At 36.4% G+C, this 144,179-nt stretch overlaps 2 protein-coding genes across 4 annotated transcripts in view; both read left to right on the top strand.

Annotated features, from left to right (window-relative positions):
• Positions 1 to 24,490: 24,490 nt before the first annotated feature.
• Positions 24,491 to 106,412, top strand: ercc6 (excision repair cross-complementation group 6). 3 transcript variants are annotated; one of them, XM_039773812.1, is made up of 21 exons: positions 24,491 to 24,546; positions 26,617 to 27,015; positions 27,977 to 28,097; positions 38,732 to 38,840; positions 43,336 to 44,050; positions 47,337 to 47,465; positions 51,621 to 51,779; positions 54,258 to 54,393; positions 65,209 to 65,379; positions 66,585 to 66,761; positions 78,616 to 78,732; positions 81,156 to 81,251; positions 90,840 to 91,058; positions 92,292 to 92,402; positions 93,020 to 93,139; positions 96,621 to 96,715; positions 97,709 to 97,854; positions 101,758 to 102,306; positions 102,616 to 102,820; positions 102,992 to 103,070; positions 105,764 to 106,412. In XM_039773812.1, exons 2-21 carry the CDS (start codon positions 26,627 to 26,629, stop codon positions 106,202 to 106,204), a joined length of 4,284 nt encoding a protein of 1,427 aa, XP_039629746.1. In that variant the 5' UTR covers positions 24,491 to 24,546; positions 26,617 to 26,626; the 3' UTR covers positions 106,205 to 106,412. The 3 variants fall into 3 exon arrangements, with proteins under 3 accessions (XP_039629746.1, XP_039629756.1, XP_039629765.1); XM_039773822.1 differs by having other exon boundaries at positions 24,493 to 24,527; XM_039773831.1 differs by lacking the exon at positions 24,491 to 24,546 and adding an exon at positions 26,451 to 26,495.
• A 34,216-nt stretch (positions 106,413 to 140,628) lies between these two features.
• The window catches only part of LOC120519125 (bone morphogenetic protein 2-like), a 7,148-nt gene continuing 3,597 nt past the window's right edge, over positions 140,629 to 144,179 (top strand). Inside the window, exons 1-4 of the mRNA XM_039742245.1 lie at positions 140,629 to 141,121; positions 141,286 to 141,425; positions 141,526 to 141,642; positions 141,746 to 141,944. Of these exons, the coding sequence (XP_039598179.1) occupies positions 140,779 to 141,121; positions 141,286 to 141,425; positions 141,526 to 141,642; positions 141,746 to 141,944 (799 nt within the window). The 5' untranslated portion in view covers positions 140,629 to 140,778. The remainder of the gene's footprint in view (positions 141,122 to 141,285; positions 141,426 to 141,525; positions 141,643 to 141,745; positions 141,945 to 144,179) is intronic.

Genomic DNA, 144,179 nt, shown 5'->3' on the forward strand with positions numbered 1-144,179 from the left:
ATTTTGGTATCATAACATGTATGTTTCATTGTTTAATGTGAGGAAGCTTACATTTAAATGTGACATTTAGGATGTTTACAGCATATTGTATACAGTACTGTATATGTAAAGCTCAGTTTCTTTTGCTAATACAGTTGACAAATATTGCATATAAAATCATATATAGCAGTTATAAAGGATAACGTGAATTATAAGATGAAAACAGGTAATTGCATTTGAATCTCATTTTATATTAAACTCAGGTAATATTGACTTCTAAGGAAATAATGTTACCATGTTTTACATCACATAACAAAACAGAACACTCTGAAACCTGTTTAATCCATTTCAGGTCATATCAGGCTGGAGCTTATCCTTTAAACACTGGGCACAGCAGAAGTAATGAAAGGTGCTAGTCCATCTCAAGCCCACTCAAACACATATCCACCCTTCCACATCAGCCAATTTGGAATAAAACATGCACCTAACAAACACGTCTTTAGAGATGTGGGAGGAAAAATAATGTAGACACAAAGGCTTTCTCCATGTACTTCACTTTTCTTCCTATATCTGTTAAGCGATGCATGGTGGGTTATTCAACAATTCCAAATAGGCCCCTTTGTGAGTGTCACTGAAATTAGATTGCTCAGATTTCATCAAATATAATTTATAACTTGAAAAATAACTCAGATGTCTATTCATCATCATATGTTATTTTCCTTGGGTTTTGCTTTATTATGGATCAGACCCATATCCAAACCATATCTTAGCCTAGGACTTTGGGTTTCTGTGGACAGGCACTAGACTGTATGAATTTCAACTTTGAAATAAAATGAATCATATTAAACTGTTTAAAATAAAACACACCTTAATTCCCACTTTTTCACTTTAGCTTTTGAGGATGCAGTGTAAAGTATTTGCTTATGATGTCTGTTGATGGGTGGAGGATATCTTTTGGTTCAGTTTAGTGTTGATGAAATGTGTTTTTAGTATCTAGTATTTTTTTGTCCATATTATCTCTTACATATCTCTTTCATATCTCTTTCAGGGCGGCTTGGTGGCGCAGTGGCGCAGTGGTAGCGCTGCTGCCTTGCAGTTAGGAGACCCGGGTTCGCTTACCGGGTCCTCCCTGCGTGGAGTTTGTATGTTCTCCCCGTGTCTGCCCGGGTTTCCTCTGGGTGCTCTGGTTTCCTCCCACAATCCAAAGACATGCAGGTTAGGTGGATTGGCGATTCTGAATTGGCCCTAGTGTTTGTTGGGCGTGTGGGTGTGTTTGTGTGTGTCCTGCGGTGGGTTGGCACCCTGCCCTGGATTGGTTCCTGCCTTGTGCCCTGTGTTGGCTGGGATTGGCTCCAGCAGACCCCCGTGACCCTGTATTTGGATTCAGCGGGTTAGAAAATGGATGGATGGATGGATATCTCTTTCATATGGTCGTAACTCTGTATAGTACTTTGGTGAGCCACATTGGTTGGGTAATACAAGACTATAGCCATCCATTATAAAACCCACTATATCCTAACTACAGGGTCACAAGGGTCTGCTGGAGCTAATCCCAGCCAACACAGGGCGCAAGGCAGGGAACAAACCCCGGGCAGGGTGCCAGCCCACCGCAGACAAGACTATATAAATCAGATATCATATTAATTTAATCTAAATCCTACAGAGTATGTTAATGGCACACTCCACACAAGAACAGAGCATTACCAAGCCAGACAACGCTTGTGTTTATAAAGCAACACCATGGTGGGTGCAAGACATGAGAACATGCGGCAAAGCATAGAAGAAAGCAAAAAATCACTCCATATGGAGCTTCCTTCCTATTTGTTCAGTAAAACTTAGAATTATAGATACCCAAGTCACGAAACGTCCAACTTTGCTTGACACCTTCTTCATGTTAATGCCAGTACAAGTCCCACTCCTACTGCTTGTTACCTGAATTCTTTTATCATTGTGAGGATCTTCTGGTGCAACATCAGATAGGTAGTCATGTAATTTCATAGTAGAAGGCAATTTCAGGAATTTTCTAATATGTATAATGTAATTTTTTGAAAATGATTGATTCTACTTTGTAATTATCAATGGTCTTCATTGCCAACTTGCAGATGTACATAAAACCAGATATGAATCACAGTTATACTCGCTATCATTTAAAATAAGCTATTCTGCTCCTTGTTAATCTACTTGTATGTATATTCTATACAAAAGAGTATTTTTTCCTCATTAAAAATCTTATCAATGGATGCATCTAACAGTCTGATTGGATGGTCACAGCCTCCTCACTCTTACCTACAACAATAAGTATGTATGTAGTTGGGTGATTTACATTATTACAGAATGTGATTTTATTTAGGTATCCATGAGGAAATAATTGTATTATAGCAGAGCAGAAGAAAACAAGGTATGTATAGCTGCAAAACCTAACACCACCATTTAGGTACAGATTCCTTTGCATTCCAAAGGTTCCTCTTCCTATTCACATTCCTTATCTCTGAGAAAGTATTTTGTCAATTGTCTTTCTCATAACCATTTCAGTTGGTATCATAGAACAAATTAATTTGTGTTCCTTCTGAATAATTTTTTCTCCCATTTTGATTCCTTGAAAATTAGTTTTGTTTATAGTTTTTAGATATTTTTGACATAATTATAATGATGTCATCTGTTGTTTATCCTTGTGCTTGGTAACCTAGGATGTGATCCTATTGCCAGGAAACACTGCACATGTGGCAATTGATGATTGATGAGACAGACTGACTGAAATACGTGTAAATCAGTAAATATTGTCTATGCTATTTAAAATAAAATAAAGACTTCTAACAAAGCAATTTAGCATATTAAAGTATATTAAGCATATTTAAGTGTTTCATTTTACTGACTAAGCCCACTTGCTGCAATTAGTGGTGTGTCCTTTTATGAAAGTTTGCTTGATTGTTCGGTATTACAGTTTGTACTTAGCATGTTTTTATTCTCTTCCACACAAAAGAAGGAAAAAAAGTTTGTGGAAGGAAACCCTTGGTTATCACAGTATTTGTTTCACATCCATCTTTTGTGGGACAAACCCAGCAGCTGTAGCACTTCCATCCTCCTTTTGGTGGCACTGATAATGATTAGACACCTCTGTTGAAGTATTGACGATACTTCCCTAATTTCTTCTGTCCCACCGTTCTTGAACTGCATACTGATTGGTGTGTGATAACCCACCATTAAATATGGTACTTATAAATGAACTTCTTCTTGAGCTCAATGATTTTCAACTAAAGATATTGCAGAAGCTCGATGATGAAAATGGTTTCAGTTGAAGTTTTCCTTGAAGGTGAAACTGACTGCAAAAAAATTACTTAATCTTATAGTTTCATAGATTTATAGGGTTGTTAATGTCACATATACAGAACACAGTGAAATTCTTATTTGCATGCACTAATCAACACATTCCCACACTCCGGCACCATGATTATTTATCATAATTACTAAACATTTTGAAGAATTCAAGAGATAAAATACTGCAAAGAGTGGGAGTAAAACAACGAAAATTATTTGGATTTCAAATTCAGATGTGTATTTAATAGTGATTTGAGGCTGCTGGTGCTTTAAGACAATACTAGTGTCAGTCAAAGCACAGTGCGGCTTTCCCTTAAACCTCTAATCATCCGTGACATTCATGAATTGTTTTGTAGTGTCCTTTTAAATGTTGAGGGAATGAGAGTGGGAAAAGGAAGAGAGAAGCATGTGGAGCAAGCCAGGAGTCACTGCTTTCTTCTGGATCTGTGATGCAGGACAGAAGTTTGAGTCCCCAGCATATCCTGTGATTCGCTGCGCTCAGTCCCATCAGGCATGTGTGAACAAGTGCTGAAGTTTATGTAATATCAATAGTATCTTGCATTGTAAGATGTTTTTTCAATATTGATCACAGATCAAAATCAAATTTGGGGTCTATAAGTAATACCTGATGGTTATGACCAATTAAACCAGATGATTGATGTCTTTCATAAAGAATGTTGTTAAGGAAGTATAACTGCTGATGCTAAAATTTAAAGATGGAGCAAATAAGTAAACAATTAAAAAGTAAACTACTAACCAAAAATGAAGACAGTGAATAAGGAAGAACTCTATTGTGGTCCTATGTCACTTATTTTTTATTCATCCTTTCCTTCATCCATCTATTGAAACCAATTCAATTGATTTTAAGTGTCAAATGGGACCACAGCCTGCCTCAGCAGCATCAGGTGCAAAGCAGAAGCCAATCCAGAATGGACATCCTTTTTCTGACCCTGTTTATTCTTTTACAGCTTGATTGTGACTTGATTTTGTCCTGGTGTCACGACTCTGCTGATACATAAAGGATAGATTTTCATTATTGCACAGAATATGTTTAACTGAATTACCTAGATAGTTGCTAGACGTGGAGATTTTCTAAAAACAGCACATAATGTAAAACCCTAGTGCTAACTTAAAATGGACGCTGAGCACTTAATGTTCTTGTTTGGTCAGGCAAGTCTGGCCTAAAAATTTGCTACCAGTGAGTTCCAGTCAGAGTATTGCTAAAAAGCAAAAAAGTTGAGAATGAAAAAAACAAAATGTAAAGCACTCAAAAAGAGTAATTAAAGAACAAAACCAAAAGGCACAAAAGAAGCTAAAGATTGATAATAGCAGTTGTAGGAATAATATCAGTTGGGTAGTATTTGGTTTTCTAACACAGTTCTGAAATGCAGAACTTCTAAATTTATTAAGTCCCATTTTGTAGGGAAAAAAGATTGTTGGTACAATATATGCCATGCACTTATTAAACATTTGTACATCTGTGTCTCACACTTGCATGAGAATGATGAGTATGGAAGTGAAGTTGAAACATCGATAGTCGTCTTAGAATTTTAAAAAAGCAAGGAATACTGGGCCAGAAAAATGCAGTAGGAAGAAAATTACAACATAAACACAATATAATATTCTCAGTTCCTCTTAATCCAATTCACAGTCATGTGGGTCAGAAGCTATGCTGGAAGTATCAGGTACATGTTAAGATCCAATCATACCCATGCCACTAATCCATTGCAGGCTCTAGAAAATAACACAAATAATGCAAATATTTGAAAACAGCACAAAAATTCTTTCAACTTGTTTTTGAAACAATCATTAGTCAATAGTGGACACAAAGCAGGAACTGACCATGAATGGGATGCTAGTCCACTGAAGTACATAATGTCCCTGGCTCAATTTATAGTTGCCAGTCAAACTAAATATGCTCTTTTTAAAATGGGACATCCACACTAATTCACAGTAGACTAATTTACTAATAATCTTAGCATGAGATAAAAAGAATAACCAGAGCACTAGGAGAAAACCCAAAGTGACATGGGGAGAATGCATAAGCTACACACAAACAATGACAAGGCTTGGCTTAATTATTGTCTCTGGTTAATTCTATAGTGAAAAGAAGATGTAGTTCATTGTATTACCTTTTTTGTTAATTGTATTATTTCTTAATGAAAAATCTTACTTCAATTCTTACTAAAATTCAAGAAGCCCCCCCGATAGTATACAATCCTAATAGTAATTTGAATTCTTCTACTAAAACATGGTATTGTAGCTGACATTTTTAATTATTTAGAGCACAAATGCTTTGCCAGCAGAAGATGCACTCTCCACATGCTTATTCATTAGTTTTAATTAAACTCTTTAAATTTATTTATGCTGTCACAAACTGATTAACAATTTGCCAGGTGAAATAAGAAAGACCTAAATGCTGTCTGGAGATGCAAACTTCTACTACATGCAGCAAGGGCGGCCGAGGCTTTAACAGGCATCAGCTCACATTATGTTCATTTTACAACTGAGAAACTGTGCTATAGTCAGCAAACTTTCCCTGTGTACTCATTATTTCTCTTTAACATTTTTAATATAAAACTGCATCGCACAATATATTATCTTTCTCAATGTGATTGTTTCCAGGGATTCCAAATTACTATGCGGTGAAATGATTTATACTTACTTTGTTTATACTGTATTAGACAGAATAAGATTACGTTGTTAAATAATAGTATTATTTCAAAAATAAACATTTTAAAGGGGGTGGTACACCATAATAAAACTCATCATGATAAATTGATCATGATTAGTTACACTGAAACTAATAAAAGAAGACTTTGTAGTGAGAAGTCAAGCAAAATGACACCTTTTATTGGCTAACTAAAAAGATTACAATATGCAAGCTTTCAAGGCAACTCAGGCCCCTTCTTCAAGATGACCCTAGGTGAGCCATGTGAAGCACGGCAGGTTTATAAAACTGTGCAAGCAAAGGACAAAGCAGTTCGTAAAGACCTGGAATGGTGTTTGCTGTGTTAGTTCAGTGAAGGAAAACAGCCAAGAGATTCATCTGCAGCTTAAGATAAGGAGGTTCACCTTTTCACTTGTAATAGACAGAAGTGCAGTGTTTATCACTGCGCCAACTGACAATGCAGCATTTAACATCCCTTCTGCACCACTTAACAACCAAGCCACCAAGAACCCTACTGTACCCTCATCACAGTCAGCAAAACTGCAGTGGGAAAGATATCCCCACTCTTTTTAAGAGTTGTGTGCTGTTTCAAGGACTTGGAAGTGGTCACCGGAGACAGTGAGTTGAAGGGAGAGTTATGCAGAAGTGCTGGCACCAGCCAGGCATGAGTCACCACCACTATGAGCTGGCATTCCATCATGCAAAGGAGCAGCTTGAAAGCCAGCGGCAGGTGCGCCTATGAAACCGGCAAGCGTACAATCTTTGCAAGAAAAATTCCATCTAGTGTGTCAAAAGCAATCAGTCATTTTAGGAATAGCAAGCAACCTAAAACAGCCATGTTAAGAGCAAAGGCTCCATTCCAGCTCAACATAAGTGTTACAATATAATCACAGTGCACCTTCAATAGTGTTTGGTTGAATAAAAATATTACAGAGCTACAATTTTCAAAAAATGCTATGGCTACAGAAATATAAGAAAGAAATGGTTATTTTAATTCAGTTTATTGTTATTACAGGAACGGGACAGCACAGTGGTGCAGTGGTAGTGTTGCTGCCTTGCAGAAATTAGACGAGGGCTCATGTCCTGGGTCTTCCCTGCATGGAGTTTGCATGTTCTACCCATGTCCATGTGAGTTTCCTTTCGGGGCTCTTGTTTCCTCCCATAGTCTAAAGCAGGTGTCCCCAGCTTCGGGTCCTGGAGGGCCCCAGTGGGTTAGCCAACAGAAGACCAATTAAGTTAGTGCCTGAAACTCCAACCAGTTGCTGAAATTGGGCTCTGATTATTGTTTTGGTGGCCTGAGCAGATTCTTTAATTATCAGACATTATATGATGGACACAGTTTGCTGGTCGTGTTTTGGTTCATTTTGTATCTCATTATTGTTTGGCCGCTAATTAAAGAAAAATAAATAATTAAGGAGTCTGAGTCTTCAATGAGTCTTTAATTCAAAAAGAAATTAATTTGGAGCAAACACTAGAATGAAAACCTGCAGCCACTGGGACCCTCCAGTACCGAAGTTGGGGACCCCTGGTCTAAAGACATTAGGATTAGGTTGATTGGCAACTAGAAATTGGCCTTAGAGTGTGTGTGGTATATGTATTTGTTTACCCTGAAAAGGACTCCTGTCTTGTCTGGGAATTGTTCCTGCCTTGCACTTTATGCTTGCTGGAATAGGCTCAACCCCCCCGTGACCCTGCTCAGGATGAAACAGTCTTAGAAAATGGTATGGCACTATCTTAGGAATATTGTTATTATAAGATCATAATAATGACATGTACAAAGTTTGCATGTTCTAATCAATATTCCTAATATTGCCATTTATTATAGTTAATAATTTTATTATTTAAAAACTTGGTATTTTCTCCAAAACATATTTTTCATTGTTGATGTATCATGAGATAGTATTTGTAGGTTAATTGATGATTTACAAAAAATCCTGTTTTGGATGAGTGTGTGGGTACATAAGCATGTGGGACCTGAGATGGACGGGTTTCTGCCAGGTGTCCGATGTTGTTAGGATGACATTCATTCCCCAACCTTGAGGTGGGTTAAGAGTTTTTAAGAATTTTAGGTTATGTTACAGTGAAGCAGCTATGAGTAGGAAGGAATCTGGATGTTAGCGAGATCTTTGTCCTTCCATATGATACTCTGTAATTAAAAATGTATATTTAGCTTAACTTGCTGCACAGTACATTTTTTGACACTAAAACATATTGTATACATCATAGATACAATTTATTTTTTGTATTTTAATCTTAAAAGTCGAGAATTGTGATCTCTGGCATAATTGTTTAATAATGTATTTTTGCTCTACAGAGTTTTAATGTCTGTTTATATTATATATATATATTTATATATAGTGATATTCTGTGCTTTCAGCACAGGAAGATGTCCATGTTTTGTTTTATAAATTCTTACATTATTTACTTTTTTAATATACGAACAAACCTTTTCTTTAACTAACCTTTAACCTAGAGACATTAATGGAGTTCCAATTATAAAACATAAATCTTATTAATATAAAACTGTTTTGGTTTGCCAGTGGCAATGTTTGGTGACCTACAATAATCCCCTCATAAAATAAGTCACACTGTAATGTATTTTTACATTAAGAAAAGCCAGACACTTGAAAAATTAAAATATTTGGAAATAAACAAAGTGTGAAGTAATAGATAGGTGCTGGTTATGCTTTCTTTAGGACTGCCTAGTGACAGATGATTTGTGTTTATGAACATTAAGACATAACATTTAACTGTTAGCTGCCACATTCAACATTTAATACTTAGTTATTTAGAAAATAGAGCGTGAAAGTATAATAGGCATAGGCACTAGTGTGAGAGGTGGTCTAGATGGAAACTTAAAATGTTCTTCCAGGATATCGGGCAGGCTACTAAGCAGATGCTTGAAGAATTTGTCCTCTGAACATCAAAGAGAAAGAGAGAAAAGAGTTGGCTGGCAAGAGACTATAAGGTAGGGGTCTCCAACTCCAGTCCTGGAGAGCTACTGTGGCTGTAGGTTTTCTTTCCAACTCTTTTCTTAATTAGTGACCAGCTTTTTGCTGCTAATTAACTATTTTCCTTTATTTTAATTGACCTTTCTTGATTCTTTTTTCCTTAAATTGCACCTAAACATAAATTTGATGTGAAGTGAGCCAACAGATGAGCAACTTCTCTTCATTCAGTTTCATAATTTAAAGCCAATTCTCGTTGCTAATTAAACCCATTATTTAATTCCATGGCACTCATTCTGCCATGGCAGACATTTCCAAAACTGTTGATTTTCTTTTTTAAGTGCGCTGTCAACATGTTTTGTGGACCTGAGCAGATTGACATTACTGAGGCCTTTACCTTTCTTTATTTTCAGTTATTGTGTGATGGACACAGGTTGTTGTTTATGTGTTGGTACATTTTGTTTCTTAATATTGTTTGGTTGTTAATTCAAGAAAAAATAAATAATTAAGGGGCCTGAGTCTTAAGTTGTGCATCAATTAAAATTAAGGCAAAGAGTTAATTAACAGCAAAATCTGGTCACTAATTAAGAAAGGGGTTAGAATGAAAACCTGCAACCAGAATAGCTCTCCAAGACTGTAGTTGAAAACCCCTGCTATAAGGGCACTTGTCCATAGGCAGAGGAACTGTGTTCCTAGGTTGTTTGTTTTTAAAGGCAAGATGTAGAAGGTAATGTTATGACTCACTGCAAGGACGCAGCAGATTGTTGTCCTCTTAAGGGACTGGGAAACTAGAAGGTTGATTTGGTGACATAAATGAGGGATGCAGAGATACTAGGAGCCAACTGAGAGTGTTCTAGCCTAGAATCTGTACAGTCAAAAATGAATATGATTAATTCTGGAACTAATTCTAGACTTAACCTAAAGTAACCCTAATACAGAGTTTCAAGCACTCACATAACAAACAGAAAATGGTGTGTGGAGTCAAAAAGAGATTTTGGTGGAAAAACCCAATAATTAGTAGAAGAGGCTGGAGTCGTGATAGAGAGGTACATGGAATGTGAGAAAGTTGTTATATTTTAGAGGCATTCCATTAATTAGATCATCTCAGTTTCCAAACTTGTCTAGTGAGTCCTAGTAACAGAGCAAGAGCTGGTTGTCACCCATAACCCATATTATACACAAAATAAACATATTGGAATCAAGACACTGATATTTTGTCTACCACTTTGGATATCTTTACCTTTGATTGCTTTAATTTGTTCTGTCCTCTTGCCTGCCTTTGTATTACTGTGTTTGGACTATTGACCTATTGATCTGTCATGTCTGTGTCCTTGCTGACTTGACTTGAACTGTAATTCCTCTCTTGGTGAACACAGCAGTATTTGTTTAACAGGACATGTTGTGGTATAGCCGGACGGCTCCGCTTTTCCTTCAGGATGATCAGTGTTTGCTCATATCTAGGCAGTGCTTACCTAACATTGTCCAGATTGTGACCATTTCTCCAGTCTTACAGGTGCCAAATTAAAGGTAAGGGGTTGAGGTCTACCCTTCATATACAATCTTCCTTGCTTTACAGCCCTGGTGTTGCAATATCCTCAATCTGTCTCTGCAAGTTAATCCTCCTTGTTAGGTTTGAAGTGTAAAAAAGTTTCTATCCTGGTGAAGCAAAATATTACTTGCAGGACTGCCACTGACAACAACGCTACTATGACATTTCCAATTCACTTTCTCCAAATAATAATGCATTCATCAGCACTCAATAATTTTAGACCAAGGTAGAGGTTCTGTGTCAATTGATGAAATCAGTTCAACAGCTGAAGCTACAGATTGGGCATGTATGACAACCATCATATACTTCTAGCTGAATCCTTTGCTACAAGAGCAGCAGAAGAAGTCTTGTACCATTTTACACCATGTGAGGTTAAGGAAGGTTTTCACTAAACTCACCCAGATTCTGAAGATTTTTTAATGATGTTTGGTAGGACTATAACCACGTATTGGTAGTCAGCCAGAGAAAGGGCTCATATCATTACTTTAAGGCCCTCCACTCATATATTCACTTGGCTAAGACACCAAGTGTTTTTATTAATTCTGGAAAGAAATTGTAGAAATGGTTACAGTCTAACAATTATTCCAGAGTCTACTAATTTCTCTACCCAGGTTCGTGCAGAATCACTCGTGGATCACAGTTGTAACAGTCCATGATAAGGCAGGCGAGGCCGATGGGCCAGAGCCAGCCTGGTGTCACACACAAAGAAGAGCATATTTATAGTTTGGTAACTGTCTTGTTCACAGGGTGAGGGGGATCTTTTATCAGATGGTCGAAATGAGACAGTTTCTTCATAATCTTTCATCCTCCGGCTCACAACCAGTGGGCAGCATTGAGCATTGTAATGTCACAGAGAGATTTACTGGGAAGAGACAAATGATGACATTACCCGGGGAAAGTTCCTGGGCAAAGAAAACCATGGAAGATCTTACAAAATGAATTGACTGTCATTGTGGGATGCTCCAGGAAAAAAGGCTTGAGCCTGCGCCAACTAGAACAATGGAGAGAAGGCTGCCACAAAAGATGTAGCACTTCCCAGTGGCCAGAACCAAGTTGGTGACAGAAAACTGGGAGGTCTAAGACTATTATCATAAGAGACATGAATGAGAACAGCTGTTGTTATAAATGCAGGGGGCCTGCACACTTCTTGCCTCTTTGTCCCCTGCTAGATAAACTTATAGAATGAAGTTAGAGCCAGCGTAAACAGTATTATGCACTTTTTGGCTATTCCTGTATAGTTAACCCCTGGTGTGAGGTATTATTAATGGAAAAAGCCAATTTCTATTTTGACTCTAGGAATGAGGTAACAATTATTGTTGTTTTTTAATTCTTTAAATAAAAATACATGCATGTACTATGACACAACTACCATTGTTATACTTACCTATAGAGAGCTGATGTGACCCATTTGTTTTATAGTACTTTCATCTCCTTCTCAAGCCACAATAATAAGCCAAGGCTGGCCTGAAATAAATAGTGGCATCAGTAAACCGAAGTCTCTATTTACTGTAATAAATTCTGTCTGAAAAAAATAAATGGAAGACTGACTCTAGGCATGTGGCACATGCTTATCTGGAAAACTGAAGCACAGCCTACTTTCCAAAAGGATGGTGTCTTCTGCTGTTATAGCAAACATGTTATGCACTGGGGACATTACGTTTGGAAATTCTGAGGCGCAAGAGAAATACTCTTTCTGAAATCCAGAAATCTTCTCTCAAATAAGAGACTTTTTTATTTTTCTTAAAAGAGAAGAATGAAAAATGATTTACTGTAGCATAGAAGAAATAGAGTAGTCTCAGTAAGCAACCAACAGTCACAAGAGTTCATATCACATTTCATATTAGAACATTATTTATTTTCCTAATTGTAAAGGTGAAATGTGCAAGCAGCTCCTCCTTCCTTTCCCTTATCATAACAATTTCTTCACTTAGAACAAAGCCATATAATGTAGAGTCAACTTGGACTCTGACAAAACAAGGCTATGATTTGTTACTTGAGAGGTGGATAGAGAAAGAGAGAACCTAAACTAGGAAAACCCAGAGGGGCACACAATTTTAATTTTCAAGGTTTAGAGTCACTTTCCACAGTTGTCACTTATATATACCATGTTTACTTTATAAATAGTCAAAGCTGCAGACACAATTTAGGCTATAGATTATAGTAAACAGGGTGGTCCAGATCTAATTATGCAGATCCAGATCGTCTGGATGACTTTGATTTATGCGGGGATGATTCCAGTTTGGCGCGAAGACGATTCTTCATGTCAGTTCGCACACTTCTCGATGATCCGGGATTTTTCAGGTGATTTTTTATGTAATAAACTTAATAAGTTATAGCGGAATGAAAATTGCATAATTAGATCTGGACCACCCTATATATGTTGCACTAAGTACATCTATATTTTTTCATTTATATAGTTATATTTGTTTAGGAACAAAAAAAAAATCACAGGAACGTATCAAACCCTATTAAAGAAGTTAATATATCTTACCACATAAGTAGACTCAGGGCAGCAGCCAGTGCTCTTGTAAAAAGAGGCGAAAGGGGACCTGTAACAGTTTGAAAGGGGAAGTGTGCCTGTAGGAATGCTTTCTTAATTAACAGAGTAGGGGATGCCAATGCGTGCTTGTGGGGACATTGGCCAAAAGACCATCAAGAATTCCAAAAGATGATCACATCGCACATGATTAACTTTTACCAGAAACTGTGCTGTTTCTTACTTTTTCTTTCACTTTTTGTCATGCTGTGTACCTCTGCTACAGTTTTACAAATATGTTTGCCTTTTACATCTATGGAGAGAATATGTTAATTATTGTTTAAGTAATATCCAACATCAAAAATGAATTCAGTTTAGTTTGAAATGCAGGCTCAGAGCACTATGAAAAGTTCATAGGTATATACAAATGCAGACTTTAAAAATTACTTATTAAATGATGAGTACACATAAAGACACAGATTTGTTTAAACACACAGGAAACAAATTGGTTTAAAACTTACTAATGTAAATGAAGCCCTGCAAATTAACTGTTGAACTATGAACAGTGCTGATCTCAACTTTGAAAAATGAAGGCATTTCTAACTAATTGTGTAACTCGTCTAGAATGTATTTATTAGTAGGCTCTGCTTGCTTCTCAGTCTTGAAACTGATCCGGTGGTCATGGGTGCCCCATTTGTAACTTATATTTTAGAAACTGAAATCCCCCAAGTACAGATACACAAGGCTGTGCAGTCAAGAATAAGACTGTACAGACTATTTGAGCATTTTGCCTGTGCTCCAAATTGTTGCAGTTTATTCTGACCCTGTAAATCCTCCTTGGCATCTGCATAGATAGATAAATAGTGTGGACTAAGCCCCAGACACAGACAGGCAGACATGTTATTAAACACCAGCACACGTTTATTTGCAATTATTATGTACAATAATAAAGTGCCACACAACCCTCTTTACCCCAAAGTCCAGGCCTCACACTGCCTCTTTGCTTCTTCAGGCCGCCTCCTTGCCTCCTACATAGACCTTGTCCTTCCTTCTCTCCCGACTCCAGCCATCGTATGAAGGGAGGCGGCCCCTTTTATAGCCACCCTGATATGCTCCAGGTGTCCTCCAGTAACCTTCCACTGACACGCCCCTGTGTGGCGGAAGTACCGGCTGTGTACCCGGAAGCACTCCGGGTGTCCCTGATCCTCTTCCCCCCAGCACTTCTGGGTGTGGCGTAAGTGCGGAGGTCCAGGGCTCTCTAGGTATTGGGGCACCCCCTGGTGGTCACCACAGGCCCCTACAGGGTTCAGCTTCCAAGCTCTCTACCTGTGGTCCCCAAAACAACCAGGGCGGCCACCCCCTCGTGGTCTGGAAGAGGCACAAGCCCTCCTCTGGTCCTCCTGGGTGTCCTCCAGCCGGTAGCAGCCCCAGGCACTCGCCACAATAGATAGATAGATAGATAGATAGATAGATAGATAGATAGATAGATAGATAGATAGATAGATAGATAGATTTCATTTTAAGGAACACTCACTTGCTCCAGCAGGATCATAAAATATATAAAACATTACAAAACAATAAAAAATAAAACAAACTGCAAATTATTACACAGGTGTAAGGCCCTGAGCTTTATAGATAGATAGATAGATAGATAGATAGATAGATAGATAGATAGATAGATAGATAGATAGATAGATAGATACTTTATTAATCCCAAGGGGAAATTAAGTAAATTATTAGATTAATAAATTAAAGAGTAATAAAAATGCATGTAAAAACAGACAATAACTTTGAATAATGTTAGCATTTACTCCCCCGGGTGGAATTGAAGAGTCGCATAGTGTGGGGAAGGAACGATCTCCTCAGTCTGTCAGTGGAGCAGGACAGTGAGCAGTCTGTCACTGAAGCTACTTCTCTGCCTGTAGATGGCACTGTTCAGTGGATGCAATGGGTTCTTCATGATTGACAAGGAATTTGCTTAGCTCCCGTCACTCTGCGACAGATGTTAAACTGTCCAGCTTCATTCCTACAATAGAGCCTGCTTTCCTAACAAGTTTGTCCAGGTGTGAGGCGTCCTTCATTTTTATGCTGCCTCCCCAGCACACCACCGCGTAGAAGAGGGCACTCACCACAACCGTCTGGTAGAACATCTGCAGCATCTTATTGCAGATGTTGAAGGACACCAACCTTCTGAGAAAGTATAGTCGGCTCTGACCTTTCTTACACAGAGCATCAGTATTGGCAGTCCAGTCCAATTTGTCATCCAGCTGCACTCCCAGGTATTTATAAGTCTGTACCCTTTGCACACAGTCTCTTCTGATGATCACGGGGTCCATGAGGGGCCTGGGCCTCCTAAAATCCACCACCAGTTCCTTGGTCTTGCTGGTGTTCAGGTGTAAGTGTTTTGAGTCACACCATTTAACAAAGTCTTTGATTAGCTTCCTATACTCCTCCCCCTGCCCACTTATACACAATATAAGTTTAATATACTTTCTTCCTTTTCTCACTGTGTCTGTTATAACTGCCTAGATGAAAGATGGGAAGGCAAATTTATATAGTGACTGCAAGAAAAGAGCACTAACAGTGCCACTTAAAACACTGTGGTGGTATGAGCACCAAGACAGTAATTTTTACTATATACTCTGTTTTGTAGCATTACTTGCTGTTTAAAATCTGTCAAATACACAACTGAGATCCACCTACTGTCTGCTACTGATGAGCTGCATTCTTTGTTTTATGTTTCTGATTTTGTATACTAATCGTATTATCCCTATAATGGTGCATATTAGAAAAGATGCAACTTAAAATAAAAATTGAGTGATGTAAAATTACAGTGGTCTCTTAAAAGTGGTATAGCTTTAAAAACAACTGTAATCACAATGGGGTGCCCCTGAGCCCCAAACCACAGACTGAATATTATCCAACAGAATTTCAGGTTCAAATAAAATGTTTTTGTTTGCAACCAACACTTTTCCAAATAAGCAGCCAACTCTAACGCATCAAAGTGAAGTGGACCAGCTGCTTTTATCTCATACTAGAGAGTACTTCCTGCTATAGGACATGGTCCTTAGGAATCACTTCCAGGTCAGGTGGAAGTCCCACAAACCCAGTGTTGTAAACCCCTGCAGCAACACCAAGCAGAAGCCATGAAACCCTACAGGGCTGTATTCTGGGACTCGATTTCCCAGTGTGCCCTGTGGGTACAGAAGCCCAGGGATGCCACCATCTAGATACTGGGAGAGAATCAGGTGACATTTCCCACATCTGGGTAATGGTCCCTGCTCCTCCCCGGCCAGGATGCCAGCCCATGTGTGTCATCCACACAACATTAAGTATGGATAGTAAATACAGTAAGAATATTTACAGTAAATATAAATATAAAAAATAATTAACTTATTTTAATAAATAATATAGCTGCATATTAATTTAGCTGACTTCATCAGTTTTTCTTTGAATACATTATAAAATGGCTTTTAAATAAGATTTAGCCTGCTTAACCCATAAACATACTTCCTCTTTAAAATGAACTTTAGTGTTTATTTTTCATTGTTTACCTAGATAAATAAAAGATTAAATTAATAAAAGATTCATTTGTAAATTTCATCCAAACTGAATCAAAATCTTATTTTTAAATGTTGAGGATGGCTTGTTATATTTAAGCCATTGCTAACAGACATGCAGACTCTCTGGTTATTCTGCTTTATCTAAAAACCTGAATGCTTGTCATCCATGGCAGTTTTTAAAAAAAAATGGGCATGAATTACAACAACAACAACATTCATTTGTATTGCACGTTTTCATAAAAATTATGTAGCTCAGAGTGTTGTACAAGATGAAGAAAGAAAAAAGAAAAAATATAAAAATTAGGCAATACTAATTAACAAAGAATAAAGTAAGGTCCGATGGCCAGGGAGGACAGAAAAAAAAATTCCAGAGGGCTGGAGAAAAAAACAAAAACAATCTGCATGGGTTCCAAGGCCATGAGACCAACCAGTCCCCAGTGAGCATTCTACCTAACATAAATGATCTAAATCATCTTCATGGTTTTCAGGCTTCATGTGGAAGACAATGATGGTCATGTGGACCTCTGGCCTTCAGTATATCAATGTAGGGACTGCATAGTGTTGTGATCAGATGGTGGTGGCACAGAAAAATGGGAAAAGAACAGCAGGGAAAGTAGGGGTTAGTATGGATTGCGCAGCCATGAAAAAAAACTGATAATTAAATACATATACAGAATATCAGGGTTACACTAAAATGAAGCTATTAGATAGCTATTAGACACACACACACACAGTCGCGTGAGACACACACAAACACACAGGCGTGCGAGAGACACACACACACACAGGCACGCGACACACACACACACAGGCACTCGAGAGACACACACACAGGCGCGCGAGAGACACACACACAAGGCGTGCGAGAGAGACACACACACACAGGCGAGTGAGACACACATACACACAGGTGCGCAAGAGAGACACACCCAGGCGCGCTAGAGATACACACACACACAGGCACACAAGACACACACACAGGCGCACGAGAGAGACACACACACAGGCGCGCTAGAGACACAAACACACACAGGCGCGCATGTGCATTGTTGCAATGTTACTTTTCTTTCATTTTTTTCCCTGTGCTTAAAACTCATTAAAAAGAAGTATTTTTGGCGAGCAGTTCATAGCTCTATATCATGAACTCTTGCAGTGTTACTTTTCTCTGTTGTTCAAGGTTTTCTAAGTGTTATTCAATGTTTTTACATTTAGTTTACTATTACGCTGTACATTCTATGGTTTAATTAACTATATTTGTGCTTAAAAACTTAAAAAAATATATATTTACATACAGTTCGTACGGTCTGGAACGGATTAATTGTATTTATATACAATCCTATGGGGGAAATTAATTCAGTTCATGACCAAATAGGGTTTCGACCAGGGTTTTGGAATGAATTATGGTCGTGAACCGAGGTTCCACTGTATTACTGTCAGAGAAAATTACAGGCATTTTACGGAAATACAAACCAGGATTACTGTGAGAGAAAATTAAAGGCACACAATACAGTGACGCATATTACAGCCACATACAATGTCCCTTACCATTTAATATAGACTGTTCCTACTAATGTTTATGCACTACTGTTCTAGCGCCCGGTATTGTAACGGGCTTAATGTCTAGTGCTTTATAATAGACTTGCTTCCCTTGGTTCCCAAATTGTGCCCACTGCTACCAAGATAAATACCAGTTTCCTGAACCCCTAAACTCAAGAAGCAGATTACAAAATGAATGAATGAACTTGACAAAAGAACCAGCCAGAGCTCTGAATTCATTATTTAACACATGCAGCTATTTATATTATTTGGAAGGGTTGACAAGTGTGGTATAAAAGGTAATTGTCCGATAATCTTTAAACAAATGAGGAGATATGTCATGCATTTATTTTTTTCAATTTGTATGAGACTCATGTAAGTCAGTAGATTGGATGACAAATGTTGTTTATTGTGGTTATGTGAAAAAAGCTGATAGCGGAATGACATGGTAGTAGGCAAAGGAGCTTCAGAAAAGTGATGGATTGATTTAACTTTTAGACAGTGCTTCATTTAATAGGACAGGAACAGAAAGAGACTGCAAGAGAACAAAACAAAAAAGACATAATTTCTAATACAACAATAATATTATTATTTGCAATTATAATACAGTTATGTGTTTATGGTTTCTAATGATCTGCTATTTCTAATGTTGCACAAGACCTGCCTTCTGATCAAATCTATTGTAATAAAGTGTGTGTATTTTGGCTAGAGTTGGTTTCTCTGTCTCACAGCTCCTTGGTTTAACTCCAGGGTCAGTCGCAGTGTTTGTGGAGTTTGCACATTCTGCCTGTGTCTGTTTGGATTTTGCTTTATGTTGGCTCAGTGATCTTTCCATATTTCATTCACATGTTAGTTATGGTAGTTTGTGACATTAAATTGGCCCAATTTGAGTGGATGTATATTGTCATGGACTGCAGACCTGTCCAGGTATAGATACTTGCTGTACACTATCATGGGCTCTGCATAGACTCCCTGACTTGCATTAAATTAAACAAGTTTGAAAATGGGTGGCTTGACGTTTTAATGAAAGGTGGCCCAGTGGTTCACTGTCTGGCACTTTTGCACCACAGCAACACAGTCGGGCAGCTATTTATGTCAGTTGTACATATTGTCCTGAGGTCTGTGTAGATTTTTTTTTCTGGGTACTCTGATTTCCTCATACAAACACATGTTAATATGTTTGTTTGCCTGAAATTGGCATGACACAGGTCTTTTAAAGAATTGGCATCTCTTACCGGTTTGGTTTAGATTTTGGATTCCCACAGTCAGAAAATTAATAGACAGACAAAAGCATTGTGACCTGGCAGTTATAGCAGGTAGCTTGACGCTCAGTCTTACTGTTGACTTTCTAATGGCCTGTGCCAATGACCTCACCCATCTCCACTCTAATTGTATGAATATATGCATCTATAAATTGTGTTATACTGTATGTGTTAGTGTAACTTTAAATAAATACTAAAGATGAACATTAAATTATCGAAGTGTTACTATGAATTGGATGATTTACTAAACTTACTCAAAGTGAGGCAAAGGACATATAGGACACATTAGATAATGCAGAGGAGCAACCTCTGGATTTGATTCATTAAGTCCTTCACTAGCCTGTAAAAATCCAAAGCTTAAATTTGCAATATTACCTAATACTCACTAAATTGAAAAGTCAGATGGACAGTATGTAATGCAATGGATTATCTTGTACCACATCTTTTTTTCTAATTCTTTTGGTCACTGTACTTGGAATATTTTTTTATCCATAGGAGGAAATGCACTTGGCATCTTTCTGTAACAGTTAATCACACTAATGTTTAACATTGTAACGCAGTGAAATACTGGTTTATTCAATTTGCTAACAGTTATTCATCAAAATCTTTAGGTTGATACTCATCTAGTCCTTAAGCATGCTGATGATGTCTTTATTGAGGGTCTCCAAGGGGCACTAAAATTAATTCTTCATGCCAGAAGGTCACAAAGCTGAGTAGTTAGTTTGGATGGAGAGCAAAACGCCATATGGGATTTATTCTATCTTTATATCGGGCTCTGATACTATTTATGTGAAGCCACAAAACATGCTCCATTAATCTCACTTGTTTATTCTCATGGTAAACGAAAAAAAATCAAATGTTCTACTCAATTGACCCTTTCAGTAAACTCCCACATTCTCACATATTGTTGGACATTTTCTCAAAGTAGAAAAATAAAATACACATAGGAATAATTTCTGGGCATTGAACATTTCAGAGGCTACAACAGAGGACAAATTAAAGATTGCTCTTCAAACTGGCAACTGCTTGAGTTTATGGAAAAATGCCAGCTGTTGTTATTGATGAAAGGTAAACTAGATCAAAATTAATATTGTAGCCCTGAAGATTAGCTTTGTTATAATCTGTACTCAGTAATGCAATGCAAAGCATATTAGAAGCATCACCTTTATTCCTGTCACAATATTTGCAAATCAGTCATTTGATATTTGTCCTACTTTGCATTTTTAAATAAGATTTTAAACACTGATTGTGAACATATCTATTAATTATTTTGCTTGGACATTTTCCATGTTTTTTTTTTTTCTTTTTTACAGATTTTCTATTTGTTTGTGTGTGTATTTTACTCAGGTGTGCTGGTTTGCCACTCAGACTGTTTCATCTCTGCATTAAGGACATATGGGTCACTGCTCTCCATCTCCCAGAAGATGGCACTGTTTGCAAAACATTAAAAAAGTAGCAACCTCACTTTAATCATTTAAAGTGTTGTTAAAATGCTTAAAGCAAGCTTAATTAAAATGCTTCAAATTTTTCACAGTATGCTCCTTTAAATTTCTTATTTGGAAAAATATTTCTTTTTTGAGCATGTGAAATTCTTTGCATGCCTGGTGCCACCAGCTTATTTCCTGGGTTACTTGGGTAGGCCCTTGCATCCTTCAGCATTCTAGACTTACCTTTTCTTAGGGAATCAATTATGTACAACAATTAGGGTTAAATAGGTCATTTATACTTAAATCATTATCATCAATCTGTTATCATTATCACAAAGCATGTGAAGTACTTATGTACAATATGATTATCGCTTTGTCCATTGAAAAATAAAGAAATTTTTGAAAGTTCATTTGCATTTCTGCTTTAGATGCTGAGCAGTGTTTTTTAACATTACCCTTTGCATGTTCTACTGTATGACTAAATAATATGTTGATAGGTGTTCATTTTTCATGATTCTTTTCTGGCATTATTCTGCTGCCATTTTATTATCACTGGTGCTAGTAGTCTAATACTTTGTGAAACACTGTTTCTTTCCATTTGTAACTAACACTTTGTAACATCCCTTGTGTGCAGTTTTTGCAAATTTATTAAAAATAAAAAAACTGAGAAATCACATGTACATAAGTATTCACAGCCTTTGCCATGAAGCTCAAAATTGAGCTCAGGTGCATCCCCTTTCCCCTGATCATCCTTGAGACTTAATTGGAGTCCACCTGTGGTAAATTCAGTTGATTGGACATGATTTGGAAAGGCACACACCTGTCTATATAAGGTCCCACAGTTGACAGTTCATGTCAGAGCACAAACGAAAGCATGAAGTCAAAGGAATGGTCTTGAGGCACAACTCTAGGGAAGGTTACAGAAAGCTTTCTGCTGCTTTGAAGGTCCCAATGAGCACAGTGGCCTCCATCATCCATAAGTGGAAGAAATTCAAAACCACCAGGACTCTTCCTAGAGCTAGCTGGACATCTAAACTGAGCGATCGGGGAAGAAGGGCCTTAGTCAGGGAGGTGACCAAAAACCTGATGGTCACTCTGTCAGAGGTCCTCTGTGGAGAGAGGAGAACCTTCCAGAAGGACAACCATGTCTGCAGCAATGCAGCAATCCACCAATCAGGCCTGTATGGTAGAGTGGCCAGACGGAAGCCACTCCTTAGTAAAAGGCACATGGCAGCCCGCCTGGAGTTTGCCAAAAGGCACTTGAAGGAGACTCAGACCATAAAAAACAAAATTCTCTGGTCTGATGAGACAAAGATTGAACTCATGGGTGTGAATGCCAGGTGTCACGTTTGGAGGAAACCAGGTACCGCTCATCACCAGGCCAATACCATCCCTACAGTGAAGCATGTTGGTGGCAGCATCATGCTGTGGGGATGTTTTTCAGCGGCAGGGACTGGGAGACTAGTCAGGATAAAGAGAAAGATGACTGCAGCAATGTACAGAGACATCCTGGATGAAAACCTGCTCCAGAGCACTCTTGACCTCAGACTGGGGCGACGGTTCATCTATCAGCATGACAATGACCCTAAACACACAGCCAAGATATCAAAGGAGTGGCTTCAGGACAACTCCGTGAATGTCCTTGAGTGGCCCAGCCACAGCCCAGACTTGAATCCGATTGAACATCTCTGGAGAGATCTTAAAATGGCTGTGCACTGATGCTTCCCATCCAACTTAATGGAGCTTGAGAGGTGCTGCAAAGAGGAATGGGCAAAGCTTGTGGCATCATATTTAAAACGATTTGAGGCTGTATTTGCTGCCAAAGGTGCATCGATAAAGTATTGAGCAAAGGCTGTGAATACTTATGTACATGTGATTTCTCAGCTTTTTTTATTTTTACTAAATTTGCAAAAACCTCAAGTAAACCTTTTTCACGTTGTCATTATGGGGTGTTGTGTGTACTGTAGAATTCTGAGGGAAAAAATGTATTTAATCCATTTTGGAATAAGGCTGTAACATAAAAAAATGTGGAAAAAGTGATGCGCTGTGAATACTTTCTGGATGCACTGTATGCCATGACTGGTTCCTGCCTTACATTCAATGCACTTGTCTTGCACATACAGTACCTCTGTCTCTTGCAACAACAGCCTTAATGTTAGAACATAAAAAGAGATGTTATGAAGGGTTGAGGCACCAAAGTGATCCCTGTATAATTGAAAGATTTCAAATCAAAAGCAAAAAAGAAAAATAAATGTGAGAATGTCCTCTTCAGATGGTAGTCAATATGGACTTCTGCAGGAAGCTGGAGTAGCCAGTTTTATGGGCTGGGAAGTGGAAGAGGAAGGTTCAGTTGGCCAGAAACCAGAAGTGATATCGTTGGTGGTCGGTCTGTTAATAACCTTTTCTGCAGAGGGAGGAAGAGAAGAGGTATTAATTAACAGTGCCAAACCCTAGTTCAGAGTGTAATTACAATCAATCAAGCCCTGAAATTTCCCCTAATCACATGTGTGTGACACTATATGCATACAGTCACACACGCAATATATAGTTACACACGCGAGTGTGTTGAAGACCCCAGACATGAAAAGCTAATGGGGACAGGTTATGTACTAACTTTTCATCCAATTCTAGCTTGAGAGTGGAAGAGGAACACCTTGAAGCACATTAACACCTGTTCTGGGAGCCCCTGGAAGTCTTGCCCTTTCCAGCTCTGGAGCTATATAAAAGGCACTGGGCATGCAATCTTGGAGGTACTCTCACCTACAGAAGTGCTGAATTCCAGAGCTTTGGAACAAGTCCTTGAGTTCAATCACTATTTTTCTTTTCTTTTTTGGTTTTCATTTTTACCATTGTTGCTAATAAATGGGGACCTCTGGGAGACACCAACACTTTATTGTTGCTGGCGTACAACAGTATATGTTGTATGTATATATATATATATATATATATATATAGTGTATATATATATATATATAGTGTATATATATATATATATATAGTGTATATATACATCATTTTTATTTTGTTACATATTTTTACATATACTGTATACATTTATTTTTTTACATAATATCTCCTTGGAAACTTTATTGTTTATTAAAGAAAACCGTTCTCCTTTTATTCTCAATTGTCATTGCATACTGATAATACTGTATTTAATAATAAAAGTTTACTTAAGGGAAGGAAGAACGAGGTACATTCCATCCATGCATCTTCAAGTGTAACACAGGAACGAAACATGGAAGTCTGAGAAAAACGGATGGATATCTAAAACCTTTTTAGTTAAGATTAGTAAAGTAACTAACATTATTTTTGATCAGAAAGCCTCTTGCAACAACTTTATAAAATACATTTTGCCTTTTTACTTGATAGTTTTTCAGTATTAAAATACATTGTGTCGTTTTTGTAGATACTCTACTTAAAGTAATTTGAGTGACATCTAGTGTTTACTTTTAACCATAGGATTGAGGTTTAAGCAAGTTTCAATTAATCGACTATTATACTTTTGTGGGATTCTGACTAAATACATTCATTCACTCCAATAATGACGTTGTTTTTACCTGGTATGCATTATTTCGATTTCTATAGTAAGGCAAGGTGTGCAAAATTGTCTTAGAACTTGAGCACGCTCGAAACACTCTAACAGTGTTTTTGCTCATCCTGTACACAAGAGGGCGGACTTGAAAGTAAGGACAGTTTTAGTCAATTGCTTGCTCACGCGTCTTTTTGTTTAGAAGAGTCTTACGTAACTGTTAGTAGCGGAAGACGAGTAAAAGAGGGAGGGCTTTTATGTTTTATTATGTAAGGAACGCATTGAAAGGTAAGGGGTTCATATTGTGAGAGCTGTTGGGTTCAGCTAGTCTCTGATTTGTTGCTACTGTGCCAAGTTGAAATTCGTATAATTGCTGAAAAGTCTGTCCCTTTGATAGCTTTAAATAAACTTGAAGAACCGAAAAACGTCCGTGGAATTTGTTGTAATCATTACTCAAAGCGGCTTCTGTGCACGAACCGTTTAAACGTGGAACACAAATGTGTGATATCACTGACAAGATGATATCAGTTGGAAATTGATTAAAGAAGTCTTGAATATCTAATACATCAGTTAACGATTAATATATTATAATTGCTAATTCATATTTTAGCTATTATACGGTTTTCTTTGTCCCTGCTTAACATAAATCAGTTAAGTGGAAAGAAAAAGAAGTTCTAGAATTTTGCACCCAAATTTGTTTCACGAAACTAAAGGTTAACATTTTTAGGATCTCAGCTAATAGTATCGTAGCAATTCAAAAAATGAAATTTCCTTACCTGCGGTGCCCGCTGTGTATAAAGATCGTTGAAAGAAATCAGTGAAAGTCACATTTGTAATCCTTAATGGTACATTTTTATACGTTTATTTCATCATAAATAAACTTAATTTGAATTGTCATTGTTTGATCCTAGCTCATTTTATGTGCAAATATAAACGAACTGTTCATGGTACATTAGATATTTATCAGCGTGTCTATGTATCTAATAATTGATTACAAATTGACCAATTGGGATTGCATAGCTACCAACATGTTTGTTTGTCGTTGTAGCTTGTGGTTCTTATTTTTGCTTTCAGTATGGTGTTTGACAGTTCAATTCAGATAAAGTATGTTATCACTAGAATGAAAAGGAAACTAAGCATATACAATTAAAAAAAAATATTTAATAATGAGCAAAAATCACATTCATTTCAGCTTTGAAACATCCTAACTTGCATGTTTACTGTAAAACAACAACAAACTACTAATATTTATCATACTTATCAAAGTCTCAACATCAGTGCTTTGTTTTGCTAAAGGGTGGGTAATATTTTTAATTGCTGCTTGTCGTCAAACTGACCACTCTTGTAATTAAAGTCTTTTGCTGTGAAATTGTGCTGATGGTCGCTATAGCATTGGCCTGCATTAGAAACTCAGGGCCTTAGTTTACCACTATGCATTTCTATTTATTGTTTTGTACTCATCCATTGCTATACACCCCATTCATATGGCCCAAACAGGTGCAAGAAAGTTGCTAACATGCTGCTCTTGCTGGTGTATAATTTCAGACAAAAGAACAATCAAACATCACCAATTTTATTATTTTTAGACCCTTATTTGGTATTTTTATTATTATTTTTGATTTTTTTTCTTACTCCAGCAATCAAAAGACACACAGATATACAGACACACACAGACACCTGTCCTTTTATTAAGGAAAATAAGCCAAATACCTCCCTGAAGGCAGTTGCTTTCTGTTGGACGTATTCAGTATTAATGTTAGCAGTGCACAATCTTTTGGAGTGTACTGTATTTTGTAATGCATGTAGTAATAAATTGCACTGCATTTTTCATTCCAACAGATGGTGCATTTTACAGCTCCAATACCAAATGGAATATAACAGAAATACAGTAGCTGGACGGACACACAGACACTTGTTCGTTTTGTTAAGGTGGATGGTTACAAAATGATCTCCGTGTTTATCAAATAAGCTTGTAACTGGAAAGACATAAGTAGAAAGATACAGCTTTGGTTGTTAATAGTTTTAAACAACCCTCAAGATTTTATTAAATGTCTTAGTAAAGTGAAACTCACATACATAGGCACGTTTCAGGGATCAAAATTGGTAATTAACCAGTGAATTTATTAAGACTCCTATATTGCCATGTGATTATGAGATTTGTTGTAGCCAGTAGCCAGTGTTAATGTCATGGACAGCCCTGTCAACTGTCTGCAGTTTCTCAAGATTGGTTATACAGGGTTATTATTTTTTTTTAATACTTGCTGTACTTTGACTTTTTCTGTTTTTGTTTTTCAGCAATAATGACTTTTACATAAAAGATTAAATGATTTATTATGTCTTTTTTATACTTTGATGCAGTATTTCTAAAATGGCAGCAGATGGTATTGGGGATCCAACTCTATCCAAGCAGTCAAATGCCAGCAACCCTTCAACTATAAGAGGTCAAGAAGAAAGTTTGGAAAATGAATCCAGTAAAGAAAATGTGGAAGTGCCATCATCATCATCATTTTCATTGTCTACAACAGAGGCTTCTAAAAAGTCTCAATCTTTACTGCATATTAATAGATATCAGATCCAGACTGTGGAGCAAAGTGCTCAGGCTGCAGAATTGCAGGGTCTCGGAGTGGATGTTTATGACCAGGATATTCTAGAACAAGGGGTTCTCCTGCAGGTGGACAGAGCCATTAATGAAGCAACTGAAGCTGCAAAAAAAGCTGAAGCCGAGAAGGAGTATCAAGCAGTGCTGGATGACTTAAGGTAACAAATGACCTGTTCAGGAGATACATAATCATAGGTAGAAAATAAAGACAAATGCATGAAACTTTGGGACCAAATCACTTCTTTCTTAATTTTTATTATGCTGCTGAAGAGTGATGAAACAATGTGGAGGAATGTTGATGCTTGAATAGCAAGGTCCTAAGGTGGATACTATATCTTTAAATTCTTAAGCCTGACAACTTGCTTTATTTACACAAAATAATAATAATTTTAAGTGCTCTTGCTTACTGGACAAAATTCCACACTGAATTTTTGTCTTTCTCATTTGTTAAATTTCTTGTTCTAGACATTTGCTTTTTTCTTTTAGATCTGCTTTTTTATTATTTAAATTTGATTTGTGTTGTGCAGTAGGCATCCTTTACTCCAGTGAAATACCCATTTAATAGAAACCAAAGAAACCAAACTACCTTCAGACAGTAATACTGTGTTGTCATACTTTTTGATAGTATTAGAGCACAAATTTTGTAACAGAGTGTTATTTGATAAAATAAGCTTTATTTACTTTAAAGTGTGACTGCATCTATTAATTAATGAAGTCTTTTTTTATCTGATGTATTCCTTTTGTGCTTTGCATAAAAAAAAATATATACTTAAAAATGATTGTATATACACAATTTGTTGTTATACTGTAGCTTCTTACAGCCCTGAATTGAATTTATTGGATTCAGGAAATGGACATACATATCCAACTGTCAAAAAACAATGTTTTTTTGTAGTTTCTTCAACAGACAGTGCTGTAATGGTGTGCTTGCAAAATATTTCACATTGTGCACATTTTTAGAAATTATATTTCACAATAAAGCAATAATATTGATCAACAAATGAACAAGAAATTAGTAAGCTCTGGCTAATGTAACAGAAAAGTGGCAACAAATTATATAGACATGTTGTTTTATAATGTATTAGAAAATTAATTCTGAAGTATATTTATGTGTTGTAGGTCCTCTACTGCCTCTTTAAATCAAGTGAATAGGATTATTCAAACATTAGCTCCTCATGCTGCCAACAGTAAAGACATCAGCAGGAAACTTGAATCTGTAAAACGACAGAAAGAAAACAAGGTAACATATCTGTTGTGCTTCTTTTACACTTGCGGATTTATTAACAGCATATATTCAGGTATAAAGAATAGTTTCCACATAGTTTTACTGCTTTATAAATACAAACTTAATTTTTAACTGTTATTTAATTGTTTGCATGACATTTCACAGAAGGGTGTTCCTAATCACTGGCTGTATATCTCTTGAAAATTGTGCAAAATTGGTGGAATAGTTTTAAATTATCTATTTAGACTATATTCTAATGTTCTTTTCAATCACATCCAGGAGTCTGGTACTTCCTATAGAGTGCCATGCTAGACGCTGGTGATTCTGTAATTAAATACACCAAGCTGCAAGGTTGCATCTAATCTGGTAGATGAATAGATAAATGAAAGACAGTTCTCCTTCAGTGTTCTGTGGGAAAAATGTGTTTACATTATGATGTGGTTTTATATTGCTTTCTTGTGCCCGACATTTGTCCAGGAGATGAGAAAATAACTTCTATTAATATCATTGCTCAGGGAAACTGATGCAATACTTAAATTTTAAAATCAATTGAAACCGTTACTTTCTTGAAGAGGTTCCATGGATGTAGTAGACTTAGAAGTCTCTTGATTCTTTGCAGTGTGAACAAGAACATTGTGCAATCTCATCCCGTAAACAGACAAGACTGATTTCTAGTATAACTTGCTTGGTAGCAGTTTCCATTGACTGCAAGCAAAATATAGTGAGGCGTACATCTGCTACCAGAGTGGTATTATGCCAAACAAAGATCAAGAAATAATTACTAGTGTACTGCTCAGTGTATAGTGTATGGGGGCATGGATGAATATAATCACAGTTTAGTTAGTTAGTAAACCTTTGGGCAGTCAGTGATGCAGCCAATGTCTAAAAGTTGGGACACTTGGTCCAAATCAAACCACTGGTACAATGGCATTGAAATTGGGTAGTGCTCCCTAGGTTTAAATAATAATGCTGATAAGCCTGTTTGTTGGTAAATATTAAGAATCCCTAAGCTGAAATGTCTGGGAGTAGAAGTATTTCAGATATTTTTAGAGTTTGAAATATTTGCATATTTTGAACATGTGCATCTTTGTAAAACCTCTGCTCTAAGTTCCTTCAGTCTGTATACTTTAAACTACCAGGGTTTCAGGGAGAGTAGAAAAGACTTGATGCTCTGAGAAAACAAAAAGCTTAATTAACCATTATCTTTCAGATCTCAGTAACATAAGTTAACTAAATCTTAATGATTAATTAGTGAATTATCATGAGCATGGCGAAAGAAGAGACAGACACACACTCAAGGAGACCACTTCAGCTACTTGGCTCCACACATCTGAGAGGTGCTTCTGTCTGCTAGGATATCTTTGTCATTTTGACCACTGTATTACTGTATGGCATAGCAATGGAAAATAGAGCTTAGGTAAGCATTTGGGTCTATGGCTATACAAGGTATTAAGAAACAGCGCCTGTATTCTGGCATGATGTTTGCTTTTCCATTTAGACAGCTATGTTAACTTCCTTAAGTTATTTGTTTAGATGTGCAGTCAGAAGGTGGATGCTGTGTAGCCTCGTCTGTGTTTTTACTGGTATTGTTGGGCAGATTTGTGAAATCTGTATCTCCTATGGCTCTTTTTTATCAATTCATTTAACAGCGTTCCTTTTCACCTCCTTTTGACAGGGTGTGACATATCCATCCACTTCAAATGCATATATTACAATTCATATTTTTATGAACATTGCTGCCAATTCTTTCATCCTTACATCGACTCTATCCTCGACATTGTCATCGTAACTGAAAAACTGTGATTTCAGTTTCAGAAGAGCATTTTGGGCTTTGGAATTTCGGATTAAGGATGCTCAACCTGTATGTACCAGAGAATATAAGCAAGTGTGATTTAAGGATTTTGTTTACTTTTTCATTAACACACAGCTTGCAGAATCAGAAATATTGATTTTAAAAAAAGAAAAAAAATTCACATTAGTCCATGTCACAGCACTATGCCTCTGCCGGTTAAGAAACTTTCCATGTTATTTTTACAGTCGTATGGCCGTGAGTTGAAATTAGTCCTACGTAGATCTCTGTTGGAGACCCCCCTTTTGAGGAATAATATATCAGTCCCTTGTCACTGGCTTAGCAAATAATTCAACTTTTTTGCAGTTGCAAACCCTGTTCAGTTGCAAACATAATCAAAAATGCCCATCTCTAAATATTAACCTGTTCTTCTTTCTGATTATTAGTCTGTTCTTCTTTCAGTAATATTATTATAATTTTTTATACAATTCCACTGCAGCTCCGTGCACTATGCACTAGTTACAAGTTTAGCACAGTTAGAATACAGGAAGAGTAACACAAAAATAACATGGAAACAATGAAAACAGATATTGAGCCTGTTGCTGACACTAAAATGCACAGGCTGCAAAGAAGACAAAAGAAAATATAAGAGCCTTAATGAGTGCCAAACAAAACAGCAGCTATGATTATTTAGATATATGAACAGTATTCGCAATTACTCTTTGAAGCATGTACTGTTCTAAAAAACCGAGTCTTCCACTTTGATTTAGATTTTGATACTGAGTTACGGACTTAGCTTTATGATCTTGATGGGTAGATCATTTGAGAGTTTCTTGGCACTATTGCTGTGCATCTTTTAGACCTGTACTGAGGACTTTATCCACCATCCATCCATTGTCTAACCCGCTGAATCCGAATAGGGTCACGGGGGTCTGCTGGAGCCAATCCCAGCCAACACAGGGCACAAAGCAGGAACCAATCCTGGGCAGGGTGCCAACCCACCGCAGCTGAGGACTTTATACGGACGATTATTAACACAGGGAGATTAGCAGATACAAATCTTGTAGAATATAAGACATGCATAAGTGAAAACTTGTACAGTATATTTTGTTATATTTCAATATTTTAAGCAACTAGGGGGCTCCGCCCCTGCATACTTCGCTCGCCAACCCTATACACCAGCACACGCAGGTCTGTGCTATGTACCAGCCACTCTGTGTCTCTGCCACTCGCGTTGTGAAGAGGGGGGCTGAACGCACCCCAAGGAGACGCAGTTGCTCCTCCGAAACCCCCTCTTAAACGTTAATACAATGGGAAGCAAATACAGTTTGCTCGTGATCTGCATCTTGCGCGGCACACTTCTGTCATATCACCTATATCTATATATTCAACCTCTTTTTGCTTTTACCTTTTCATCAATATCGTACTGAATTTTAATTCCATGTTTGGAATTACATTGTGACAATGCAGTGTATAACTGCCCGTGAGAGAATATTGTTTCTTTCTCTCTACAGGAAATGTGTCTGACAATAGCATTCACACAAATGAGACATGATTGAACCGTGTGTGTGGTTATATGGGCAGGACTTTTTCAAATCTCTTTGCATAAGCTCTTGTCTTGGGGGGTTTGAAATTTTCTCTTGCGGGATTTCACTTTCACCAAACAACAAATCTTTTAGTTCTCGCAGATACGCCTCTTCATTGGGAAGAAACACTACTTTCTTTTTTCCCTGATGGCAACATGAATTAGACGATGTACAAATGTACTTAAAGTTTAAATCCGAATAATATATTCAATCTCTTTTCGCTGTTCCGTTATTTCACAGAGTAATAATTTCCATTTGTTTGCGCTAATGCGATCTTGACTATCCTTTTTTTGAGACTTTAGAATTTTTGTACTTTCATTATCTCTAACCTGCTTTGCATGTGTATGGCGCCACCCCGGGCGTGGTTAAATCTCATGGCACAAAGACTCATCTTGCAGGACGTGAAAGTTTCTCTCTGAGAAAGTCACGTCTTGTCTCCTTCCAAGATTTTTTTTTTTTTTTATGGAAAGATAACATATTATGGTTTTCAAGTAGCTCTATGTTTAAAGGGAAAGAAACAACTACAATATAATACAAATTACTTTTTGCATCATGCTGTTCACTGATGCAAGCACGGAGCGCTGTGAACAGTTCTCTGTTAAAATATAGATTATACTGATTACTAAATACAGTATTTGGTACGCATATAAATGCATATTTGTTAAAGCGCACAAAGAACAAGGTAGAACAGATTAAACATAAATGGAAAATAATATCTGTCCATTTTTTAATTGATGAACTATGGCCATGTGACAATTGCGAAGGATAAAATCATAAAAGATCAAATCAAAAATAAAGTCAAGAGTCCTAGAGACCTCGGCCACCTGGCCATCTACACACTCCTATGTTGCCTATAGTGGAGTCTGTGCTGGCCGTCCAATCTGATGCGAGAATCTGTCCATCTGATGATTCTATCACTCTTTTATCTGAGATGGCTTTTCTATATGCAGAACAGCATCCTGGAAGTAGAGCAGTCAGATTCAGAAATAAGATTGGTGGAGTATACTATTGAGCATCATATTCAAAGAATATGAATGTTAATTTTATTAATCAGAAAACAGTCTGGTTATCAAACAAAATGAATTACACTCACACTGAGGACTTGGTGTTCATGATCCAAGGGTTAAAAGGTGCATGTAAGTAAGAATAATTTTAAGATGCTGTTAAGATCTAAAATATCAAATTTTAATTAGCCTGGTGGAAATCTCATCTCAGTGAATTATAGCGCATTGTGTATTGTTAGCAGATGTACTTTGTTCATAACTCTTTAATCACAGCTAGATGATCCGTAGTAAGAATTTGGTGTGAGTCCAGAGGGGCAGCAAGAATGTCACCAATTAAGCAGTGATTACAGATTTTGTCCTGTTTTCATTACTTTGTTTATAATCAGCATGTTCCAATAACAAGTTGCCTAGCAACATTTGGGAAAAAAAAAGGTTTTTTTTTTTTTTTCATCATTTACCACTTTGTATTGTCTTGTGCCATATTTAAATTGTAACATTTTTATATTGTAGTTACATTGATGTGTGAGAAATAAAAGCAGATAAATAAAAGGAGCTATTTTTGCAGTTTTCCTGCGTAACATCATTGTGCTATTATTTGTTTGGAGGTTTGTCATTGTTTATAGGAAATTTACAATTCCCATGCATCTGAAAAAAGTGCACAGTTTTAATAGATGTTCTGATGATTTAAAGCCCACCATGTATCCACAATGGAAGATTCTTATTAATATATAAAGTATAAGGAGATAAAAGAATATGACATGTTCTTTTGATGTTAGCAAAGTCGGGGAGTTATATTCCATTTCTGCTTTTCCCAGTTATGTGATTCTGTTGTGTGTTTTGTGTATTTGAATTGTTGTTGGGATTATGTAGTTTCACACTGTGGTGTATTACAGACAGACAGTGATGCTTCCTTTCAGACCTTCTGCGCAGCCTCATATATACCAAATCAGAAAACAATTTGTCAGTGTGTTGCTAAGTTTAGACAGACATGTGCAACATTGAACAGAAAATCTCCATGCTGTCCTCGGACTTTATGAATACCTGAAAACATCCAAGCTGTAAGGAATCAATTTTGCAGTCTTCTAGATATTTAGCTCGCAAACATGCTTCTGCCTTAGGCATTTCCAACATGTCTTTGAGGAGGATTTTGCATGAGGACCTTAATTTCTATTCCATACAAAATAATGGTAGTGTAGGAACTCACTGAGAGAGGCTGGGAGAGTCATATGGAGTGTGCGAACATTCTGCAAATCGTTCATCATGATGTGAATGGTTGCGTAAATAAGCAAAACTTTTGTTGTTGGGCTGAAACCCTCATGAAGTTCATCACAGACCCCTGCACAGTGAGCATGTTACAGTTTGGTGCACCGTTGCACAATTTGGCTTTGCAGGCCCTTATTTTTTTGAGGAGGGGCAGGGACAACAGTCGCCGTCACTTTAGAATGTTACATTGAAATACAAGACAACTTTTTGCAGCTCCAACTGAAAGAAATGGATGTGGTGGATGCCTGGTTTCAACAGGATGGAGCAACAGCTTATACGGCGTGGAGATCCATGGAAGTTTTGCCTTCACATTTGCCATATCTCACTCTGTGCGATTTCTTCTGTGGGGCTATCTCAAGTTGAAGGTATACTTACACTAACCTCAGAACCTTGTAGCCCTCAAGGACACTATTCGCTACGAAATTGCCACTGTTCCCCTTGAAAGGGCCGAATGAGTCATGCGAGAGTATCGCTAATGTTGGTCACCACCTTGAAGATTTAATTTTTAAAACGCAATGTAAAAAATCTATTTTGTATACCCTTTCTTGTGTCATAATGAAATTTATTTTTGTCTTGTAGAGTTTTTGTAGTATAAACTTTTGAAATGTGGTACTTCTTTTTGGCTTACCCTGTATATCATTAAAATGCTTGGTATATTTTGTTTCATGGACAGTTCCAACAATATTTTTATTGTGATTTAAATTTTAATAACTGAACAACCGGCTGTTGGTTGTGTTTCTTTGCATGTCACATGGATCACATACCGCTCCTATTTTTATTTTAACACTTGTTGCATTTCTTATTCTCTCCTTATTTGTAACTCTACACCCCTGTCACAACATTGACGTTTCTACCACATCAAACTTTTTCTCCTGCATTCATGGATCTCCTCTCCATGCGTCAATGCTGGTCTTTTAACCTTTACCTTAATTCTTCGATCACATAATACTACTGATACATTCCAGTTGTTCCATCCACACTGCACTCCAAATTATCTCTGCATCTAATAGTTAAGGGTTTCCATTTGTTTTAAAAGCTGTCCTTGCAATCTAACTTCAGAATCCTGATCATAATTTAACATCAAATATTCAGTCTTCTTCCTATTTATCTTCAGTCCTCCATTTTTCAAAGCTTTTATTCATTCTCCAATCTTCCTTTCCACTGCCTCCTTTTTGGTACTGCACATCACAATGTCATCAGTAAAAAGCATGCATCACAGGGATTGATCATTTATCCCATGAGTCCATACATTCATATCCAGTAATGGCTTAAAGACCACCCTTGGTGCAAACATACTCTAACAGGGATCTTGTATTTTACCCCAACACTGCTTCTAACTCGGGTCCTCATTTCCTCGTAAATATCCTGGGCAATCTCGACATACTTGTCTGGTATTCCTCTCTCCCTCATGCACCTCAATCTTTTTCAATGTAAAGACTGTGTCAGTTGTTCCCCTGCCTGGCATAAAACCAAACTGCTCCTCCCAAATGGTGGTCTCTTCTTTAAGCCATCTCTCTATAACTCTTTCCCAAATTTTCTTCTGGTGTGAAATCAGCTTTAACTCTCTCTAGTTTCCACAATCCTGAATATCTCCTTTCACCTTATAAATGGGTACAATCATGTGTTCCTCCAATCCTCCGTTTTTTTTTTCCTTCTGTTCATTGATCTTCTGCATTAGACCCCATACCAAATTTACTCTCTCTTCCCCTAAATTCTTCCGAACTTCCACTGCTATTTGATCTGATCCTGTTCCCTTTCCATTTATCATTCTTTGTAGTGCCTCCTTTACTCCCTCCATCTTCATTCTTGGAACTAGCCCTTGGGACTCCATCCCCAAATAGATTACTTGGATTTTATTTGTTCAGGAGCTTTTCAAAGTACCCTTTCCATCTTTCATTCGCAGTCATGAGCACACCTTTCTTATCTTCCGTCTACTTTATCTGAGTAAAATCCTTCCCAGACTTTTTCCAAGCCTTCACTGTTCTGAAAATCATCCTCTCTCCCTAGTTTCTCTCCAGTATATTTCATTCACATCCTCCAAAGCCTATGCATTGGCTTCTTGCCTCTGCCATCTTTGTCTTCTTGTTTGTCAGCCTATGTATTTTTTTTAATCTTCCTCCCTCCCTGATTGGTAGCATGTCTTCCTTACCCCCTACTTATCCTTTATAACATCCTTCAGCTTTGTTACTCCAGTACATACTGTATCTTGCCCCAGGGTAGTTGTTTTCCTGTCATCCTACCTCTTCATCTATTCTTAAGGCAACTTTGCAGTTCTTCTCCCACCATTTTTCCACAATCTCAAATGGCTGCACTTCATTTAAAACTTTCTCTCTAAACCTGTTCCTAAGCCCTTCCTGTTTTAATCTCCACCACTTTTATCTTTGGTACTAGCTCTGGTTTTATTCTTTTGCTGTCTCTGATCTCCCAATCCATCACCACCACTTTATGATGTGCTGTCAAACTTTGCCCATTTTTGATCTTGTGATTCTTTGTCTCTTTCAAGTGAGATTTTCAAACATATTAGATACTCTTTATATACACAAACACACTATATAGTCTGACCACATTCCAGAATGACGAGAGGACAAAAATTAAAAAGAAAGAAAAACATCTGACATGGCCTTAAAAGTTATGCATTATACAGATATATTGTTTTAAGTATAAAGGAACCCCAGAAGTGTTTCTTCACGCACTCAGTGTTAGTATGTCAGAGAGAGAATTTGCAGTATTATTCATAATAGCAATAAGTTTTGCTTTAATTCTGTCCTTCACTGTTACCACCAGGGATCCAAGGTGTGTCCCATAACCAAGCCTGTCCTTTTAATTAGCTTGTTGATTCATTGGGAGTCTCTTGAAGTGATGTTACCAGCCCAGCACATCACAACATAGAAAATCACGCTGGCCATCACAGAGCTGTAGAAGATATGAAGGATGTCATTACCCCTATTAAAGCAAAATATTCTTGTGAGCAAAAGAGCCAGCTCTGCCCTCTCTTATATAGTCCTTCTGTGATACGAGACCAGTCCAACCTGTCATTGATGTGGACCACCACATTCTTGAAGGAGTTCACAACCTCTTCATCCTGAATAGTGAATGAACATAGAGGTTGTTTGGTGTGGAGAAAGTGAATAACCAATCCTTTAGTTTTGTTGATGTTTATTTGCAGACGATTCTTTGTGCATCAAGAAGCAAATTGACTGTCTCCTATACTGTTCCTCACACTCACTATTTTCTCCCTACTCTTTCCCATGTCATTTAGATAACCACCAGTAATTATCTATCCTATCTCTTGTATCACCCTAATCCCTTCATCCATTTTTGACCAGAAAGCTGCTTTCTCATCTTCCTGTCTTCTCACTTGAAGAACATATGCATAAATGACATTAACTATATTCTTATCAAGGCCCAGCATGACCCCTGCACAATGGCAAGACTATCCTTAAGATGTGTGGATACTGTTATCCTTGCACAGTTTCTCAATTGCTTATTCATATAGCTTTATAATAGCTTACAGCCTCCACCCAATTATATTGCTTTATTCTCTGTCAATTTAGTTTCCTGCGCACACAACACTTCTACCTTCCTCCTATCCATCAAGTCCACAAACTCTCTTTGATTCACAGTTATTGTCCTAATATTCCAAGTCAGACATGGCTCTGCACTTATCCAAAGCTGATTGGACGGATTCCATTATTCAAGGTTTTGACTAAAGTTTTGCAGCTGGATGCCCTTACTTGACACAAACCCTTTTCTGTCTGTCTGAGCTTGGGAATTGCACCAAGTTTGGCTGGTTTGCCCCCTTGGTGAATAGATTAAAGGGAGAGTTGAATTTAGGAAAACACTGTTCTTTATGGCAGTACAGTGAAACCTCGGTTCACGAAAGTCTCGGAACACGTACAAATCGGTTTACGACCAAAAAGTTCGCCAAACTTTTGCATCTGTTCACGACCACAGACTCGGTATAACAAGCTAGTTTCCCTTTCGGTTTGTGCGCGCCAAAGATTTCTGCACGTGTTCAGTCTTTCCCTGTGTAGCGAGAGAGATTGAGAGACACGCACGCATGAGGGAGAGAGACAGACACACACACCAACAAGAGAGAGAGACGGCTAGACGCATAAGGCTTGTTTTTAAAGAGACAGATCCGAGCATTGTTTTAACCTCGTTGTATTTAATGAAGACTTTTTTCTATTGGATTTTAACCTCTACTTCTATTTACAGTGATCGGTTTGTAGCGTGCACTGTTGCAATGTTATTTTTCTTGTTGGTTTATTAAATTAAGGATTTTTCAAATGTTAATTTTTTTCCCTTCAGCTTAAAACTGATTTAAAAAATAAGTGTTTTTAGTTGGTGGTTCGTAGCGCTACAGCGCAAACTCTTGCAGTGTTAGTTTTCTCTGTTGTTCAAGGTTTTCTCAGTATTATTCAATGTTTTTACATTTAGTTTACTATTACGCTGTGCATTCTATGGTATAATTAACTATATTTGTGCTTAAAAATCTTTAAAAAAATATATATTTACATACAGTTTGTACGGTCTGGAACGTACAATCCTGTGGTATAAATCACTTCCATTCACGACCAAATCGGTTTATGACCAAAGTTTTGGAACAAATTATGGTCATGAACTGAGGTTCCATTGTACATGCAAACCGAACAAAGTAGTAACAAAGTAACTGATAGGAGATAAACTGCCCCTGTCTTTCCATAAGCACATGAGCATGGGAAAGGCACTGTATAAATGAAATGTATAGTTATTGTATTGAAATATGAAAGACCTTGACTCTGTCAGTGTCGGTTTCTCATTTTATACAAAGCTGTTGGCAGGCTTTACTCTTATCTTTCCCCTGAACCACCCAAATGCCATTTTACAAATATATATGGTTTTCTGCTGTAAAGCTGTCATACACCAGTTTATACAAAATGTTAAGGTTATTTTTTAAAGTAAGATTTTTTAAATTTCACTTACATAAAAATTTCTATTGTGCTTTTATTGTTTTGTGATTTTTAGGAAAAACAAATTAAAAAGCTAAAGGCCAAACAGAGAAGAATACAGGCAATAATTGGTGGAGAAGACATTCAGAAAATTGAAGCTGAACTGAATGATGAAGACGATGAAGGTGAGTGAGTGTTATGCTGTGTGTTTGATGTCTGAAAAACTGTATGGAAATAATGACTGTAGTTATTTATATTTTCTAGCCTCTTTTTAGAATCATTTTTGCAAATTCTTAATTTATTTAAATAAAAAGTTCTATTGTTAGCATTTTATACCTGAATTATATTTACTGAATTCTCTTACTTTCCAGTGCTTTCTTGAGATCATGTCAGATCAGATCAATCAGTTGTTACTTCTGCTGAGGAATTACATGCCATTACCAGGCCACCTTAGAGATGTAACCTTTTATCTTGTCATGGTTTAATCCCAGTTGGCTGTGCTTGGCACACCATCTGCATTTACAGAAGACAGATACTACGTTTCAAACAGGACCTTTTATTCATATGCAGCTGCCAGAGGAACAGTCAGAAAAAAAGAACAATAATACCGATAACTTATCAAATATACATTTCAATATGTGCAGTATGTTCAGTATTTTGTAAACACTCTTTCACCAAGCTCACGTGCAATAAATTTTAGAGAGAGTGTTGATCATGGTTCTATTCTACCAGTTTGAAGATATTACTTTCAGTTTCCATACGTTACTGATGTCTGTACATGTATGTATAATGTTAGCCCATTCAGTACTTTTATCTGGATGCTACTCTTTTTGCAGTCGTTCAGTTATGAAGCCCCAAAGACTACATAGACCTCTGCTGTTGAAACGGGTTCAATGCAAGCAAGATACTATTGGTACTGATTCCTACAAGTAAAACGTCTACTGGTTTTAGACTTTCTCATAGTGGTTTTGAAAAGTCAAGCAAAATGACACCTTTTATTGGCTAACTAAAAAGATTACAATATACAGGCTTTCGAGGCAACTCAGGCCCCTTTTTCAGGCAAGAAATGGTTCTAAGACTTTAATTGATAAAACCCAGTTGTGATTAGTACTTTCGTGTGCTTGCTGGAAAGAGTTTGAGTCACTTTGCTTGTACCTTTTCTTAGTTATCAAATGGTTTACCAGAACTTCTTTGATGCTGCTGTTAAGCCATTCACAAAACTTCAGACTTCAATACATGAATTTTTACTTCTGAGACTACAGTAGGTTTGCCTTCTTGGCCTGCCTTGTAGTCATATTTGTAAACCCTTATGTTAACATAGCAAGGAAAACCTGTATCTTTAAAAAATTACACCTTTCCCACCTTATTTGTAACTCCAGTAATCTCTTTGTGAGTCTGCTGTTGTGAAAACACTAACTACCTTTTGGCATCAGTCCCATTTAACATGACATTGCTATTAAGCTCTTGAGCACGTTAAACAGTATTCCTAGGTGATGGTGAGTGCAGGTCAACATCTCCAGTGACATGCATCCATTTGACTAAGAGATTTTAAGTTTGTATTTAAGCAATAACAGCTAATAAAGAAGAAAAATGTTTTTTTTAGTGTTGTCAAAGTTAATTATTAAAACTGTCCATAAGTTTGATTTTATACAAGTGAAGTAAATGCTCAACCTACCAGACAGAATTGTTTTATTTTCCAGATACCCACACGAAAACGCAGTCAGATTAATCTTATGCTATGCTATGAACTTAAACAAAGGTCAGAATACAGACTTGAGGAGTTTATTCTTTTCTCATTGACTATTGTGTTTGGTTTGTATCAAAGTGGACACTGAACTAATTAATATACAGGTAAATTTCTGTTACAACGAATATCTTTACAATTAAATTTTCATTACAACAAAGTATTTTTATGGTCCTGACAGTTTCCCCATATGATGCGAGTCTATAGAAATCTTGTTACTACGAAGTACATTCAGCAGATACTTTCATTACAACGAAGTGCCCAAAAGACCATGAAATGCCTGAATGAATCATCCACAGAGCAGTTAGTTCTGTGGCCGCAGCTCAGTTGTGCACAACGATTCTCCAAACAAAAGCATTGAAATTTTCCTCGTACTGTTTTTTTTTTTTTGCCTTTTTTGTTTCTTGCGGTTTTCAGTGATACCTTTTGCTTATTGCTCATCAACATTTGAAAAACAACCATTGGAATTTAACTCATTGTCACCCTCCTATGGAAACGGCAGACACGAAAAAACGATATTCGTTCATATTAGAAAAAAAAATTATACATATTTGCAGCTCTCAATTGTGGCAAAAAGAAAAAAGACGTTGCCAGTGAATTCTGAATTTTGCCATCAGCGCTGTCAACTTTATTGAAAGACTGAGCAAAAAAAGAAGAAAAATCTCGGGTTACAAACATATGTGAACTTCTGCATTTGAAGACGTCGAAAAAGCAGTTTTTATGTGGCTCAGTGAGGCTTGTTCAAGAAACATTCCTATTAATATGGCACTCAGTTAAGAAAATGTGAGGTTTGTAAATTTCACTGATCTGGCCATGACACTGCCTGACTTCTGTGTCTGTGTATAGCAGAGTGGCAGATCACACTACAATAAATAAGTGTGCCATGCCTGTTTCAAGCTGAATAAAGCTGGTTTTGCTAAAGTACTGAGACTCAGCCTTGTGTTTTGGGATGCAAGACAGGGACTTCTAGCACGACCCCGATCTTTTATGATTTGCTTCTGTGTCACTGCCCTGTCCCGGCAACAGACAAACAATCTTCCACAGATGGTGCAATCGCGTTTCGGTACTCACTTCAGTGTGTTATTCCCGTTGGGTGTGGGGAGGGGGGTCTCAAGAGTTCAGAAACCTCACAGTATGAAGAAGAAAAGGATGATTCGGCTCCTGATTGATAACTGTGCTGCCCGCAACATGCTTCCACATTTAGATAATATTCGTGTTGAATTCCTCCCAACCAATTGCACAGCAGTGCTTCAGCTGTTAAATTTGGGGATCATTCGCACCCTGAAAGTGTGTTATCGCAAGTAAATGCTGAGTAAAATTCTCATCAGCATAACTTGTAGGCAGGAGGAGATTAAAATTAACGTGAAAGAAGCTATTGAAATGATTGCAAATGCCTGGGCGCACGTTAAAGAAAGCACTATAGTAACAAATACAGAATCTCATTACAGCAAAATTTTTGTTTACAACGAAATATTTTTTAGGTCGCTGGGAGTTCGTTTTAACGGAATTTTACCTGTATTAAATCTTAATAGCCAAGCATGAGCATAATTTAAGTAGAAAATTTGTGTTTTAATTTATTATAAGAGGTCCATTTCTTACTTCCATAGTTACTTTATTATGAAGAGCAACTGCAATTTCCTTTCATACTTCTAGTAAATTTATTTTGTATATGCAACTTAATAAATAACCATTGATGGATTGTTGCATTAAGAAATTAATTTGGCTAATCATACCATTTATACAGTTGATTGAAGTTTGTTGGAAAAATGAATTGGCTTGCTGCAATGTATCACCTAATTTGTACTTATTTTTCAGAGGTGTTTTACATAAGTATATTTTGGTATTATTTAGGCTTCAAGTCAAATTGTTTTACATCTGAAAGCAGAATAGATGCATTATTTGAAAAGTGAAACATGCTGACCTTTGTGCAAAAGGGTGAATAAGTTACTAATACTATACTGAAGTAGAAAAGAAATACATTAATGATGAATTACCATAAAAAAAATGAGGATACCGCTTATAAGTTGGACTTTGCCATCCTGCCATATCAACAGCACTAGCAAAATAAAAACTTGCTGACTTGCATTTATTAGAAAGCACGCATGTACAATGATAGAAAAAGGCTTGTTACAAATCTGAATGGCTGATGGGAAAAGTTATCAGTTCTTCAGTTATCTTTAGCCAGGTAATACATGCCATTGAGGGGCTCAATTACAAACCATATAGAAATAATCATTTTACCAAGAAGACGAGAGTTAAAAACACATCTAACATCAATTAATGCTGCTTTAATGTGTTGCTGGAGGCAATGTCACTTCATTGATGATTTCCTGCTCAATTTTCACAAAAAGCAATTAAGGATTAGCTCTTTTTTCATGATAATAAAAAGTAAACTGCATATGTTGATATGTATTGCATCCCTCCAAATACAATGAAAACAGTGGGTCACCTTTACCTTTCCTAATACTCTTCAACTCATCCTTGACTGTTCTTTTACTACTAAAATATTGAAAGAATGTCTTTGGGTCATCTTTTGCATTTTTTGCAATATTTCTTGCCAGCTGCCTTTTAGCCTTCCAAATATTCTTGTAACTGTTGCTTTTATATACCCTACAGTTCTTTTTTTTTTCTTTTGTATTTTTCCTTTTAGTTCTTTGTTTATCCACTTCTGAGTTCTCTTCAGTTTCTTACTGCTTCTGAATTTTGGGATTAACCTTTCCTGCATTATTCTATATGTAATTTTAACAGGTTTAACAGTCTTTTACATCTATTAGTGTCAGTTATTTTACTAACTTTGTGAATATTTGTTACCATGTGAAGAAATATGGTCAAACCATAGCCACAATGCTTGAGATTGTTGAATTTAATTTAAGAGTTAAAGTTTTGCTTGCAGTACACTAACTAACTATTTTTTTTTTCTCTCAATTTTTTTTAAGAACCTGGTCCTTCTACGCTTGGCAGTATGCTTATGCCTGCCCAGGAGTCTGAATGGGAGGAACTTATTCGTACAGGGCAAATGACACCTTTTGGCACGAAAATACCAGCTAAACAGGAAAGGAAAGAACCCCGAAAGGTGATGCTCAATGAGGCATCCGGATTTGAAAAATATTTAGCAGATCAAGCAATGATGGCTATTGAAAGAAAGAAAAAAGTTATTCACAAGAAAATCAAGCCTTATGCTTGTTCTAAAACTGAACAGAGAGAGGAGATAATTCAGGGGAAAAATAAAAGTAAACAAGGTGGGAAGACTTCAAGTAGAGATAAACAACTCAAGAAGCACATGAAGAAGTTACAGAAGAATGCATTAAAAACTAAATTTAACATGGGAATTAAAAAAGATCAGCAGTGGAACAAGCCAAAAAAGAAGTTCAGAGATAATGAATCTGGGAGTGAAGAATCTGAGTTTGTACCAAGTGATGAAATAATAGACCCAGAGGATACAGATAAAGATGATGAGTTTTTGGTTGATGAATCAGAATACAAGCTTAAGCCATATGAGAAAAAGAAGAACAGAAAGATCAAAAAATTGAATGAAGTGGATGATGACTTTTTTCCATCTAGTTCTGAAGACGAACAAGAAGGGAGTAAAAAAGGTCGTATGAAGAGATGTACAGATGATGGAAATGAAGATTTTTATAAACATCGACTTCGGTAAGTATTCACAAAAAGAGAATTTCTAATTGACAAGTTCATTTTTGAAAATGCTTACCAATTCCAAATGTTTCATTTTTAGTGTCATTTCAACAGACAAGAATACACAACAATAAATAAAAACACCCCAGATACAAAAAAGTAAAAACAAAAAAAAAAAAACAAGAAGTAAGAGTGCACATGCAAATAAATAAATGATTCAGTGTATGCTCTGCAGGTATATGGTCTCAAGAAGGCCTTCCATCCTCCAGACACATGCTAGCTGGCAATTCTGAGGGGAGCGTCAGTGGATGGGTTTTATTTACAAGTCCGTAAAGCTGAACCCGGCAGCTTTGGGTACAGCATCTTCTTGTCTATTTCAGGCCATTATTGTAAATACTCATATACTTAGTTAGAGCCATATGCTTGCCTAAAAAAAAAAAAAAAAAAAACTTTTTTGAACTGTTTTGTGAAAACCCACAGTACCCTGGAAAATACTGTAAAGTCACAGTGGCATTGTCCTGTTTTTCTTTGGCATGGCCCATAAGAATTTTACTTCAGCTGCAAATCTTAACTGCAAAACTTGACTGCACACTTATATCAAACCCCCTACTGGAGGTGATTTGGCTTTCCAGTTTGCTTATCTTTGTTTAAACTTCTGAAAGCATGTTCCAAACACAGAGGTCCCTGACATTTTAGTCACCTTTGTCAGTAAAAAAGAGCTGTCATAACTTACCTTTGTCAATCTACTGGACAAAGCTATGATATATTTATCAATGGGTGAAGTTGGCATCCAAGAAACCAATAGCAAAATGCCCACTCCTTTCTTTATAATCACTAGGGGGCTTTGCTCGCCAGCCGGGCCTGCACTACACGCAAGCCACTTTGCGTCTCTGCTGCTCGCATATGTGGATTTCACTTTCACCAAACAATAAATATTTTAATTCTTCTGGATACGCCTCTTCATTGGGACGAAACACTACTTTTCCACATCCGAATTAGATGATCTGCAAGTCTCCGACTTAAAGTTTAAATATGAACAATATATTCGATCTTTTCTCGCTGTTCCGTTATTTCACCAAGTAATAATTTCTGTTTGTGCTAATGTGATCTTTACCATCATTTTTTTGAGACTTTCGAATTTTAGTACTTTCATTATTAACCTGCTCTGCACGTGTATCTCGCCAGCGTTTTTGAATTCTTTTCACGTTCTACTTTGTTATCTACTCTGTGTCTTTTATTTCTGGCCCCAGGCATGGTTACATCTGAAAGTATCTCTCTGAAAAAGTCTCGTCTTTCCCAGGATTTTTATTTTAATAGAGAGATGTGTCACTACTAGCTAAAAGCCATCTCTGTATCAGCTAAGCCTGTGTTCAGCTTCTGTTGTCCATGGTAGACTCGCTACTATCTGATATGTGGCCCGCAACAAAAATCTCTTAATGTGCCTTAAAGACAACAGCCCTCAGCATTACCTTTATCCCTTGAGATGACAGGAACCTAACATGACTTAACATCATTTCTGCTTTGCACTTCTGGTTCCAAGGCTAATACTACTTATAATTTAATAGTAATATTAAGACTGGTGACTATAAACTGAAAGTGATACTGGCTGTTTTGGCCGCTTATGTTATGCTAGGTAACCTTTAACCTTTTATAAGTTTCTCCCACTGTATTTAATAGAAAAGATAAAATTGTGAAAGCTCCATGTACTAGACTTTAAGCTATCAACTGTCAGCTATACAGCATTTCAAACTCTGTGACATTCTTCATCACATGCAAACCCAAAGAGAGAAAAGTATACAGACTCAGAGAAACTTGTAAACAAGACAAAAATGTACATATTTTAAGTGTCTAATAGGTTGGATATCTTGTGTAGCATTTAAAAGCTGGTCCTTCCAGCATGAAAAATGTTTTCTTTGAAAATTCTTTGGCAAAGATTAAATAGGGGAAAAGTAATAAATACTGTAGGTTTGTGCAGTACCTATAAGAAAAAGGGTGCAAGTGCTTTAATTTGTTTTATGAATTTTATTTATTATCCTTTTTTATATATACTTTGTTCATAAATTGAAATGTATCCCTTCCCCTACAACACCTACTAAGACTTAGAAGAAGATGTGCAAGCTTTTCAGGCTAATTAAGTAACCCTTTTTGCTGTTAGTGCTGGAATATGGTCTTTGCACATGGTGCTGCCAGATTTCTTGGCAACTGCAGAAGCAGCACAAAAGATTGAGCTGTCATGTGAGTTAAGTGTTGTCCCATTCAGCAATTTCGAGACAAAGGGGCAAGGTTGAAATTGATTATACTCACAGTGATAAAGGATGTTGGGGGTGGGAATCGGGGTCTGCAAAGCAGAAATTGGTGTCATCTTTCTTGCATATTTTATGATCTTTTGGGGTATAAGGAAACACAGTAACAACATTAGTAATGTAGCAGTGGCAAGCTGCCAATACCAAACCATGACCCTTGGAAAATCAAAGAGCGTAAGAACCGATTAAATAGCACATCAAACACTAAAGCAGCTTAGTTTAAAGGGGGAGGACACCACTTAGGATATCAAAATTATTCAAATTTTTCATCTTGATAATAACATATCCATGTTTAATATATCTATTTGATGTATTTAGATTCAAAATGTGATATCCTTTAAATATAGTTAGCTGAAATAAAACAATATTTATAGGATGTAGCCTTTTATAATATAAATAAATGAAATGTAAATGAAGGGTTTTTGTAATTCTCAGATTGCACCTTTGTCTTAAAGCTCAAGTGCATAATTGTCTGCATCAATCTTAATTGGCTTTGTGACATAACTGCCACTGACTGCCATATTCCTGCTGTTACGCTGTATCAATTAAACAACCCAGATAGGCCATAAGAAGTAAGCTAACTAAAGTGAGATACTTGTTTTCTCAATTTAGTAAATTAGCATGAATGCCTAGAGATTTTTGCTTCACTTAAATGGGAATACATATTACTCTAAAATGTAAAGTATATTAAATCTCAGTATGGTGCCTTTGAAAATGTATGATAAATCAATATTTTCATTTTATTGGAGTTTGAATGGCAAATATTTTTAGTTTAATAAAGATCAAAGCAAGAGCGTCGTATAAATAATTACAGTAAGATAAATAAACATGCTGTATAGCTTGTAGACATTAAGCTGAGTATCATTCAACATACTGAAATATGATTTTATTTTATTTTAAACAACCTTTTTCTGTCTTCTGAAAAATTATAATGAATTGTGGTGAGACAGACTTATGATATCGCTTATTATTTTTGTATAAATGATTGTATTTACGTGTAGAAAGTGGAAGAAGCAAAGGCTAAAAGAAGCACAACGACATCATGAAGGAGGAGATGACTCTGAAGACAGTGATGCCGAGTTTGATGAGGGATTCAAAGTTCCCGGTTTCCTCTGGAAAAAACTTTATAAGTAGGTAATGAAATAAGATATAATAAATAATGTGAAGGTATTCTTGTAAATGTAGTGAAACGCACTGTTATTTTTAAAAGTGTAAATTATTTGCAGTTTTGTGATATTCTGATATTCCTGTATTATCTAAAACTGACCCATTGAATAACAAAGAATTTTATATTACTTTATTCATGTCAGTATTTTATAACCATATAAAGTTTGTAGGTTGTTGAGTGTTGACATGTTTACCAAAAATATTATTACCATGCACCTTTTTATTATTATGTTTGTTTACCTTAATTGACATAATTTTATTCTCATTTATATCACAGGTGCAACAGTAAAGTGATTAGTTAAATTGATATGTTTATTACATTTCATTAATCTGTATAGATAATATTGTCATAATAAAGGAAAAACTGTTGGTTGGTGTTAAGGTCATTCAGAGTAACGGTAATAATTTAAGATGCATATAGAAGTAAAGAATATGGTCTTTTTACTAATTTCAGATAAGCAATTGAAATCTTAAAACCACTACACCTTTAAAGGCTTTCTTGTGTGCTTTTTGGATATTAAAATGCTATGTACTATTACTACATGTGTTTTAATTAGTACAAATATTGGAAGATTACATTAGGATAATCTGAACAATGATTTGCAACTAATAAAAAGAAGACATTTTCTTTTCAGTCATGTAGATTATATTAGGTTTTAAAATCTTAGTGTAAGCATGCTGAAGTCTTGTCTGGCTGTTTGCGCAGGTTATCCAAGATACGATGGCTGGTGTTTTGTATTAAGCTTTGTATACATCTGTTCAAACATTATGCTTAATTAAATATCATAAAGACAATGTTGGTATTCAGCTATGGTTCAGAGTAAAACAAGATATCTGTTAATATGGTTTTTTCTGTTATTTTATAAACCTGCAATGTTACACCCTCCCATTCTTTCTGTTTTTTGTACTTCAAGCCACTCACTGTATTATGGTAATTGTGATTTGGAAGAGGAAAGAAGGATTTTAAACACCTTGATCATTAATTTTGTTATTCAAACTGCATTTCTGTTGGATTTAGTAAAATAATTTAAGATCAAGCAGAAACCACTGTTACCATATTAAAACGGATTATTTGGTTTCATAAAACAATGTACACTTACTTGTTTGTAGTGCAGACTTGCCCCCATTGTCCTGTAGGCAAAGCTATGAATGCAACAACCAGTAACAATGGAAAGCCTTTATGCACACAGCTTCTCTACGACCACACTGTCTTGCCGTACAGGGAGAGAGGACACTGTTACCATATTAAAACGGATTATTTGGTTTCATAAAACAATGTACACTTACTTGTTTGTAGTGTAGACTTGCCCCCATTGTCCTGTAGGCAAAGCTATGAATGCAACAACCAGTAACAATGGAAAGCCTTTATGCACACAGCTTCTCTACGACCACACTGTCTTGCCGTACAGGGAGAGAGGAATGATCACACTGTACCTTCGATTGACATTTCCTAAAATCACATAGGTAACATGTGCAGGAGTAGACTGACAGTAAGAGCAGATACTCTGCATTGTTCAGTGAATATGTGTAAGAGCACAGCATTTAGTTGAAAACTGAAATATACAGTTTTGACAGATTAAAATGGAATAAATGTGTTGTTAGGCACAGTTTGAGGTTTTTTTTTTATTTCGCCTTATACAATTTCTTGTATTAGGATTTTGTTAGTTTTCGCATACCCCTTGGGGTCAGAGCACAGGGTCAGCCATTGTATAGCGCCCCTGGAGTAATTGAAGGTTAAGGGCCTTGCTCAAGGGCCCAGTAGAGTAGGATCTCTTTTGGCAGTGACGGGGATTTGAACCGACAACCTTTGGGATACCAGCACAGATCCTTAGCCTCCGAGCCACCACTCCACCCTAATACTGATGGAGCCTAGAAGATATCAGAAATAATATAAAATACATAAGATATTGTATTATATGTCATAAAGCCTTGTGTCGATCCGTTTTATCTTATCTTTCTATTCCACTTATTTTCATTCAGTTTGCAATAAATATATGTGCCGTGGTAGTAATATGGAACTTATTGTCTAGTCCTTTACAAAAATCTCTTTTGAGCAGTTGGAGTAATTGAATTATCATACATATCAAGCCTTTCACACTTTTCAAACTAAATTACTACTGGCTCAAATGTGATTGCATTTATAAACTATGGCTGCTTTACAGCTCATCACTTGATCCATAAAAAGTAAAATAAAAAAAAATTAAAATGATGTAAATGAAAATAACTGGCAGCATGTGTATATGCATCAAAAGCGAAACATTCTTAATGTCTCAAAGTTATCTCAAAAGATGTCAAGCAAGGATATCCATGCTTTCATAAAAATAAATATCAAAACATTTAATCTATTGCCTACATGTGCCATATCTCTCTGTACCACATATTAAACACACTTCTACTTTGATCTCATTGCCATATCAACGAAAGCTTGAATTCAAAATCTTTTTCAGAATGCACACAATAAATTTCATTAGTGAAATGTGAGAAATGCTTAGATCAAAACAATGTGATAAGTAACAATGTTATAAGTAAAGCACAGAGACACAGATTTAAGTGTTGGGGAGGCTCCCCGTATACTCATGTTCATGTTCCAGTACAGTCTAACGGTCATAAACCAACTCAAACATTTGACAGAAAACAAAAAAAAATGCTCTGATTTATATGGAGTCTGAACAGGAAGTATGATTAACTGCAGCTGGTGTAATAGAAGATAGTAGAGGTCGGAGATGACGTCAGTAGCAGAGGGATGGAACTGAGGACATCAGAAGGGGACTGGAAGTGGGGTATTTTCTTGGAGCCGAAAGAGGAGGAGTCTTCTTATTGTTGGAATGGTGGTAGATTGGTGCTTTATGTTGGGTAGGAATGCTTTATTATTGTGACGTTCTTCTGTGGATCGAAGGAGAGAGAAGCATTCGTGCCCTGTTCCAGTTCCCCCACTCTTGGTTTTCCACGTGCCATCGAGCCTTTTGACTGTCCCCTAATTGCGCATGAGTGACATCAGACACTAGAAAAAGTAGATGGACACGGTCATATCACATTTTATTGCAGTTTTTTGGCCATGATGTTACTGTAATGATATACAAGAAACCATGCTGTGCCCACAACAGGCACAATGTTTCACCTAGCATAACCATTTTAATAAGCGTGCCAGTCCCTATTGCCCAACTTAACTTTCAAGCTAAAATTTTATATATGTGGTGAAGAATAAAGGCAAAAATGTGACATTTATAAGGCCCTTGTAATAAGTAATAGTAACATGTTGAAAATCAGTACAGTGCTGTAGTAGCAGTTAATGCTACTGTCTCAGTGTTTGTTCCAGCAGAGTGAATTCTGAGTTTAGCCCTATGTGAAAAGTTTCTTTCTCTTTTGTTGTTCACTTGATTTATCTCTGTTTGAGTTCCCTCTTTTATCCTGAAAATGTGAAAGTTTGGGTGAAACTAAGTGGGAATAACTGGGGATTGTGCTTAAATTGTATTTTGCTATGAAATGATGCTTCATCCATGGTTGGTTTCTGTATTTCACCTGATACTGCTGGGCAAGCTGTGTCTAATTTGAAATTAGCATCTTAAGGAGATGTATTGACATGTTAAAAACCATGAGAGTCACAAAAATGCAAGAAAATCTTGTTTTTACTTGATATTATGATGGGACATTTGTTAATTAGGACATAGACATAAATATAAATAATTTCAGTCCACACAAACGTACAATACATGAACTGAAAAAATACAGGAATATTCAGGTTCAAAATGTAGTGCAATTATTGGCTTTGTTTGTAACACATTCATGCTTCTTTAAGTGAACAAAAATAAGGAATACGTTGTTATTTTTTTGCCTCACAAAATACAGCAGCACCATAGTTAATGAATTGTAAATGAAATGTAGTAACTAATTACCATGTGTTTGACATTGCGTTAAATATTCTATACTACTGTAGGATTTCCTGTGTTTCCTGTATTTGGTGTCAAATTACTTCTGCTATACATGACTATTTCAAGTGCTTTGAATCTCATTATAAGTGCTCTGTATTGAGTTAACACTTGAAAATTATGGAATGATTAATTTATCATTACTCCTGGTGTTCTGTGCTTTGTTAAACATGTTTCTTCTAATGTTCCCAGGTACCAACAGACAGGTGTGAGGTGGCTGTGGGAATTACACTGCCAGCAGGCTGGGGGAATTCTGGGAGATGAAATGGGATTGGGCAAAACCATTCAGATAATTGCATTTTTGGCAGGACTGAGCTACAGCAAGATCAGAACACGTGGCTCAAGTTACAGGCAAGTAACCCCCTCTGCAGACTGTCAGTCTGGAGCTCAATTAATATTTCATCATTTGTATTGCTAGTAGAGCAGGACCTAGTGAATTATTAAAGAGATTTCAGTTACAATATTCCTTTAATTCTTTTAGCGGGGACATCAAAAGAAAATATTTACGTGTTGGTGGAGCTGTAGGGCAGGGGAAATTAAAGATGTAACACATTTAATGAATTCTAAACATTAGCGGCTGGTTTTAAAGATAAGCAGAGACTAGGATTTTTTTTTGGGTCAATATTGTATAGTTTTGCCTTCTGCAAATGGATCGTTTCTAAATTCAATTATGGTTTGGGATTCAGAGAATCCTAAAAATATCATTTGTTGCCTCAATTATAAATGTGTTTTCTTGAATAGCACATTGAAATGGTGTGATATTGAAAGTACTTAAACTACTTTGAAGCTTCATTGTAATTAATTTTTTACTTTATAATTTGGTCACTAAATGAAAGCTAAATTAGTTTGTTGATGCACTTAGAATGTATGCCTGTGTGAATTAATGTGATCTCTGCACTTGAAGAGAAAAACGGCACTCCCAAAGGCACAAAAAAATGAACATCTTCATCAGCAAGTACACAAATTTATACAAAGCCATACACTACAATAAAAAAGCCCATAAGTGCCAAATAGACATTTATATTTAATGCTGATTATGAACACTTCTTAGATAGTTACTGATGTTATGTAGAAACCTTTTTTTCCTTAATGTGAAATAATGTACACAACATATAACATAGTAATTACCATATTTTTATATGTTTTCACATAACATCAAAATTTGTGACATCCCGGAAACCAAGTTCCCAGGAATTAAGCATTACGTTTTAGTAATGTGACATCATAATGGTTGGTCATCAAAATAAATGTCATCACTGTAAATACAAAACATAACATTAATACATATCAGTGTTGCTCCAGAGAAATATAACCCCAAAATAACATAACCGCAATGTACTCTTGAGTAAACAACTTCCAAAAAAACTCATTTGTGTAATTAAAATAAAAAAATTAAATTGCACAAGAAAGTAATAATGTTTTCTTACTCATTATAAGACTATTGGAAAGTTAAAAAGAAACACCCTGTGGAAATCCAGTTTGGAATGCTGCAATACAATGTGGTAAAGATAGAGAGCAATTAAAGATGTGATCCAAGGCCCAAGGTCAGCAGAGAACCCCCAATGATATAGAGCAGTGTTTCTCAACTGCTGAGTTGCAAACCACTTTAGGGTTGTGGACTGGTGCTGATAGGTCATGAGTTGCTATTGTGTATATTAATAGTAGGTAATGGTGGATTGTGAAGTGGGTCTCGGCGGGCCAATTGCACTTGAGACCACATTCCCTTCAATCTGACAATTACAGTTGATTTACTAGTGGACATCACTGTGGCCCTCCCTTGCTACAGTGTGACAATCATTCTTAATTCAAGCCCCATCCAAGGATGGATCACGAAGACAATTATATGGTAAAAAGTGGTTTGTGATAACAAAATGTTAAGAAAAACTGGTACAGAGTATGGCAAAGGTCACAATACTGCCATCAATAGATGGTGTTTACAACATATTAAACAGATTTTTGCTATGACATGATGTATACTACTCTGTGAAGTTATGTCTATTGTGACTGTCTGAGTCAACTCCACACTTCTCAGTTGCTTCCCCTCTTATATTGTACCGGTTCTATCCTGTTTTTTTTTATCCTTTGCTGTGCAGTCTCCCTATATACTCCTGATTGAGTGTGGGTGTTGTCCTCCATCCACTCTGAGTTGTGAATGAAGTACGTGAATGCATGATCAGGGAAGTACTCAAGTCAAACCCAGAGGGGTGCTTGCATACACATACCCACACCCATTTGGTGCCTGCATGCTCTAAAAATGTGGAAAAAAACATATACTGTTGCATATGCAGAAAAGAACAAATAGGTTTAAACATGCCTTTCTATGATAAACATTGTGCTAGTGTTCCAGTATTTTAGTGCAAATATGGGGTTTTGTGCATGGCAATTTTTGAATTGTTCATTTCAAGAGAGATCTTTGGTCTTCATTTAAAAAATTACTGTTAATCTTTCATAAATCTTGCCTTATGAATTAGATTTTTGCTCTATGTTTCAGAATGAAATGCTTTTCGACACCAGCCAGTCTGTTGTACTTTTTGTCCAATGTCCTTTTTTTAAGAACGGAATGTTTGTCTTCAAAAATGCAATGATCCACAAAACTGTTTTCATTTGATCATGACAACAAAGGTCTTATGCTTCTATAAGTGCTCAGAAGGCCAATCTGTGAATTATTGGATACTATATTAAAAATTACACTCAGAAAATGTATATGCTGTAAAGCTTTCATTTTTTTCCCCCCAAGAAAGGAGTAATGCCTGTGATAAAAGAATGACTATATTGTTTTTGTAGCAGTTGTAATTATACTTTCATAATTTACATTTATCTTAATTTTAGATATGCTGGCTTAGGACCTTGTGTCATTGTTTGTCCAGCCACTGTAATGCATCAGTGGGTGAGAGAGTTTCATACATGGTGGCCACCATTTAGAGTTGCAGTTCTTCATGAAACAGGCTCTTTTACCAGCAAAAAGGTTAGTTCCTGTAAAGCATTCAAAGCTTACTTACATTGAAATGTTGTTTGTCATTCTTTAAATCATTAAGAAAGAACTCAGATTTATTATAACTTGTGTGACATTATAGTAATACATGATTTTCAGAAATGCTATAGGGCTGCAATACAAATTCATGTTTATAATAAAATACTGCCTGTTTGTTCCCTTGACCATAATAATGCACTGGTTTGTTGTCCCAAATTAAACTACTTAGTTGTTTGTCAGGTTAATCGATACAACTGTCTAATATGTTTTTGACCTTTCTGTCTCATAAGTCTTTAAGCCTAATGTAAAGCAGTATTTCCAGGCCTTTAAGTATGATGACCTCCAAAGTTAACACACTCAATAATGTGATCTTATTTAAAGAAGTGAATGAAAGCATAACATTGCAATATTTAAGATTAGACTTGTAATAAACCATTGCTGATAAAAAAAAAAAAAACTGTAACAGAGGGAGAGATGGTGACTTTTCGTATTTTGTAATATAGTAAAAAGTTCTGCACTTGAGGATTCATTTGAATTGGTACATGTAAATATTATAATTTAGTCATTTCTGCATTTAAACACTTTAACAAAATGCCACAGTAAATTGTTCAATAAGAAATTATTGCAGGCAGTGTGGCATAGTGGATAAGTGACATTTTCATGTATGAATAATGTGTGTGTGCATGCGTGAGAGAGGCAGAGACAGATTTGATCTCCTTCAGGTGGTTACTGGATTATAAAATAAACACTTTCGCAAAGGTATAACAAAACAGGTGTGCTTTTATTCAAAAATAAAACTGAATAACAAAACATTCAAGTGATAACAAGATACTAAGAAGACATGATTCATCAGCATTTGTTTGTCTGCTTATATCCTTTCAGTGATATCTTTTACAAATAGCAAAACTTTACACCTGCTGTTACAGACTGAAATCATATTCTTTTTTTGGCCGCATATACTGTCAGCATGGCACTGCCAGATCTGAATACTAGTGTGGTGAATTGCTCATGTGCTAAAGTGACTATAGCTGCAGATGGAAATCCCATTTAACTTATAGTGCCAAGCAGAGTTCTGTTGCAGTGCAGCAGTCTATTAGCCTGTGCAAGTGCTGTGAAGAAGCTGCCTATTATTACAGCTCTGCCTTTGTCCAGAAATGGCTCCAAAAGCTTTATATCCACAGACTCGGAAAGTCTTTGCCCTTGGGTTGTAAATCAAAGTACACTTCTCAACAAAACATTGCCAGATGTCCAAAATCACAGCAAACCTGTCATTTTTCAAACATTCTGCATAAGTGTCTTTGTTTTCAAAGTGCAAATGGTGTATGGTAGTCTGATAGTGGTCATGGGACATCATATATTTGATTGCCGGTACAACAAATAGTTCTTAGCAGACATCAAGCACAACAGCAACTGTGTCATCACTGCGCTTGTGAAAAGAATGGAAGTAAACATTATCAACTCAGTGAGGGAGAGTCAAGTTAGTTATACCACAAGAATATCACTGACAGAATAAAACTGAATAATAATAAAACTTTTACAAGTAGCAAAAATTTACACCTGGTGTTACAGACTCAAATCAAATGAATGTTTTATTATATTATAGCAATAATAATAATAGCGGCTCACTACTCAAAATGCAGAGCGCCCGGTCTTGAACCCAGAAACTTTTGGTTATAAGGCAGTAGTTCTTACCACTGCACCATCCAAGAAAACATATCAACTTTCTGTCGATTTGATATTTGAGCTTGACAGCAACATATAAATTGAATGATTTTTTTTTTTCTTTGGTTATATTCTTGGATAAAAATGCACATGTTTATTTGATATTTGGACTAAAGTCTTCACACATTATACACTTCACTGCTTTAGGTATGTGTTCAGCATTTCTTGCCTTGCATTTCCTTTCATCCTACACTTACACAGATCATTGTAGACACAGAGCACACATGAAATGTATGTATTCCAAATAACAATATATTATTTACCCTATACAACTCCAGGCACCTCACACGCAGATAAACACACTTGACCTGGGAGAATCTTTGGTGGGTTGATGGGATAGCAGGCTGTTTTTGCTGATCAACACATTTACAAAACAAAAGACATTAATGGAGAGATGCAAAGAAATTTAAGGTGGCCTGGGATTACAAGTTTTTTTCTGCAGGAATACTCTGGGAAACTCTTAAGGCCTTCTTAAAAGGACAGATTATTTCATATCTTTCCCACAGAAATAAATTAGAAACCAAGAAAGTATCAGAGCTAAAAAGCCAAATTACTAGAATAGATGAAGTTTTTTCGTAGGCTTCAGGGATTATAGTGTTAAAAAATATTTTTTTATTACATAAACAATACTGCTTATTATGAGCAATACTCCATATGTGAGTGATGGCCTGATTGATAATGAAAAGATTAAAGTCATGAAACCCAAACAACATGCAGTAAAGCTGAGTTTAGGTAAAATGTATAAAATCCACCTTTGCAAAGCTAAATATGAGTTGATTAGTGTCGGGGAATGAATCAGTAGATTGTAATTCAATTCCCCATTCTTAGCAAATGATTTCCCATCCTTAGCAAATGGGAAGTTATGTTCTTTCTTAGGCATCATAGGATTTATACATACATTCATACCTATGAACATGCAAGAGTTAGAATATCATGCAAAAGTATTATGTACTGTTTGTTTCGTATATTTTAAGGTGTAAAAATGGTTTCATTTTTGAGTTTTCAGTTGTTTCTGCTAAGCTTAGATTTAAAAAAAAAAAAAAAAGTTTACTCTTTGTAGTTAGTTGTAGATTTACCTTATTTTAATGATTGTTATAGCAAATTATTCAAATAATAAATAAATAAGGAAATTAGCCGTCAGTTAAAGTAACTGGGTGGTTATTAAAATCTTTTGAAGTGAAAAATAAATTTATGTTCTGTCTTAAATAAAGGCAATTTATATGACATGATAGCAAAATTAGTTGAAACAAGTCATACTTGTTAAATTCCTATAGAATGATTTAACCATACAGTTAATTTTGGGTTGAAATCCCTATAGAAAGATTTAACCCTTCAGTAAAAATAATTGCATGGTTAATTGAGAAAGAAATTCTGTTAAAACATGGAATTACTTGGTATGTAAAGACGTAACTTTTTCCAGGACGACTATTGTGCATCTTAGATTATTAATCACTGATAATTGCACTGGTCTTGATTTCAAGCTTATTGTGGATGAAAATGAGTATGACTTTACTGTATATTTGGCATCTCAATCCCATTGTTTTCTGCTATTTGACAAACTTTTCCATTGTAAATTTCACTTTTCTATGAAAATAGAATTGTAAAGTGTCTTGAATGGATTAGCACCCTTTAATCTTTGATATTTCTTCTCACTTGTTTCTTTTTTGCTTTATTCTTACTTTTTAAATGCTTTTTTTTACATTATGATGTGCATGCAGATGCAAATGGTTTCTTATTAGCTGTTCCACTTGCTCTTTATATCCCATTGTTAATTGCCATCAGAACAAAAAGTAGGAAGCAAATAATTTTATAAAGTAAGCTAACTAAAATTAAGGAAAAAAGACTAACTCAGCTCTTGTATGCTAAAAGCTTTTACTGTAATGAGCAATTTTAAAAATTTTATACATTACTAAAACCTGCAATAATAGTAACTGGTGAGATTGCAGACAGAATGCTGACATAAGCTTCTGATTAAATGAAATATCCCATTAAAAACAAGAATTAGCTTTTATTTAAGTTTTTTAAAATAAAAACCTGCACCTGCTTTCTAGAGCCGGCATTAGGGATTCCGTTTTCAGCTTTTGAATGTGAATGGTCACTCATTCAAATACTTGCATCTCTGTATTATTTCTGCCTGTTTGTTTTTGTAGACCAAATAAGACAAGGATAAGGTGAGTGAACCCTGTTAAGGCAGAAATCTGGTTTCTTAGAAATCTCTATTTACATGCAATAGTCCACCTATGGAGTTCTCCTTTAGCAAAATGCTGTAATGCCATTAAATGTCTTCATTACCTGCCATGGATCCGAAAACAGTATAGTGCCTGTGTTTATTTTCTTATGTTTTATAAATACATTTAGTCCTTCATGTGCGATAAAGAAAATAACTTCTATCCCATTCTTCCGAAGATTTCATGTAGTAACACTGCCCTCTGCAACACCTGATTACACTGTATAAACATATCTATAACAAATATCTGAATTAAAAGTAAATTGACACTTTATTCTTATGTTTCTGTTACTGGATTGAATGCAGTACACTCTTTTCTGCTTCGCTGTGCGATTGAGCCCAATAAAGGAATGGCGTACCTTACTCCCTTCTTGCCGTACTCCCAGTAATTATCCCAATGCTGGGATAATAATAAGACAATTAATTTTACTTCAATACAATAAATATTGTGTTAGGTACTTATTACTTTTAAAGTAATTGTTCTACATAATGTATGTCATTTTACCATGTTACTCCCACCATTGCTTCCAAGCTTGTGCTGCAGAATTTAGCTGTGTACCTACAGCTCATCAACATAAATTGTATTGATTTCGGAACCATTGAGACATACTGTTTCAGCTAAGAGAAGAAATAATGCACTCACATGAGCTTTTGCTTCATCTTTGTTGACTCCCTGGATGCTGGATAGTGTGCTAACTTAACACATGCACAGGCTAAGCGTGCAACAGACATGCACAAGCTACTAACTCCTTAACTGTAATCCTGTTAAGGGTTTACTTGACCACATAACTGGTTACTTGTGGAGAAATCTACATGCATTAACCAGGTTTCTTTAACCAGAGTAAGGGATTACATGGCATTTTAGAAACTGGGTTTCTGTGAACAACTGGGTTATTAGAGCATGTGTAAACACACTCTGTGTCATCTTGTCAGTACCTACAGTTTGAATTCCAGAAATCGCAATACAGAGAGGCCAGAGGCAATTTGTATGTTCATGGCACATTTTTGTATTGTGTTGCCTAAAGTGGGAGAGTTCAGCCAAACTCCCCCCTCCCCCCCCAACCCAATTCTTTCTCTTGTATTTCAAAGTATCTGATCATCTGTTGTTTTCTTTTTTTGACTGCTGCTTTATTTTTTTAAACAGAGAACATTGCAGAAACAAAGCAGTGGCTTCCAATACATCTCCTAATTTGCGTAGCCATGCCATGTAGCCTTTTGTGTATCATAGATTACTATTAGAAAAATAAATATGTGAAAGGCCCATAATCGGAAGTTTGCCCGAGCATTTACTGCTTACTGATAAAGAATTATTGTTGTTCACATTTTGTTTTAAAGTTTTTAGTCTAGACATGAATATGTCTCTTCATATTTTTCATATGCTGCAGCTCAAAACCTGAAAATAACTAGATAATTAATACTTAATAATTAATATTTTTTCTTCAAAAATCACTCCCCAAGTATTCCACCTGTTATAAGTGGTAAGGAGAAGTTAATTCAAGTCTACAAAATAACTGTAATATGCCACACTTTAGCAAATTGTTTTTTGTATGTATTGTTTGTGGATATGAAGATTTTAGAATGTGAACAGTGGTTTCAGTATTGCTTCTTGAATATGCATTTCATTAAAAAAATAAACCCTAAGATCAAGCAAGTTAGTGAACGCAAAATTACTCTGCAAATAACCTGATGAGAACATTGAACTATGTCTTTATTAAATTATTGGAACATAATACTACATGGATGCTTCCACTTTCTGGTAATGACTACATACAAAGTTAGAAAGAACTGCCAAATTGCCACTGGCATAGAAATATAACTGTCCGTATGTTACAGAGATCTACGGACTCTGCAAGTACACATCACTTATTTTAAGTCCGGATAACACCAAATTGAGTTAGCTGCTACAGCAAAGACTGCGTGTCTCCCCTGAGCACACACCCCCCCGACATTGTAAAACTAGAAATGAAATTCTGCTTGCAACATGGTATTGATTCCACGTATCAAGAAAAACTTCCCTTTGAATAGCCGATTCCTCTTGAATCCTATTGTTATAGTAACAACTAAAGGCTGTTTTCACAAGTAATTTTCATGAACATGAGCAATTTGCAGGAAGGTATGGGTGATGCTCATTAGTTGTACTAAGTCAAGGTGTATTTGCTGTCAAATATTGGGTTTCAGAATATGAATGTTCTTGTTTAATTTATTGTTTTTCTAAAATGTATTCATGTAGGCAGTACTTTCTTACCATTTATGTTTTATTGACATAAAACTTGCATTGATTTTAATGCATTTTGGGATTTTCAAACCTGAATCATGCTTAGATAGGCCTGAGTACTTTATCAATTTTTAAATTATTTCTTTATCTATTTAGTCATACAGTCCAGTTTCATTTGCTATGTGCTTTGTTTGTACTTGTGCCAGAACATTTCTTGTATAACTTGAACATTAAAATATTACTAATCCTTAACCTATATATTTCATGCATGGAAAGGCCATTCTATTAGACTTTCACTTAATTAATGGCATTTGGTCTTCAAAGTCACCTTTTCTTCGATTTGTGTCAAGTATTGTGTAATTCAAAAATTGTGTGTCTCTATTATAAAAAAAAATCTTGGAAAGGAAAAGCAGGGCGACGGGACATGATCTTCTCGGAAGACACTTAAAAGATCCGCGAGATGACAGAGACTGGCCACGGAGCATCTCGTTGGGACTGTAAACATGAGACTTGGTGCCAAGAGAGAGTCCCAGGACCGTCTCGCGAGGACGTGGAACATGAGATTCTTGCAAGACACGCCCTACTTACAACCGATATGAAATAAGAGGACAGCCAGCAAAGTACTCAGTCGTGTACAGGCAAGCAGCACACACAGATCCTGTGTTCTCAGCACATATAGAGTGTATAAGAACAATACATTCTAGATGAAACGTCAACGACTAAGCAAAAAAGAAAGAGCAGCAAGGAGAAAAGAGACCCAAAAGCGTTGGAGAGAAAAAAGGCAGATAAGAGATTATGAAAGCAGTGGAATTCGAAAGGCTCAAACAAACAAGGGTGCGATGCACTTTCAGAGAAAGGTAAAGAAAATGAAAGCAGTAAAATTCGAAAGTATTGTGGCATCCCAGCCAGGTTGAAGCCTTTTTTGTTTTAAGTGACTGTTCGGTCCGATTTGAGGGAGGGCGGAGTACAGCATGGAAGACTGATAGCGAGGTTAGAGAGTGTTTTAGAAAGTTGTGTTTGGGGTTACGAAGTCGGCGATTGTTCAAGTAAACCTTTTGTGACACTTTATTACGTCAGTCTGTTTTTCTTGCTTCTTCTCTTTTTGTGCCGGACGCGGAGCTCACTACAGTATCAAAATAAAGATAGTAAAGATCGCATTAGCGCAAACAAAAGGAAATTTAATCATCAGGACCAGGTGTCTGCAGTGGGTTGGCACCCTGCTCAGGATTGGTTCCTGCCTTGTGCCCTGTGTTGGCTGGGATTGGCTCCAGCAGACCCCCGTGACCCTGTATTCGGATTCAGCAGGTTAGAAAATGGATGGATGGATGGACCAGGTGTAATTGAAAAAATAGCCGGACAAAGCGAGATCAGAAATAAAAGGCAAAGAGTAGAAAACAAAGTAAAACGTCATAAAGAGGTTCAAAAACGAGCAGGTGAAACATGCAGAGCAGGTTAGAGATAATGAAAACAGTTGAATTCAAAAGACACAAAAATACGTAGGCATGATACACATACAGAGCAAGTTACAGAATATAAAAGCAGAAAAATTCAAAAGTATCAAAACAAGATAAAGATCGCATTAGCGATAAAAAAGAGAAATTATGGACCATTATGGCTATGAGAATCCGTGGTCCAGCAACAGTTAAAGCAACCAGAAGTTTAATTTCAAAGAAAACACAATTCGGTCTGGTGTATATTTATGATCATGGAGAAGCAATGCACATTTAAACAGGCAAAAAGAAAGGTAATGTAGTATACAGTGCATCCAGAAAGTATTCACAGCCCATCACTTTTTCCACATTTTGTTATGTTACAGCCTTATTCCAAAATGGATTAAATTCATTTTTTTCCTTCTACACACAACACCCCATAATGACAACGTGAAAAAAGTTTACTTGAGGTTTTTGCAAATTTATTAAAAATAAAAAAACTGAGAAATCGCATGTACATAAGTAGCTCACGTTATGCCTTGAGGTAATCTGACCTAATGGAAGCATGTAGATAGAAAACCGCAGCGGACCCAAGATAAATTCTTCTGGAACACCTTATAGAATATCATGTGTCTTTGAAGTATAATTCCCACAACTAACAGACAATTTTCTATCTGCCAACTAAGACTCAAACCAAGTTAAGACACTGCCGGAGAGGCTTACCCATTGACTAAGGCGATTTCTAAGAATATTGTGATCAATGGTATCAAATGCGGCACTCGGATCTAAGAGGATGAGAACAGATACACGGCCTCTGTCCGCATTTACCCGTAAGTCATTTACTATATAGTAAATAGGTATAGGTTAATAAATTTGCAAAAACCTCAAGTAAACTTTTTTCACGTTCTCATTATGGGGTGTTGTGTGTAGAATTCTGAGGAAAAAAATGAGTTTAATCCATTTTGGAATAAGGCTGTAACATAAAAAATGTGGAAAAATTGATGCGCTGTGAATACTTTCCGGATGCACTGTATATTCCATGAATAACATTAGACACAGAAGGAGATCTTGATATGCCATTCGTATTAAAATATTTGCAGTTGACAATTAACAAATCACAGGGACAAACATTAGAAAATGTTTGATTATTTATTAGAGAAAAAGAAACAATATTCACTCATGGGCAGTTATACATTGCATTGTCACAAGAAAAAAAGAACAGCTTTTAAAATTGTATATCCGATTAATCAAACACAGGGGTTGGTGAGCGAAGCGAGCAGGGGGCGGAGCCCCTTAGTGTTACACATATTTCTCAACAATAAACATTTAAAGACCAAGGCTAAGACCATAATTAAGTGAGATCTTGTCATACACTTGATTCACTGGGTTACATGTGTTTGAGAATTTCTCATGCTTAAAATTTACTGGAAGACAATACTTATTTGTTAGGCAGTCGTGAATTCATGATAGTTCCAGATCCTCTGACAGCTCTGCTTGGGGTTATAGTGAATGAGATGTTACTACTTAATGTGATAATGTAAACTATACTGTTGACATCTTCCTGAAGTAGAGGGAACCTAAGACAATGGAAAAATTGTCCAATTTAGGTCAAAATTAAAAAAAAAAATCAAAAACACTTTATAAGGAACAGTCTAAAACTAGAATCTGGCTGCAATTTGTTGTCATTATTTAAGCAAGCATGTTCCACTTCTGCTAACCTTTTGGATGCCTCGGTATCGTTTGAGTGTTTACTCAATTAAATTTTATCTTCCTGCTTGACCGCTAGAGTAGAAATTATTTTTTATGTCTCACTACATGATACATATTTATATAATCATTAAAATTAAGATAAAGTAGTTAAGAGAGATATTCAAACATAATTATCTGTTATTTTTACCAAGAAAAAGTTAAAGTGAATTCATACTTATTTCATATATGTGCATTTTTAACTATGTACTTTAAACTATAAAAATATTGGGTTATTCTGAGAATTGCTTCTGATTTGTTATACTTTGTTCTTTTTTGCTTTACACAAAGAAGGGAAAAGGCATTTTTTAGAAGATCATAATCCAAGCACTGCAACTCAATTTCATAGCAAGAGCTTGTGATTGAAGGATGTGTACAGTTAAACATTATAACTTGTTTTTTTTTTTTTGCCTTGTTGTCAGCACAAATCCTCATTTATTAAAGATTTAGCTTGAAGGAAGTTTTAATTAATTACAGGTTCAGTAATTCCTGACTAGGAAGCTCCCATGCTATGTTTACTGTGAATGGCCTTCATGAGCCTCTGTTTCACTTGAGTTCTTGCTGCTACCTGACAGTGTGATTTATGGCTGTTGTTTTCCACCAGTCCACTGTTTGCCCTCTAGGAGGGATTGGTCTCAAGAGCCTCTGTAATATCTGCAGCACATTCACAAAACGTCTTTTAATGACAGCAATACAGCATTCAGTAAGTCAGGCTAATAGCAGATGTACCCTATTAATTGCAAAAAACTGGGAGAGGTTACATATTTTACAAGCTTTTAATTTAAAGCCACCGGAGATGACTTGTGTTAAGTGTATAGATAGGAGATCTCTATTATATTTTGTGATGGACTGTTACTAGGTTTCTTGTATAAAAATGACAGAGTGATGTCTGTTCACCTTTATGCTACAAATAATGATTTTATATGTCTGTTATGCACATAAAGAAATAAAATAAAGTGTGTAATTTAAGGAACATCATTAAAGAATTGTGATAAGGGGATACCAGTTAGCTAACCTTAAGTTAGGATTTTGGAAAGAAATAATAATTTATTGTGTTGAAATTCACCCTGTCATTAGTAGTAAAATACATTTTATATAACCTGATTTAGGAAGTATGATCTATTTAGTTTTAAAAATAACTAATATGCTTTAAAGGAAAATGCAAAAAATGGAAGTAGGATGTCACTGAAACTAAGAATTTTAAAGAATACTAGGTGAAGACTGTAGCTGGCAGACTAAAGTTTTTAAAAGATTTTACATACACTTCCAAGTATTCGATTTTGCTTACAGTATTTTGTTTGTCTTAGTTTGGCAGGATGTTTATAAATGATAGCATTTTAACTAGTAACTTTTACATTTTGAGTATCTAATTTAAAGAAAAAAGTGTAATTTAGTTGCATTTTCTAAATACACTATAGCTACACCAATTCTTTGTCTAAGAAATATCCTTTCTTCTCTTATAATTTTAGGACAAACTTATTCCTGAAATTGTTGCTTGCCATGGAATATTAATCACCTCTTACTCATATGTTCGAATAATGCAAGAGACAATGCAAAAATACAACTGGCATTATGTGATTCTAGATGAGGGACACAAAATACGCAATCCATATGCTGGAATCACAGTAGCATGCAAGCAGGTAAGCACAATGTTTGTGCCTAGCATATAGTATGAACAAATATGTCCATTTGGCACATCACAAAATACAGGTATTTTATGAATACATTTAATTTTGATATCTCAGTCTTGTTATATTAGCCATTTTTATCTATGATTGTTAGTTTCTTTGAAAAACATAGTCAATAGTTAAGTTTCAATTAACTGAATTTTTAAATGTGAATTATGTCATGTAATCTGAATTAAATTGTGCATCACATAAAATTGTGATTTTTTTTTCACCCAAAACTTAGCATGTTCACTTACTAACAAATCATTTTTTCTAATAAAAAATAATAATAATGTAATATTGAAATGCACTATAAATTATATGGTAGTCATGGGAATAATATAAATTGTATGAAAAGTAAAGCTGTCAATAATGTCAAACTCTTATTTTTTGTTTATGTTTCCAAGGATAGCTGTTTTACTAAATACAAAACTTATATTATCCCTTAAACAAGAGATAGTGGGTTTCATAATGTACTCTTTTACTGTTCAATTTTCTTTTATAGTTTGTGTCATATAATACCATTAGGCAAATTTATGTTAAATCAGGTTTTAATAACATAATAACATGAGATTGATGAAGCCCAAATAACACTCTGATATTTTTCTTTCTATTATTTAAAAAGCAGGATAGGAAGCTATAATACATGCTTCAATTGCTCAACTGAATAGCAAAATTATTAGCTCATAGTTACATCAGGGGAGCATTTTTGCTTCAGCTTCAGTTTCAGTATTGATATCCTGGCGAGGTTTATAGAAAAGTTAATTAAAAAAAGGATAAACTCTCTTTGTCTAATGTAAAATTAATCATTTTCATTAAATTTGGTCATGATGAGAAAGAATTCCTGCTTCTACGTAAAACATAAAGGAATATTCTTGTGCTTAATTTAAAAAGAAAAGTCTGATATATTAGGTATCATTATTCATTTTATCTTTATTTTTGTGCTTTTTGAATATTTCAACTAAAGAAGATCAAGGTATCATTTGTTATCATTAACCACACTTTCACAATATATATTAGTCAGCAATTTGCTTTTCTTCTAATGGAGTGGCTCTCAGTTTTAGACAGCTGCCCCCATTAATTGCCTACCTTTGTTTTGCAGTTTTCTGTGACTTAATGTTTTAATTTTTAAAGACATACAAGTATTTAATTAACTTGTTTTTTAATATTTCTTTCAGTTCAGTACTCCACATCGTATAATTCTGTCTGGTTCTCCAATGCAGAACAATTTAAAAGAACTGTGGTCACTTTTTGATTTCACTTTTCCTGGAAAGCTAGGAACTTTACCAGTATTTATGGAACAGTTTTCTGTACCTATTACTATGGGAGGCTATGCAAATGCATCACCTGTTCAGGTAAATTATCCAATGTTTTACTGTAAAACCTACTTTAAATAGTAACTTCTGGGGATGAATTCTAGTGATGGATTAAAAGTAAACAATTGTGCTTTTTCCGTGATTTATTTAATCTTTTGTTATTCCAGTGTCTGTGCCCACAAGAAAACAAATGCACAAAATGAGTGAACTGTTGTTTTAATTTTGAATATGATTTAATTTTATGCTTGCTTTGTTTTCCTATTTTTTCCATGCACCATGTAAGTATTATATAGTTGATGAAAAAAAAAATCTCTGCAGATTCTAGTTAATGTTTTTTCTAAATACCAATGGAAATACAAAAAGCAGGTTCTCTTAAGAAAATATGTAAATTAGCAGACTGAGCTAAATAATATTTACAGTGACTTTTAAAACAGTTCACTACCAATGGGACACATGAGGATATGCTTTGTTCATTATAAGCTATGTTGAATGGCTTTTAGTGATATAGATGACTGTTTCCAAAAAAATATATAATATTTCTGTAACTCACATACTTCATTTTTAATCCATTTTGCATGATTTGCTTGAGAGATGCCAGTAGGTGCTAGTATTTCAAGCACTTTCGATTATTCAGATTAAATTTGTTAAAATGACCTATTTTGCATTTTTCCAAATCTTAAAATAATGCATGCAGTTGAAAATGCAGTATATAGTCTTTATTTAAACTCTGATACACCACCAAGGTTAAGTATGTTGAAAAATTCAAAAGGTAATCTAAAATGGTTGTATAATTTAGCCCCAACAGTCTGTAATGGTTAAATTACTTGAAAAGTATGCCTCCTCCAGCGCATAATGGTGAGGCGTAATGAGGTCACCAGTTTATAATAATTAAAAGCATACAGAGAAGCACAGAGCACAAGCAAACATGTACCTTGTGTAATGGTGCCTAAGGGAAAACCTCTCAGGAGATTGCCAAAGAACTATAGAATATAATTTCTTCTTCCAGGACAAGAACCATCCTTTTTAAAGGGACTTTTTTAAATTTAACAATGCTTTTACTTTTGCTGTTAAACACAAGTTCCTAATTTTATTTATTACTCTGCACTGCACTGCACAGATTGATGCACTGGGAAGTGGTTCCTAATAAGAAGAGAAGAGGTTGCTTTTCCATTTGAAGCTCTGCGTAACAAGGCCTTCTTAAATATTTTGAATCATTTGTGTGGAATAGTCCAGAGTACAGAAGAACCAGTTGTGGGTTTTCTTTAATATAGATATACAGTAGATATTTATAGATATGCACCCCGATAAAGATGAACGTTGTTTTAAAAAAAAAAAAGTTATAAAAAATTCCAATCTTTAACTAAAGTAATTTTACCCCTGCCTGTAATACTATGTACAACCTACCTTTTATAATAAAACATAACTGAGTTTTCTCCTATAACATCTTATAAGGGTGTACAATATATAACAGTGAATCACTTCTTAACAGAATCTCTCCAAATCATCCAGGGTCCTAGATCATCTCTTGTGCACTCTTCTCTTCAGCTCACCCCACAGGTTTTCAGTGGGGTTTAGATCTGGGGCCTAACACAGCCATAGTAGAAGCCTGATTCTGTGTTCCACAAACAATGTTTGTGTTCATTTGAGCATATCTTTTGGGTTATTTTCCAGCTTGAAGTAACAATGATGGTTTGTTTTAGTTTTTTGGCATAGGCAGCCACATTTAAATGTAAAATCTCCTTGCATTTAAGAAAGTTCCCTGGGCTTTTGGAAGAAACAAAAGTCCACAACATCGCAACACAGTTATACTTTACAGTAAGGATCGGGTTTTCTTGGTATAGCCATCCTCCTTTTTATACCTAACCCACCTTGAGTGTTTTTTGCCAAAAAGCTAATTTTTTTCTAGTAGTGTTTAGCAAATTCTAGATTTTTACATTTGTGGTTAAATGACAGAAAATTCCTTTTTCTGGCATGACTTTCAAACAATTTGTTGGCATTGATATGGCTACTGATGGTAGTTTTGGAGACTTCGTAACCCCAAGGTGCTACTTTCTGTTTTTCTCTAAGCGCTCTTGCCATCCTGCTCACTATGCATGGGGACAGAGTAAACTTGGGTCCTTGTCTAGGCAAGTTGGTAACAGTTCAAGTTGATTTAAACTTTTTAATTATTGCCCTAACTGTAGATATGGGCATTTTCAGGCAAATAGCAATTTGTGTCAAAAAACACTTGTCCTTCCTTTGAATTGTGTGTTCTCTTATCTTTCCCATGCTGAATAATGGATTAGAAAAATTTGCCACCTAATATTTAAGACCTAGTAAAATTAGAATTCATGAAAATCTTTTTGAATGTTCATACAACCTCTGTTCAGCTACTGTATAGTGAAAAAAATGCTTCAGTTGCACTTTGTTCATAAGAATGTCTAGTGGTGCCAATATTTGTGGCACATGTACAGTAATTATTTCATGTTGACAGAGTATTTTTTCTCAGAATAAATTAATTCAAATAAAGATTGGAATTCTCTCATTTTTTTCAGTGCAAGATTAAGGTAATTCGCCAATACGTGATTTCCCCCCCAACACAACCCTTTTTACTTTTTCAGGTATGCCAATAATTGTGGAGGAGAACTGCAGATACATAGATAGATGCAGAGATTTAGATATAGACGGATAGCTATTAATGTTATATTTAATATAAGATCCCAGTCCCATTTACACCCTATGAGCTTTCCATTTTGTTTCTTTTTAGTCCATTTTTGGTATCCATACATTACCTCTTTAAACATTCTTATGCTTTTACTAGACTGACTGTACCTTATTCTGTCAACACATGCCATCTTCAGCTCTAAGATATAAAAGAATACAATGTTAATTGGAAACTATATCTCGTCGCTACATGAAAAATGTAACAATGTCCGAGAGGTGGCAAACATCACTGTTCTGTTGTTCTCTTAAAGGGTAATGTATGAGTTGTGTGTTGTTGGGCTACATTAATCCCTGTTGTAAAAATAATGCATCTAATGTGCTAATCTTACTTCTTTTGCCTTGGGGGTTCCCTTTTGGTAATCTTTCTAGGTATTGTCTGGTACAACATTATTAAAGTCAACCATTACAGATAAATATTGAAATGGACAGAAATAGCAGCAGACTTTCAAGAGCGTACTGTAAGTGAAGTCACATTCAGAAACCAGTCAACTCTTGCCTGGATTGAAGTCCTAGCATAAAAGAGACTTTAGAAATAGTTAATTTTTAAATAACTAAATGTACATTGTTACCTTCTTTTTCATTAGAGGTTGCTGCTAAGCATAACAATTATTTTTTTTATTTTATTTTCAGCATTTGAAATATATTAATATTCCCCTTTACAAAACATCTGCACTAAGTGATGTGTGATTTTTGTAAAATATTTTTCCTTAGTGTCCTATTTTATTTTTCAATCATGCTAATAATTATTATTCTCTTAAAGCATAAAGGCAATTATTTACTTATTGCTGTAAATTATATTTTGCATGATATCTAAAGTTTTGATGTTGAACTCAATGAAAAGTGATATATGTAGCAAACCTTTGTTAAATTGAATGCTTGACCATAGTTACAGAAGGAAAAAATACATATGTGAAATTCCTCTGGGGCATTAGGTCTATTTTACATGTTAAAGACGTTACATCAAGTTGATTATTGGTACTACATATTTCTGTTATAAATTAGTATGGATATGTGTTTTATTCTGCCTTCTAATGGAAAGCATTTCATCTATTGTCTGTTGCTTCAGAAAAAAAATGTGTCCTAGTGCTTGTCAATGTACAGTACAGAAGTGCCTGTCATTTGAAGCATGAGCTTAGTAGCAAATTTACCAGTTACTTTCAGTGAAAACATGTTAACAAGTTCGAGCAAAGACTAATAATAAAGGGATGAATTGTCTGATTAAAATGACTTTTTTAACACAGTGATTATATGGTATCAGTATCCGTGTTAAAATATATCTGTATCTTTAGCTGTAATTCAAATGGTATGTCACAGGTACTTGTGTGTGTTGTCTTAATTTTCACATTACATTTTCTTTCTTTTGGTTAAACATACTGAAAGTTAAATACATTGGTTTTGCAGTTTTTAGTCCCATTAAAGTGGAAGTGCTGTTATATTTTTTTGCATGAACATGCAGAATTATTGATTTTGTTTAGTCTACTTGGCAGTTACCTTTCATGGGATGTATAATCTTAATTTAATCTGCTCTAAACATTACCTGTATGATCTGTGTGGATCTGGAAACTTTCCTAAGATGTCTCATTGTGTAGAATAAATATTTTTAAGAATCTTTAGCTTTAATAACTTTGTAGATATGAAAACAAGACAGAGCCACCATGCCATCAAAGGATATGAGTATAAGATGGATAGCTTGAAAGCTTAACAACACGTAATAAAGCCCTTAAAATAACAAAATGTTAAAACTAAATCTAAATATTATTGTACTGAAAATAACAAATTTATTTTAATGTAAGAAATTTAAACCACTTTAAAAGATGATGTATGTTTAGGGTGGTGAATGGAATAACATAGTACTTCTATCAGTGATCTCTTGTTCAATAATGTAGTGAACCTATAGATTTGCTTTTCTAACTGCCTTAAAAGGGATATTGATGTTCCTTCCTCTGCCAATAATGAAAACCTTTACTAATTATTAATGTTATTAAATGGTTGGAAGTAGCTATCATAGGTTTATAGTGCTCATTTAGTATTCTTCTTAGAGTGAATTCCTCTTAACTGTCTATTCTGAAGTCCTTTGGCCTTTTGTTGTCTTAGAAGTTTTCATTTTCCTTATGTGGTCTGTGGTCTTGCAAGGTTTGAATTTAGTACAAGATAAATTGCTTTGCTGCTGACAATTATACAGTTTACTGTTAACCCCAGTGGTTTTTCCTTTTCCATCAGTTATTTTTAATAATGCTTTTTGCTGGCCATCTACAACTTTGCCAACTAGCATTCTGCACTTGATAGGGCTTTGATTGTTCTACACTAGTAATTGCTAGGAGAAAATTATTGTACTGCAACTGACACTGACCATGTACATTGTCTTATGCCCTGTTTTAATGAAAAGCCTCTTGTGTTTATATTGTTACAACCTTTTGTATAGAACTGAGCACCCATTGCTTGTTTTCTGTGGTGTAGCTAATTTGGAAAATCAGTAAACTTTATGCATCCTTGGAATGTTAGTTACTGGTGACACATTATAATGAGGCTGGCTATGGGAAGTTTGTGAAAACTTTTTACCCAAACTCTGTTTTAAATGTGTCTTTATTGATAGGGTATTGAGTCCCCCTAGCCGCCTTTTGACAAATGACAAGCTTTCTGAGCATCCGTTGCATGTTTTCTGTGGCACCTCCTAGAATGCTACTAACAGTAGAGACATAAGACAGTGGCCAAGCTCATAATAGTAATAACAATTCTTTATATTTATATAGCACTTTTCTCACTATTCAAGGCACCTCAGTAAGTGGGGAACCACTTGAATCACCATTAATGTGTTACTTCTACCTTGATGATGCAACAGCAACCATTCCTGTGGCTGTATGCTTACCACACATCAGCAGTTACGTAGTGAAGTCGTAAGAGAGAGAGCCCAATTAGAGAGTGGAAGATTAGGGGGCCAGAATGTCTAGTCCATGGTGGGTAATTGAACCTGGACATCGATGAATGATGCCCAATGGTTTTTTATGACCACATTCAGTTAGGACTTCGGTTTTACGTCTCATCTAAAGGACCACACCATTTTTACAGCACAGTTTCTCCATTACTGCTCTGGGTATTGGGATCCACATTCAAACCACAGGATAAGCAACCCCTGCTAGCCTTACTAACATCTGTTCCAGCAGCTACCTACGCTTTTTCTAGATGGTCTTCCATCCAAGTACTGTTTCGGTCCAAACATGCTTAGTCCCCATCTTCATAGTTTGTTTAGCACTACTTAGTGACCACAGTAAACTTATACTCCCTCTGCCCCTAGATTTTAATTTCTGTGTTGTGCATATATGCATTATGGTTATGCATATCTTGTATAATTCTCTATACTTTGTGGTCATTACATTGAATTAAATCACAAAAAGAAAGATTATCTACTTTTCTGTTTGTATCATAAACATGGAAATGTTCTTTAGCATCATATCATAGTTACATCATGTCCTCGTTTAATTCAAATAGACGAAGCATGTAGTTGTAAATCATAAGGCTGCTAAAATAACATGAAAGTTTTAACTGTGTTTCAGATATAGAAAAATACAAAAAAGGTTAACTAATTAGTATTCAAATTTAACTATACTGTGTGGCATTAACTGAAGCATCTAATTCTGCCCTGCCTTGCAAATTCAGAACTGATTAATATTAAATGTCACAGGGTTGGGAGAAACAGAAAGTGGTGTTTTGTGTCTTTTATCTTCTCTTTTCCATGTCTGTGTCTCTAACACTTCTATAACTCTTTAATATGTTTTAGCACTAAACAGAGGAGAGATATTTCTGGAGTACATGTTAAACGGTATAATTAAATTATAACTTTTTGTATTTGTATTAAATATCTTTATTTGGGTGATTATTAAGGTCCTACTTGAATTCCTTTGCACCTCTCCACCAGCATCTTTTTGTTTTGCAAATGTGTCGATTGGCACAACCAACCTGCTATCCCATCCACACCTCAACACAACTACCCCACCCCCGATGCTGACATGACACCTTGGGTGGTGCAGTGGCAAGAACTGCTGAATCATAATCAAGAGGTCACGGGATCAAATCCAGGCACTCTCCAGAATTGCCATTTTGAGTAGTGAGCTGCTCTTATTGTTACTATTGTACCATAAAAACATACATTTGATTTGAGTCTGTAACAGCCGGTGTAAATCTACGATACTTGTAAAAGTTAGCTTTTTTTTTTTTGTTTGTTTTTGTTTTAAATTCAGTTTTATTCTCACTGTCACGTTCGCGTTTATCTGATCTGACGCTGCCATTTTCAAATAAAGACGTGCTATAATATAGGTGTGTTTTAAGGCTTTTTATCTTTTTTATCTTAACATAAACCAGGTTTTCATCCATGGAGTTTTTGCGAAAAAATATTTAGCGCTTCAAATTTTAGCTGATGGAAATGCTAATTATCGATAAAATGTTGTACATGTCGACATAATATTTTTCCGTTTAACTTTAGCGCATAAATTCCATATCGATACTTCAGATGTCGCAAAAACTACATTGGAAACACTTTTTCTCGGGGAAAAAAAGGGCTTTAACGCAAATAAATGTGTCACATGATACATTTTCATCACGTGCAATCAAAACGAGAATAGCGGAGCGGTTCGCATGATCTGATGAAGAGACTCGTTATTTCTCGTGATGAGCCAATGCAGTAGCGGATAGGCTGGGTCTCCTGCTACTAAAAGGGGTACCTGAACTCCCTCCACATCAACTGTAGCCTGGGGGTGTCTCTCAGGATGTCTAAATAATACAAAAACCGCAAAGGTAATTTACTGTGCCAGTCAAAATATTTAATAAACCGTGTGTTTCATTATCTAAACATTTTTTTCTTATTATTAAATGGCAGATGTTTTAGCATATATGAGAAATTCTCTCATTAATATTAACTTTAGTTTTTTTTTATTAAACGTCGTTATTTTGTATTAATTCAAATTTCAGTTTTAATTAAAAACCTTAAGGGAAGCAGGTTACAGTACTAATTCAGTTGTTATAGCACTGAGAAGGGATGTTGAAAAGTAGGCTCACCTGTACAGATCCGATGCTGCAAACACAGCTGCATCATGGGCACTTCCAGAGCAACGCAAATGTCTCGTTTCATGCACCTGTCATCAACAAGGGCCTGGAGAACAATAGATGGCCACCCTTTGCGATTAATGTAATCGCGGTAGCCTTCCATCGGGGGAAGAATAGGCACATGCGTGTCATCCAGCGCACCGTAAATCTGTGGCACAAGATGCACCAAGGAATTGCGGTATGCAATTTCATTGGCCTCCGCTACAGTCGGAAGTCTGATATAACGGCGCATTAATTTTTCTTTAATAGCGGTGCACACAGCATATACACATCGATGGACGGTAGTTTTACTAACCCCGAAAGTTTCTCCAACTACTCTATACTCGGCGCAGGTTGCCAGCTTGTAAAGGGCGATGGCAATCTGCTTTGGAGTTGGAACCGGTGGTCGGTGACAACCTGTGATGGGCGCAGCATCAGGACTAATAAATCCACACAACATCTCAAACATCGGCTGTGTCATTCTAAAATGTTGCAGCCAGAGATTTTCTGTGAAGTGTCTCCCCACCACTTCCTTCCAGAAGGTCTTATCCCGTCGTCTCTCCCATACCCGTGAATTTCGTCGCACTAGGGTACTATTCTTCGAGCTCTAGGGCTATAAGACAAGCAACTGCTTCATTCTGCTGTCGTCTTCGGATATTATGTACAATTCCAATTATTTGTGAAACTGAAATAACAGTAAGCTGGCAAATTTCAAAAAACTGTCTGAATAATCTCTCCATTTCTTTGTTTGTTTAGTGGAGGGGGTGTAACGTGGAAAACAAAAGGTAGATAATTTGCGACATACACAAAATTATGTATGGAAACGGCTCAAGGGCAGATTTTTTTTCGCGATACAACAAAACTTATGCGACAGTTCACGCACACCATTTTATCGATAAAAAGGCAGTTGGATGAAAACAGGCTGAAGACAGCAAATTTCTCACATTTTTTTTACGTATATTCTGCTTGTCGATAACAAAACATCGCAAAAAACTGGATGGAAACTTGGCTATAGTGCATTTAAAAGAGGGCTGTTCTGGTGCGTGTGTGTTTTTTTTCTCCCTCTCTTCACGAATGTTTCCTTTGTCCTTGAGATGATTTTAAATTGTGAAATTAACTTCTTTTCATGCAGATTGTATCATTTGTCATTTTGAACTCGCAATATACAGTAGTTGTTTAAAAAGAATAGTTTTGGAAAATATGAATTGATGTATAACTAGTGTGTGTATAGTAATTGACTTTTGTGAAAAAAAGGTTAAGTTCCATTTTTACATTAATTATGGTTCTGAATAAGTCATATAGTGCATATTAATTGTTTTTTGTATTTGTTAGTTACTTATATAATATACATTGCTTTCCTTTTTTTTCTTTGAATTAACAGCTATAAAAAAAACTGGGCTCGAAGTTGTTCCAATGTCAGACCTCTTTCTTGTTTATATAGCTGTAAATGTGTCATAAAGATGTCTCATTGCAGTGGTTTATAGCTGCAGAAAGTTATAATTAATGAAAGCAGCTTGCATGAAAAATGTCTTGATGGCTTGTCCATATTTATTTATTTATTTATTTATTACTAGCTTACATGAAACTGTAAAAGTTTAAAGTGTCACACTGCTTTTATACATGTGTGCATGTCTAGTGCATAGTCAGAAATATCATGTCTTCCGCACTTCTTATTTTTATTCTTATTTATATTTCATTCTGACTTGCGTAGATATATCTTAACCAAGGGTGTGTGCCGCCTGCGGTAGCCCAAGCCCCCATCAGTAACTCGCTATCAGTCCACGGTGAATTTTTTGTGAAATGGAAATAAAAAACCTGGTACGCAAACCTATTATTTCCTAATTGTGAGACGGCTGAACTACTACTGTTCTTAGTGGAGTTGGTGTACATAATGTATTTTGGTTGATGTATGCACATTAAATTGGTTGTATTGACATGAGAGTATCATTGTTGTATTTTCGAAGATGAAAAAATTGATATATATTTTTGTATGCTATATGATGTACAGTTTTGAAGAAAAATGAGCGTTGCATTAAAACATTGCATGATTTAGCTAATCTTTATAATATTTTGGATTATGAGCATGTCCACATTTGCATGACTTTTTTCATTCTTAACTGTTAACACAGGCTGGAAAAAAGTAAGAGTAAATGAAAATATCCTGTGTCCATTGTAGTAAATGTGAATTAGTTATCTTGCATTTAAATTGTTCAGTTTTTGTGAAGAACCATTACACTATTGTAGCATGGAATTTGTGGAATTCACATGTGAAGACTATTTAATCAGAATTAAAATATTAACGTTTTTAGAAATTGGAGCCATAAACCTTTGTTGTTAACTATTTTAATGTAATTAAGGATGATAGTATTCTTAAATGAGGCATACAGTGTACCACATCTTTCAGTAAGACATACATGTGTTCCTTTAAAATATTTAAGTCAGCCTTACAAGAAAATAAGTAACCTTGAAGTCATGAAAAATGCCAGTATTTGAATGATTTCACTTTAAACCTGATGCTGACAAAATCACAGTTACCAACACCATTTGTATTCTATTTTGTTCTACCCTTACAGTGTGATGTCACCTATCCGTATATGTTGTACTCAAGTTGTCATTCTACAGTTGATTTCAAATATTAGAAAAATTAAAGCTAATCTTCAGTATAATATCTGTTACAAGCTTTCAATATTAATTTTAATCTGTTTTGTTTCATTTAATAAATCAGCATTATTTAATAGTCTGTTAATTTAAATAAATTGTAATAAGAAGGTGTGCCTAATTTAAATTCATGTATTAATCATTTAATGCTTAGAAATGACCTAATACAATATAATATTTAATGATATTCACACTTTACCAGTTAATTTGGATCTTAGAGCAGGGTACCCATTTCTCTGTTTTGCTGTTTACAATTTCCTATTTAGTGATGTAGGTAATTATTGTTAGTTGTTTGCAGGCCACACGTACTTCATAGATAATCCATTACAATGCCATATGTTCATTTAGGATTGAGATGACCTTTCATTTTCTGTGATCACAAGCTCATTCACTCAGTGCCTTTTGTACTCTCAAGTGGGCACTAAGCTTCACTTATTGTTTTGCATCCTGCAGTGCTTCGGGCCTCCTGTAGGTTTTTGTTTGATCTCTAGACCCTTAGATTACTAGTAAATGGTATTTGGCCTACCAGAGGATTAGCCAAACTGAATTGATAAAAGGGAGCTTGCCCTAAGGGCAACTAGCACTTCTATAAATCTTTAATATGTTTTACCTCTTAAAAGAGGAGAGAGACATTTCTAGAGTATATGTATAAAGGTATAATTAAATTATTACTTTTTTGCTTTTTTTAATCATCTTTAGTATTGAGTGAATTGATTATAAAGGTTTTAATCAATTATAGATTTAATTGTAAAATTTTTCTGAGTAATCATTAGCTATGGGTTCATTAGTGCACTGCGAAATTAATAGATGGATGTAGCAATATTTTTTTGTAAACCTGTTTACAATTGTTATGATAGGCTTTGCTGCAGTACAAGTGTCATGAAAATTAATTTTTGATTTGTGATAATTAAAAAAAAACTATATACAATAGGGTGGTCCAGATCTAATTATGCAACTTTTAATGCAATGCGGGAAAACAATACAAGACAAAAGAATCGTTCGAAATATCTTGTTATAAACGAAAATGGACTTACATTGAATTAATTCACTGATTTTCCATGTAATGTCCCACTTGTCTTCCATTCAGTTGGATACAGGCTTGGAGTAATAAACTTAATAAGTTATAGCTTAATGAAAATTGCATAATTAGATCTGGACCACCCTGTACAGTGTAACTACAGGGTATGACTTTTATACCTTATTACTGTTTGTTTAATTTATAGTTAATTTTATTTTATTCTTAAATATTTTAAAAAATGTTGGGGTGGGAAACGTTGAAATATTTTGTCAGACCATTTATACATTGCATTTGTTGTCTGAAACAAAATCTCTAAGATTAAAGTCAAATACCATTTTTGTTTGTGTAATTTTAAGATTTTTGATTTTTTTCATTGCTTTTATAAGCAGATGATCTGATCCATTTGGCTATTTATCAATTTTCTTTTTTACTTAACAGGTACAGACTGCATATAAATGTGCTTGTGTTTTAAGAGATACAATAAACCCGTACCTTCTTAGAAGAATGAAAGCAGATGTAAAGACTAATCTTTCCTTACCAGACAAAAATGAACAGGTATGTAGATCATTTTTGTAATTCTTGTAGCTGGGGCACAATTTTGGGGATATTTAGTGTACTATATGACTTTTAGTTACACAGTAAACATTGTCATATATTAAAGAAAAAAAATTCTAATTAGTAACAATATTTTTAATTAACAGCATTTTTATTGCTATTTTAGGTTTGTTAGATTGTATATACTAACAAAGATTAATACATTTAAGAAAGATTTAATTTGTACAAGTATTAATGAGAAATTATGCCATTTGGATTTGGCCTTTCCAACATATAATTAACAAAAATTCTGATTTTGTTATTTTCATAGATTGAGATTTTTTTTTTCTTATCTATAAATTTATTCTGTTAATCAAACTAAGAAAATTGTATTTTATAACAGTACCTCATTGGTTGTTGAAATTCCTAACATATACGTTTGATATACAATGTAACCAGATAGATAGATAGATAGATACTTTATTAATCCCAAGGGGAAATTCACCTAATCCAGCAGCAGTATACTGATACAAAAAACTATATTAAATTAAAGAGTAATAAAAATGCATGTAAAAACAGACAATAACTTTGAATAATGTTAGCATTTACTCCCCTGGGTGGAATTGAAGAGTCGCATAGTGTGGGGGAGGAACGATCTCCTCAGTCTGTCAGTGGAGCAAGACAGTGACAAAAGTCTGTCACTGAAGCTACTCCTCTACTTGGAGATGACACTGTTAAGTGGATGCAGTGGATTCTTCATGATTGACAAGGAGTTTGCTTAGTGCCCATCGCTCTGCTACAGATGTTAAACTGTCCAGCTTTATTCCTACAATAGAGCCTGCCTTCTTAACAAGTTTGTCCAGGCATGAGACGTCCTTCTTCTTTATCCTGCCTCCCCAGCACACCACCGCGTAGAAAAGGGCACTCGCCACAACCGTCTGGTAGAACATCTGCAGCATCTTATTGCAGATGTTGAAGGACGCCAACCTTCTGAGAAAGTATAGTCGGCTCTGACCTTTCTTACACAGAGCATCAGTATTGGCAGTCCAGTCCAATTTGTCATCCAGCTGCACTCCCAGGTATTTATAAGTCTGTACCCTTTGCACACAGTCTCTTCTGATGATCACGGGGTCCATGAGGGGCCTGGGCCTCCTAAAATCCACCACCAGTTCCTTGGTCTTGCTGGTGTTCAGGTGTAAGTGTTTTGAGTCACACCATTTAACAAAGTCTTTGATTAGCTTCCTGTACTCCTCCTCCTGCCCAGTCCTGATGCAGCCCACAGTAGCAGTGTCATCAGTGAACTTTTGCACTTGGCAGGACTCCGAATCATATTGGAAGTCTGATGTATATAGGCTGAACAGGACCGGAGAAAGTACTGTCCCCTGTGGTGCTCCTGTGTTGCTGACCACAATGTCAGACCTGCAGTTCCCAACACGCACATATTGAGGTCTGTCTGTAAGATAGTCCACGATCCATGCCACCAGGTGTGAGTCTACTCCCATCTCAGTCAGCTTGTCCCTTAAGGAGCAGAGGTTGGATGGTGTTGAAGGCGCTAGAGAAGTCAAAAAACATAATTCTTACAGCACCACTGCCTTTGTCCAGGTGGGAGAGGGATCGGTGTAGCATATAGATGATGGCATCCTCCGCTTCCACCTTCTCCTGGTATGCAAACTGCAGAGGGTCGAGGGTGTGGCGGACCTGTGGTCTCAGGTGGTGAAGCAGCAGCCGCTCCATGGTCTTCATCACATGTGACGTCAGAGCAACAGGCCGGAAGTCATTCAGCTTACTAGGACGTGATACCTTTGGGACTGGGGTGATACAAGATGTTTTCCAAAGCCTTGGGGCTCTCCCCTGTTCCAGGCTCAGGTTGAAGATACACTGTAGAGGTCTCCTCAGTTCCAACGCACAGGCCTTCAGCAGTCGTGACGATACTCCATCTGGACCCGCTGCTTTGCTGACACTAAGTCTCCTCAGCTCTCTGCTCACCTGTGCTGCTGTAATTGTGGGTGGGAATGTCTCACCTATGCTGGTATCAGCAGAAGGATGGTTGTTGGATACAGTACTCCGAGGTGAGAGAGAGTCATACCTGTTAAAGAAGTTACCATAATCACAAAAAAATATATATTTTTATGAATTGCATTAATCTATTCCATCCTTGCAGATATGACACTACATAACATAAAATCTACTTTTCCTTGTTTGTCTGACCAGGCATTTCATGCACAAGTACATTTTTATTTTTGTGGATTTGTGCTTTTTAATTTGTGTTGAAGAAATTTTATATAAGTTTGTATTTGTATCATGCTCCCTGAGTGGAAAGAAGTGAGAAATTTGTGAATTTGTCAGAACAGGCAGTAGTATAGTGCTTCTGTGATTAGTAATATTTAATGAAGAAAACTTGCCTTCCACTATAAAAACTTTTTTTTTTTTTTTTATCTGTCAAGGTTTTGTTTTGTAGATTAACAGAGTGTCAGCGTGAGATTTACCAGAGTTTCATAGATTCAAAAGAGGTCTATCAAATCCTTAACGGAGAAATGCAGGTGGGTCATTTTGAATGAAGTGTTCATATTTTGTCCCACCGTGGTTAAAATGGAGCAGCAGAATGATTAATATTGTTGCTTTACAGCTCCAGAGACCTGGATGTGAACACCAGCCTAGTCACTGTATTTGTGGGGTCCGTTCTCCCTTTGTTTGAGTTCTGTCCAGGTATTCCTCTCACATTCCAAATGTGTTTGTTAGGATGATTGACGTCTCTAAACTGTCATTGATGATGGACATATACACAATGATGTCTTGCAGTGGACTGATGTCCCACCTAGGAATTCTAGCTTCCTTATACCTGATCTTACCTAGGTAGGCTCCACTTCCTATGCTAAATTCTAATAAGCACGTTCAAAAAAACCGATGAATTCATGAATTGAAACTGAGTGAGTTTATTTTGATGTATTGAAAGTTTCCAATTGACACAGAGTACATCTTGTAAATCTTAAAATTTGGAGCAGTTAATTTACACAGATGGTGAGAATTTCAGTGCTTAATATGTAGACGAGTATCATCAAAATGCAAGCAATGTTTTTTCCTATTATTTTCTATAAAACTATGAAGCGGTTTGCCTTAACCTTTCTGTGGCAGAGCTGTGTTTCCAGAGTTTCTTAATAACATTATAATTTGTCAGTAACACAACAGAGAACCCTTTCCCAGAAGAACCATATAGTATTCCTGCAAAAATTCCCTACTAACATATTTAACGTGTGTTCTGTTTCATGATTCAACCCTCCCAACATTCAAGTTGATCTGTGTTGTTTCTATAAAAATGTTCTATTGGTTCTTATAGTACTACTTACTAAACCTGAAATTAAATTTTGAGATTTTACATATTTTCTGAAAAAGACTTAACAAAATAATACATTTGATTGAAATCACTGCCATATATTTTTTAAAGAAACATAGGTTTATTTAACATGTAACCATATCTCTTATTGTGTTATGAAGCATAATACATGGTACATAAAATTTACACTTGTAACAAAATCTCTTATTGTATTGTGAAACATAATACACAGTACATGAAATTAACACTTCACTTTTTTTCTCTTAACATTTACAATTCAGTTCATGTTAACATGTTTTCACACAAATTCAATAAAAGGAAAACTCTTTGTTTAATGAATTTTTGATATATATACATTGTTGCATTTTGTGCATCTCCTGAACCCAAACATGGACCTAAAATGGCAGCAATAATTTATTTATTTTTATACTGTATATTTATGCATGATACTTTTATTAAGAAAAACAAACGTACGTAGAAGAGTTGGAAATAAGGTGTTTAAAAAAACAAAACAAGTTAGAAAATGTATGAATGGCATAAAATTTGTATCTGTCTGGGGGCTACATTAACTGATATGATTGAGCATTTCACATGTTATAGTTAATTAGTCTGAGAGTCACTTATCACATTTTAGTTTAAGTATCTCTGTAACAGTGTGTCATATACAGAAATAACAGTGATAAAAGAATGCAGTTACATGCAGTTAGCTGACTACATTGCATAAAATTCTTTTTAAAACACTTTACGATATTGTGTAGTTAAAAATGTAGCCTAAATAAGCTTGTGGTGGCTCAATAGCTTTCATACACAGCAGATTCAAGGTGAACTGAAATAAAAATCATGGCATTGATTGATGCATGTTAGTGTTGGGGGGGTTTCTTTGACTAAAAATGCCAACATACAAATGCATTTGTGGTGCTTTTATATTCAAGCATTGCATATTCCCCCTCATAATGACATGATACATTTTAAAGATCTCACATACTATCTTCTATGCCTTTTTTTTTTTTGCACATTCATAATAACATCAGAATGTGTATGGTGCCGTATTTGAGCCGCAAAGAAAAAAAAGTTAGGGACACAGTGAAAAGGGGTATTTTGCGATTAAAGTGGAAATTTCATCAGAAATCTCGAAATGACCACTTTAACCTCGTAGTTTATTTAACCATTGAAGTAGACTGTCGTAAACATCATCTTAAAACTGACCCAGCTATTAATCTCAATGTGCTTCTGTGGCTTCTTCCTGCATTGACAATCGGCAAAAATGCTATGATTTTTAGGTGTTTATTTGAGAAAAAATGTAATGCTAAGGAAGTTAACATCCCTTGTTAGTAGTGCCTTCTTCCAATGTGTCTAGCTGGTATATCTTAAGTTTTGGATGGTATTGATCATAAATTTCTTTTAGCATCTTTTTCGTTTGTTGTTTACTTGACAGTCTATTTTATAGATGTAATTACCAATTTTTAATTTTATTTTTAAGAAATCTCTGTATCAGGTATAATAATTGATACTACATTTGCTTATTTATGACTTGACATCCTAACATTTTTAGTAGTAACCATTATTTCCATACCCTGGTCTATACGGTGCCATTCTAGCCACAGTAATTAGAGATTCTTGCAAATACCTCCTTATGGTACTTCTCTAGTTCAGAGTCCGCTTTGGTTTTACCATGTTCCGTCTTGTTTTTTTTTTTATCTGTTTAGTACTGATTAACTTTGAACATGCATAGATTTTTCTCCTTGTTTTTCCAATGTTTGTGGTATTAATAAAATGCATTTTACATAAAATAAAAAAGCAAGTCCTTTTTATGATTGCGTCTTGGAAATAAGCTTAACATTTTCAAAGCAACTAGATCAATTGTATGATAATTAACCTTAGCCTTATATTTAATGTAATTACATTTACAGTAGTATCTGAATAATATATGAACTGTGCAGATCTCTTTATTTTTTTGTAAACAATTTTTAAGAGATGCTTACATTTATTTATTTTTTTTAACCAGGAGTCTTATCCACCACTGTAACCCTCCCTTCCCCCAACTCCCCCACAATTGAGTTTTTATTAGTTTACTTGTAAAAACATTTGAAAGGATTTCAAGTAAATTATGTGCACCTTATTTCATTTGTTGTTTTTTTGCCCAGATATAAGAATATATTGGTTATAATTTCAATAGGATTTTATTTACGTCTGTTTAAAATACTATGATTACATTTTCAAGGCTTTTATCTTCCTATAGTTGTCAATATTTTATGGTGTTTAGTACACCGTATAATGTTTGTTCTGTTAGTGCACTTGAATATAGTGTGTCTTATTTTAATATTAAACCCTCTGCTACCTTCCTCCACACTTTACAAGCTTGTCTAGCACCATCTTTTTGAAAATAACACAAAAATAATAGTTTGATCAATTACCACCTACTTGAAAACTTCTTATGAATACTGATGTACATATTGAGTGAAATATATACAACAATAATCTTTTTAATATATACAACAATAATCTTTTTAGTTTGTAAAAATGTAAAAAAATATATATACAGTATATCTAAATGTCACTCAGTCATTCATCGCCCAATCCGCTATATCCTAACACAGGGTCATGGGGGTCTGCTGGAGTCAATCCCAGCCAACACAGTGCGCTAAGCAGGAACAAATTCCCAGGCAGGGTGCCAACCTGCCTCAGGGCACACACACACCCACACCAAACAAACACTAGGGACAATTTCGGATCGCCAGTGCACCTAACCTGCATGTCTTTGGACTGTGGGAGGAAACCCATGCATACACTGGGAGAACATGCAAACTCCACACAGGAAGGACCCGGGAAGCAAACCCAGGTTTCCTTACTGCAAGGCAGCAGCGCTACCACTGCTCCACCGTGCTGCCCCATATCTAAATGTGCTAAGAGATTATAGTGGTTAAAGTAAATTCAAATCTAGAACAACTTTCAAATACAGATTTGGGGCTTTTTAGTTACTGCATCAGATTAAAAAGTGCCAAATTTTATTTTCTAAAATTGTTTTTGTGTTTTTTTTTTCTTTTAATTTCATCTATTTGTGCTTAATTTAGCAAAATAATGGTATTGAAATTTATGCCTTTATCTCAAGAAAGATCTGGCTGACAAACAGCAAGGATTAACACATTGCACATTTTTAAGGTATCACTCAAAAACTAAAAAAGTTAAAGCATGTTTGATGAGGTGAGTAGCATTTTGAAACAATGCAGATAACATGATAATATTAGAGTAGCTTACCAATAAGAGTTGTACATTTACAACATAGAATTATAATACAAGGTTAACACCCAAAATTTGCAAATGTACTGGCCGAAGAGGAGAGAATTTACAACATACCAATTTTAAATTAACAAAACATTAGGATTATCCATCCATTCTTTTACTGAACTTGGTCACATCCCCTCATTCCCAGGTCATGTTTTTAATAAAGAAAAAAAGAAGCCATTTTTTTCCAGCTCATATCGTTCATATCTGCAATATCTGCTTTTGGCTCTCTGTTTCTGCTGGAGTGTATAAACTGCTGAGTTGCATATTTTACTTTTGTTGCACCTCTCAGCTCGCTTGCACTATTTCTTAAAAATCTGAGCTTGTATACTGCAGAATAGTGTTTCTATAAGCAGATGTAGAGTAAAGGAAATGCTCTGAATGGAGGCATCCTTGTGTTATTAAGAATGTTTTTTTTTTGTCACTTTTCAGTACATTACTCAGTAAGCCCCATTGTACTGTGCTACCGCCTAAATAATACCAATTCCAAGAAAGCAGGTTGGACTGATTAATGTAAAGCATCAGGCTCTTCATAAATTGTGTATATATTTAGTAATCAGAAAATGGCAAGGTTTAAAACTATATTTTAAATTAGTATTTATCATGGCAGCTTGCTGCTTATTGTTTGAACATGCAAGTAAAAAAAATCACAGTACTTTACTACTGATGCTACATTTTAAAATTCATACTGTGCTGTGAGCATGCTTTCACAAATAACACAATATCTTGCTAAATGCTTGCTAAACTTAAACTTCAGCTTCTGTTCATTCAGTGCACTTAGACTCATATCATTAATAATATGCTTGCTTCATCTTCAAATACTGAGTACAAAATTATGTGACAGTCTGCACTCACCTTGGATTGCATTTAAGCAACCTAATACATCTTTTTACTCCAGTACCTTCTCTCTGATTTGGGGATTGTTGCAGTCTTTTCATGTCACCAACTAAAGCCCCTTCACACTAAACATCTTTCTGAATTGTTTTCAGTCACAGACCTAAAGTACATAATACATTATCGAGTTAGGTGCAGTCGCATTATGCACCCATGGCTGTCAACTGTGTAGTTTGATATTCACAGCAACACAGTCAGACTGATCTGTGCTCAGCCCGGCAAAGTCAAAAAGATCTGAGTTTCTCGAGTCGTATAGTCAAGCTCCAGTATGTGCAAAACCTGATAAATAACCAACTGTGCTGAAGTTCTGTAATTTGTCATCCCTTGCAATGACTAGTTGTATAATCTGACATCCTTATATCAAAAAAAATCCAGCAACTGCAGTTGTTAAGTTTGACTCCAACTGCTACTAGAAGACATTCAATGTGCTACCTGCTTTTCGCATGTGTTGGTGGTGGCACAGCCTGCAGCTCTTTTGCTTCAAACCTTTGGAATGAGCTCACTAAAGTTATTACATCGGTTGCTCCATTCACTTTAATTTTAAAACCCTTCTGTTTAATAAACATTTTAACTTGTGTTAACATGCTTAACTCACCCTCTGACCAGGTCCTTCTAATGTTACGTTGTATTTGGAACTGTTTTTCATTTATTCCATTTCTTTACCTTTTCTTTGCATTGTTTGTATTTTTGTTAAGTGTTTTCTTATCCAAACTTGTTTAGCTTTATCTGTGTATCTATATATTAGAAAGAGAACAATTAAGCACATAAAAGTTAGTTGTATTCCCAGTTTGGATAAACTCTATTCAATATCTTTTCTGGGCACAAAGTGAGACAGGCTGAAAACTTTGTGAGTAGTCTCTTCAGATGAAGACCTTCTTGCTCTTTATCCTGTCAGTGAATTACCGCCTTGTTTGGGTGCCAGTTGCTTTTTATTTATAATGAATCTAGAAGGGGCAGAGTTAAAAGCCTTTTTCCAGAAAATGGCCCTAGTCTCTTAGGGTATACAATAAGCCATTTCACCAGAAGACGCATGAGGCTCACACACATGACACTATCTATCTATTTTGCTCTCTATCTTTCTAATGTTAGTGTCTATAAAGTAATTTTAGTTATTTTTGGAACAATGTTTTTTGCTGCCATTTGAATATTTATCTAAATATCTTAAAATGCTTGAAAACATTGATATACAGAGCCTTTAGAAAGTATTCAGAATCTATTCAGTTTTTTTCACATTTTGTTAAATTTGCAGCCTTATGTTAAAACTGTTTAAATTCATTTTACCCTCATCAAACAGTACTAAATTAACCAGAAAGACAAAATGAAAAAATATTTATTAAAAGTAAACAACTCAACATTAAAACAAGTAGTCCGGCTCATTGTTATTACACTTGAAATTTGTTTAATGTGCATACCATTCTATTGGTCATTATTGAGATGTTTCTACAACTTATTTGGAGCCCACATGTGGTAAAATTCAATTTATTGCACATGATTATGAAAAGCATATCTGTCTATATAAGGTCTCACAGCTAACAATGTGTGTCACAGCAAAAACCAAGCCATGAGGTAGAAGGAATTGGCAGAGGATTGTTTCAAGGCGCAGATTGAGGGAAGCTTCAAAAATGTTTTGGTTGCATTGAAATTCCCAAGAGCACAGTGGCCTCCGTAATTCTTAAATGGGATAAGTTTGAAAAAGAGCACAACTCTACCTAGAGGTTGTTGCCTGGCCAAGCTGAGTAATATGGGGAGAAGGGCCATGGTAAGAGAGGTGTACAAGAATGTGATGGGCAATCTGGTTTAACTTCAGAGAAGAGATGGGAGAAACTTACAGAAGGACAACCACCACTGCAACACCCCACTTAACAGGGTTTTATGTGACTAGACCATTTTAATGCTTACCTTGGAGTTTGCCCGTAGACATTTATAGGACTCAGTGACTATGAAAAACAGATGGTCCAGTGAAGACAAGATTGATTGATTGATTTATTTTTTTTTGTCTCAATTCTAAGCATCATGTATGTAGGAAACCAGGCACCATTTATCACCGGTGTAGTAACTTTCCTATGATTAAGCATGGTGGTGACAGTGTCGTGGTGTGGGGTTGATTTTTTTGTAGGAAAGCTGTAGAGAGCAAATTAGAGTGATACTCTTTATGAAAACTTGCTCCAGATTACTCTGGAGCAAAGGTTCACCTTCCAACAGGACAATGGCACAAATCAAACGCAACAGAAGTGGAACAGGTCCAACTCTATGAATGTTCTTGAGTTGGTCAGTCAGACCACATATTTGAACCCACTTGAATATCTGTAGAGATGCCTGAAAATAATTGTCTGCTGATGGTCTCCAACCAACCTGAAATAGCAGGAGAAGATCTACAGAAAAGAATGGCAGAAAATCCCCAGATCTGGGTATGAGAAGTTTGTCTTGTCATGCCTAATTGACTCTAGGCTTTAATCACAGCCAAAGGTGTATGAATGAAATACTAAGTAACAAATAAAATTAGGCAATACTAATTAGCGTAGAATAAAAATAAGCTCTGATGGCCTGGAATGACAGAAAAAACAAATAAAAAAGAAAAAAAATCTAAATCTGTACGGGTTCCAGGCCACAAGACTGCCCAACCCCCTCTAGGCATTCTGCCTAACATAATTGATCTCAATCAGTCCTCATGGTTTTCAGGCTTCATATGGAAGTTTGATGATGATGGTTATATGGACCTCTGGCCTTCAATCCATCAATGTAGGGACAGCACAGTGCTTTGATCAGGTGGTGGTGGCGCAGATTGCCACCACAGAAAACCGGAAAAATAAAAACAGAGAAAGTAGGAGTTCATATGGATTTCAGAGCCGCCATGAATGATAATTATATGCATATAATATAAAATGATAATTAAATGCATATACAGAATATCAGGGTTAAACTAAAACAAAGCTAAGAGAAAGTCACGTTAAAATAATGAATTTTTAGCAATTTTTTTAAAGTGCTCTACTGTATTAGCCTGGTGAATTTCTATTGGTAAGCTGTTCCAGATTTTAGGTGCATAACAGCAAAAGGCTGCCTCACCACTTCGTTTACGTTTAGGTCATGGGGTTATAAGAAGACAACCTTTTGAAGTTTTAAGGTAACGATTTAAAGTGTAAGGTAAAAGGTATTCTGAAATATTGGATGGAGTGAGATTATTTAAGGCTTTGTAAACCATAAGCAGTATTGTAAAATCAATTCTAAATGGAATGGGTAGCCAATGTAGTGACAACAGAACTGGAAAGAGTGCTTGGATTTTATTTTCCTAGTTAAGATTCTAGCAGCTGCATTCTGCACTAGTTGTAATTGATTGATGTCTTTTTTGGGTAGTCCTGAGAGGAGTGCATTACAGTAATCTATCCGACTGAAAACAGAAACTTTTCTTGACGTGAACTAATTTCACAGCATATTGCAAAGTTATAAAAGATGTAACATTTGCTATAGTTCTTAAGTGAAAAAATGCTGTCTTAGTAATCTGATTGACATGTAATTTAAAATGTAGGTCAGAGTCAATAATTACCCCTAAATTCTCTACCTCTGTCTTGACTTTTTGTCCTAATGGATCAAAATTATTTCTAATGCCCTCATTATATTAATTTTTGCCAATTACTAAAATTTCTGTTTTCTCATTTAGTTTGAGAAAATTACTACTCATCCATTCAGAAACACAAGTAAGAGATTTTGTCAGTGAACCAAGAGAGTCTGGGTCATCAGGTGCTATTGATAAATACAGTTGTGTGTCATTGGCATAGCTGTGGTAGCTCACGTTATACCTTGAGGTAATCTGACCTAATGGAAGCATGATAGAAAACCGCAGCGGACCCAAGATAAATTCTTGTGGAACACCGTATAGAATATCATGTGTCTTTGAAGTGTAATTCCCACAACTAACAGACAATTTTCTATCTGCCAAGTAAGACTCAAACCAAGTTAAGACACTGCCGGAGAGGCCAGCCCATTGACTAAGGCGATTTCTAAAAATATTGTGATCAATGGTATCAAATGCAGCACTCAGATCTAAGAGAATGAGAATCTATACACGGCCTCTGTCCGCATTTACCTGTAAGTATTTTACTACTTTAATGAGTGCAGTTTCTGTACAGTGATTTGTTCTTAAACCTGACAGAAACTTATCAAGAATAGAATGTTTATTCAGGTAATCATTTGGGCTGCATAATGACTGCCTTTTCTAGGATTTTACTTAAGAAAGCCAGGTTAGAAGTAGGTATAGGTTAGTAAATTTGCAAAAACCTCAAGTAAAGTTTTTTTCACGTTGTCATTATGGGGTGTTGTCTGTAGATTTCTGAGGAGAAAAGTGAATTTAATCCATTTTGGAATAAGGCTGTAACATAACAAAATGTGGAAAAAGTGATGCGCTGTGAATACTTTCCGGATGCACTGTACCTGAAGTATAACAGAGACTTTGATTTTTTTTTTTTTTATTCTGGTCATTGAAATAAGAAAAAAAATACCACTTCTAAGGAGAACTATTTCAAAAACAGCCTTATTTAAGATATATGAAGAAAGTGTGAGCATTTTTCTGTGGAAGTTGTAATGTAAAATATTTAACACATTTTTACCTTTTCAACATTTCCCTTAGATTTTTGCTGGCCTTATCTCCCTAAGGAAAATTTGCAATCACCCAGACCTATTTTCTGGTGGACCCAAAATTTTGAAAGGCATACCAGATGATGAGCTGAAAGAGGATGAGCAATTTGGTTATTGGAAAAGATCAGGAAAAATGATTGTGGTGGAGTCTTTACTTCGTCTGTGGCACAAGCAGGGCCACAGAGTGTTATTATTTTCGCAGTCAAGACAGGTAAATATGCCAAGTCTGGTATTTTGTATAGTCTTCTCTTTTTTTATTATTATACTTCAATGACAAGGTATGCATTATTAAATTAGTTACATCTGCCATGAATTTGGACTGTTTCTAAGCAAGGGTGATACAAATTGCAATACATTTGCTCTTAAGGAACTTAACACATATAAGGTTTTGCTTTATAAAGATCCAACCTGTTCTTTAATATTTCAAATACTTATATTTCTACAATGAGAACAATGCATGACATGTCCAGATTTTAAACTGATTTATTTTATAACCTGTTATGCAAAATCAGAAATTTTTTATATACAGTAGTATATATGACTTTGCAAATATAGATTTTCTTGTACAGTTGAAACTATATCATCAATATAATATCTATCTATCTTTGCCCTAGTCATGTACTGTATCTATGAAAGTAAAGAAGGAGCAGCAGAATTGCAAAAAATAATTAGAAGGCAATGTTATTTTATGTGAACTTTAAAGCTAAAATTAAGTAAAATGTATATTGCCATTCTATGCACTTTTTCTTTTTTCCTCAAAGTAAATTGGTTCTCTTCCAGATTCTTTGTACTGTATGTTTCAACGTTGTTGAAAAATGTCCATGTGGCTTTTAAAAATGAAAATGTATTTATTTTCATATTTGTTAATTTTTTTTCTTTTATAGAAATAATGCTTTCTATATTTTGAAAGCAAATTAAAATTTCAGAAATTGTATTTTAAATTTGTTGATATGATGTTAGAATATGTTGTCTTTTTTCTGTTAAAAGACTGAATTATTTGCTTACCAATTTATTCTTGTAATTTTCATTACTTCAACTAATAGCTATAATTAAAGAAAGAAAATATTTTTTCCCTAATATATTGGAGTTTTTATATACAGCCTTTCATGCAGTGAAGTTTTAATTCTGGTATATTTTCTTTTTTAAAGTACTAAATTAAATTGTAAAAAGTAAGCTGTAGAGCACACTGTGCCCGGGAGTAGTTTTTATCTTTTTTTCTTTTAAATAAAATTCATTATAGGAGTGTTTATTTTATTAAGGGTTTATTTATGAGTTCTGTCAGGTCCCAGCTGTCATTGTTCAATAGAAATAGGATTTTGCTGTAGAGTGAATCTGAGCCTACTCTGTAGCTGGCCCTCCTTGTACATGTAATATTAATGATTCTTAATCCTATAATTCATGCCTAATCCTGTTAACGATATTTACTTTCAATCTCCTCAACCAGATGCTGGACATCCTGGAGATTTTCATAAGAGAGCAGAGTTACACCTACCTGAAAATGGATGGAACGACTACTGTAGCTTCAAGACAGCCTCTCATTGCACAATATAATGAGGTGACATATGTTTAGAAACAATATTTAACAATGTAAACAATATTCAAAAAAAGAACAAAAGCACCATACAAACCATCTTAATGGTGTTTCATCACCACATGCACAGCATGAAGAAGTGTAATTTGAATAATATGTGTATTCAATCAAGTATAATCTACCTCCAAAAGAGTAATATTAATAGTGTAAGATATGAAACTTGCATATAAAAATATTTTGTTGTATAGAAACAGTTGTCTAATGGTATGCACATGCATATTCATCACATTCCCTTCTATTGTCTTTTGTTTTATGGACACTCATTTATTTAAAGAAGAACATTTATGACATCAATAAAAATGTACAGTGTAGCACACAGAATCATCTAAATATTTCCCATTGACGGGAGAAATACAAGACCCTGGAGCAGTCTTTAGCCACAACTCATAAAATGCTTCAGTACCTACTGTGCATATTAAATTAATAATCATAATTTAACCACTGTAAAGATGGTTGCTATCCTTTGCCATTTTTGCAACACTTTGTAGTCCTGTCTTAAGGTCTCTATGCATTTGGGTTTTATTTTATTTATCATTATATTTGTTTTCAACAAAATGTTTTTTTTTTCTTTCTTTACACAGAACTTGTCAATTTTTGTCTTCCTGCTTACAACTAGAGTGGGTGGCTTAGGTGTTAACTTAACTGGTGCTAATCGAGTTATAATTTATGATCCTGACTGGAACCCTAGTACTGACACACAGGTAGGCACTTACGTTATTTCATAATTAAGAACTCTGGAAAATGTTTATGCTTACAAATATCATTTTATTCATTCAACTGTATGTATTATAGAGGCAGATTTTTTAACATATTCATTATAGTGTGGTAATTACAAATGAAGTCAAAATCAGTTGATTATCCATTTCTGTATGGACTTGGGACCACTAGCTTAGTTTCAGCCATTTATTTTTGATTCTTTTGAGTATTTATCTTGGCTTCATAGTCTCACTATTTTTTGTAAGACACTGTAGAAAGGGACATATAATGAAGGCCGCAGATATAGCAGAAAACAGTAAATTATATACTGTTGGCTGGGAATTATTCTTTGTCATTACTCAAAGTAAAATATTGGTATCCAGAGATTTTCTTCAGTCTGCCATATATAGCACTAATTTAGTGTGTTTGTTTGGACATAAATTAAATTTGAAATGGTCAAAAATTATACAGTAACATATAGCACTGTGCAAAAGGCTTTGCTACTTTAGGTATAAAAACATAAATAGTTATTTGATGTGCTCCGGATTAGTCCATCATTAGGCTGAGAAAACAAATAAAAACTCATCAGAGAGATTGTAGAAACATTAGGAGTCACCAAAACAACAATTTTATATATTCTTTAAAAAAAAAAAAAAAAAAAGAAGAAGCTCACAGCAGTAGGCCTGGATGACCTAGGAAGACAACTGTGCTGGATGGTTGTAAAATTCTTCTGTAGTGAAGAAAAATCCCTTCACAACATCTAGACAAGAACATTCTCCAGCTGGTATGCATATCATTGTCAAGAAAAGGTTTAATTAAAGTAAATACAGATGATTTATCACAAAGTTATTAATCACTTGTAAGCTCCAAGAGCAGGAAGCCCAGATTGGACCTTGCTAGGAAACATTTAAAATCCCTGCGTAATTCTGAAACAATATTCTTTGGACAGATGAAACTAAGATGGACATGAATGATTGAAAGAGAAGAGTATGAAAAAGGAAAGAAACGGCTCATGATCTGAAGCATGCCACATCATCTGTGAAACATAGTGGAGGCAGTGTTTATGGCATTTGCATATGTGGCTTCCAAAAATACTGGATCCCCAGTGTGTTTTTGATAATAAGAACAGCTGTGTTTGGTGTTGTTCCAGATGGGCTTAAAGCGGAGAAGGACAAACAAACTGTGATTGCCTTTACTACACTATTGGCACACAGACTTATTTTGCTAAACTGGAAGAATCCTAACTCTCATCTTTTAAGTCAGTGGATAACTGATGTTTTATACTATTTGAAATTGGAAAAAATGTAATTCTCAGAGGATCTGTGCAGAACTTTTTCAAAACCTGACAGGATCTAATCAATAATACAGTATTTTAGAATAAGCTCTTAAAGCACTGAGGAAATAATTCTCTTCACGTTTCTTTTTTTTTTTTAATCCACCTATTAAACTCATTAATTTACGTATTTTGACCAGCTTTATGTTTTACTGTGTTGGCCATGCTCTCTTTCTCAGGGGTGGGGGTTGGGTTGATTTGTTTTCGATCCTATTTTTTGTAAAAATTGATCTATCTGTATGGAATGATTATAATAAAGTCTATAAAATTAGGGGAAAAAAACTAACAACCAAGTGCTAATGATCAATGACGTAATGCGTAGGTTGAACCAAATTGATTAACTGAAACAAAAAGAGCTGTATAGAAGCTGGGCAAGGGACAGCCATACTAAAAAAAAAAAAATGAAGTTGTGGCACATAATAATGATTTAACACTACAATTACCAAAGCCTGCGAAAAAACTCATAATCCCGGATTATGAGTTTTATCGTAGACTTTGGTAATTCTAGTGTTAACCTGCAAATATATGCAATGATAAAACTGAGCATAACAATAAGACATAAGGTGGTCATCCAGCATCATCAAGGTATCTCCCAAGAAGAAATTTGATGGTGTTTCCAGATGTGCCATCCTGGCAAAGTTGAGTATCAGAAACGTAGAGGTCAGCCATGGAAAATGAATCCGCTTCAAAGTGGAAAGTTGTCCAGCACCACTGTTAGTGCAGAACTTGCAGAAGCCATTGCTCCAGAGAAGTCTTATCAAAAGTGGTCTTCATGGGAGAGCTGTTACCAAAAGGTATTCCTCTAAGTTGCAAATAAAGCCAAATGACTCAATTATACATCAAAACACAAGGACAATGGTAGAGAAAAATTGCAGCAGTTGTTCTGGATTGATGAGTCAAAATACGAAATGTTTGGTTATAACAGAAGGAGGTTAGTCCACCAAAGGGTTTTAGATCAGTCGTGAAGGAATACACGATATTTGAAGCACATTAGAGGTTCTCTGCAGGTCTGGAGACACGTTTCCAAAAATGGAGTTGTTGATTTGATCAAAACTGATTGCCCTCTCACTGCTAAGAAGTACAGGCAAATTCCTATCCATAATGCAGTATCATTAGGGAGACATGTGATTGGTCCCAGCTTCATTCCGCAGCATCACATTAACTCCAACACATGGCCAAAATCATAAAGGAAAAAAGTAAGAAGCACAGGGAGCCTTGCAACAGATGTTATGACCCCCATGTCCTTATCTCAACATCATGTAGCCATTCTGGAATTGCATAGACAGAGGCAAGTAAGACTGCCAAAGTCTAAAGTGGGACCTAGAGCAAGTTCCCCAAAGGACAACTTACCATGTGAGTAACTTCAAAACTCAAGGCAAGTGGGACCTAACAGAATTGCTGCTCTTTTTAATACAAAAGGTTGTCACACCAAATAATTGCTTTCTTTGCTGTTTTTTCTGTTTACTACACTCTACGAAGTGTATTCATTTAAAGCTATTTGTGACATTTTTGAAAACATTCCTGCTTCACAGCATTTTTTTCACGTGCCTAAGTCTTGTCAACAGTACTGTATGAGGTGGTCCAAATTGGGTTAAGCAACAAGTATGATCTTCATTACCTCCTCCACTTATTTAAATGATTGTATAGACATTTCTTCTTTGCTGTATATTGGAAAGAGTACAAGCATATGAGATGTAAAAAAAAAAAAAAAATCCATATTCATGCAGGTTGAAGTTGCAAACTCCACATAGTATTCTTTTGCTATAAATACACATTTTACTTGGATACTTAAGCTAAAATATTCAGATTTTCACAATAAACTCCTTAATTTATATTTTTAATCCTTCGTCGTTTAAAAATGTGGCTTTTGTATAGTTTATGCATACCAAATACAGTTGTTTTGTTTTAACATTCTCTCTAGCTTTTTGCCATTATTTTTCCATTATAAATATGTGTAATGTCATAAAAGGGTGAATGCATTCATTTTTGCTATGTTTGCTATGACACATGGATTAAAATAAGGTGAATGAAGAAAATTTGTCTACTGTCAACATAATTTTTTATATGGTTTCATGGAATGTACTGTGCTTCAAATGTTCATATAAAATTTGCAATACTGTTTCTTAATTTAAGTTTTATTGTAAATTTTGTAGGCTCGTGAAAGGGCTTGGAGAATAGGCCAGACAAAACAAGTGACTGTTTACCGGCTACTAACAGCAGGAACAATTGAAGAAAAGATCTACCACAGGTTAGAGCAGAACTGCAAATACCTGCAGAAAAAAGAAGTGTGCTATTGAGATCACATATTACTTTAGAAGTTAAGAATTAGCTCTTTTCTGTTAGTTGTAAATGCTGATGTAAGGTATTGTTTTATTTTAATTTTGAAAACATTTTAAAATAGATTAAATCTATTAATTATACAAAAAAAAAAAATAGAAAACTGAAAAAAAAAATAGCTGGTGTTACATTTTCACTTCCATATTTAATTTTGTTGCAATTTCGCCTTAAATTTCTGTTAATTTAAACAGGTATTATTGTAGTCTTTATTTTAATAAAATGTTCTGAGAAATGAAGTTAACTGTTTAAAGCCTAGTATGAATAAAATACTTTTTTTTCACAATTTCAGATTTTAGAATTTATAATACCACTTTTCCAGCATATAGTTCAGCTTCCAGAAACTAATAAATCAGTAGAATGTTAGTTTTTGTTTTGATGATCTACATGTTTAACTCATTATCATATTTTTTAACACTCAATGGTAAAATCTTCAACTGTAGTAGTCCCATGATAAATACAGGGATTGCATTACTCCACTAAGTGCTCCAACAGATTCTTCATTCAGGACTTTCTAAGCCATTATTTTTTTATATTATATCTTTATTTTCTGCAGGAGTTCCCACTTTAAGCACACTGTATAGTCATTATGTGCCATTGACAAATGGTTATTCAGGACATTTAAACGCAATCTTCACCTGATGCGCTGTGTGATTATTCATGTCATGAATTCCCAAAGTTACTTGATTGGTAGGTTGTTTACAGGTTAATAGGCTCATTCAAATTGGGCATATAAAGCAATGCATCTTTTCCCGCTGCTTTACAGTTCTGTTGGGTGAGATTGCAGTAATTCAAGAAGTATTGGTGTTTGATTTCTGACCATTATGCTAATTGCTTTACTATGGTCAAAAACTGGTTACAAGCAGTGTATCTAACTCTCCCTAATTCTTTTTTTTTTCTTTCCCAGGCAAATTTTCAAACAGTTTCTCACAAATCGAGTGCTTAAGGACCCTAAACAACGGCGTTTTTTCAAATCAAATGATGTTTATGAACTTTTCACATTAAGCAGCCCTGATGGCCCCCAGGGTACTGAAACCAGTGCCATCTTTGCAGGTAAAATAATGAATTTGCAATCTGATATTTTTTTTGTTTTTCATTTCCGTTTTGGATTTTTGCTTATTGGGTTTAATTACTAGCATTTCTTATGTAGTATTTTATAATTATTGTTAAGATTCTCCAGGTATGTGTCATGAAAAACTGTATGCATCAAATGATTCCTATGAAATGATTACTGATATAATGTGCTGTATATAATAACAACAGGTAATATGCTCTTAAAGTCAGGGCATTAAGCAAAAGTAGCATTATACTAGTGTTAAATATCTGGAGGATCATTTATTAAATATGTTTACTTTTAAAATACACCACACTGGGGAAGTATTGGGGGGAAAAAACTTTGCTGCCATGGAATATTGTTGTTAAAGGTTTGACATGGTGTGCTGTGCATCAGTAGCAGGATAAAGTTTAGGTTATAATAAGCAGCCTCACAGCAACATTATACAAAGCAATAAATCATATCAACACAATACATAATTCAATTTAGACCACAATTTTACATTATTGTCCTAGTCTGGTAGCCCATGGTGGCCAGTGTATAGTTTTATCATTGTCAACATTTAACTATTTCTTTTCAGATTTTCATATTTGCTTAAGGGCAGTGTCTTCATCTGCCTATAGCTAATTTTCAGGTTATTGAAAGGGACATTGACATTTTTGCCTGCAGAATTATCTGAAAAAGGTTTGAGGACAAAGGTTTGATTTTGTCTTATCTGACAGCTGCACCAGTCTTCATTGCAGATTTCAGGGCCACTTAGGAAATTTCAGATTCAAGCATTTGTTGAACGCCATTTATAATGCACTTTATTCAGTCAACTTTTCCAGATTGCCACTCAGTTTTTATGTTTATTTATCACCATTCATGGACAATATTTGAACAAATGCATAATACACTTTGTTTCAATATGAACATCATTATTAGCAGCTCCACTCAATAAGTATTCAGACTGCTTGAGCTTGCTTTACACCAGCTGGCAGACCACTCCATACCTTTCAGTCTCAATAGCTAATTGCTTAACTTCCCAGTATAGTTATATCTATCCCTGAAATCTTTGCAACACCACCTTCTTATGATTATAATGTATAAACAAAGATAAGCTCTGTTAAATAAATAGGACCCAAGTCATTTTAGACTATATGCTATAACTTTGAAATTAGCCCAGAAGTTACCCTAAAGCCATTGAAAGGTTTGAGAATAGAGGTGGTTGTTGTTGTTGTTGTTGTTGTTATGTCATACTTTCTAGTTTTAGCAATAATTATTGCAGGTGCATTTTGAATTTCCTGAAAGGTGCAAATTGAGTGATTTTGTTTGGCATTTAAATAGTATAATGCACTAGTCGATGTTGAAATGTACTTCTAAATTTAATACAGATTTCATCTTGCTGTGCCTTTCTCAATTCAGATTTCAGGGTAGAAAAAGGCTTGCTAGTTAAACAGTAAAATCAATTTAAAATAAGAAAGACAGACTGACTTAAAAGTGATTGGTACAACCTTCAGTCCCAGTGGTTCTTGTTGCTAAATTTCGAGAACTACTAATCTAAAGTATCCAAAGCATGAAGCTATGAGCTCAATTCAATTGTAAATTTGTGTTTATGCTGCTTATAAAATCCACACGGCCTTTAACGGTTTACCAGTAAGTCTGTGGATTTTAGTTTTATTACTCAGCACATTTTTAGAGTCAGACTTACATTATTGGTGTATAAGCTTTCTAATTATCAAACACTTACGTATGTTACAGCATGCAGTCAGTTACTGTGAGACAATCTGGACTGGTGTAGGGATATCACAATACCAGAATTTTTGTATTCAATATCAATACCAATGAAATTTTACTAATTCATTTGCACAGGAAAAATATTAAAAGTAACTCTATTGCTGAAGTGAACATTGCTTTGCCTTTTTCTGTAATAGAATATATAATATATTAATACTAATAGTAAAAGCAGCTTTAAATACTGGTATATCCATCAAGAAGTAACACAACTATCATAAATATCAAAATACAATGGCTGGGTTCTTGTGTGAAATCAGAATTGTCAGTTTTACATGAAAACCACCTGTATCAAAGTATCTTACATGAGTGATCAGATTTTGTTAATACTTGTGTTTGTGTTCGAGTCTAGAAATAGAACATAGACTACAGGATTGGTGGTGCCTGCAGTCTATAAATCTTAACTACTCAAATATATGATACATCTTTAACTACGTTCATCATATTTTCGGGGGTTACACTCTTGAACATTTAGTTTGCCTTCAAATTCCAAATGAATGATACAAATGTAGTATTTGTATATTCATATTCAGCAGTGAAGCAATGTTGTTTTGATCTTCCTACTGACTGTGTGTCTCTGCTGCGTTTTTGGAATTTTGATATTGGCTTGGTACCATAGTATTCATCCTAGACTGTAGTATTAAATAATACAGTATTTGCAAAATGTACTCTGTAAAAGGTTTATTTTTGTGTACATGTACATGATTCAATATAAAATAAAAAGTAATTAGTATTTGTCTTTTTGGTTACAGCTCTGTAGTCAGAAGTGCTAATTTTATTATTCAGTAAGTCTCATCAGTTATTGATATCCCGCAAAATTATGTATATTTTACAAATCGTGTCACATGAAGTAAAAATTTACCACATTTTCATTAAACTATACATGAAAGGATATTTAAAGACTTCTGCAAACGGTAGTATGGTGCATATTTTTAAACATTATTTTTATGATTTTTAATTGATAACTTAGAAATCAGATTGCCCAAGTTTTTATTTTCAAGAGGAAATAGAATGCTTGTGTATTTCAGTAAAATTGTGCACCTCCCTTTGATACTTTAATTATTGAGTATTACTTATAACTATCATCACGCACAACCCAGGACCAACTCTGAATGATTTACCTGTCCATTGCAGGGCCCAGTCATGCACTTAGCTCCACTCACTTAGATGGGGCCAATTTAGGTTTGACAGTTACCATAACATACACATCTTTGGGATGTGGGAGAATCACAAAATCAGCTGGCGAAGAACTTAAAAAGACCCTAGGAGAACACCCAAAGTTGCAAGGTCCCAAAAAAAATCACATTACTGGAGCATGTTTTGGGCCCAGCCAGTATTTTGACGGGAGACCGTCTAAAAATAGCCTAAGTTGCTGCTAGAAGAGGTGTTGGTGAGGCCTACAGGGGGTGTTTACTCTGTGGTCAGATGAAGACACTGTGCTGTAAAAGTGGCGCCATCCTTTAGAGGTCCTGACTTTCTATGATCATAAAAGATCCCTGGGCATTCTTCATAAAAGTAGGATGTATCCCAATGGCTAATTTGCCCTCCATGGTCTAGTCATTTAGGCCCTCTGATTATCCTCTCTTTCCAATTGGCTATGTCTCTCTCTCCTATTCACCACCTAATAGCCAATGCATGGTGAGCATACTGGTGCAGAAATTGCTGCCATCGCATCATCCAGTGAATGCTACACATAAGTGGTGGTTGAAGTGGTTCCCTACCCATTATGAAAGCACTATGTAAATGTAAAGAATTATTGTTATTATTATTAGTGAGGAAGTTCAGGATTTTAAGTATTTGTTTGTTTAACTACAGTCAGAAATGGCCTTGCATATCTACTAATGTTAATGTTTTTTACCATTCAAGGCACTTGATTATACAGGGGAAAAACAAACAAGCAAGTGCATGTTGAATATGTTGGTCTTCCAAATATATTTTAAGTACACTGCTTTTGTACATTTTGTTTGAAAAGAATGGGGTGTATTAAACAACAAGAATTATTCTCCAACCTGCAATACCCAAATTATGCAAAGAGGGCAGCTTTCTTAATATTTGGTTTGTTTTTTTAATGATTTTTCTTTGTGTGTGAGTATATATACTCACAATGCTTTCATTTGTTACTTTCACAGGAACTGGCTCAGACGTTCAAATACCAAGGAAACATCACAAAAGCAAAAAAGGAGAAGTGTCAGCCACAGTTCATAACAACCTCAAGCAAGATATGATCACCAACAAAAGCAGTGGTCCTTTACATAACATTAACCAACAATCAACTGGAAAACAAGAACTTTATGCTGACAACATCCAGAAAGATGAAGTTAATGACACTTCTGTAAATACAGCCACGCCGTTGAAGATGAGCAACCATTTGAAATGTGAAACAAATAATGCTGTACAGAGTACCACAGAGCTGCTAATTAATGTAGAACAAACAAGCCCCCAGAAACATAAAGACAAACAAAAACATTGTGCCTTTAAAGAAAAAAACCTGCAGTCATATGATTCACACAAGCACAAACATAAAAAGAAACAAAAGCATTCCGAAGATGCAAAGTTTGAAGGTCACCGCATCCCTCACTTGGTAAAGAAGAAGAAGTACCACAAACGAAATAATAGTGATGATGAAGATCAGAAGAAAAGTGATGATTATGTATTGGAGAAACTCTTTAAAAAATCAGGTGGAATAACTCTTTAACGTCTCGCATGCTCTCAACAAATGTTCAGCTCAATACATTCTTTTTATTAAGCATTTTGCAAGATAGATTTTAGTATGTTCTAATTTTCCTAATTAATTGTACTAATTAAAGTCTAAAAATTGTAGTTTCTCTTCATTAAATGTTATGAATTTTAACAGTATGCTTCGTGAAAACAACAAACACTTAATCTGCTAATGATATGAAAGTACAGTGTTGAATTTTTACATTGTAGATTTTTGTAAATTATAACCCAACATATTTTTTCCCCTCTTACTTTTTGTAATCAATAAGGTATCCACAGTGTTATGAAGCATGATTCAATAATGGAGGCATCAAATCCTGACTATGTTTTAGTTGAAGCAGAAGCCAACAGAGTTGCCAAAGATGCTTTAAATGCTTTAAAAATATCCAGACAAAACTGTCGAAGAATGGCCTTCAGGAATAGACCGTTTACTGGAAATCATCGGTCCTCGCCCGGTGTGACCACTCATTTAAAGTAAGGCCAATAGGATAATTTGTTTTTTGCTTGTTGCCTGCATCACTGTTTTTATGTTAATCTGGCAATTCAAATAATCATTGCTTAAATAAATGCACATTTTCTTTTATATTAATGAAGGTGTGTAAAATAAGTTCCATGTTAATTTATGCTGCAATGATTTATTTTTAGAAAACGGTTTGGTCAGAAGAAAAATCCATTGTTTGCAGTGAAGCCTTCGGAGACCAAGCCAGCAACACAAAAATGCAAGGTATGAATAAAATAACTGTTAACTGAAGTAATTCGAAGTATTTTGTCATTATGCCTATATTCTTGAGGTACTCTAGTCCAGACAACATTTCACAAACATTTCACCAATAATAGTAGAATTTTTTTGCTCGGTCTTTCACTTGCAATACAAATTCCCTGTCAGTTTCAAAGAATCCACAATCATTTCAATGTCTAAGAAATAAAATAATTCCAGTCTAATTGATTATAGACCAGTGACACTGACCTCTGTTATACTGAAGGTATTTGAATGTCTGATTATTCAGCATCTCAGATCTGTTACAGATTCTCTCCTTGACCAACAACAGTTTGCCTACTGTGCCACAGGTCAGTTGAGGATGCAGCAATTGGCTCTCCACTACATCTTGCAGGAATTAGACACCTCATCTACAGTACTTAAGCCAGAAATGTATTTGTTGATTTCATTTCTGCATGTTAATACAATCATACCAGAAGTTTTCCATATCAAATTTCTGAGTATGAATCTGGACATATCTGTATCCCTGACTTGGAAGGGAAAAGACGTCAAACAGTGAAGATGGGCATATATTACTCAGTGCCCTTAAACCTGAGTGCAAGGTCCTCTTGGGGAGGTGGGAGTCATCATGTGGAAATAAAGTGATATTAAAGTAAAAGATACCTTAGTCCATTGTGTACTTGCACAATTTTAAAACAATCTGCTTATCGTTAGACTTGAGCATCCCTTAGACAAAAAACAGTGCTAAAAGCGTTAGTCCCAAGCATCACTCGGACAATTGTATAGACGTGGCTTGCGTATGCGTTAGACCTGAGGATTACATGAGCTGTAAAAGTTCATTAGCGTTGGTGCTGAGTGTTGCTCAGGAAATGATATTGGCGTGTCTTATGTAAATGACAGGCCTGAGTATTACAGAAGCAACGGTACAGACATGGCATCTTATAAGAAACAATTTTCAGCAGCTCAGTTGTTGTACGCTCTTGACAAGTGATACGAGCAGTGGTGACGAAGCAAATCTGTCTTCAGACAGTGAAACCGAAAGTGATTCTGGTGAATCTGAAAGTGTACTGTTCAAAAGCTGATCAGTCTGGAAAGTAAATGCACATGGAATCATGCTACTATTGTCCCGACAGTGATGTTGGATTGTGTATTTCACCATGCTTCAAGATATACCATACAAACAACACATTTTGGCAGTATATATGGTATTAGCATGGTTTATTATTATTCATTATTATTATTTCCATCATTATATTTTCTACACTTCTGACTTTGTACTTTTAGTGTTTTGCAAATTTTACAGTACAAAGATCAGATTTAATAAATATGTAATTTTTCAAGCCAAAAAAGGCATTGCTTTTTATGTGTTTTTTCGAGAAAAAAATTTAATGCTAAGTAGGTTAAACATGCCTACTGTTTGCTCACTTAAAACCCCTGCATGTCACTCTTATTCACCTACTGTACCTAAAGCATGTCAGTACACTCCTCCCATCTGCTTTGGTTCATTTTTTGATTTATAATGTTTCAGTAGTTACACATCACCTCCTACTCCCGTAATTATAAAAGGCATCACTGTAAACAGAATGGAATTATTTAAATTTCTTAGCACAATTAGTACTCACAGTCTGAACTGGGATGAATCCATAACTTCTCTTATCAAAAAAGCTGAGCAGCAAATGTTTTTTCTCTGTCAAATTCAGCCTGTCCCAGTCAGTGCTTTTTCAATTTAATATAGTGGTTATTGGTATGGTAATGAAGCTGAGAAACATAAATGGTAGTGTGTTACTCAGACAGCAGTAAAGATTGTACACCTAAAACTTTTATACATCACAGGTCAGAAAACATGCTGGAAGAATAAACAAACGTTATACTCACCTGGGTAACCATCTTTTTCAGTTATTACAGACAAAGAAACATTACCAGTCACTAAAAGCAAGAACTATTAGACACAGTTTCTTTCCTACTGCAGTCATTATAGTTAAGACTCTGATAAATCTGTCTTTTCCTGATTTAAACATTTCTCTTCTCCATTTAAATTGTGTATTTTATAAAGACCTCTTTAATATATTATTTGGTGCATTTATTTTAATGTTTTATTTTATCGTGTTTGCTTATTTACAACATATTTTTACTACTGCCTTGTATAATATTGTGATGGTGCTGTGTATTTTGTATTGTTTTACTACATTTACCTTGTTATGTGCATGGATGTAACATTAAGAGAAATTCCTAGCAACTGTTTTAACTTCCAGTAAAGTTCACATTTAGTTCAACTTATAAACTGCATTTGAAGTACTAGGGTGTTGCACTATGTTAGCATTATGGTTGTAATGAGAAGTCAAGCAAAATTACACCTTTTATTGACTAACTAAAAAGATCCCAATATACAAGCTTTCAACGCAACTTAGGCTGCATTTAAAGTAAAACATATACAGAATAATGTTCAGAATTACTGGCAAGATTAGGCTACTTAATACAGTCTTTTCAACTACTAGTATGAGCAAAACACACATTTTTTTTCCCTTTTTGGATATTTGTAAGGTAATTCATTATATCTTAATTTACTGAAGTCTTGTTTTCTTGCAGGCTTTCACCTGTATTTTTACTTCACTTTTACTTTGCGTTTGATGACACTTGAATGTTTTAAGATCCACATTCATGTACATTAAAAGTAATCTAGTTTCTTTTTATGATTTTAGGATGCACCATTAATTGCAAAATTGGATCTAAAGGAAAAAACATTGGGTCACTTTAGTGGAGAAGGAATTGAGAAAGATTCTGTTGTCAATGCTCTGTCTTCAGCTTCATTACTAGAGAAAATGCGAGCTAGGAACCACTTAACCCTGTCCCAGGTGATAGAAAATGAGGACAGTGAGGAGGAGTCCAATGCACAATATGCTTCACCGGTACCCCTTACGCCTACAGAACATGATGAATTGTTGGTAGATTTGAGAAACTTTATTGCTTTCCAGTCTGCAACTGAAGGGCAAGCTTCAACAGAAGAGCTTTTACAGGAGTTCAGTGCAAAACTCTCTGCTGCCCAGACAGTAGTTTTTAGAGAACTTTTAAGAAACTTGTGTACATTTCAGAGGAATGCTAACAACCTAGGAGTCTGGAAGTTAAAGCCAGAATTCAGGTGACTTAAAAATATTTTTTCATGTTTCATAATTAACAGAACTCTTTTACAAAGCACTTTCTTGCAGTTAATCTGGTGACTTCTAAGTGATCATTCTTTTTCTTGAATATAAGAAATGAATTACATCTACCTCAGTATGAGTGGTCCACGTATGGCACTATAAGGTATCAGTACGTTTTACAAATTAAATTTTTATGTTTTCAAATCTGGTAGCTGTGATTTTGATTTTTGATTGTTTTATTGTAATATTTTTGTGTATCATTTATTGCTTTCATATTCTCTCAGGAAGCTCATTACAGTATACTTTTACTGACTTTAAATATTTTACTTTAATTTCCAGTTACTAATGATAAAAAACGAGCAAAGATTAACAACTATTTTGATCTAGTAGAGATTACATCATCACTCTACCGATTTATAGTGATATTATGTGCACATTTCCCAGACAGACCTTTCATTTGTTAAACAGCACACACTTACTGGCCACTTTAATAGGTATACTAAGTAGGACCCTCCCTTTTACTTTCTGAACAGCGTGCATTTGTTGAGGTGTACATTCAGCAGAGTGCTAAAAACATTCATTTAGAGATTTTGGTCCATGATGACACAATAGCATAACAAATCACATAGTTTCTAAAAATTTTCTGGCCACATGTACAGTAAAATAAAGGCATAGTAATGTATGTGGAACCAGCTTGAAAGTTATGCTTTGTGATATGGTGCATTATCCTGTGGGAATCCATTAGATAAAAGAAATGACTAAGTCCATAATGGAATGAATATGGTCAGTAATCTTGGACTTGAGAAAGCAAAAACTGCCTTCACATCTTAAATATGGACTGCTTAGTTATGGTGTTAACATAAGATTGATACAAGCAGGATCGATTCAGGATATCAAGTTTGTTTGGTTTGCTAATGGCTGAGTTAAGAGCAACATTTGTATGTTGTTTATACCAAATTCTAAGCCTACCATTTGCATATTGCTTGATAAATCAATGTCAGCCCAGGCGACAGTTTCCAGTCAAACGCCGTTTGTTTCCATCACAGGTAAACTGCAGCATCATCTTCCATTTGCATGCCTGTCTGTAGTTGAACCTGCCCTGATCTGCTGCTGCTGTTAACCATCCGCTTCAAGGTCCAACACATTAATGTCATTTTATTTCTGAATACACAAAGTAAGATACCTTAGTCCATTATGCACAATTTTAAAACTTAAACATGCCTATTATTTGCTCACATGAAGCCCTTGCATACAGCTCTTCTCCACCTAAAGCATGTCAGTTCACTCCTTCCGTCTGCTTTGGTTCATGTTTTGATTTATATTGCTTCAGTAGTTTTACATTACATCCATAAGAACAGCTTGGATTAACAATGTTGTGATATTTCTGTAGAAATAACATGTAACCTAATGTTATAGATGAAAAGTAATGAAAGTGCATACAGCATTTCAGGTTAGCCTCATGCAAATTTAAGTATTTTATAACAATTCAAGCTGCTACTTGACCGCCTTGCTCCTAAACGATATACGCAGCAGTTAAGGCCACAAATAAATACTCCAAAATAACCACCTTGGAGAACTCATTCCAACTTTTACTAGTGTTCCTCTTCTTCCCTCTCTGTCAACACTTCTTTAACACTAGAATTACCAGAGCCTACGAAAAAACTCGGAATTCCGTCCCACCTTAAATTGCTTCTTAAATCCCTTCACACCTCTCCGCCAGCGTCCTTTGTCCTCTAAATGTGCTGATAAAGAGAAGCTACGAGCAGCCGGCTATTCCATCCCCCCACCAAATTTAGAATGCACGAACTTCTCTCAGTTCATGCCTTGATTGAGTATCTGGGAGTGAAGTGGAGTTTTAGAGTGGAAATAATAGATCGTTATTTGGAACACACACATTTCATGTCTGTTCTGTTTCTACAGTAATCTGTGTCAACACATTGTTAAAACAGAAACGTTATTTATATTCTAGTAGTAGATGAAAAAATGTAGGCATAAACTATATAATGTATGAAGCCTGAAGTCCAAATAACAAAGAAACATTTTCACAAAAGGTTTCAAATATAACACAATTGCACGTTTATTCAAAAATATAACTGCAGAAACAAAAGCCGCCTTTAACATGCGACATTGACAGCCGTTTATTATAACTGCCTCCGTGGTGCAATAGAATCAGTTCTCGCCTTGGAATCAAAAGGTCGCGAGTTCGATACTGCACCACTCCATTTTGAGAAGTAAACTGCTCTTAGTCTTACTATTTTAGAATAAAAGTATACATTTAATTTCAGTCTGTAACAGCCAGTGCAATTTATGATCCTTGTAAAGGTTAGCTTTTTTTTAATTCACTTTTCATTCGCTCAGTCACGTTTAGAATCAATCCATACAACTCCATCTGACACGGCTGTTTTCACTAAAGATGCGCTATAGCTCTGCAGTGTACCACGATGCATACTAACGCCCCCCGAAACCGGGTTCTGACACACAAACGCTGGTGAAGCTGCCTTCTTCTTATCTCACCGTCACTTGATTTTCTTTTTATCCAGTTTTATTGAGTGTTCCTGCCTGTTTCTTTTGTACTCCAGGACATGCAGAGGAGAGAATGGTAAAGAGCAGTAACTTCAGCGCTATATGCAATCATCAGACACTCCCCATCTGCCCGTGTCGCGAGAACTGATTCTATTGCACCATGGAGGCAGTTATAATAAACGGCTGTCAATGTCGCATGTTAAGGCGGCTTTTTGTTTCTGCAGTTATATTTTTGAATAAACGCGTAATTGTGTTATATTTGAAACCTTTGTGAAAATGTTTCTTTGTTATTTGGACTTCAGGCTTCATACATTATATAGTTTATGCCTACATTTTGTCATCTACTACTAGAATATAAATAACGTTTCTGTTTTAACAATGTGTTGACACAGATTACTGTAGAAACAGAACAGACATGAAATGTTTGTGTTCCAAATAACGATCTATTATTTCCACTCTAAAACTCCACTTCACTCCCAGATACTCAATCAAGGCATGAGCTGGGAGAAGTTCGTGCACGTTCTAAATTGGTGGGGGGATGGAATAGCCGGCTGCTCCTAGCTTCTCTTTATCAGCACATTTAGAGGACAAAGGACGCTGGCGGAGAGGTGTGAAGGGATTTAAGAAGCAATTTAAGGTGGGACGGAATTACGAGTTTTTTCGTAGGCTCTGGTAATTCTAGTGTTAAAGTCACAGTCCTTTCTCTCAGCCACTGCATGGGATTCCTTTTTAATCCCATTTTGATGTCAGTCTGAAAACCTTGCCTTATTTCCATGAGGCATTTGATGTGTACTGCTTCTGCTGCACCAATGTTGTTAGTCTTCTCACCGTTACACTATTTTCCAGGCAAAATGGTTTTTGTGGATTGGTGATTGAAATATGTCACTTTGAAACCAATATTTGTCATCAATGTTAGATTTGAATGTTGACTCTGTGTCACAAATATAAATACAGAAAATTGGTAATTGTATGGCAGAATTTTCCTAAAAAGCCCATTTTGTAAGATGGAAGGTTAAAGTTCTCAATTATTGATTTAAAGGGAAAAAAAGCTACTTTCACATCTTAGGTCAGATGGTTTTGTATTGCTATAGTAAGACAGATTTTGATGGTCAAACAAATCTTACGTACTGATATATTACTGTGAAGGGTAATATATTATGGTGGCAAGAAAATGATGGAAAACTACATTTTTGGTTGATATAAATGTACTGAATTTAGGTGGTGAAGAATTCAAGTTTTTTTTCACACTAGTATGAACCCTCATAGGCTTATAATGACGGATTTACATACTTCATCAACAGATGCAACTGCAGTACTTTCGTGTCTTATCAAGAGTCATTTCCTTTAAGGACTATCAAGGTACAAAACATGGCTTGTCTGGAATCCATTAATTAACCTTTAATACATCTTGAAGGCCTCAAATGAAAAAAGAAATTGTGGTGAGTCCCCAGAAGTGAATTTTAAAATCATGTAGGGGTGTTATAAATCACTGTGCTCCGAAACTATGAAAAACAGGTTCTCCTCTCATACATTTTGGGTTTACTTCTACAAAATCGAGACTCAATCGCCAATACAACAACTGAGTTTGTGGCTTTTTCTTTTCCATTGTCTCATGGCTTTTTGTTTTATTTTATAACAATGGAAACTTTGAACCATTTCTTCAAAACATTTGACTGAACTGTGAACCTCCTCCTTAAAAACATGGCAGTAAACCAAGACAAATTATACTGATGCCCCTCAGACATGCCATATTGAACTTTCAACTGTGAAAAAAGCCATACTAAAGAGTAATTACTACTTGCACAAAGAAACTGCAGGTTTAGCTATTGAAATCATTGGTACTTTGCATCTTTTAAGCAATAGATATATGAACGGATAGGTATTGATTAAAACCTCAGTCTTCATGGAGTTCAGCTTTGTATCTTTTTAATTCAAGAAGACTAAAGTAAAAGAAAAAACATTCTGCTGAAAATATAAGTTGTCATTCCTCAAATGTGCAAAAAAAACAACTTACTTTTTTAGCCTGGGGTGAATAAAGATTAGCATGGGCATCAGCCTGGGAAAAGAACATAGTTTTGTAATTTAAACATGACAGTGATTTTAAGAGTATCAGTAGTTTATTTAAAAAACAATAAATGGGGATAGACCTTTAAATTTGGGATACATGCTTCACTGAGAGAAGCAAAGATGTTCATCATCATCATAGATCTGTATTCCTACTGAAACTGACAAGTGTGAAGGATTCCCACATTGGGGGCATGCTGGGCATTGTAGTCCCTGGGGACAGCCCTTTTGGGTCCCGGTTTAGGGTCGCCATGGGAAGCTGCAGGATTGGGGAGTCCTTACACCATGGGGTTCCTGATTCACCTGGAAGTGCTGACAAACCACATGTGTGGAAGATTGGGAGCACTTCTGGTACAGCTAAGACAAAAGGAGCTGCCTTACTCGCATCAGAGAGCCGGAGTTGGAAGGAAGGCGGACAAAGTAGGCAGCAAGAGACCAAAAGAGAAGACAAAGTATGCTGTATTGTGCTTAGTATACTTGTGGCTGTGGTGGAGGGAAACCCTTATAAAAGAAGGATCTTCCCACATTAAAAGACTATTTGCCTTTTAAACTGTGTCTGTGCCTGTTTGTGTTGGGTGCTTGGGGAGCTGGAGCACCCCCTGCTGTTCACAAAAGATAAAAGACATCTGTGGACTGAAGGAACCTTTAAGCAGTTATGTACCCAGGCTTAAATTAACTCTTCATCTGTATCCTTAGACAAGTATTCTTAAACAAGATTCCTTTAAAATACATTTCTTACTTTTTGCTCTTGTTATTTTTATTGTGTTCTATTAATTTTGTTTTACTGCAGTAACTTATACTTGTTACCTTGATCAAACAACACAATATGATAAGAACAACTAATGATTGCCATATTACCATTCGAATTAGTGGCAGAGAAGGCAGCAGTGTGGTGAGCGGGCACCGTCTTTGGTAAGTGGCACAGGTAGAGTGATGCCCTCATTTTCATGTGTAATTTAGCATTTAAAGCACATACAAGAAAAGAGAATGTGATTGTCTGGTCTTAAGACAACTGTTTAATCTGCTCATTGCATGCTAGTAAGGTTCTTTGCTTGAAGCTGCTGTCCACATTGGGTTGAGGGTCATACACATGGGGTGCAATAAAGCAGCTACACTGAAGCCTAATTTTGACTGAGGAAGCTGTCCATGTGTGGATACGCCGTACACTTGTGTCTCTATAAAGCAGCTCTTCAGAAGGCTCCATTTGCTTAAGTTAGTTGCCCATGTTTGATAAAGAAGTACTTTTGGGGTACTATCTACATGCAATTGAAGCCGTACACATGGGGCAGATGTACAACAACATTTATTTATATAGCACATTTTCATACAAACAATGTAGCTCAAAGTGCTTTAAATGATGAAGAAAGAGAAAAAAAGACAAAATAAATAATTAAAATTAGGGAACACTAATTAACAGAGAATAAAAGTAACTATAGTTAACTATATTTTGTGGCATTGGACAACTGAGCTAACGAACGGAAGAATTTCCATGATAATGCAGAAGTACAAAGTGGTGTGGCCTTTGCAGATGACATATCTGTGCATTATGCAATTTGTCTATGTAAAATATGCATTTCCTAAGTTATAATATTCTATATAGCTAACTGTATATTCCATAATATCATAGGAATTATTTAATGTTCGGGTAACACTGAAGCACTAATAAGACCCCCTGATTACCGTGTGGTATTCAGCACACTGAACCATGGAGGTTTACCCACCCTTATTCAAGACAATATTTCTTTTTTAGCCAGTACATCATAGTTATCACAAATTGACTTTTTGGCACATCTGAATAAACCCCTCCACCTCAGAGCCACTCACTCACCAGTCAGTCATAATTCCATCCATCCATTATCCAACCCACTATATCCCAACTACGCGGGGGTCTGCTGGAGCCAATCCCAGCCAACACAGGGTGCAAGGCAGGAAACAAACCCCAGGCAGGGCGCCAGCCCACCGCAGGTCAGTCATAAAGGCCGGGTTATTGTATTCAGACAAGTTCCTGTACCATATGCTTGAACAACCAAATTTTCTTATGCAGTTCAGCATTCAAGAAGAATACAGAAAAGAGGAATGTAATTCACCATGTTTGAAATTAAATTTACAGAACAGCTCTTTATGCACCCCTCTCTATATATTTAACATTCCTAGACTTTGAAAAAATATTCCTGGATTTCAGTACTTAGTGCACAGTGTACTGTAGAAGTATGCAGTTCTATGAATAGTTCTCAATTTTTATTGAAAAACAAACATTTAAAGGATACATTGGGTATTTTTAAGTAATTTTTTACTAAAAAAATCTCACTGGAAATTGTATTCTTAATATGGAAGCATTTTTACAAATTGAAAAATGAAAGAAGTCTGTTCTTTTGGTTTAAAGATGGGGTCAACTCAAAGATGACAAAAGCCTTAAAACTTCACTAAATATGTCCATTATTAAGCAGCAAATGTTTGAATTTCAGAAATCATGCCTTTTGGGCTTTTGAGGTATGTGTATGATGATAAAATTGAAAATAATACATTTTATAATAATATTGTTACCACTGTTATCCTGAGGTAAAGATATTTCCTGTTCACTTGTGTCTTCACAGTAACTGGGGTGGGTGAAACATTATTGTAAAATAAAGATGTAAAAAAGCACAAAGTCACTCATGTATCTCTAGCTGCTTTGAAAAAAAAGAAAGAAATGGCCCGTATACAAATTACAAAGCCTTGGAGGTATGGCTTCTAGTGTTTAGGTTTGATGTGAACATCCCATTTGAAGACCTACAGGAAGCGGATCTACAAATGTGCGGCACAGTCTTTTACTGAGACAACTACCTGCAGGACAAGTAGAAAAGAAAAGTGATCCTAATCACTCATTTCTGAATCTTACGTAAGCTTCAAACATGAATTCAGATTAATTGTTTCACTGCTGCTGAAAAGGGTGATGGGGAGAAAAATAAAACTGTATAGGATTAGACATTTCATTTTGTAGCTCTTAAGTGTGATGGACTTTTTATGTTCCCTTTGAGGCTGCAGGGGTTTTTCTGTGAGGTCCCATAGACACTGATGTAAAGTTTACTTTAAATTAACCTGTAGAAGCAAAGTGTCCTGCCTGCCGTTGATTCATACCTTGTGCCTTTTGTGGCTGGAGTGGGTTTCTGCTTCCTTGTGATTTTATATGTGACTAGCAAAATACCTGCGCTTTGCAGCGGCGAAGTACTGCCTTAAAATTTTTATTAAGAAGAAAATTAAACCTTTTTAAACTGAGGGAAAATATACCAATAATTATTTGTTAAGGATCTCTTTATATACCACATTGTCATTTCGGCCCTCCGGTTGTAATATGACCAAGCTGTGCTCGGAGCTTACTCTTGAGCATGCAACGTACAGTTGGCCATGTGAATAGTAATCTTGTTTCAGATCTCACAGCTTGGATTGCTGCAGTCCTAATCGGTTTGAGTTTCATGGTTTGTTTCAATTACGACAGTATTTGAAGGACTTGTGTTGAAGTGACATTCGGCATCTGTCAAGCGTTGTAAGCACACAACCGGTTTCATCGATAACTTTACATCTAGCTTTTGAGAGTTTAAACATTCATAAACATCAAAGTGTCCACTACTGAAATCGTCACCTGTCAATCTAAGATGTTTAAGAGGCATTGGCAGCTGTCGAAAGGTGTAAAATATTTGGCCATTTCAGTACACTTGAAAGCGACAACCAAGCAATTCAGCGGCAGCCATCAACTCACATGCAGATGCATAGGTGAAGGGCTTAAGCATTTCACTCTTCTAGTGCTCCTGTGTAGTATAATTATCTCCTGTACCGTCACCAGTCTACACCTTGAACCTGCCCCAGTCATTCAATACATAAGACACAATGTTCCTCCAGATATCAAGAGTGAGCCTGATATGGCCGTGCAATATGTAACAAAGAGAATGGAAAAGATACAGTAGGTGCCATCTCCGGGCATGGAAACCACTCGGTAAGTGACAGTTCTTTGATCGATGGTGATCACCTCGATAGACATGTTAATAGGGGTATGGTTGGAACGATAAAGGAAATGGGTACCTGAACAATGTAAAGTAAGTCTAAAATACCTACAACTTAACCATAATCGTAATAAACGAACAATAAAACAGCGGAGAAGCCGTGGATTAAATAAAAAGGCTGTAGTTATCAGCAGGGAGACATGAATCCCGTGGTGAAGCAAGGAAGGGAATGTAGAAACTGGAGCGACGGACGGCCCTATATAGGCAGGCAGCCAACAACGTGGGAGGCGTTGGGATGGGGGACCCAATGCCGCCTCACACGGGGACCGAGCTGCAGGCTATGGACGTATATAAGTACGTAAGTAGGATTCAGTTAGCGTTGAGAACCCATAAATAAGAAAGTTCAAAATGGCGGACGTTGTCGACCGTTATGACCGCTACGCGTAGAATTTCGAAATGAAACCTGCCCAACTTTTGTAAGTAAGCTGTAAGGAATGAGCCTGCCAAATTTCAGCCTTGTACCTACACGGGAAGTTGGAGAATTAGTGATGAGTGAGTGAGTGAGTGAGTGCTTTGCCTTTTATTAGTATAGATTACATAGGATCAAGAAATAGAACACCACCAAAATTGCATTGAGATGATGTGGTAGGAGCGCAGATGTAAAAGAAATGATATTAAATGGCCCACAATTGTCTCTAAAACTCACCAGTTCTGCACAAAGGAGAATGGTTGAAATATTCCACACTGTTTAATACTCACAGTAGCATCTTGTTCTAATTATTGCTGAGGAAAGTGGCACAAACAGGCTTCAGAGTAAAGGGGTCATTCTGTATATTATTATTATTATAATTATGATTATTATTATCGGGGTCAACAACATTTATTTATATAGCACATTTTCATACAAACCATGTAGCTCAAAGTGCTTTATATGATGAAGAAAGAGAAAAAAGACAAAATAAATAAGAATTAAAATAAGGAAACACTAACAACAAGTAAGGTCAAATGGCCAGGGAGGACAGAAAAAAATAAAATCTGCAGGGGTTCCAAGCCACGAAACCACCCAGCCCCCTCTAGGCATTCTACCTAATATAAATGGCCTCAATCAGTCCTCATTGTATTCAGGGTTCTCATGGAAGAACTTGATGATGACAGTCACGTGGACTTCTGGCCTTTAATCCATCAATGTAGGGACATCACTGTGCTTTGATCAGGTGGTGGTGGCGCAGGTTGCCACCCCAGAAAACTGGAAAAAGAACAGAAGAGAAAGTAGGTGTTAGTACGGGTTTTGAATATGAATATCGTGAATAATAATGATAATTAACTGAATATACAGAGCATCAGGGTTAAACTAAAATTAAGTTATGAGAAAGCCATGTTAAAGTTATGAGTTTTCAGCAGTGTTTTAAAGTGCTCTGTATTAGCCTGGCAAATTCCTATTGGCAGGCTATTCCAGATTTTAGGTGCATAACAGCAGAAGGCCGCCTCACCACTTTTAAGTTTAGCTCGGAATTCTAAGAAGACGCTCATTTCAAGATCTAAGGTTACAATTTGAAGTGTAAGGTATAAGGCATTCCAAAATAATAAGATGGAGTGAGATTATTTAATTAAGGCTTTGTAAACCATAAGCAGTATTTTAAAGTCCATTCCAAAAGACACAGGTAACCAGTGTAGTGACATCAAAACTGGGGTGATTTGCTTGGATTTTCTTTTCCGAGTTAAGATTCTAGCAGCTGCATTCTACACTCGTTGCAATCGATTGATGTCTTTTTTGGGTAGTCCTGAGAGGAGTGCATTACAGTAAACAAAAAGCGTGAATTAATTTCTCAGCATCTTTCAGTGTTATAAGAGGTCTAACTTTTGCTCTGTTTCTTAAGTGGAAAAATGCTGTCCTAGTAAACTGATTAATATGTGATTTAAAATTCAGGTCACAGTCAACGGTTACCCCTAAATTCTTTACCTCTGTCTTGACTTTTAATTCTAATGCATCAAGTTTATTTCTAAGAACTTCATTATATTTATTACTAGCAGAATACCCGCGCTTCGCAGCGGAGAAGTAGTGTTTTAAAGAAGGTACGAAAAAGAAAAGGAAAAATTTTAAAAATAACGTAACATGATTGTTAATGTAATTGTTTTGTCATTGATATGAGTGTTGTTCTTATATCTATCTATCTATCTATATATATCTCTATCTATCTATCTATCTATCTATCTATCTATCTATCTATCTATCTATATATATATATATATCTCTATCTATCTATCTATGTATCTATCTATCTATCTATCTATATATATATATATATATATATATATATATATATATATACAAAATACCCGCTTGGCAGCGGAGAAGTAGTGTGTTAAAGAAGGAAAGAGAAAGAAAAGGAAACATTTTGAAAATAACGTAACATGATTGTCAATGTAATTGTTTTGTCACTGTTATGAGTGTTGCTGTGATATATATATATAGCAAAATACCAGGCTGCAGCGATGTCATGTGTTAAAGAAGTTATGAAAAGAAAAGGAAACATTTTAAAAATAATGTAACATGATTGTCAAAGTAATTATTTTGTGTATTTGGTTGCAGCGTCACAAGTTGTTTTCGTAGCTGCATCAGAAAATGTACCACAACGCCTGACACGCCTCCTTTTACTGTTTTCTCACAGCTTGGATTGCTGCTGTCATATATATATACACACACACACACATACACACACACACATACACACACACACATACATATATATATAATATACATATATATATATACACATACATATCTTCATATCTACATATCTATATACATATCTACACACATAAATTATATATATGTGTGTATGTATGTATGTATGTATGTATGTGTGTGTGTGTGTGTGTGTATATATATATATAATCTAGATAGGTGTGTGTGTATATATATATATATATATATATATATATATACACATACATACATATATATATACACATACATATACTTGTGTGTATGTTTGTATGTGTCTATATGTGTGTGTATAGCTTTGGTCACTGAGTGCAAGGGAAAAATAATGAAATATAGTCTATAAGTTATTAAACAGTAAAACATTAACGTTTTAAGAAGTACAGGTACATTGAGCACTACTGGAGTGGTTATGGGTAAACTACATTTTAAAGACTGTGTAACAAAACAGGTAAGTAACTAACAGCAGCTAAAATGTATATGGATCATCTCTCGGTAGTAGATCCCTTTTGAAAGGCGCTACACGACGGCTGTGGTATAGAAATTACATTTTCTATGTGAACGCTCAAATTTGTGCCTCTGGTAATGTGCCTTACCGCAATTAAAGAAAATTATTTTTGTGTCCTCTGCCGTGTTAAGAGAGAAAGGCTTTGGTTTGGGATAAAAGGAAAAAAGGTGTAAAGAAAGGAAAGTTGCCTTTTTCTTTTATATAGTATAGAGAGATGTGTTCGCTGACGTTATGATCGCCTGTTGGGGACAGTCGCGCTGGGTCTTGTGTAGACTGGTGAGACGTCCCCGCCATTAATCGGCTGTGATGGCACTGTGAGTCCTCCACTCGTGTGCGTGTCTTCATAATCCGAGCTGAGGACCTGATAATCGTATACGTGCAAAAGAAAGTGTGAATCGCCTTAATATTATTTTGCCGTGGTGTAGAAAAGGGGTCCCATGTTTGCACTTGTCTGGGCTATAGCTCAGGGGGCGGATGAAAAAAATTAAAAGTGCTCACTTTGACTTAAAGCAGAAGCGCAGTCAGCGTCTCAAAGGCCGGCACAGCTATGCGCGCGAGCTGGCTGCTCGACTTTTGCTGGGCAGGAGACCACTTTTGTACACACGTTCATGATATCAAAAGTCTCAGCGCTCTTTGGAGGTCATTCATATATTATATATATAGCAAAATACCCGCCTACGCAGCGGAGAAGTAGTGTGTTAAAGAAGTAATGAAAAGAAAAGGAAACATTTTAATAATAACGTAACATGATTGCCATTGTCATGAGTGTTGCTGTCATATATATGCCTGCCTAAATAAGTCACCCTCGCTTTGCTCTTACTTTATTTACCGTTCATTTAATCATGGCTATTGGCGGAAAAATTATAAAACCAAAACAATTATTGATGGCGAATCGATCATTCATAAAGCTTGAATTGGTGATGTTTTTCTGTGTTAACCTCATATTTTTTCAGACTTCTTCTCAAACTAAGGTGGTGCGAGGGTAAAATGAATCGGGATGCGCTGATCAATGTAATCGGTGTACAGTACCAGGAAATCATGCATTGACAAAAGCTCCCTTTGCTTGTAATGCAAAGTGTGATTAAATGCATTATTTTTTAACGCGTTATGGAGCACATGCATCGAAGCTTCTCAGCTGTGCTGTTGCTGTCATCAAGGATTTGATTATCATTATTTCTTTCAATTAGGTTCGTATTTGTAGGATGTGTTGTGTTCTAGTTACATTCCGTGTTTGTCAATCGTTGTAAAGATGACAGGTTTCATTCATCGATTCGTTTCTTACTGCATCAATAAACAGCTCGTCTTCTTCTTTATCTGAGACCTGACACACTGCATGCACGGGTTTTTTTACACTGTCTTCCTTTAGCGGGACATTCACTTTTTCCACCGTGTGCTTTGTTTCCACAGTAGCTGCATTTATGAATATGCTTATCAGACGCTTCATATTTTTTGTTGCCTTTTCAATTGTGTAATTTGGTTTTTGTTCAGTGCTCTTTGGAACTGTTGCTTTTTATCTGTGCACTGCGTCAGTTCACGTGAGCCACTTGGTGTACATGCATCGAAGGTTCCCAGCTGTGCTGGTGCCATCTCGTTCTATGTCCATAGCTTTATTTAATGTTACCTTAGTCCTGGCACTTAAAACTTTCTCTCGCAGTTTCGCTGAGTTTGTGTCAAACACCACCAACCTGACCATCTCATCTTCCTCTCCATAAGCACAGTCCTTCACCCGTGAATATTTACCCGTGGCAGTTTGCTATTGGATTGCCGCTGACGGACGGCCTTATATGGGCAGGCACTAAATTACAAACGCCAGCGGCAGCCTGTCTATGAACTTAATTTAAAGTGTAGGTTTACATCGTGCTTTGTTTCCGAAGTAGCAGAACTCATGAATATAGTTGTATATGTCACTCGCTCGCTTCTTATTGTTTCGCTGCCTTCTCAATTATATAATGCATGTTTTCTTGAGCGCTTTTTTGAGGTCTTCCTGGTTTTCTATGTACTGCGTGATTACGTGGGAGGCGTGATGATGTCACACGAAACTCCGCCCCCACGGCGTTGATGCTCATCTCCATTACAGTAAATGGAGAAAAACTGCTTCCAGTTATGACCATTACGCGTAGAATTTCGATATAAAACCTGCCCAACTTTTGTAAGGAAGCTGTAAGGAATGAACCTGCCAAATTTCAGCCTTCCACCTACACGGGAAGTTGGAGAATTAGTGATGAGTCAGTGAGTGAGTGAGGGCTTTGCCTTTTATTAGTATAGATTGCCAATCACTAAAATTTCTGTTTTCTCTTTATTTAGTTTGAGAAAATTACTACTCATCCATTCAGAAACACAAGTGAGACATTGTGTCAGTGAATCAAGAGTGTCAGGGTTATCAGCTGCTATTGATAAATACAGCTGTGTGTCATCAGTAAGGCTGTGGTAGCTCACATTATGCCCGAGATAATCTGACCTAACGGAAGCATGTAAATCGAAAAGAGCAGCAGACCCAGGATAGAGCCTTGTGGAACACCATATAGAAGATTGTGTATAATTACCACAACTAACAAAGAATTTTCTACCTGCCAGGTAGGATTCAAACCAATTTAAGACACTTCGAGAGAAGCGCACCCATTGACTAAGGTGATTTCTAAGAATATTGTCATCAATGGTATCAAATGTGGCACTCAGATCTAAGAGAATGAGAACAGATAAACGACCTCTGTCTGCATTTACCTGCAAGTCATTTACTACTTTAACGAGTGCGGTTTCTGGACTGTGATTTGTTCTGAAACCCGACTGAAACTTCTCAAGAATGGCATGTTTATTGAGGTGATCATTAAGCTGCATAATGACTGCCTTCTCTAGAATTTTACTTAAGAAAGGCAGGTTGGAAATGGGTCTAAAATTTTCAAAAGCAGAGGAGTCGAGATTATTTTTCTTCAGCAGGGGTTTAACTACAGCAGTCGTAAGACAGTCTGTGAAGACCCCTGTATCTAATGACGAGTTTACTATGTCAAGAATACTATCAATTAGCACACCCGATACTTCTTTGAAAACATTTGTTGTATTGGGTCAAGGACACAGGTGGAGGGTCTCAGTTGAGAAATTATTTTATATAAATCAGGTAAATCTATCCTGGTGAAAGAATTAGTTTAAAATGGAGTACCAGGGTTTAAGTGGTTCAGTACTGGGGAAATGTACTATATTATTTCTAATATCATTCATTTTTTGATTAAAAAATACAGTAAAAGCTTCACAAGTTTCACTGGAAGTTTTTTGGAGGCATTCCATTGAATGACTTGGATTTAGCAGACAATCAATTGTAGAGAATAAGACTCTGGGGTTACTAGCATTGTTATTTATAATTGTAGAGAAATAACACCGCCTCTCAAGACGGACTATGTTGTTGTATTCTGTTATTTTAACTTTCAGTATTTCATAATGGACAGTCAGTTTAGTTTTTGTCCATTTATGCTCAGTTCTCTGGCATGTTCTCTTTAGATCAGACACTCTTTGAGTCTTCCATGGTGTAACTGTGCTAGAAGATTTTTTAACTATCTTTTCAGGTGCGACTATGTCAGCAGCAGCTCTCACCTTAGTATTAAAATTTTCCACCTTATTATATACATTATCCTCGCTATTGTAGTAAGTTCTACAAATGGACTCGATGCTTAGAATGTCTGTAAATTTTGAAGCTGCTGAGGAATCAAAGAAGCGTTTTTTAACAATATGCTTCTCGTGAATGTTTTCTATCATTATTTCTATATTAAATAGTATGAGAAAATGATCTGCTTCACATCAACGTTTAGTCCTTTTGTAATTACAAGTTAACAAAAATCACATTCAGGGCACATTCTATATAATTTTAGAAATGGATGAAGATCTGAAAATATTCATTATGCAATAATTAGAAAGAAACCAAATATGTTATTACACAGAATAGTAAATCTGTAATTCCAACTATATAAGCAGATAATTATTACAGGATGTTGATATATTATCTTGTACTTTTTCAGATTGTATCCTCTATGCATACTGCGTTGGCAAGGCTCATTCTATGACTGCAACAGCCAGTGATTTTGTACTTCTGAAAACATTTTGGCAAATGTCACCACAATTGTGTTTTCCTCCAATCCCATCAAAGCATTAGTAGATTATTCTTTTCATAGTCATATGTCATAGACAGAGTGACAGCTAGCATCAATATAGGATAAAGCAACAGAACAATTTCATCAGTCATTAGGCTGCTAGTCCAGTGGAATTTTACATCATGCATTCTGTGTCTCTTTGAAAGCGAAATTGGATTTAGCAAGAGCACGGTAATGCAACTGCGAGAGTCGGAGAACAATACTGAAGAAGTCAGTGGATGAGATGTCTGCTGTCACGTTGGGAGTACAGAGTGTATTGCTTTGCCAGAGCAAACTTGCATGACCTACCTCATTGTTCATTTCATACTTTATTAACAGTTCCTACAAAGTTAGAATTCGCAAAAGCTGCCTTAATTCAGGGTGTTCATAAGAAATGTATGAGTATTTCCTTTATGAGGTAGACGTAACATAATAAACTAGAAAACTTGCATCATATATTTTGAAATATTAAAATGTGTGCTCTAATTTAAATTAATTTAAATGTTTACAGTCTAAATATTCTCAATTGTAATAGAAATTCCTCATTTTTTCCTCATAGATATGTCCAGTAAAGGATCAAAAATAATAACATTGTTAGACTAGATCTCTAGTACAGGATCAAAAGTAAAAACTAATATTTTTGTAATTGCTGACCATGAAATGGTCTACAGTGATACCCCACATGCTTACGTTTGTAATTTTTTTTATTTCTAACCTTCTGGGAGTGGTTCTTGGAGGGTTAGGACCACCGGGAAAGTATCAGATTTTACAAATATATTACTATTCATGTTTAGTAACCCTAAAATAGCATAAAATGACACGGACTACGGATCCCCATTTTCAAAAGATTTCTGAAAAAGAGTAACTTTGCCCCCTTTCATCTTATTAGGGGGTGAACTCCTGGGGTAGGTTGATGTGGTATTCACAGATTCAAGTCCTTCTGATCATTTTTGCTTAAGACACCTATTGGTTTACTTTTTATCATAAGACTGTACTGTAATTTTCTGGTCCAAAAATGTGAAATGTTTTAGTCTATATGGACAAAAATAGGGAGGAATCCCAAAACACTTCATGTCTTACATAGCTAGATATCAAGGCATGTTGACTGGAGGTTTACTTGTACCAATGAATCAGGACATTCCACAAATTTCCCAAAGTTTCTTCCATTTTTTCCCTACTAGAGTTTTTTTGGTTTTTTTTTGGAGGGAGTTCTTCCTTGTCTTCTTAGAGAGTTAAGGCTGTGGGTCTGTCAAAAGGCAGGGCCTGTTAAAGCCCATTGTGACACTCCTTGTGTGATTTTGGGCTATACAAAAATAAATTGTATTGTGGTTCCCAAAGTCCTTGACAGGGCTACATCTCTGGACTCCAACTCCCATGCATCCCTGTGGGTGTCCTAAAGTGGTACGGCTGTGAGGAACACTGCCACCTGCTGTGTGGGGGAATGAGCTGCACCCAGTGAGCTTGTATGCCTTTTCCTTCCATTATGGCCTCTTGGTCGGCCATGAAATGTTCCTTTATCCCAGCCAGGAGGCCTGTCCATTCTTCCTGATACCTACAGCATATTCTTCCATCTCCAATTTAAATAATTCAAACATTGCAAAATGCTCTGCTCCTACAAGTAAGAAAAAGATACAGTCTAACCAACGATATACAAATTATCGTTGGAAATCTCAAAAGATGCATTCACCACAATGTGTCCTTGATCAGGGTATCCTTGTTACAATCTCATCATTTTTTAACAGAATCAGTATTACTCCATATCAAGCATCATGCATTTGTGAAATGTGACAAATAATACATATATCTTATAATATATTTTATTCTCTATATACCTTCACCCTCCTGGAGCTATTTTTAGAAAATTTAACATTTCTTTTCACTGCTATGCTGATGATAGTCAAGTTTGTATTCCTGTCTGCAACTCTGCAATGAATCAACTGCACAACTGTCTTTTTGAACTAAGATCCTGGATGGCTAATAATTTTCTTGATTTGAATCAAAATACACTCACCTAAAGGATTATTAGGAACACCTGTTCAATTTCTCATTGATGTAATTATCTAATCAACCAATCACATGGCAGTTGCTTCAATGCATTTAGGGGTGTGGTCCTGGTCAAGACATCTCCTGAACTCCAAACTGAATGTCAGAATGGGAAAGAAAGGTGATTTAAGCAATTTGGAGCGTGGCATGGTTGTTGGTGCCAGACGGGCCGGTCTGAGTATTTCACAATCTGCTCAGTTACTGGGATTTTCACGCACAGCCATTTCTAGGGTTTACATAGAATGGTGTGAAAAGGGAAAAACATCCAGTATGCGGCAGTCCTGTGGGCGAAAATGGAGAGAATGGGCCGACTGATTCAAGCTGATAGAAGAGCAACTTTGACTGAAATAACCACTCGTTACAACCGAGGTATGCAGCAAAGCATTTGTGAAGCCACAACACGCACAACCTTGAGGCGGATGGGCTACAATAGCAGAAGACCCCACCGGGTACCACTCATCTCCACTACAAATAGAAAAAAGAGGCTACAATTTGCACGAGCTCACCAAAATTGGACAGTTGAAGATTGGAAAAATGTTGCCTGGTCTGATGAGTCTCGATTTCTGAGACATTCAAATGGTAGAGTCAGAATTTGGCATAAACAGAATGAGAACATGGATCCATCATGCCTTGTTACCACTGTGCAGGCTGGTGGTGGTGGTGTAATGGTGTGGGGGATGTTTTCTTGGCACACTTTAGACCCCTTAGTGCCAATTGGGCATCGTTTAAATGCCACGGGCTACCTGAGCATTGTTTCTGACCATGTCCATCCCTTCATGACCACCATGTACCCATCCTCTGATGGCTACTTCCAGCAGGATAATACACCATGTCACAAAGCTTGAATCATTTTAAACTGGTTTCTTGAACATGACAATGAGTTCACTGTACTAAAATGGCCCCCACAGTTACCAGATCACAACCCAGTAGAGCCTCTTTGGGATGTGGTGGAACGGGAGCTTTGTGCCCTGGATGTGCATCCCACAAATCTCCATCAACTGCAAGATGCTATCCTATCAATATGGGCCAACATTTCTAAAGAATGCTTTCAGCACCTTGTTGAATCAATGCCACGTAGAATTAAGGCAGTTCTGAAGGCGAAAGGGGGTCAAACACCGTATTAGTATGGTGTTCCTAATAATCCTTTAGGTGAGTGTAAAATGGAGGTGCTTATAATGGGTCCATAAGTAAAGCCTAAATTGGTCTTGGACTTCTCGGCTCTTTCTCTGTCTTTTGCAAACCTCAAGTCCACCATCTTGGTGTTATCTTTGACAGTAACCTCTGTTTTGAGAAACAAGTTAATTCTGTAGTCAAGAGTTGCTTTTTCCAGCTTTGACTATTAGGAAGATCAAGCCTTTTTTATCTTCATGTGATCTTGAGAAAGCTACTCATGCTTTTATCTTTTCTCGCCTCGATTACTGCAGCTCGCTGTATTCTGGGATTAGCAAATCCCTGATACGCAGGTTACAGTTGGTCCAGAATGCTGCCGCTCGCTTTCTGGTTGGGGCAAGAAAGTATGACGCTGTTTCTCCTATATTAGCTTCTTTACACTGGCTGCCTGTCGGTTTTTCGAATTAATTTTAAAATCTTATTGCTAGTTTATAAATCTTTACACGGGCTTGCTCCTGCCTATTTATCTGAATTGTGTGTTTTACGCCAGCCATCCAGAGTGCTTAGATCTTCCGGTCAGTTGTCTCTTGTTGTCCCTCGTACTAAGTGTAAAACTAAGGGGGACAGGGCCTGTACAGCTGCTGCTTCTCACTCGTGGGACTCTTTATGTGATGAGGTAAAGGAGTCGTCTATAATTGAACTATTTAAAACGAGATTAAAGACTCATTTCTATTCACTTGCATTCCATGACCTTCAGTAATACTGATGGTTTCCTCATTGTGATTATGTAGCATTACTTCTATTTATTATGTATTTTATTTATGTTCGTTTATTTTATTTCTATTTATGTTATTCATGTTAATTGTATGTTTTTTTTTAATTCTATTATTGTAAAACACTTTGGCCACAGCATTCCGATGTTGTTTTAAATGTGCTATATAAATAAAGTTGACATTGACATTGACAGTACATGGTATGGAGTAATTCTGATGCTGCATGATGGAAGAAATGAAAAGTGGAGGTGTTCTAATGTGGACCCTTTGGTCTATCAAAGTTGGAGCTCACCTCATAAACAACTGGATGAACTTCATAGTTGTTAACAGTCTCTGAATTTCATGTATTAACTGCATTGTGGAATACTGAGCACCATGTTGACTGATAAGCTACTCTCTTGTGGAACCAGAACTCTGTTTCAAGGTTAGCGGTATTTCATATATGAATGGATGGATGGATTGATGGACTTTCTTGTCTTTTGGCTTCAGATAAAAGTGTAGTCAAGTCCACATAACATTTGAAAAGGAAAGTCCACAATGTAGAAACGTCTGGTGTGGCCACATGGAAACTCTGCCAAGACCCAGAAGGGCAGTTCATTGACAGCAGCGACAGGATTCTGATTAAGAAATGGGTTGGGATAGAAATCTTCTGCCCCTGCAGCCCCCCAGGAACTGAGTTTGACTCTCCAACTCTAAACTGAATTGCAAGCCAGCCAGCTGCCGTTACACAGATCAGGTTCCTGTCCTGATTCTGACATTTTTCAGGTAAGAAAGACATTTTGAGGGAAGTTAGTTTCACTCGGTAATACTGGTGCTAGAGAGTGGTGATGTGTTGCATTTTCATTAGCACATGCAGGTATGAATTTGTCTGTCATCTGCACACGTTCCAATAATGATCCTATAAAACTCATACTCTTTATTTTTTTTTGCAGCAATCTACCCTTTCACTTCATATCTTCTACTTTATTTGTTTCCCCTTGAGCCAAAGTGTTCTTTGGTATATGCTTGGAATATTACTGACGTTTTGAGTTTTACAAGTGGGAACTTTCCTTATTGCTCTTGAATAAGATAGCAAAATATGGTGGCACGGTGTCAATTTTTCACTTCATATCATCAACTTCCAGGGTCGCCTGTATAATTTTGTCATCTGCCTGTTGTTCACACACTTCCGCATCAGAGGCAGTTTAAGAGTTTTGGAGATTGCAATTACCTGCCGAACCAGGGGTTGGCGCTCTGTGTTAATGCCTTCTCTTCTCCTATCTCTCTGTCCAATACAATACAATACAATACAATATATTTTTTTATAGCCGAAAATCACTCAAGAAGTGCCTCAACAGGCTTTAACAGGCCCTGCCTCTTGACAGCCCACCAGCCTTAACTCTCTAAGAAGTCAAGAAAAAACTCCCACAAGAAACCCTTGTAGGGAAAAAATGGAAGAAAACTTGGAAAAGGCAGTTCAAAAAGAGACCCCTTTCCAGGTAGGTTGGGCGTACAGTGGGTGTCAAAGAGAAGGGGGTCAATACAATACAATACACAGACCAGAACAAATCACAAGTAATCCTCAATACAGTACAGTAATCCCTCCTCGATCGCGGGGGTTGCGTTCCAGACCCCCCCGCGATAGGTGAAAATCCGCGAAGTAGAAACCATATGTTTGTATGGTTATTTTTATATATTTTAAGCCCTTATAAACTCTCCCACAGTGTTTATAAATATTCCCCGCAGAGTTATACAGCATAATACCATTGTATTCCCTTAGATATTAGGTAAGATTCACTGAAATTATGTATATAAACACACTGTTTATATACAGTAAAACCTAAATATTATTTTAAAGATATTGAGTGTCTCCGATATCACATATGTTAGAGCCATTACGATAGACAGGCCACCAGCAATAAATACGTACAATGCAAGAAAAATAGTATACAGTAAATGTGTGTACAGTGACACTAAACGTACGTACATGTACTAAGTACTGTAAGTAGAAAATTAATTATGGTTACTCACCAACAATGACACGATGACTTGTCCGATAACAATGAGTTTTATTTTACTGCACAACAAAGGAGAGCGTTACAGCCCTTAAAGGAGTCACTTCAGGCGATTGTGTAGCACTGCTGTTGTTCTTCTTCTGGCAGTCTTCAATCCAAATCCCTAAAGCAGATTCCATCCAGACTACTGCCTTATTACGTCCACTTACAACTTGTTTTGCACCCTGGTTAAAAGGACACTGTGGCTGTAGATCTTATATTCTTTTCCTACTTTTTAAATAAAAAGAATCATAGCCTTCAACAAATCCAAAACGTTTAACTTTTTGGCAATCGTTAACATCTTCTGTTTGAGCTTGGGCACGGCCCCTGAAGCAGTAGCAGATCGTTTTGGAGCCATAATGAAGGGCTTGACTATGCACAAAGATAAACACAAAAGAGCACAACTCTTTACACAGCGAAACACGTTGATGCTGAATGAGCGAGACGAGACTTCCTGGTTAACACCGCATTCAGCAGGCAGGAACTTAACTGCGTGCTCTGATTGGTTAGCTTCTCAGCCATCTGCCAATAGCGTCCCTTGTATGAAATCAACTGGGCAAACCAACTGAGGAAGCATGTACAGGAAGTAAAAAAGACACATTGTCTGCAGAGCCCGCGAAGCAGCGAAAAATCCGCGTTATATATTTAGTTATGCTTTCAAATAAAATCCGCGATAGAGCGAAACCGCGAAAGTCAAAGCGCGATATAGCGAGGGATTACTGTATAACATTAAAATAAAAATATTACAAGTACGGAGCAGAATTCAACCGTAGATGATATCACATAATATGATTTGGATTTGTTTAGAATGCTGGAGACCGAAGCCGTCAAGCTGCCTCCCCCTATTGGCCATTCCACAGCTGGGCCAGCCAATCCGCTGAAAGGACCCCTCTACCCGACGATTCCTGTGATCCTCCATCAGAGATGACTTTACTTTAGGCAGGTAAAACAACTTGGCAGGTGGGCCATGGCACCAAGTGCCACATTTGAGTACCAAAAAGAGAAACAGAATAGAAGACTGACCGCCACTCCATCGCTGACATCACTTCCGTTGTCTGTCCTGAACCCGCCCCTTTCCTGCTACATAACTACTTAACCCAGGGATCGTCCATTTTTGTTTCCAGTTGTGTCCTGAACTTGTGTCGGAGAAGACGTCTTTACAATAATTTCTTTTTTTGTTTGTTTGTGTGTGTTTGTTTTTCAAAACCTTCAGTTATATGGGTTCACCAAGGTGATGCCCCAGCTCTTTATCTTCGTCTCTTTGTTACAATGTATAAGAGAGCAAATTAACCCTTTCGGCCCTGGATTTTCTGTTGTTATTATTTTGTGAGAATTCTAACATTGGGGTGTCTAGGAAGCTCAAAAATGAAAAAAACAAAAAAAAAAAAATCACTATTATTATACAGTAGCTGCCAAATACTTCCATCTTCTTGAGGAAATAAAATTGAAAGTGGAGCTACTTACTATGTGGTGCACAGAAGCACCCATTTCCACTTCCATGTTTCGTGAATTGTATGCCACCACACTTACATAGACAGTACAAATATCTCACTATGTGATAATAAAACCCAGTCACATCTTGTAGGGCATCACTGTATATTCACTAAAGCCTTGAAGGCATTGACTCCGCAAACCAATGCCATCCTGTAGGCTCACACAAGGCCGCAAGGAACGACAGCGGCAGCAGGACCCTTAAAATGCCTGGAAAAGGAACCAGCAACCAATGTACTGTAGAAGCGAAGGTGTTACATGGCCAAAGCATTTAATATTAATAAGCTTTGCAACACTGGGATTTCTGCATTACTTTCTAAAGGGAAAGCTAGTGATTAAACTAATATCGTGTACAGTCGTGGCCCAAAGTTTTGAAAATGACACAAAAATTAATTTTCACAAAGTTTGCCGCCTCAGTTTTTATGTTGGAGAATTTTCATATACTCCAGAATGTTATGAAGAGTGATCAGATGAAGTCCCTCTTTGCCATGAAAATGAACTTAATCCCAAAAAGCCATTTCCACTGCTGTTGTGAAGAAGGCTTCAGGGCATCCAAGAAAGTCCAGCAAGCACCAAGACTGTCTCCTAAAGTTGATTAATGAATTGGGATCGGGGCACCACCAGTGCAGAGCTTGCTCAGGAATGTCAGGCGACACGTGTGAGAGCATCTGCATGCACAATGAGGCGAAGAATTTTGGAGGATGGCCTGGTTTCAAGAAGGGCAGCAAAGAAGCTACTTCTTTCCAAAAAACATCAGGGACATACTGATATTCTGCAAAAGGTACAGGGATTGGACTGCTGAAGGCTGCTGGGGTAAAGTCATTTTCTCTGATGAATCCCCTTTTCAATTGTTTGGGGCATCCAGAAAAAAGATTGGAGAAGAAAAGGTGAATGCTACCATGAAAAGGTAAACGCTACCATCAGTCCTGTGTCATACCAACAGCAACTCATCCAGAGACCATTCATGTGTGGGGTTGCTTCTCAGCCAAGGGAGTGGGCTCACTCACAATTGCCTAAGAACACAGTCATGAATAAAGAATGGGACCAAAACAACAACAATATTTATTTATAGAGCACATTTTCATATAAATAATGTCACTCAAAGTGCGTCACAGGATGAAGAACGAGAGAAAAAGACAAAATACAGAAATAAAATTAGTCAATTCTAATTAATATTGAGTAAAAGTAAGGTCCGATAGCCAGGAAGGACAGAAAAAACAAACAAACAAAAAAAAAAAATCCGGACGGCTGGAGAAAAAAAACAAAATCTGCAGTGGTTCCAAGGCCAAGAGACCGCCCAGCCACTTCTAGGCATTCTACCTAACATAACTGATCTCAATCAGTCCTCATGATGATGATGGTCATGTGGACCTCTGGCCTTCAATCCATCAATGTAGGGATATCACGGTGCTGTGATCAGGTGGTGGTGGTGCAGATCACCACTACAGAAAACCGGAAAAAGAATAGCAGAGAAAGTAGCTGTTAGTATGCATTTCGAAGACACCAAGAATGATAATGATAATTAAATACATATACAGAGTATCAGGGTTAAACTCAAATGAAGCTATGAGAAAGCCATGTTAAAATAATGAGTTCTTAGCAGTTTTTTTTTTAAAGTGCTCCACCGTTATTAGCCTGGTGAATTCCTATTGGCAAGCCTATTTCAGATTTTAACAGCAGAAGGTCGCCTCACCACTTCTTTTAAGTTTAGCTCTTGGAATTCTAAGCAGACCCTCATTTGAAGATCTAAGGTTACGATTTGGAGTGTAAGATGAAAGGCATTCTGGAATATAGGATGGAGTGAGATTATTTAAGGCTTTGTAAACCATAAGCAGTATTTTAAAGTCAATTCTAATGTACATCAGAACTGGAGAGCTGTGTTTGGATTTTTTTTCCAAGTTAAGATTCTAGCAGCTGTATTCTCCATTAGTTGCAATCGATGTATGTCTTTTTTTTGAGTAGTCCTGAGAGGAGTGTGTTACAGTAATCTAGCCAACTGAAAACAAAAGTTTGAACCAATTTCTCAGCATCTTGAGATCTAACAGATCTAACTTTTGCTATATTTCTAAAGTGGAAAAAATGCAGTCCTAGTAATCTGATTGATATGTGATTTAAAATGTTGGTCAGAGTTAATAATTAACCCTAAATTCTTTACCTCTGTCTTTACTTTTTATTCTAATAGATCAAGTTTATTTCTAATACCCTCATTATATCCATTTTTGCCATTCACTAAAATTTCTGTTTTCTCCTTATTTAGTTTGAGAAAGTCACTACACATCCACACAAAGTAAGACATTGTGTCAGTGAACCAAGAGAATCAGGGTCATCAGGTGCTATTGATAAATACAGTTGTGTGTCATCAGCATTGCTGAGGTAGCTCACATTATGCCTTGAGGTAATCTGACCTAATGGAAGCACGTACATAGAAAAGAGCAGCGGACCCAAGATAGATCCTTGTGGAACACCATATAGAATATCATGTGTCTTTGAATCCAATACTAACTTCTCCCAACCATCCAAGAACAGTTTGGTGATGGGCAATGTCTTTTCCAGCATCATGGAGCACCGTGCAATAAGGCAAAAGTGATAACTAAGTGGCTTGGGGAACAAAACATCACAATTTTGGGGTCCATGGCCAGGAAACTCCCCAGACCTTAATCTCATTGAGAACTTGTGCTTAATCCACAAGAAGCAGGTGGACAACCTCACACATGCTGACAAACTCTAAGCTTTGATTGTACAAGAATGGGCTGCCATCAGCCAGGATTTGGTCCAGAGAATTGCAGAGGTCTTGAAAAAGAAGGGCCAACACTGAAAATATTGACTCTTTGCATAAACAATGTAATTGTCAATAAAAGCCTTTCAAACTTATAAAATGATTGTAATTATACTTCAGTATACATTGAAATATCTGACAAAAAGATCTAAAAACAATTAAGCAGCAAACTTTGTGAAAACCAATACTTGTGTCATTCTCAAATCTTTTGGTCATGAATGTACTTAGTGGGCACTTGCTTAGCTACATGTATGCTCTTCAGGTAATGATCGGCTCAACCAGTGGCCCCATCATATGAGCAGACAATGCTATTTAAGGGAGGTAGGCTGCCGGGAGCCCATTGGATACGTGTGTGTACTCTTCATACAGAGAATGGGCAAAGCGAAAGACTGTAGTTTATAATAAATAATAAGTATAATTATGTAGTGTCAGACAGAGTAATGATTATGAAGCTGGAAATTGCAGGTGTGATGATGAATGTTGTTAGTTCATATGCCCCGCAAGTTGAGTGTACGATAGACGAGAAAGAAGATTTTTGGAGTGAGTTGGATGAGGTGATGAACAGTGTACCCAAGGGACAGAAAGTGGTGATTGGAGCAGATTTCAGTGGACATGTTGGTGAAGGAAACAGAGGAAACAAGGAGGAGATGGGTAGGTATGGTGTCAAGGAGAGGAATGAAGAAGGTCAGATGATAATGGATTTTGGCAAAAGGATGGACATGGTTGTGGCGAAAACATATTTTAAGAAGAAGGAGGAACATAGGGTTGCGTACAAGAGTGGAGGAAGATGCACACAGATATATTACATCCTATGCAGAAGAGTCAATCTGAAGGAGATTGAGAACTGCAAAGTGGTGGCAGGGGAAAGTGTAGTTAAGCAGCATAGGATTGTGGTATGCAGGATGACGTTGGAGATCAAGAAAAGGAAGAGAGTGAGGGCAAAGCCAAGGATCAAATGGTGGAAGTTGAAAAAGGAAGATTCCAAGGTTAAGTTTAGGGAGAAGATGAGACAGGCACTGTGTGGTAGTGAAGAGTTACCAGACAGCTGGGAAACTACAACAGATGTAGTAAGGGTGACAGCAAGAAGGGTGCTTGGTATGACATCTGGACAGAGGAAGGAGGGAAAGGAAACCTGGTGGTGGAATGGGGAAGTACTGGAGAGTATACAGAGGAAGAGGATGGCAAAGAAGAAGTGGGATAGTCAGAGAGATGCAGAAAGTAGACGAGTACAAGGAAATTAGGTGCAAGGTGAAGAAAGAGGTAGTGAAGGCTAATGAAATGGCATATGATAAGTTGTATGAGAGGTTGGACACTAAGGAGGGAGAAAAGGGCCTGTACCAATTGGCTAGACAGACGGACTGAGCTGGAAAAGATGTGCAGCAGGTTAGGGCGATAAAGGATAAAGATGGAAACATACTCACATGCGAGGAGAATATGTTGAGCAGATGGAAAGAGTACTTTGAGAGGCTGATGAATGAAGAGAAAGAGAAAGAGAAGAGGTTAGATGATGTGGAGACAGTGAATCAGTAAGTGCAATGGATTAGCAAGAAGGAATTAAGGACAACTATGAAGAGGATGAAGAATGGAAAAGCCAATGGTCCAGATGACATACCTGTGGAAGCGTGGAGGTGCTTAGGAGAGATGGCAGTGGAGTTTTTAACCAGATTGTTTAATGGAATCTTGGAAAGTGAGAGGATGCCTGTGAAGTGGAGAAGAAGTGTACTGGTGCCAATATTTAAGAATAAGGGTGATGTGCAGGACTACAGTAACTACAGGGGAATAAAATTGATGAGCCACAGCATGAAGTTATGGGAAAGAGTAGTGGAAGCTAGGTTAAGAAGTGAGGTGATGATTAGTGAGCAGCAGTATGGTTTCATGCCAAGAAAGAGCACCACAGATGTGATGTTTGCTCTGAGGATGTTGGTGGAGAGGTTTAGAGAAGGCCAGATAGAGTTGCATTGCGTCTTTGTGGACCTGGCGGACCTGGACAAGGTGCCTCGAGAGGAGCTGTGGTATTGTACAGTATGAGGAAGTCAGGAGTGGCAGAGAAGTACGTAATAGTTGTACAGGATATGTACGAGGGAAGTGTGACAGTGGTGAGGACTGCGGTAGGAGTGACGGATGTATTCAACGTGGAGGTGGGATTTCATCAGGGATTGGCTCTGAGCCCTTTCTTATTTGCAGTGGTGATGGACAGGTTGACAGACGAGATTTGACAGGAGTCCCCAAGGACTATGATGTTTGCTGATGACATTGTGATCTGTAGCGATAGTAGGGAGCAGGTTAAGCAGACCCTGGAGAGGTGGAGATATGCTCTAGAGAGGAGAGGAATGAATGTTAGTTTGAACAAGCAGAATACATGTGTGTAAATGAGAGGGTGGTCAGTGGAATGGTGAGGATGCAGGGAGTAGAGTTGGGAAATGTGGATGAGTTGAAATACTTGGGATCAACAGTACAGAATAATGGGAATTGTGGAAGAGAAGTGAAAAAGAGAGTGCAGGCAGGGTGGAATGGGTGGAGAAGAGTGTCAGGAGTAATTTGTGACAGACGGGTATCAGCAAGAGTGAAAGGGAAGGTCTAGAGGATGGTAGTGAGACCAGCTATATTATATGGGTTGGAGACGATGGCACTGACCAGAAAGCAGGAGACAGAGCCAGAAGTGACAGAGTTAAAGATGTTAAGATTTGCCCTGGGTGTGACAAGGATGGATTGGATTTGAAATGAGTACATTAGAGGGTCAGCTCAAGTTGGACGGTTGGGAGACAAAGTCAGAAAGGCGAGATTGTGTTGGTTTGAACATGTGCAGAGGAGAGATGCTGAGTATATTGGGAGAAGGATGCTAAGGATAGAGCTGTCAGGCAAGAGAAAAAGAAGAAGGCCTAAGCAAAAGTTTATGGATGTGGTGAGAGAGGACATGCAGGTGATGGGTGTAACAGAACAAGATGCAGAGGACAGAAAAATATGGAAGAAGATGATGTGCTGTGGCGACCCCTAACAGGAGCAGCCAAGAGAAGAAGAAGATATTTATGTAGTGCTTTACTTTACGTAGACAGTGAGGAACCACTTCACCCTCCACCAATGTGTAGCTTCCACATAGATGATGTGCCTCTCTGCTCAGCACACATTAGCTTTTAGGTGGTGAAGGGACAAGAGAGACAGATATAGATAACAAAGCTCAATGTTTTTCCAAAGGCACTGCCACGAATGCAAAAGGAGCTGGAAGGGACAGTTAAGAGAATGAGTTTGAGAAGTGTGGAGCTGCTGAAGAGAGATGCAAAGGTTTGTGGATATTGGGAAATACAAAATGGACTGTTTCTGGGAAGTGATTTAAAAACAAAGGTAAATGTGTGTTGTTCCCATGTTCTGGAGGGATAATGGTTATGGCTAGAAAAATAAAATGGGGGAAAAATTAATGTTTCTCAACAAGATCGTTGTTTTGTTATATGGTGTAATGGAATTGGTATGGACTTTCAGCAAAATGAAGTTGCTTTGTGAATTGGATGTTTTACTGGGTAAATAAAATTTTCTTTTATGTAAGCAATAACCCTGGAAGGTTACTTATGCAGAGACACACTGAATCCAGAATGGACCAGTGGCTAGAACAGCCAGAGAAGAGCAGTCATTAACTTGGAAATGCACCGGAACTATGACAGGGGCTGACATCATGTGCAGAATAACATGACTAAGTATGAACAGTTAGTGGAACTGTCATGTGTTTGACCCGAGTTCCAATGCTTGTCATCTTATAAAACAAAATTATACAGCTTCCCTCAACACAAAGAAGACGGTACACTGCGTTATATCTGGTGGCTTTAGAAACTTAGCAAATGCTTTATTGCAGTATTCATATATTATTGAAACCATTTTGTAAAGACATAGCAGGCTTGTCTAGTTTGGTTTCTTTATAATTAAAACATGAAGATTAGTTTTCTATCACTGCCTAAGTTGCACAATCCAGCCTTTAGAAAGCTGTAATGATTGTCGCGCAAATTGCAATACTTTTCCGTAGTGCAGAGCAAAATCACCAGAGTCAAATTAATACTTTAGGTATATTTATAGACACCCTCTTTCCAAATACTGTATACATTTTTAAGGGTTAAATTGACAGTCTAAGAGCTTAACATTAGTAATTTTGCTGTTTGAACGCCATACTTTACAAAGGGCGAGCTAGCGAATGGTCAACTAGTTGAGCATCACGCAGTGACTTAAGTATGCAGTTGGGGGATGAATATACTGTACTGCCCCCCAGAACAATCTGAGTAGCAAAGCAAATGCACCTTAATCCCTTTAGCAATCAGCACATCCCATTCAGGCTTATGAGAAGCTGTAATGGAGCCAGCGTGCTGTTTAAAAAAAAAAAAGCCCAAACTCTGTAAAAGTCGAAAATGGTTTGTACATTGCGAGGCTGCCCTCAGCTGCTAGCTGTCACTAGAGCCGTTAGCACGTCCCGAGCCGTGAATGATCAAAAAACGTTCAAAGGCAGTGCAGAGTTTGCTCGTGACAAGATGGAAATGATCTGAGTCACAATTCGGTATGGCTGATGTAATGTATTAGTAATAATAATAATAATAATACAAAAAAATTGTGAAGGCTTTCAAATTAAAATTACATCCCTCAAATAATGAAAGAAAAAAGTAAGGCATTCAGTATGTCAGTATATAACATTATTGCACAAAATGTTTTTTAGTGCGACACTCATCCAATTCATCACCGTATATACATACGGACACAACACATACTGTACATTTGTGTATGAATGTATATACAGTATATACGGTGATTATATATATGTGTGTGTGTGTGTGTGTGTGCTGAAATTAAATATATTTGTCTGTTTGACGCTATTTAATATTTATGATTGTTATGTATAAACTCACAAAAGTGGGATAATTTTAAAATGTGTCCAATATACTGGCATATATGAGGAGCGGTACAGGACGTTTATCTTTTTTCTCGTAAGGTAATAATGTGGAAAAGTACTTTGTGATGGTTAATTATTTCATTTGAACAGCGTAGGAAATAAAATATTTTGTTTCATTCAATAAAACATTTTTTGTTTCAAGACTTTGCTTCAGGTCTTTTTGGAAGATACGATCCCTGCCGTAGCTGCTGTGGATAACTAAATCAAACGCGTTCTTGGCACGATTAAGTCCGTGTGAGTGCGATCTTTGTGAAGCTTTACTTTGTTAAGGTTTCCGTCGGTGAAAATGTTAAATAAAGAAAAATCACGCCTAGCGGCGCTCGGTAAGACTCTCTTCAAAGTTCCCAATTAGATTAACCTCTAGCGCCTGTTGGTAGCTCATTCATTAAAACCCGCAAGTCTATTGATCAAGGCGACAATGTGTAAACTGGCTGTTTCACTCCTTGGCGCGGGGACGCCACAAACGCGATTAAAGCAGGTAATCCTGCCTAAGTGGTACCTCACATCAGCTTTCTCTCGCTCTTTCCTTCGCTCGGATTGCTTTATCTGTTGGAAAAGGCTGCGATCAAAACTCCTGGAAGAGCATAAAAAAGCGTATCTTTTGATAAAGTACAATGACGGACAGCAAATTGTCAAGTGCGTCAAAGGGGCCGTCTTTTCGTTCACTGCAAATAGTCAGGGAAAGCTGCAAGCGCGCTGATAACGGCCATTCGCTTCAAATCAAAGGCGAACCAATTCATCGCCTTAATAAAGTTTGAATGAGCTTGTCACTTAACTTTCCTTGATAAACGCCAACTTCTTATGATTTAAATAATTCGAAACTGCAGGTTAGTTTGTGTATAGATTTATTTACTATAATCACCTCAAAAGGGGAAAGGTTTTATCCTATCAGAAAGATCTTTATTCTACCAATCCAGCAATCTGAAATTTTATTCCTCAAAAATATGTCACGTCAAAGGTTTTCTCTGGACGTCACATAAAATACTACAGGATAATCTGTAAAAATAATTCAAACATGCTTGAAAATGGCAGTCGCAGGCGTGTAACGTTGTGTCGTAAATCGAGGACGGTTTTGGGTGATCGCTACCATACTACACTACTACTACTACTAATAATAATAATAATAATTGTGAATGTTGAATAAATTAATACATGAGTTAAAGGGCAGATTGTCACTTTCGGAAACCTGCCTTTTCGTTGTCAGGGTCGTAGAATGAAAATCTTTGAGTTTTGACGCAAGCAGGTGCACAACTTGAAATGAGTGCGACGCAGAGGGCGACACGGATGTCCTTTTAGTTTAGTAATAGAGATCTTTGATACTGTTTTTTTTTTTTAAAGATCAAATCATGATTTAACGTACCGTCTTTTTTATGAGCACCATCTCATAGTTCTTTAATGGGAAAGATGAATGTTAAGGATTCTCTTTTTTAGTGTAGGCACACAAATAGGTTAAACAAAAGTGACTTTCCGAAGGTTATTGAACCAGCAGCCGGCTCATTTCAGGGTCCAAGCTTTAGTCCAACGCAGCGTACCGAAAACAACATTTTAAAACCAGCTAGGGGTTGACGGCCGAACTGCAGAAAACAGGCCGCTGTCCACTGCAAGGCTCTCTAAGGCACACACAGGCCACTTTGTAAATGACAAATTAACTGAGCCAGAATGTTTCTGAGAATGTGGGAGGTCAGCTGCATTTCTATAGGGAAGCCAACAGCAGCACTTAGAGGACGAGGTGGGCCGTACTATTTGAAACCCAGGTAGATGCGGAATAAACCCCACACACTTCACAGACAACGCCACGTGTTGAAGTCCTCTATCGTCTGCGCCACTATGCAGCCACTTCAGTGTGCTTTTTTAATACCAAGTAGCATCCCCGGTTCAAGGCCAGTCAATCTTAGTGCACACACCCAAAAGGGGTTCATTTTTATCTGTTATGCGAAACAATCATTTTCCTATATTACAGGACTTTAACGGAATACATTTGCATTTACGTGTATTTCTGCAGCAGACACTTTTTTTCCAATGCGACTTGGAACAAGAGGTCAACATAATTGAGTAGACATCAGTTTGGAGGACTGTTTGGGAAAATTGTTACAGGGCAAGGGTACAAAATTAATTATCACAAGTAAAGAGTCTAAACCAAAACACAAGTCAGTTACAATGGCTAATATCAATCAGTCGGTCATTTTCTAACCTGCTTAGTACTGAATAGGGTCGTGAGGGGTCTGCTGGAGCCTATCCCAGCCAGCACAGGACTCAAGGCAGGAACAAACCCTGGACAGGGTATTAGTGCATGGCAGGGTGAGCACGCACACCCACCCCAACTTCACACAAGGGCCAAGTTAGTATCCCCAATTTACCTAAACTGCATGTCTTTGGACTGTGAGAGGAAACCAATAACCACACGGGGAACGCCATATTTTACCGAGGCAGAGCTATGCAGAGCATGCAGTAGGGGGACGATGAACCATCTATATACTGCAAACAGCAAACTCCACGCAGGGAGGACAGAGAACGCGAACCCCTGTCTCCTCACTCTGTGGCCGCAGAGCTACCAGTGCGCCACCGTGCCTCACTGGCAAATATCAGTTAGACAGAAACTCACCAAAGTAAAGAGTTTTCAAACACTTCAATGGAGTCAGCAGTATGGAATGAGCAGGGCAGCTAAGAGCTATACACACGAAGAGTGTCTGGACTGAGATGCGGTGCCACGCGGAGGTGGCATCACCAGTCGCCATTGCTCAGGCGACCTGACCTCGCAGGTGCCTCTCTCTCTCTCTCTCTCTCTCTCTCTCTCTATATATATATATATATATATATATATATATATATATATATATATATATATATACACATATACATACATACATTGACAGTGCAACACTTGGCAATATCAACACAAAAGTATGACAAACACAATCAAGCCTGGTAACTTAAGAAATCTTACAAGGTTGGAACTGGCTATTGAAAAGTTAATTTTATTTACACACTACAAAATACAATCCTCAAAGCAACTTTGTGTTGTTGAAAGTTCGTGGCATTCTCAACCATAAATGAATTGCAATTTTTTTGTTGCATAAACATTCATTATCCCGTTATTTTCTCTTCCTAACTGAAGTCATCTTTCCACAATATTCGAGCCACGTCCGTTTGTTTCAGGCCTTTTAAGATATTCGTGCTGGAAAGAAATTTGTTGCACATTCTCATTTCTAAGCTCTCCAAAAGCGGAAATGTACACCTTCTGTTAAAATGAGGGAATGAAAAAGGTATCGGCTCTACTTAAGAAAGTTTGAATGCAGATGCAACAAGTCCAATGGCCAAAACGATGTTAAAAAAATGTAAAAAAAAAAAAAAACAACACCTAGTGAGCTGAAACAATGTAATCAATTAGCACTGTTTATTCAGGCCCTGTCACCTCACCGTGGTTTGGTCCATTCGGTCACTGACATCAAACTGCCGCACGCACGCAGAGTGGAGCGCGTGCCAAGTTTATATGGAGGCGACAGTCGAGTCTGTAACAGTGCATGTTAGCCCAGTGGACAGTAACGATGGCTGAGTGGAAGGTGTCACGCTATGCCACGGTGACATTCTACGTTGCCTTGGCTTTGCTCACAGAGCCCGTACTGCTCTTCAGAGTCCCAACTGGGACACCCGACCCGGAGACCGAACCAAAGGAGGTCATTTCCAAAGCCATCCAGGCACTGCATGAAATATTTGACTTTGATGACGTGCCTCAAAAAACTGTGTCTCACAAGAAGGCCCCGCAGTTCATGGTGGACCTGTTCAACACGGTGGCCGATTCGGATGGAATAACAAGATATCCGAGCGTTCTGGAAGGCAACATTGTCCGAAGTTTTGAAGATAAAGGTGAGTACCTTACCGCGTTTGCCCACTCACAAAAAAAAAAAAATAATAATAATATATGTATGTATATTTTCGGTCGAGTCAAATTCGTTTGAGGTTATGCTCTCCCAGCTATACGCCTTGTTTGATTAAATGGGTGGTAATTGTTGGTCTTTTCACTGTTTCAGTTCCTTCAGGTCGATCTTTATACTACTTCAACTTATCATCAGTCCATCAGAATGAAAAACTCATCAAAGCTGAATTACGGATATTTAGGAAGAAGCAAAGCACCGTGCCTGGGAAATCATTTGTCCATCATTTTGGCAAAGTAATGAATATTAACTTTTTTGTTTTTAATATTGCTGTTGTTGCTCGGCCATTAGCCTTGGTTTATAATTAACCTGCTGTTTTTCCTGTTCTTCGCTTAGATTGATATTTACGAGTTGATGGAAAGCGGAATTAAGCCGTGGAGAGGCAACCTGATTAGTTCAAGACTGCTACCCCTTCACACACAGGGGTGGGAAGTGTTCAATGTCACCCTGACGGTCAGTGAATTCTGCATGGCCGCTTTTGTTTTGCCTGTAGATGCCCTTCGTGATGATCACTTTAATGAAATTGATTAGCTGACACGCTCATTCCTCCTTACAGGTGTCTAAATGGCTTCTCGACAGCAATTCAAATCACGGCTTACTCCTTGTTTTCACTCTCCCTTCCGGGAATTTTTGGGAAGCCTCTGTTGGCAGATTTACAAAACAAGTGAGGCATCCCGAGGAAGCCCGAGGTTTTCTTGTGCTTTTCTCTGTGGATGACAGAAAAGGGGAATCCGCTGGCAACATGCCACTACCAGGTACAGCACTTTTTTTGTTTTATGCATTATACACATTGATAAAAAAAAAGGGCGACGGGAAGGTTTACGGGCAGTTGATACATTTGAGTCTAACGTGCTATTTGATTTTGTTTCATTTGGTTAGGTACTCCCTTTAATAACATGTAATTAATTACCTTTGTAAATTTTCCTTCTGTAAGATCACGTTAGCACAGCCTTTACTAACCACTATAAAATAAACCAGTCATTAACAGGGTACTATTATTACTAATGTTATCTTATATAGCGCCTTTGACAGTAATCTTCATGTGTACAAAGCCTGGATCTTGGAGTTGGAGTGAGATGTGGTAATTACAGGTAGCTCCGATGGGAATTTGACTTCTGATTTTTATCTTCATAAACTCTCCAGCCTTTGCGTCAGACAGCCCAATTTTCCAATGTGTCTGCTGTACACGCTGGTGATCGCTGAGACCCTGATTTAGGATTTCAGGGGTCACCAGGGTGGTAGGATTTTTACACTTTAAAGGTTTGCTATTCTGGGAGAGGTTTGTTTTTGTGATCCCAGGTCAAGATTGTTTTGCTTTTTTGTTTTAGCCTGATATTTTTTATGTTGCAATATAGACCACTTTGTTTTCTTTCTCCAGTACAAAGTGCACCTACCCTCCTAAAAAATACCAGTTCTTTCACATTTTTTAAAACATTTTATTGAATACAAGCAAGTGAAATTTTAGAAAACTACGTTCAAATCAAGTCAACCCCAACCCATGAGAAAGAGTGCTAGGCCGACATAGTGAAACTTTAATAGTAGAAAAGGTAAGTAAGTAAATAAATAGAATAAAAAGGGGAAGAGAATCTGCTTCCTCAATTTAAATGCTTATTCTAAAATGTTATTGATTAGATCCTGCCACGTTCTAAAAAAGTTTTGCAAAAGTAATTTTTTCCAATTTCAAATAGTATAGAACATAAGTTACCCACTGACTAAGTCAAGAAGTGTTAATTTATTTAGGGTGAATTGTATTTATTTTGGGGTGGCGCAGTGGGTAGCGCTGCTGCCTCACAGTTAGGAGACCCGGGTTCGCTTCCCAGGTCCTCCCTGCATGGAGTTTGCATGTTCTCCCCATGTCTGCGTGGGTTTCCTCCCACAGTCCAAAGACATGCAGGTTAGCTGCATTGGCGATTCTAAATTGTCCTTAGTGTTTGTGTGGGCACCCTGCCTGAGGTTTGTTTCCTGCCTTGTGCCCCGTGTTGGCTGGGATTGGCTCCAGCAGGCCCCTGTGACCCTGTAGTTAGGATGTGGCGGGTTGGAAAATGGATGGATGTATTTATTTTGACTTATTATTTTGGAAGTCTAAATTTTGTAAATCTATTCCCAGTCTAGGGCTAATTCCTGATCCTGTCCTTGATTTGGATCAGGAATGAGAGTATTATGTTATTTATATGTCATACCATAAATACCAGTTCTTTTAATGGCATTTTATGGTTCCTGGTTTGTATGGTTCCTCAAACCATTGCTTGACAAAACACCATTTCATTCTCTGAAGGGTTCTTTATATCTGAAGTTGTTTTTTTTTTGTGCTTTGAAAAACCTCCAAATATGAAGAAAAAAAGAAAAGAAAAACTAAAATCTTTAATGTATGGTAAGCTAAATAGCAGGGACAGTAACAGATTATGAAGAGCTGGACTTAGCCTGCGGAACTGTATGCAGTGAGAGTCCTTTTAAAATCACGACCCATTGGTATTTCACAAATCTGCAGATAACCATCTATTTATGGTTATTTACTGCAAGGAGCCTGTTAAAGATTTACATAAATAAAGGGCCTTTCTGGAACCTTCATAGTGATGAGCCTTTTGGGAACCAAAAATGTTTCCCATAAGGCATAACTCTGAAGAACTGCCTGGCACCTTTATTTTTTAAAGTGTACTTACAGATCTTTATATAAAAAAAGAAGAGCTCGGCCAATTATGTGTTTATTTTAGACTGCAACCCAATTGTTTTTCTTACCTCATACTTTTCTATTCTTGTCCTTAGCATATTGCCACATTTTGTTTCAGTCTTCTGAATATGTCTGTGCATTTCGTTAGTTAATGGAGATGCATACCCTAGATAACTTTTCCAACAACCAACGGACTGGGCTTGAATGACCAGTCAGGGTCTTTATGGAAGCTGCGAGATAGATAGATAGACAGATAGATAGACAGACAGACAGATATACATCTCTCTCTCTCTCTCTCTCTCTCTCTCTCTCTCTCTCTCTC

Source organism: Polypterus senegalus, chromosome 1 (assembly GCF_016835505.1).
Source record: "Polypterus senegalus isolate Bchr_013 chromosome 1, ASM1683550v1, whole genome shotgun sequence".
NCBI classification, from domain to species: domain Eukaryota; kingdom Metazoa; phylum Chordata; class Cladistia; order Polypteriformes; family Polypteridae; genus Polypterus; species Polypterus senegalus.

What these genes read in the sequence shown, in the direction of transcription:
- ercc6 (XM_039773812.1), top strand. Translation starts at nt 26,627, where the DNA reads ATGGCAGCAGATGGTATTGGGGATCCAACTCTATCCAAGCAGTCAAAT. An exon ending in TATTTTCGCAGTCAAGACAG is followed by an intron (nt 91,059 to 92,291) that starts GTAAATATGCCA and finishes CTCCTCAACCAG; the next exon opens with ATGCTGGACATCCTGGAGAT. An exon ending in ACCCTAGTACTGACACACAG is followed by an intron (nt 93,140 to 96,620) that starts GTAGGCACTTAC and finishes TAAATTTTGTAG; the next exon opens with GCTCGTGAAAGGGCTTGGAG.